The sequence below is a fragment of the Moschus berezovskii genome, chromosome 5 (genome assembly GCF_049115385.1).
Source record: "Moschus berezovskii isolate FMDL1 chromosome 5, NW_MosBer_1.0, whole genome shotgun sequence".
Taxonomy (NCBI): domain Eukaryota; kingdom Metazoa; phylum Chordata; class Mammalia; order Artiodactyla; family Moschidae; genus Moschus; species Moschus berezovskii.
In genome coordinates, this window is record NC_142464.1 from 123,599,870 (window position 1) to 123,739,585 (window position 139,716).

The 139,716-nt window shown below is 58.3% G+C and overlaps 2 protein-coding genes across 13 annotated transcripts in view; one reads left to right on the plus strand and one right to left on the minus strand.

Moving 5' to 3' along the window:
• The window catches only part of ABLIM2 (actin binding LIM protein family member 2), a 169,935-nt gene extending 139,191 nt beyond the window's left edge, over positions 1 to 30,744 (minus strand). For 2 of the 3 annotated variants that reach the window (XM_088836565.1, XM_088836563.1), the window contains exon 1: positions 30,475 to 30,600. In XM_088836565.1, the coding sequence (XP_088692691.1) occupies positions 30,475 to 30,550 (76 nt within the window). In that variant the 5' untranslated portion in view covers positions 30,551 to 30,600. The other variant, XM_088836564.1, reaches the window with a different exon arrangement.
• Positions 30,745 to 54,580: 23,836 nt separating this feature from the next.
• On the plus strand, positions 54,581 to 116,013 carry SH3TC1 (SH3 domain and tetratricopeptide repeats 1). 10 transcript variants are annotated; one of them, XM_055434285.2, is made up of 17 exons: positions 54,581 to 54,702; positions 82,981 to 83,182; positions 87,318 to 87,410; positions 90,287 to 90,414; positions 91,689 to 91,794; positions 92,452 to 92,598; positions 93,178 to 93,370; positions 95,484 to 95,560; positions 96,477 to 96,672; positions 99,362 to 99,495; positions 102,159 to 102,203; positions 104,050 to 105,717; positions 108,735 to 108,915; positions 110,207 to 110,480; positions 111,403 to 111,553; positions 112,487 to 112,683; positions 115,678 to 116,013. In XM_055434285.2, exons 1-17 carry the CDS (start codon positions 54,589 to 54,591, stop codon positions 115,897 to 115,899), a joined length of 4,128 nt encoding a protein of 1,375 aa, XP_055290260.2. In that variant the 5' UTR covers positions 54,581 to 54,588; the 3' UTR covers positions 115,900 to 116,013. The 10 variants fall into 10 exon arrangements, with proteins under 10 accessions (XP_055290260.2, XP_088692695.1, XP_055290270.2 ...); XM_055434283.2 differs by lacking the exon at positions 54,581 to 54,702 and adding an exon at positions 76,216 to 76,531; XM_055434288.2 differs by lacking the exon at positions 54,581 to 54,702 and adding an exon at positions 79,083 to 81,107.
• Positions 116,014 to 139,716: the final 23,703 nt, after the last annotated feature.

Below are 139,716 nucleotides of genomic sequence, written 5' to 3' on the forward strand. Positions count from 1 at the left end.
GAAAGGCTCCCCACTCCAGTACTCTGGCCTGGAGAACTCCATGGACTGTATAATCCATGGGGTCGCAAAGAGTCAGACACGACTGAGTGACTTTCACTTTCAGGTATTCCAGACGGGCTTCCCAGGTGGTGCTAATGGTAAAGAACCTGCCTGCCAATTCAGGAGACATAAGAAATGCGAGTTCGATCCCTGGGTCAGGAAGATCCCCCAGAGGAGGGCATGGCTACCCACTCCAGTATTGTTACCTAGAGAATTCCATGGACGGAGGAGCCTGGAGGGCTACAGTCCACAGGGCCGCAGAGTCGGACACAACTGAAGCAACTTAGCTCTCATGCACACATATAGTCTAGACACAAGCCCATCCTCTGAGATACGATTGGCAGATACTGTCTGCTGTTCTGTGATTTATGTTTTCATTTGCTTCATATGCTCCCTGAAGCATAAGACTGCTTCAACTTGAAGAAATAAACCCAATGTATCTATGTCTTCTTGTGTATTTATTGTCATTTTCAAGAAACCCCAAGATCACAAATCCTTATTTTGATATAATACTTTCTTCTAAAAGGTCTATAGTTCTTTACCTTTTAGCTCTTATTAATAATTTTACATGAAGAGAGTCACATCTCCCTCTCTGGTACTTTTATCACAAGATACCATTTCTTCGTCTGTGAGTTGGGAACAACAGGGCTTATCTCACTGGGTCTGTGCGGTTTTTAATATCACGATTGTTTTGCCCACCGTCCAGTGAGAGCAGGGCGTGAAGGACACTGAGTTCTCAGCTGAGTGGGGAGACCCGCCCAGCCGCCGGCATGGAAATTCCATTTGAGAAGCGAACATGGTCACATGTCTCAGCCCCTGGAATGCGCCGGTGTTTTCAGAACAATCCAGTACTCAGAGCAGGTCGGGGGATGGTATCTGACCCCCTCTAAGGCCAGGAGTGAGCCCTCCACGTGGGGCTGCGTCGCGCCAGCCCAGGGGGGCGGGGCACCCACAGCTACACATGTGGGGGGACAAACATGGAGAGTCTGCCAGGAGGGTTCAGGGCACCGAGGGAGGGAAGAACGGTAATCACCCCCACTTTACAGAGGGGGTTCGGGATGCGGCCCCCAACCTGGGAGCAAGACAGCGCCCAGACCAGGCCTACAGTGGGGTCAGGCCAGAGGCAGGTCCGGCTGCAAACGTTTGCTGTCGCTCTCCCGGCACCCCTGGGGCTGCTTCCTGCATAAAACCCCCTGAGCCTGCAGAGTGTGGGATGCTGATGGGGACACATGGATGAGAGGCCCCAGATCCTGCCTCTGGACAGGCGGACAGAGGACACCAGAGGCGGGGGTGCTCGGCCAGCTGCCCAGAGACAGGGTCTGCTGGGCACTGAGCCTCGTGCCAGGACAGAGTCCCAAGGACCAGGCTGGGAGTATTTCAGGATGGAGGCTGGATCCTGGCCGGAGCCCCCCTCCGCCCCGCACACCTCAGCTCTCAACTCTCCCCGCTGCAGCCCACCTCTCTGCTCCGGGGGTCCAGGCTTGCTCCCCCGCGTCCCCCCACACACACCCTGCCTCCTCCTTCAGCCCCTCCCCCTGCCCCAGAGCTTTCTTCCCATCATCTGTCATCCCTGCCACACGCCACCTCGTTCAAGGTAGGGTGGGAATGGATTGGAAGCTCCTCAGCGTTTCCTTCTACCTTGGGGGGCCCTGCTCGTTGCATCAACAGCAGAAGGACCGAGGTCATGACGATATCTCTTAAGGCTGGTTTCCCAGCCTCGGGCCCAACCGACACTCTGGGCTGGACCACACTGCTGCAGGCCTGCCCCGTGTACCACGGGGTGGTGAGCGGACTCTCTGGCCTCGACACCCCCCCGGGGGCCTGTGGCACCCCGTCCCCCGCCAAGCTGAGACCATCAGAAGTGGCTCCAGGCAGGGCCAAACGCCCCCCACCCTCCCCCGGGAACAAAGTCACCCTTGGTTGAAGACAGAACCACCAGGAAAGAAGCAAAGGGCAGGGGTGGGAGGCGCAGAGGTTCAGCCTGGAGCAGGGGCCCGACAGCAACGCCCGCCGCGGTGTGCCTGCCCAGACCCTCCCCTTCCCCAACCTCAGCTTCCTCATCTGTAAAATGGGTCACTGCACAGGGCGGCCATTAAGAGTCCAGAGGCGAGTCGCTGAGGCCGGGAACAAAGCGGGGACGCTTCAGCTCCGGCCACATCTGCCTTCATACACGGCAGAGCTCACACTGCCTCCCCTCAGGTTGGACCCCAGGCTTTCTGGGGGGACTGGAGACTTCCGGTCAGAACAGAAGCCTTCCTCCCGGGCCGATGGTCAGAGCGGTGAGGGCAGCTTGGGCCTTACCTGTCCCTCCTCCAGGCATCCCCATGGGCTGTGACCTCTGCGAGCCCAGCCGGCACCCAGGAGGCTGCGGGCAGGCGGCAGCTGGCTGAGGGCTGGAGCCTCTGTGGCCAGCACAGCCCTCGGGGGACACGCCAGAGGGTCACGAGGCAGCTGCCGCCCTCATGCCTGAGGAGGGCCAGGCTGAGCCCTGCCCAGAGCACCGAAATAGACTGCCACCCCGCTCCGGAGACACACCTGTTCCCGGGTGTCCGGGAAAGCGGCTTTGCAAAGGCAGTGGGGGAGGGTCCTGGGAGAGCTGGGTCTGTCGGCAGCCCCGGCCCCAAGCGCCCCCCAGCACCTCCCAGCCCGTGCCCGGGTCCTGGGAACCAAGCCCCACAGCTGCGGCCTCTCCAGCAGACATTGCCTCTCCCCCAGTCTACAGACCAGAAACTTCCAAAGGCTCTGGGGTGGTGGTGGGGTGCTTCCCTTCATTGCCAATTTCTGGGGGCTCCAGGCATCCCCAGCTAACACCCACACCACTGCCGTCTTGGCCCCCGAACTCAGGGCTGGCTTTTCTCCGTGCATCCCTGAGCATCCTTCTCTGTCTCTTACACAAGGACACCGGTCACTGGATTTAGGGTCCCCTCTCTTCCAGGAGGACCCCCTCCCCATCCTTACCCTGACTACCCCGCAGAGACCCTATTCCAAATAAGGTCACAGGCGATGGTTCCAGGTGGACATGAATGTCGGGGCGAGCTACTTAACCCAGTCCGCAGCCCCCATATGCCAGTGGGGAAGAGACTCGGGCTTGGGACACTCGGGGGGGCGCCTGAAAGACCCTGACTGCCCGGTCCCCTGGTGCCCCTGTGCTCCCGGGTGTCTCTCTGCGACACTCGGCAGTAAGCTCTCCGGGGAAAGAAACGCCCTGTGACCCGTGAACCACGCAATCAGGAAGGCCTGCCTGGCCCCCAGGACGCGGCCCCTGAGAACCCGCAGGCATTATCCTGGCTAACCGCACGCGTGATGGCCCAGTGGCCAGGGGCCAGGATCCCACAGCGGGCAGGCTCAGTGGCCACGCCCTGGAGCACGGGTCATATTTCCCAGCGCTCAGCTGCACCGGCTCGGGGCGGGGAGGCATGTCAGCCCTCCACCAGCACGTCATCTGCTCGGCTCTGAAGAGTCAGAGCCGGTGCTAGCCGCCGGCGGGGACTCTCCTGGCCTGATCTGATGTTCACTAACCACACTAGGTCTTCCCTGGGGGCTCACACAGTAAAGAATCCGCCTGCAATGCAGGAGACCCAGGTTCGATCCCTGGGTCGGAAAGTTCCCCTGGAGGAGGGCATGGCAGCCCACTCCAGTATTCTGGCCTGGAGAATCCCATGGACAGAGGAGCCTGGTGGGCTACAGTCCATGGGATTGCAAAGAGTCGGACATGACTGAGCAGTTAACACTACCACGGCTAATCGCACTGGTCTGAACCTCTCTGCCCGGTGCTAAGCACAGGGCTGCAGACAGCACCACGCCAGGTCCCCGGGTCCCGCCAGTGGGTGCGGATGACGCATCCCAGGGAGAGAATGACTGCCCCGCGTGCTTACAGAGCACCATCTATTCTGCAGCTTCTATGCCTTGCGGTCTGTGCCCAGCTCGGAGCCGAAACGACCACTGCGTCGGTGACGACGACAAAGACAGCAGCCCCCGCTGAGCCCCCAGCCAGCCCCACACCCGAGGCAGGGACCGCCACGTCCCTACTTCCCCCGTGAGGACACCGAGGCAGAGACAGGGAAGCTGGGCCCGCTCTAGTGAACGAGAGAGACTCGCAGGCTCTGAGTCAGAGGGTCAGACGGGAGAAGAGGGACCCTGACCCGGGGTCTCACAGGGGGTGGTGGGCGCTCCCGGGGGCGCTTGAGGGGACGCCCTGGCAGAGAGAGCCTGGGGTGACTCAGAGCCCAAAGGGCAGCAAGCTGCTTGACTCTGGGACGGAGGTTGGAGAGGGGAGACAGCGAGCTGATATTTCCGGCAGGACGGCGCCCTCGGCTACATGACGCTCTGCTGGGGTGGGAAGGCGGGCAGGGCCAGGGCAACAGACCTTCCATCGAAAACCCTGGGTCGGTCTCACCCTGAGAACGAGGGAGGCTGGGGTCTGCCCAGGCACTCGAAAGAGAATCATCGTAGGAGGAGCCGCGGGTACCATCCATCAACAGGGCAGGCACCGCTCTGGCCTGGACTCAGCGTGGCTCAAGACCCCCTTGGAAGGACCGCCTCCCTCTCCCATGCATCCCAGCAAAGACGACTTGGACATGAACCCCAAGCCCGCTGGTTCCTCGGGAGAGTGCCCAGCAGAGGCCAGCTGTCTCGCCTTCCGGCCTCACCTCCCCAGGGCTGGCACCTCCCTCACCAGGGTCCCCACCCACCGGGGCCTGATGCCTCCTGTCCATCTGGGCTGGTGGGGCCCAAGACCCCTGTGAATGGCACAAGCGGCCACAACACCGCCAGAAGGGCCTCCCAAGAGATGGGAACCGTAGGCTGGGGGCTCCTTGGCCCCTGGGACCCTGGGGCAGAAATCCGCCACAGGCCTGGTTCAGCTGGCCTGATCTGGTGTTTGCTGACCACACTAGGTCTTCCCTGGGCTCCATGCCTCTCCAGGTATCTGCCTGACTGACCCTCAGGTCTGGGCACCTTCCCTGCCCACCCTGCCTGGCCTGCACCAAGGCCCCCATGGAGGCCAGCACCCCCCACCGCATGCCATGACCCACAAACTGCAGTGGCTGCCGGGCCCGTGGGAAACTGCCCTTGGCTTGTGACACCTCCCCTGCCCACAGAGGTTCCAGGGGTCCGGGGACACATGGCCTCCTCTCCCACGGGCTCAGATGGTTTCCCAGGACCAGGGGTGGGGTGGGGGGCTGCCTGGGCCCTGCCCCTCTTCCTCGTCTGTTCTGGGGGGAGGAGGCAGGAGGGGCAGTCACAGGCAGCACCCACGGGGAGGACGGGCCGCAGCCGCCGAGCCTCATCGTGGGAGATTCCTGCCCCGCGGCCTCTCCAGAGTCCCCGTGCCTGCTCGAGGTGGAGGACCAGGATCCTGGTGAGCCTAAGCTAACGAGGGTGTGCACGTCCCCTCCTGGGAAGGCGACCAGCTGGGGCTGTGGGGGAGCAGTCCCTCCTCCCCCGACCTGGACCCTGCAGGATGAGCCTCCATCTATCCCTCTGAGGATGCAGGGTGAGGGGTGAGGTGGGACGCTGTCCCTTCCCCACCCGGAACCTTCCAGACTGATTCTCAGGGAGGGTCAGAGAGAGGCAGAGCCGGGCCCTGAAAACCCACAGATGGCTGCGTCCAGGGTACTTGGAACCGGGCTCTCTGCCGCCAGTGGGCAGCTTCCACACTGTTCCGAAGTCAGCGCATGGAGAGGCACGTTTACCCGGCAGTGGCCCCACGTACACAGGGGTGCACACTGGCAGATGTACCGGGTCCGGGCCCCCCTGCTCCCGCCCCTCACCAGGGTCCCCTCCTGGGGGGGAGAGGACTCTTCTGGCCCCATGACTTGGTGTCTGCTCCCGCGGCTGGCTTGGTCGCCACACGCATGCAAGTGGGAGTGACCGCCTGCGGGTTCAGGCGTCACACAGCTCCCTCTGCTCTTCCTGCATGGAGCGCATCCCCCAGGCCAGCTCGACAGTCCCAGGAGGAAGATAGAGAGGGGACAGGGCCACCCCCCTGGGAGCCCGGCCTGGTCAGCTGAGCTGACCGGCCAGCCCACAGGCCCCAAGCCATTGCCAATTTAGCCTCTGAGCTTTGGGGCTGTTCGTTCCACAGCGTACTAGTTTCTTGTAAACCAGCATGAACTGGTAAAACAACAGTTCTGGAAGCCGGAAGTCCAAACATGGTACCGTGGGATTGGAATGCAGGCGTCTGCTGGGCAGGGCTCCCTCGGGGCCCAGGGAGAGGATCCTTCCCGCCTCTTCCAGCTCTGAGTGGCAGCCGGCATCCTTGGCTCATGGTGGCATCACTCCATCTCCTCCCGCCCTGCTGGTCCTGGCCCCTTCTCCTCTGTGAGTCTGTCTGTAGCCTCCCTCTGTCCCTCTAAGAGTCACTGTGATGCATTTAGGACTCACGCAGATAATCCAGGATAATCTCCCCAGGGCAGCATCGTTACCTTAATTCTGTCTGCAAAACCCTCCTTTTTTTTCAAATACTCACAGGTCCTAAGATAGGACATGATGTATTGGGGTGGGGGAGCATTTTTCAGCCTGCAACGCACGCGATAGTTCATACGAGACGTGAATACACAGCAGATTTTTTTCACCAAACGATACTTCGCCCTATTAGTCGGGATGTGCTCTGCTATTTTCATTTCTTTTTCCAGACTAAGTCTGCTCTTTTTCTATCCAATTCAACCTCTTATGTAACAAAGGCTGCTGTGACCCACTAAACTGATTTTATACCCACAAACGGGTCGCCACCTGCAGTGGAGAAAGCTCTATCCTGACGTCCACGCCTGTGCCCCTGCCAGAGTAGGGGGACCAGGCAGAGATGACGGTGATTTAGAGAAAAGAGAGAAACGCACTCTTCCTGGACACAGAGGGTGGGCGGGACTGCAGGAACCTGGAAAGACCCCCATACGTGAGGACGTGATGCAGGCCAGCCTGCCCCATGGACAGCCCTCCACCTGTGGCCCCAGCAGGCTGGCTCCAGCCAGAAAGGCAAGGGGTAGGGTGGCCAGGTGTCTTTGGTGGCCCCACTTGCGTCCCCGAGCCCCTGACTTTCCCCCTCCCCGCACACTCCCTGCTCCACATTCCAGAATAATTCTTCACCCTTAACAGCCCCACTCTGCATCCAGCCATCCCTGAGCCTTCCCGTGTGAAGCCCACTCGCATCTTCATCGCCAAACTCTGCTTAAAAAGATGAGAAACAAATGAAACCAAGGGCTTGAAAACTTCGTGACGCGCGGGCGCTGGTTTTTCAGGTGAGTTTAAGGCAAGGAAGACACCACTGCTTTCTCAGGGGCACAAAAATTAGCTCTCAAGGGACCTGAGACATCGTCCAGCCCCTGGATGAGGATTCCTTAAGAGCCAGCCGGGACTGTCCTGAGCACTCAACCCCCAGAGCCACAGAAGTGCTGGACACCTCCACCTGGAAGTCCTCCAGGAGGCTCACAATCGGAAAAGAGAATGCCTCACCGGGGCCACCCTCCCTCTCCCCCTCTCCCCGCCCCCCAACAGGGCCACACATCGCACACCAACACCCCCGCCCAGCTGGCTGCCCTTGGGGAAGTCAGGCAGCCTTGTGTTTGCAGCCGGCTCCATCTGTCAGCCACTGTGTGATCTGAGCCCACTGGCTTCACCTCTCCGCGCCTCAGTTTCCCGTCTGTATGACGGGGGTGCCTGCCGCGGGCTGCAGAAAGGCTGAACGAGATGATACACGTGAAAGCGCTGGGCGCCTCCCGGGGCACGTGATGGCCACTCGGTAAACGGCCTCTCTCGCTCCCAATTCCTAACTGTGTGCGTTTGGCTGGGACAAACGGCCACAAACTGAGTGGCTTAAATAACAGAACTCTATTCTCTCACGGTCTGGGGGCCGGAAGTCCGGAATCAGGGTGCCAGCAGGGCCGTGGGAAAGCCCCAGGGGAGAGCCCTTCCCCGCTTCCTCCTGACGCGGGTCGCGGGCGACACTTGGCGCGGAGTGGCAGCCCCTCGGCCTCGGCCTCCCGGGCCCTCCCCCCATGCCTCCGTGTCCACGTCTCTCTTCCTTGTCTCGTCAGGATGCCCTACTGCACATGACCCCAACTCAGCTAGCCACATCTGCAACAACCCTATTTCCAAATAAGGTCACGTCCACAGGGACCAGAGTCGGGACTTCAGCACCGCGCTTCGGGGACACAACTCAGCCCAGAACACAGACCTGCCTGTTGTCACCAACACCCTCTGTGGTCTCGGAGCAGTGCAGGCCACACGTTGGCACTGCCCTCAGGCTTTCCCTATCCTTCCCCAGGCCGCCGTTTCTCTCGGTTCCTCCCACCCACCCCTTCTCACCTGGCTGAGACTCTACCCCCATCCCTCCTCCCTGCCAGGCCGACCTCCGGGCCCCCAGCACAGAGCACCGTCTCTGGGGTGCTGGGGGAGGCTCAGGAGGCCTCCCGGATTGAGACTGAACTCCGCGTCCAGCCGCCAGCCCGGCCAGACCACTCCTCTCGCTGCGTCCACGTCGGGGGCGCTGAGCTCAGCCCGCCACCCCCACAGCATCCGCACCACTGTGCATGACACGTATGCCCTGAGACAGCACGTCCAAGGCCCCTAAGGCAACAGAGAGCAGGGACCCCCAAGGCATCAGCCAGGAGGTGGCTGCAGTCGGACAAGCCCGGACGCCCAAGGGTTGAGTGAGTCAGAGGCTGTCCGGTCTGCATCACGGAGGAGCGGACACGCTGAGCAGGGTGTTCTGTCGGCGAAGGCGGGTTGGCTGTCAGCTCTAAGGCCCCCCCAGGAGCTGGCAGCCTGGCAGAGTGACGAACACAGTCAGGGAGGCAAACGAACGCGCAGGCTCATCCTGCGACCAGTGTATAACGGGGAGGAAAAGCAGGAGCAGAGCCGGGGGCTGCCGCAGGGTTTGGGGGTCAGGGGCTTCTCTCGAAGGAGAAGGCCAAGAGAAAACTTAAGAGCAGGTGGGCGAGTCCAGTGGAGGAGTCAGCAAGTGGGAAGGCGCCCAAGCTAAGGAGGAGGCTGCCCAGAGGCCCGAAGGAGCCCCACAGGACGGGAGGGGGAGAGGGTCTTGGCGAGGAAATCGCTGGTGAGAATGATCAGAGGTGATCTTATCTCTGTCTCCCCACTCAGAGATGCCCCTCCTCGGCCCACACTGCCTTCCCCGCCCAGCAACACCCCTGGATGCAGCCCCCTGCGCCCCTGCCCTGCCCCCAACACACACACACCCCCGCTCCTGGGCCCCACCACCCAATCTCAGAAGGAGAGCGATTCCTTGTCCCGGCCGGATAGAGCGCAGGGCACACGCCCATCCCCCAGCTGGGGCAACACAGACAGACAAGCGGCCCCACAGAAAACCAGCAAAGGAGGGAACAGCAGACTCACAGAAACAAAAATGGCCCGGATGCCAGAGCAATGCCTTCGGTGCCCGGGGGGACAGGGGAAAGCAGGGAGGGGCCCTCTTCCCATCCGCTGGCGAATCTGAGAAGACCAACAGTGCCCGTGCTGGGCCAGGAGGGGACAGGGACAAGGGACTCGCGTGTCCTTTGGGTAAAGGTGTGACCTGGACCCGCCTCCGGGGACAGTGCTTTGGCAGAGAGACGACATTCCCATTTAACATTCCACTTCTGGGCAGACGTAGAACTTCCACTCACAGGTCTATTGCACACAGGTGCAAAGCCACGTGTTCTTACCCCGGCTGGATACACTCGGGCTGCGCTAAAAACCTGAAAGCACACGGGACCAACGGCCCTGCATGCTCCTGTGCGGGGAGCAGTCACACAGCAGCCTCTCGCCAAAAACACTCAGCCCGAAGCCCATCGCCACGGAACAGAGACCCACGCAGATCGGGGAGGGGGCGATCCTCAGGCAAACAGGTCTGGACTCTCTAAGTGTCAGCGGCGTGACAGAAAAACTAAAGAAAACAAGTGGGGAGAACATCCCAGAATAAAGGCGACCGAAGGCAGAGACAAGTTAATTGGCTGTGCTGCAGACCCCAGCCTGGCTCCTGGAGGAGCATCGCAGACAAACAGCTGTAAAGGGGCCCTGTGGGGGCGGGCAGGAAACGGGGATTTTCTGCGGCTGCTATTGGGGTACAGACCTGTGCTAAGGCCTGGGTGTTACAATGGAACTAACTTTCAAATGGTTCAGAAGAGACAGAGAGACGGCTAGAGCAAAATGTAGCAAAATGCTAATAATCAATGCATCCAGATGAAAAAGTATAAGGCATTCATTGTACTGACCCCCCCCCAACTTTTCTATATGCTTAAAGCTTTTCCCTTGGACTGCAAGGCGATCCAACTGGTCCATTCTAAACGAGGTCAATCCTGGGTGTTCACTGGAAGGACTGATGCTAAAGCTGAAACTCCAATACTTTGGCCACCTCATGTGACGAGTTGACTCACTGGAAAAGACTCTGATGCTGGGAAAGGTTGGGGGCAGGAGGACAAGGGGACAACAGAGAATGAGATGGCTGGATGGCATCACCAACTCGATGGACATGAGTTTGAGTGAACTCCGGGAGTTGGTGATGGACAAGGAGGCCTGGCATGCTGTGATTCATGGGGTCTCAAAGAGTCGGACATGACTGAGCGACTGAACTGAACTGAACTGAAAGCTTTTCAAAAGAAAGATCAAGATCTGGGGAAGAAACCGATGAAGAAGGCAGAATCCCTGCCCAGAACAGGATAGACCATGACTCACTAACTTTATCCTCATGGATCCTGGAAAAGTCCTGTAGCGACAGAGACAGACCCGGGGCTCACAACACCTGGCTCGGGGGCTCAGGGACCCCTCCACCCTCCGGCGCTCACCTGTAGCAAGTCGGCAAGTACATGGCTTGCACACACACACATGGCCAGCACCTGTGGCAGGCGTGGGTAGTCCATCACCTGTTCATTGCCTCTGAGTGATTCAGTCTCCATCCTGTGAGCTCCGAAGGGCGGGACGTAGATCCGAGATGCATCTCGCCCGGCCCAGCCCAGGACAGGGAGGTGACTGGACCCGCTCAGAGTCTGATGAACGAACCAATAGCTGAGAGAATGGACAAAGGCACATGGGAGACCAGCGCTCCCCGGGAAAGGTGAGGGCGTGGGTTCTGAATGTGGAAACCCACCCCCCACCCAGCGCCCTGGCACCGTGCCCAGATGCTGGCATGGTGGGAAGTCCCTTCACCCCGCTGGCCTCAGTCTCCCCATCTACACCCAGGATGGGAGGGGCGCACACTGCACTGGACAGTGGGGAGGGACCAGTGGAGCCCCGCACGTCCAGGGCTCTGCCCTGGCCTGTTTGGGGCAGGACCACAGGACCACCTGCCCCAGAGCTGCTGCTGTAAAAACCTAAAGCATGTATGCACACACCCGTTATCATAACAGCATCACTCACAACAGCCGAAGGGGCGAGCCACTCCAGCGTCCAGTCACATGAATGGACAAACAAACTGTGGGCTCTTCGTGCAATGGAATATTATTCAACCTCAAAAGGAAGGAAGCTGACACAGGCTACCACATGGACGAGTCCCAAGGACGCTCTGCTCAGTGAGACAGGCCAGTCACAAAAGCACAAATATTATGGGGCCCCACTGACGTGAGGCACCTGGAGCAGCCAGAATCCTAGAGGCAGAAAGCAGGGCGGTGCTCAGGAGCTGGGGGGGGTGGGGGGCTGGTGTGTCGTGGGGGGGGCGGCTGGTGTGTCGTGGGGGGGGCTGGTGTGTCGTGGGGGGGGCTGGTGTGTTGTGGGGGGGGCTGGTGAATCGTGGGGTTGGAGTTTCAGTTTCACAAGAGGAAAAGCGGTCAGGAGGTGCTGGCGGCAATGGACACACAGCGACTGTATTTGATGCCACAGAACTTACACTTCACAACGCTTAGAAGGGTAAACTTTATGTTGTTTATTTTACCAGAATTTAATTTGCCCAGTGCCCAGGGCAGCAAAACTCCACAGCAGTAAGTGCTGGAGGGTGGAGCTCCGGCTGAGACAGGGGAGGAGGCAGCTTTACCCACTGACCCCATCAGGTCCGCTTTGTGGATCAGGGTCCCTCTCCCACTGAGCCCACCGGGTCTGCCTTGTAGATCGGGGTCCCTCTCCCACTGACCCCATCGGGTCCGCTTTGTGGATCGGGGTCCCTCACCCTCTAGACCAGCATCTCTGCATCTCTTGACCACAGGGTGGGCTGCCGGGAGGCACAGCCATGCCCGCTGTGAGTCACATCCTCAGGGCTAAGGGAAGCAGAGGAAGGAAGATGCAGGATGCTTTTCCATCAACATGGCTAAATTTATCCCTCGCTAACCGGGCGGCATCCTGTGCTGTGGCCGTGGGTCCAGCTGCAGCTTTCCCCGGCACGGCCGGGTTCCTGCTCAGGCTCCAGGGAAGTGAGGCTGCCCAGCTGGATGGAGACACTTCCTGGGTCCTGGGAGCTATGGCCTGGGGTCCCCCATCCCGACACTCAGGCAGTGAGGCTCCAGAGGGTGCTGGGCCGCTGCGCTGCAGGGGTGCCCATGGGCTCCCAGGATTCTGAGCCGGGGGACACAGGGCCCCCTCTGGAGGGAGGCGGGTGGAAAGGGCTCAGACCCAGCTGGACAGCACCTGCATCAGCGGGGATGAGACCAGGAGCAGGACAGAACGAGGGGGCCTGCAGGACGCCTGCTGCTCTGGCGGGCTGGGGGCAGAGGCGGGGGAGGAAGGCGCCCCAGAAGGGGGCCAGCCTGGGTAAAGACAGCATGGAGAGGGGGCAGCCCACGTGGGGAAACCTCCAAGGCCTCAGCCTGGCTGCCAGACAGCGTGCAGGGAGGTGGGGGCAGGCTCTTCTGCCATGACGAGGAGTCGGGTCCGTGCAAGGTGGACCCAGAGGCCCCCCCGATGAGAGCCCACCCTCCAAACACCCCTTGACGATGGTGAAGTCACATGGCCACCGGGAAAATGGCACAATGGCACCTCAAGAAATGAAGCAGAGGTACCTCTCAGCCAGCAATCCCAGCCTGGGACGTGCCCCAAGGAAAGGAAATCAGGGGCCTGAGTGGATACTGCTCACCTGTGTTCACAGCAGCATCGTTCCCAACTGTCAGGAGGTAGAAGCACCCCAGGTCTCCAGGGAAGGATGGACGGATGAACACAGTGTGGTCCATCCACACAGCGGAATAGGGTTAGGTCTTAAAAAAAAGGGCAGGGCATTCCGACACCCACTGCAACATGACAAACCCAGAGGATGTTATGCTCAGTGAGACAAGTCGGTCGCAAAAGGACAAGCTCCGAGGCTCACCTGCACTTCTGCAAGGGCCCAACAGCTGCCAGATCCACAGGGAAAGCAGAAAGCAGAACTGTGGGCATCAAGGGTGGGGGGACGGGAGGGGTGGAGGGCAGGCAATGAGGAGTTACCTCGTGGGGACCGTTAGCTGAGAAAGATGGAAAAGGTCCCGGAGACAGACGGTGGTAAAGGTCTCACAGCAACGTGAATGTACTTAGCGCCTCTAACATGAGACACGTTAATGCAGAAAACGCTGTACTTAGTGCTGGAAAAAGAACATGGCCAAACCAGAGAAAACCCAGAGACACAGGCAGCCACTGAGAAGCGACCGTAGGAGAGCACGTCCTACTCGGGGGTGCTTCCTGGGTGGCGTCGGGAGGCGCGTGCAGGACACGGCCCGAGGCTTCGCAGGGGAGAGCCAGCCATGGGGCTGGTGGGGGGGGGGGTCACAGACTGCTCCCTCTTCAATCCCCTGTTCTTGCAAAAATGAATGTCTGGTTCATTGCACAATTAATGATAATAAAACAGACTCCAGGAAACTCAAGTGAGAGTGAGACCCCAAAACAGGTCAGGTCCCCTATTTGGGACTTCCCAGGTGGCGCCAGCGGTCAAGAATCTGCCTGTCAATGCTGGAGGCACAAGAGATGCGCGTTTGATCCCTGGGTCAGGAAGATTCCCTGGAGTAGGAAATGCCAGCCCACTCCAGTAGGAAGTAGGAAATGCCAGCCCACTCCAGTATTCTTGCCTGGGACATCCCATGGACAGAGGAGCCTGGCGGGCTACAGTCCACGGGGGAGCAAAGAGTCGGACATGACTGAGCGCCATGCACCCTGTTTAAGGTCCCTGGTAGCAGAGGATGGCACCCAGAAATATGTGGGATGAAGGCGAGAGCCAGTGGTCATTCAAAAGAGAGATGCCTGGGGTCCAGCCTGCCGGTTTGAGGGTCAGCTGCGAGGAACTCTGGAGGAAGAGCAGACTCTGAACCAGAGCCCGGGAGACCTGGGTGTGTGAGCAGGGTCTTCTCAAGGCTCTTTTCTCATTAAAATCGACGGCACTAGTCAAAATGGCTGCCATCAAAAAGTCTACAAACAATAAATGCTGGAGAAGGTGTGGAGAAAAGGGAACCCTCTTACACTGTTGGTGGGAATGCAAACTAACACAGCCACCATGGAGAACAGTGTGGAGATTCCTTAAAAAACTGGAAATAGAACTGCCATATAAGCCAGCAATCGCACTCCTGGGCATACACACCGAGGAAACCAGAATTGAAAGAGACACGTGTACCCCAGTGTTCATCGCAGCACTGTTTACAATAGCCAGGACATGGAAGCAACCTAGATGTCCATCTGCAGACGAATGGATAAGAAAGCTGTGGTACATTTACACAATGGAGTATTACTCAGCAATTAAAAAGAATACATTTGAATCAGTTCTAATGAGGTGGATGAAACTGGAGCCTACTATACAGAGTGAAGTAAGCCAGAAAGAAAAACACCAATACAGTATACTAGTGCATATATATGGAATTTAGAAAGATGATAACGATAACCCTGTATACGAGACAGCAAAAGAGACACAGATGTATAGAACAATCTTTTGGACTCTGTGGGAGAGGGCGAGGGTGGAATGGTTTGGGAGAATGGCATTGAAACATGTATATTATCATATGTGAAACAGATCGCCAGTCCAGATTCGATGCATGATACAGGATGCTCAGGGCTGGTGCACTGGGATGACCCTGAGGGATGGGATGGGGAGGGAGGTGGGAGGGGGGCTCAGGACGGGGAACAGATGTACACCCGGGGCGGATTTATGTCAGTGTATGGCAAAAACCACCACAATACTGTAAAGTAATTAGCCTCCAATTAAAATAAATAAATTAATTTACAACAAAAACAATCAGCGGCGCCGCCTGCCTCCCTGTGGACACGCCTCCCCCAAGGCCGGGCTCCTGACCTGCAGCTCTCGCGGTCTGCACCCCCCTTCTCCTGTGCCCCGGGAGGCCCGGATGAGAACAGACAGCCCTGGGCTCGAATCGCAGCTTTGCCTCGTCCAGCTGTGACCTCAGCCACCCCTCGCACCCAACCCCTAAAGCCCTAAGCAGTGCTGAGGAATCTAACCAGGTCACAGGTACCTGAGTGCTCAGAGAAGTAATGGCCCAAGTGAACACGAGCTGGAATCCTATGGCTCTTATAAGACCTGGGAAGACCCACAAGTCTGGGCCCCAGACGTGGCTGGCAGTTAACTACCAGCGCCCCGGTCCCTTGGCAAGACCACAGCCCATAGGGCCTCGCTCAGAACCTGCCCTGCAACTCATTTTCCTCCCGCAGCAGCTCGTGGGCACCCAGGGAAATGGGCTTTGCTGAATGTTAATAGGATTCGGATCTATTTGCTCAAACAAAGCCAAGTCAATGGGATCTGAATATTTCTGTTTCCAGAGACGAGGGGAGGCTGGACCGGGCTGGGCTTGATGTTCCAAGCAGACCTGGACGCAGGTTTGAGCACAGCAGGTCCACAGGTGAGAGCAACCCTGAGTCCCAGGTAAAAGGAGGGCTGTGACAAGGCACTGGCTTGCCAGGCGGTCCACAGATCCAGGATTAACTTCCTTTTGTCCACATGCCTGGGGCCAAGACTCCCAAACTTCCCAACTTGTAGCCTGCGTGTCGAGTGGGTCGATCGCCCCGGGCAGAGAATGGATCCCACCAGGAGGCGATAGAAAAACCCGACCACTGGATATCGCGGTCCTGATGCCGGCCAGGTGGCCAGACATTCCCCTGCACCCGCCACTCCGACCCGGAGCCGCAGATCGTGGGCCTGCTGCCGATCCTCTGCAGACTGCTGCGGCCTGGAGCGGCAGCTGGAGCCATGGGAAATACAAGGTTCTATTCCTGGCGTGACCCTCTTTCCCAGAACTGGGGCAGCGAGGGCCGGGCTGCGGCCAGGGTCTCTGTCGTGGCCCGAGTCCCTCTCTGGGTCTCCGGGTCTCACCAGTCTACACTGGACCAAAGCCTGCTGCCTCAACCCACCCCTCATGGGCCCACCTCCCTGGCTGAACCGTGCCTCCAGAGGGCACTGCCCGGCATCGCCCAGAGGGGATGGACGATCCCCCTTCCGTCCCCAGCCGTCTCTGCTCCCGAACAGAAGGGTGCACAGGGCTGTGTCTGGGCCGCAAGGGCTCGTGGGGTCAGCTGCCAAGCGCTGGGTCGTGGGCGTCCCTGCTGTGGGGCGGGGAGGGGGCCCTGGCCTTCAAACTAGGGCCACGCCTGGACCCCCAGTGGTCTCCCTGCACACCCGCCCCCCACCCAGCCCCCCAGGACAGGGTCAGTGTTCCTGTTTCAGCTTGCCGAGCCCCCAAGCCCTCTGCAAGGACGTGGGCCTGGTGTGGCCCTCGATGAGTCCAAGCTCTCGGGGAGGACGAGGAGCCAAGGAAGACGGATGGCCGGGGCACCCGTGTCCCCTCCGCACCCCTCCCCCTGACTCAGAGAGACCCGTCCTCCCCGAGTCCTGGCCACACCTGCACTGGGGCTTTACCTCCCCCCGCCCCCATTCACAGATAGACATGCTGAGGTTGCTTGACGCCCCCACCCCCGCCCCGGCTCAGCCTGCACTCGTGGGGGCGGGTTGGGGCGGGTCTAGCAGACCCCTGGGTGCCTGCGGTCTCCACGCGGCCTCCCTGTCCCCTCTCTGGATGCCGTGACTCCTCGGTCCCCTGTAGCCACATCATCATTAAGCACTTCCTGCCGGTGAGGTGCTGTGCAAGGTACCGTGAGGGGGGACAGGGGATCACGGTGCCTGAGAGGGAGATGGCACCTTACCCAGGGCCCAGCGTGGGGCAGAGGCGTGAGTGGAACTCCTCACACACGCCCTACATGCTCATCTCTGCCCTTCTCCTACGGCTTTGCCTGATTCCTACATGGTGGGCCATCACCTCCTTCAGGAAGTCTGCCAGGATTTCTCTTTCACTGCCGGTTGGTTCCCTGCCCTCTCCCCATCCCCCCACAGCCTAACCGGGGGAGTGCTTTTTCTCATGGTGTGTCTTCCCTACGTGTGGTCTGCCTTTCTCACCAGGCCGGAAGATTTTGGAGGGAAGAACTCCCTCAAGGTCACGTTCTGCACCAGGCCAAGGGCTCCACATGCTCCAATGAAACCACCTCCTCACCCCTACCCCCGGGGATGCTGGGTTGACTGTTGCCTGTCCATGAGACCCAGGGAGGTGGGGAGGGTCTCCCGTGAAAGAGGAGTGTCCTTTCCTGTGTCGGTCACCCTGGGGAAGGGGCAGGTCCTCATGGAGGAGATAGGAATGTTGGTGGCAGGAATCCAGGGAGCCACCTCCTCCCTGAAGACTGCTTTAAGGGGTTCCCAGGAGGCAGGCTGAGGACCCTCTGTTCCTCCATCACCCCAAAATCCATAGCAGAGCCCTGCTGAGGTCTCCTGGAGGCTGCAGGGGTGCCTGGAAGCAAGGGGAGTGGGGTATCAGGGGTCGAGCAGCCCCCTGTGCCCAGGGGTGGGCAGGAATTACCTGCAGGGCCCCAGTCTCCAGCAAGATATCCTCGCCGAGGTGGTGATCCTGGAAGCGGCGGGCCATACTTTGAGAGAGGGATCGTTTCTCTCCAAGTCCCTTTCAGAAGGCTGCCCCGCCCGCACCAGTCACCCCACACTGCCGCCCCCTCCAGGGGTGATGACATCATCCTGTCCCATGATGCCCCGGGCCAGTGGGAGGGGCAGGAGAGAGCCACCCCCGCGGCCCCCCCCCTCCCCGCTCCATCTGCAAGGTGAGGTGTGGAGGAGAACCACGGATGCACGGAGGCGCTCGGAGCAGGGCTTCTGCTGGGCCTGGGGAGCCGGCTGACCCACATTTCTCACGGGAGAGGATGCAGCTCAGCAGAACCCGGGATCCAGAGGAGCTCCCACCAGCAGCCGGGTCCCCGGAGCGGGTTTCTCAAGGTCACCTGGCCTCTATGTGCCCAGCTGTAAAATGGGCAGTCACGGAGACCACTCCTGCAGCATCGGGAGGACCCGAGCAGGGATGCTGTCTGGGGCGTTAGGATATCATTGCCACCATTCTCAACCATCTGTGAAGACAGAGCCCTCGGAAACAGATGACCACAGTCCTTGGATCAGAAGACCCAGTGGGGGAGACGGGTGCCCCCCATGGGGGAGGGGCATGGGGTGCTCCCCGCTCGGAGCACCTCTCGCCTCACCAGCCACATGACCATGGGTCCTGCCTCCCATCTTGGTCCAGTTGCGCCCCCATCTAAAAATCGGGAGCAAGAATCCCCGCCCCGCCGGGCTCTGTGGCATTCCAGAAGGGGCCTGGATGACCTCTCCGCCTGCCCACGGGTACCAGATGCCCCACAAATGGCAGACACTGAGCTCCATTAGACAAATCAATTGCTCCCGTGGGCTCAGCTCCGCCACCAACTGAGGGCCGGGGTGCCCGAGGTTGCCAGCACACACCCGGGTTATATTTAGCTCTCCGCTGGAGCCCTGCCAGGGCCGGGCAAGTTCTGCAGGGGACGCCGAATCTCAGGCCAGCCCCCAATTCCTCATCGGCCACTGTGAAACCTGCTCCAGAGCCCACAGAAACTGCTCTCTTGCTTCTAACAGTAGATGACGTTATCCCAAGAGTACACGCACACACACACACACAAATCCCTGCATCATGTCGGTGCCACTCAAAGGCCTGGAGCCACAGTGAGAGTCCCCCTCCCAAAATAGAGAATGCCGTTCGGTCCCTGGAGCAGGAGCCGGCTGGTGCCAGGGGTCAGACAGCTGCTCTCCACTCAAGCCTCTTGAGACCAATAGTGAGCACAAGCCTGCCCCCACCCATCCCCCCACACATCCCTAAAATGAAGAAGCTGGGAAAATAAAACAGCCGAGCATCAGAAGAAAAAACAGAAAAAAGGCAGAGTTGCCCGTAACTCTTGCCCTTCAGTGTGCTTTCTGCCTGTTTTGTAGATGACGCTGCGTATAAAATTGCAGGTCCCGTACTCATCACCAGTGCGGACACACGCCTTACGCTCCTCCTTGGCAATCGTGTTAATGACCGCGTGATACTCCGTCTTTCATCACCAGCTCCGAGTGTGGTCTAGGAACCCTGGGGTCCCCAGGATGCAAGCAGGGCGCCGGCTGGGTAGAAGCCATGTTCATAATATGACTGAGACGGTACTTTTCTCCATCGTTCCCTCTCCCTCCCAAAAGTACGCCGGAGTTTGCCCGAGGCCCCGTGACACGTGACGTCACAACTGACAGAACACAGGCCGGACTCAGGCTCCAGCCACCACCTATTAAGCCAGACGTTAACGAGATTTGCACAGCTGTAAAGCAAGGCCAGTCTGTTTCCTGAAAACACTCATAGTTAGCATACGACGGGCTATTTTCCTTATTCAATGAATATGCTTAAAAATTTTCCATTTTAACATCTAATACACTTGTTGTTTAGTCGCTCAGTCGTGTCCGACCTTTTATGACTCCACCAGGCTCCTCTGTCCATGGGATTTCCCAGTAAGAATACTGGAGTGGGCTGCCATTTCCTTCTCCAGGGGGACCTTCCCGACCGAGGGATTGAAGCCGCATCTCCTGTATTGGCAGGCAGATTCTTTACCACTGAGCCGCAAGGGAAGCCCTGTCTAATACACTAAATATCGATAAATACAACGCACTTAAAGATTTTTGGGGGTCCTCAGTAATTCTGAGTGAAGGGGTCCTGGGCCCTCAAAGCTGGAGAACAGCTTCTGCGGAAAGACAGACGGACAGTAATTTCCTGACTCAGCATCTCTGACTGGACACTCACCCTGCAGAGTCTGTGACCCCTGCAATAAATGAGTTTTTATGCACCAATATGTGAGGTTCAGAACCCTTCTTCAGAAGATTCCGGAGAGCCACCTTCTCCTACTGAAGGCATGAACGTATTTAAGGCTCAATGCATCTCACCTAGCAGCTCCCAAGAGACCATACACAACCACAGTCAGAGGCCCCTGAGGCCATCAGCTCCGGGGACTGTGGGATGTTTACATTCGGCTGACTTGAGAGGTACAATTTTTATCCTCTGAGAGGTCTTTTCTCTAACCCTCAAATCTTCTACAGACCCCACGAGGAGGGGAAAAAACGGGTTTCAGTCTCAGAAACAGAATGTACGAGAAGCTGCCTGGGAAAGCTGAATAATGCCCCCCAACAATATACTTGGGTCCTTATCCCTAGGACCCATGGGAGTGACATCATGTGGTTAACAATGGGGTGGTTGGTCTTTGCAGATGGGACCTGGGATGGGAGGTCACCCTGGGTTACGGGCCCCAAGCACATCACCAGCATCCTCAGAGACAGAGGTTGAGGGAGACCTGACCACACACGGACAGGGCGGCAGGCGATCTGAAGGTGCTGGAGACGCTGGCCTTGAGGGGCAGACAATGCGGCCACAAGCCAGGGGATGCCGGCAGACTCTGGCGGCTAAGGAGAGACAGATGGGGAGGGGACTCCCCCAGCACCTCTGGAGGAGGTCCCGCCCTGCCAAGACTTGGCTTCAGCCCAGTGACACAGATTTTGGACTCTGGGCCTCCAGATCTGGGAGAGAATAAGTTCCTGCGCTTTTAGCCCTGAGGTTTACAGAGCTTCACGCCAGTGGTCCCCATCCTATGGGATGTGACAGCATCGGGGACTGCCTCCCTGCTCTATCAACCCCATTCCCTAGGCATCCTAGAAAACCTTGCCCTGGGCTGCAGGGTGTTCCCCAAAGGGGCCCGCTCAGGGGCTGTGTGTGTGCTGTCGCCAGAGATTTCAATTCCTCTCAACTCCTTTTCAGAGGCCGCCGGCTGGCTGGGTGCTCCGCCCAGCAAGCCACTCTCAGAGAAGGAAGCTGGGGGGTCAGGTCAGGGGGCAGGGGCTGATGGAGGAAGATGAGGTAGCCGCGGCAAGGGCAGAACAAAGCTCTCACGTGGCAGGTGCGGGGGTGGGGATGCCCCAGCTCAGCCGGAGGGGAAAGAGTGAGGCGGCGGGATGACGGGCCCCGGCGGGAAAGAGCAGTCCAGGTGACGCTGAGGTCTGGCGGGGACCCCTGCCCGAGGAAGCCGGAGGCGGCCCTGGGGAGCCCTGGCAGGGCCGTCCGTGGTCCTCAGCACGGGGACCTGCCCTGTGGTCACGCTCCGTGTGTGCCCCAGGCCCGGGCCACACCCCACGCCCATCAGAGGCAGCCAGGGAGGCGCCTGGCTGGACGCTGGGCTTCTGCACACAGATCGCGTTTCCTGATTTCCGAGGCACATCAGGGGTGTGCTCAAGGGAACTGGTGCCTGTAGCCCTGCACCCCACGGCTACGCTTCAGGTGCTTGGCAGAAGCAGCCGGGCTCAGAGCTGGAGGAGAACGGTGGGATACAGGCGGCCGGTGAGAGGTGTGTCACGGGGTCGGCATGGCTACGGTCAGAGTAGCAGCAAGAAGTTGCTGGCCAGGTCTTGGCCCAACTCAATGGCCCCCTCGCTGCCTGGCCTGACGTCCTGCGCTGGGTTCACAGTCCCTGCCCAGCCCGACGGCCCCCTCCCTGCCCGGCCCGGCCCGACCCTTCCTGGGTGACTGGCTAGCTCCAGCCACCCTGGACAGTCAGCTGATCCTCCGTGACCTCCGCCCCTGTGTCTGCCGGCCACCTCTCCCATGTGAGAGCCCGGGTCCAGGTCAGCCTCGGTGCTCTGCGTCCCCGCACCCCGGGGGTGTCGGACTGCACTCTCCCCAGTAGACCCCCCTGGAGGCAGAGGCAGCCTGAGGGGCAGGCGGGCCCCATTGCATGTGACACCGAGTCACGTGGTGGCTCCAGAAGCCCTTCGGCTTCCAGACTGAGGCCACCCTTCTGCATCTTCAAAGCCAGCCGTGCCACACCCTGTCTCCTCTCCGACCTCTGCGTCTGCCATCACCTCCCCTCTTCTCTGACCCTCCTGCCTCCGCCCTCGCAGGCTCCTCGAGACGGCACGTGCCCCCCCTGAATACCACCCCCCACCTGCAAGCTCTCATTAATCCCACCCTCAAGGTCCCTTTTGCCATGTGCCTAATGTATCCACCCTGTCTGGGGATGAGGCCGGGGCATCCTTGGGGGCCGTTATCAGAGATGAAGCAACTCAGAGAGGGGCAGTGTCCACCTGCCAGTCACACAGCAGCTAGGAGCAGGCCCGCGGCGTCTCCTGGAGCCCCTGGCTCCAGGTCCTGTCCACTGGTCCTGAGGATGGAGGCAAGGGTCTTGGACGTTCTGGGTTCTGGGAGGAGGAATTCCAGCACCCGGGGGTGGGGAGGGGAGAGAAGGTGGCGGGAGAAAACACACGTTTGGGGGGTCACTAGCGAGGACAGTGCTCCGTGCACAGTCAGTCCAGCCGCTCCGTCATGTCCGGCTCTGCGACCCCGTGCACCGCAGCGCGCCAGGCCTCCCTGTCCATCACCGACTCCCGGAGTCCACCCAAACTCATGGCCATCGAGTCAGTGATGCCATCCAGCCATCTCATCCTCTGTCATCCCCTTCTCCTCCTGCCCCCAATCCCTCCCAGCATCAGGGTCTTTTCAAATGTACACAGCAGGTGCTCAATAAACCAAGTAAATAGGCATTCTAGAGCAGCCTTGAGCCCTTGAGGGGCTGCTGATGGCAGGCATCAGAGGTTTCCCCAACAGGACTCAGGCTGGGAACAGCGGTGGCCCCAAAAGGCTGACGTTGGACCGTATCTGGACCCGTGGGGCTTCTGTGGGTGCAACGGCTGTGTGGTGATACCCACCCTCACCCCACCCCGGGGCTCTCCCGTGTGGCTGTGGAAAGTCACACCGTGCAGTGTGTTGGCGGGGGTGCGGGGGGGGTCACAATCCCAGGACCAGCCACCCCTCCCGTCCAGGACGACAAAGGTCCCAGGGTCCCGCTGGTTCTTAGAAGCGTTCTGCACGGTCCCCAAGCAGGACTGAGCCCCCACGGCCCACAGCGGCCACCCACCCTCCGAATGCCCCACAGCTCTACCCCTGCTCCACGCCCCAGCCCTCCCCCTTGTGCTTCCTGGGACCACCTCCCAGGTAAACCCCCTGCAGCCTCAGCCTAGTCACTCAGAACGTAAAGGTGGGGGTAGCCCCCGGGAGCATTTGACACTCCAGTTGCCAAACTGACATGGGGTGGTCCTTATAATTCTTCCTTCTTGGAACTTCATGCCCAACTGCAGCGCTAACCGGGGCCTTGGATATGCCATTTTCCAGCAAGATCCTGGGGTCCCTGACGTCCAAGCAGAAGCAGGAGGTCAGAGCAGCAGGTCAGAGAGGCCTGACCATGAGTCCTCAACCAGGATGAGGGCAAACAGACAGGGGGTGTGGGGGGCGCTGGGCATGAAGCGGGGACCCGAGCTCCATCCATCATCCGTTCTCCACTGGAGGCTGTTCACGGAGCCCTGACTCGAGGCAGCCTGTGCGGATGTGGGAGGGGGGATCCACTCAGCTCAGCCCGGCGGGTGCGCACGGCGGGGCCACTGGGCGCTGGAGTTGGGCCTCCGGATCCCTCCAACCCCTTGTTCTGTACATGAAGAAACCCAAGCCCCCAGGCCATCCAGCGTGCCGGCTTTGTGCAGGGGGCCGGGCGGAGCCCCTGTGTGTGCGCTGAGGACAGCCTCGCAAGATTGAGTCAGGGCTGACGTCCAAACGCCGCTCATAACCCGGGAGCGGGCAGCTCTCGGGGATTGCACTTCTCCTGAGCCCGGCACCGGGCAGGGAGTGTAAAACAGCGACAGGCAGGCTGGGCAGGGCAGGCAAGGGAACCAGCACCAGAGGAAGAGCTGTGAACCGCTGGCCACGCCAGCTGATGCCACGGCGGGCCTTGCAGGCTTTGCCTCGAGCCCTGGGACAGAGTGTCTGGCTGTGACAAAAAAAAAAACCACCCCAGGCCCCTGGCCCCACAGACAACAGTCAGTCCTGAAAAGCAGGTGCTATTACCTCCACCTGGGAGGTGGGGAAACCGAGGCAAAATGCAGTTGTGCAACTTGGTGGCCGGGACACTCTAGCAGGTGACAGCTAGGACTGGCACTCAGGTGTTCGGACCCCAAAGCCCTCGAGGCATCAATCAAGACCACCTCCCTTACTGTTTAGAAATTTCCAGCCAAGGCACCATGGCACACGAAACCCCCAATACATCACTTTGCAACGGAATTGGTTCAGCCTGGGTCTGGCTCCCCACTACCCTGGAAGGCCCCTGTCCCCACCCAGGTTAGGACAGACCGGTAGGGGTCAGAGCACACCTCTCCCTTCCCAGGCCTTCCCCTGAACTTGGACTCAGTTGTTCTGCTGACTTGGATACCAGGCAGATGTCCACAGAGGTGGCTTCCCTGGCAGCCGGTGGAGAAAGGCCCTTAACCGGGCTCCCTCGGTGTGAAGGGCAATGCGCTTCCTGCCATGAAACCATCAGATGAGGTCCACCTGGCCCAGAAGAGTGATCCAAGACTTCCCGGCTCACACAGTGTGTTTCCCTGAACCGATGATGGCCGAGCCTCAAACCCAGATGATCTCCCTGCTGCACTGGGGGGCGGGGGGCGGGGACCAGGTTGTCAGAAGAAAGCAGGTCATACCCCTGAGGATGGCGATGGCCCTCATGTTTTCAGACAGGTATACTGAGGCCCAGAGAGGGAAGTCAGCTGGCCCAAGGTCACACAGAGGTCTGGCAGGTGGGCCCGAGAGTCCGGGGAGCTCAGACGCTAACGGGACGGTTGATGCCGGCACGGCTGGAGCTGGAGAAGCCTGGGACGGCCGTGAATGCTGCCTCCATCAGGAGCGGTCAGCTCCAGAAGACCCTAAGGGCCCAGCAGAGGGGACAGCAAGAGCCAGCGGTCAAGGTTACAGGGAGGCGTGTGGACTCCACGCGGTGACCCTCTCCTGGTCTGAGCAGTCCATCCCCAGGTGGATCCCTGGACAGGAGCATGTTGGAGACACAGAGCACGTCCTCAGGAGCAGACAGGGCTGGGCTGGGGCTGGCTCTGCCCTCCCAGCTATGCCGGCAGGCGCCACACCTCGGAATGGGGCCAGGCTCCTCGGCTCAGGTGAAGACATAGGCTGTGACTCCCCGCCCCACGCTATCACCAGAAAGTGCCATTGTGAGGCCCCCAGGGGATCAAGCCTCACCCACCCCAAACACTCAGCCACATGTCACGAAGTCACCATCGTCACCATCGCAGCCCCTAATGCATGCAGAGTGATGGAGAGACAGCGCCCACCCCCCACCCAGCTGGACACACCCGGATTCAAATCCAGCTCTGTCATTCACCAGTGGTGGGGTGTGGTGCCCAGTGCCCTCCTGGGCGTCCACCTCCCCATCTATAGGCGGGGACACCCCAGCGACCCTCGGAAGCCCAGAGAAGCCCTTGGCGGAGCAGGGCCCAAGGGGGGGCCCCATGAGCCGTGGCACCCTGACACTGAAGCAGGCTGCTGCCCGACACCCTAGAGACCTTGGCAACGGAAACATCCCCGCGTAAACAAACACGCAGCGCTCAGGTTGCTCTACCCCGCATCTGAGCGGCCAGAGGCAACCCAGCGGGTTGGCACCCCTTGACTAGGGCCCGCAGCAGCTCGTGAGACCACACAGTCACCAGGAAACATGAGCTGCCATCTGAGCACCAACCAGAGCTTTCCTGCCCCAACTATTTTATCTGCTCCTCCAGCCTCTCCAGCAGCTATGAAAATGAAAAACGCTTACTCCTTGGAAAAAAGGTTATGACCAACCCAGACAACATATTTAAAGCGGAGACATTACTTTGAGAACAAAGGTCCGTCTAGTCAAGGCAATGGTTTTTCCAGTGGTCGTGTATGGATGTGAGAGTTGGACTGTGAAGAAAGCTGATCGCCGAAGAATTGATGCTTTTGAACTGTGGTGTTGGAAAAGAGTCTTGAGAGTCCCTTGGACTGCAAGGAGATCCAACCAGTCCATCCTAAAGGAGATCAGTCCTGAATATTCACTGGGAAGACTGATGAAGTAGAAGCTCCAATACTTTGGCCACCTGACGCGAAGAACTGACTCATTTGAAAAGACGCTGATGCTGGGAAAGATTGAAAGCAAGAGGAGAAGGGGACGACAGAGGATGAGATGGTTGGATGGCATCGCTGACTCGATGGACATGAGTTTGGGTAAGCTCTGGGAGTTGGTGATGGACAGGGAAGCCTGGAGTGCTACAGTCCATGGGGTCCCAAAGAGTCGGACACGACTGAGTGACTGAACTGAACTGAACTGAGCCTCTCCCACAATCCAGGCACTTGGGACCCTCGGTCCCTATGAAGATCCCAGAAGAGGTAGCATGAGAGGCTCAGAGAGGTCCGAGGATCCCATGCTAGCAGGTGACAGAGCTGGAATCTGAGCCAAAGGAAGAGCCCATGTCTGCAGTGCAGGGGCCGTCCGACCCAGGGACCGGAGTCAGGCATCCACGAGGCTGCTCAGGGTCCCAACAGCTGGCCTGGCCCTGAGGCCCACCAGCAAGACAGACCCCTTCCAGAGGCTCTACCCCACCCCGCCAGTTCCTGTACCACCAGGCTTGCCAACTCCCTCTTGCCAGCTCACAGCTCTCCCACAAGACAGCCAACGCTCTGGAGGGTCAGGGTGTCTGACCAGCAACTTGTCCAGAGTGTGGGTCACACTCCCATTGCTGAGACAGTAAGACTGGGCTTTCCAAGAGTTCACCCAAGTCAGGACTTGAGTCCAGAGAACATGCCGACTACCCCCCAACCACTTCATTGGACAGAAACCAGAAAGAGTCGGAGCATCTCAGGTGGTGGGTTAGGGGGTGACCACGGATGCGGGACCAACAGTTCGGAGATGAGGATTCCCGGGCTGTCCAAGAGCTGCCGGTTCCAGGGCAATGACCATCCTCTTCAGATACAATTTCAGATGAATTTCTGGGTCAGGACAATTTGTCTTTGGCTACACCTCAGTCAGATGGTGTTAAGGTCCACGTGCTGCCAACTGGGAGACCTCCATTCGAGCAAAGGAGTGGCCCCTGAGGATGCAATGGCCCGACCTCTCCCCGAGTCATGGGCTTTGGAAGCAGCACACGCCCACCTTAGACCCGGAACCAATGCCCTTCTTGTTGATTGCTCATTGCAAAAGGCAAGCGCATGCAATGAAAAAAACAAAACTGGGGAAGGTGACAGGAAGCGTAAAGATGCTGGGCGGGCGGGGGGTGGGGGCGGGCACTAGCTCTTTCGCCACCTCCAACAAGGGGGACGCCCTGGGCGTCACGTTCCTTCTGGTTTGCTCCCTGCACTGCCTCACAGCGCGGAGGTCACGCAGGATGCACATCTTGACCTCAGCTGTTTTCCAAATGAAGCTTTTCTTAAGCACTTTCTCCTAACGTGAGAAACTCCAGTCACACGGATAACGAGAACGTTCTCGCCACCCCCTCCCCCAGGAGGGCACGGTTCAGGAAGACACGATGCCACTTGCTCTGGTCTGCAGCTGAGCCCCGGGCCTGGGGCAGCGCTGGGCACACAGTAGGGGCTTAGGAAACATCTGTTGACCGGATGAAGGATCCACGGCCCACGCCCTGTCGCTCCCCACCACATACACGCAGCAGGTCTGGCTTTCTGGCGCTGTTAGGGATGCCGTGGCCAACGTCTCTGTGGTGACGGCAGAGACCCGCCTCGGATTAGAAACGCGTTTCTCTGCTTCAAAGGCCAGGCCACACCAACCGGAGCAGAGGGCCAGGGCCTGGGCTCTGCGTCTACTGCACACTCTCCTGGCCCCAGGACGGCCGCCTTTCCTTCCCTGGGGCTGTTTCCTCTCCGTGTGGGTGGGTGGGATAGGACTGGAGTGTCCCCCAGGCCCCTTCCAGCTCTGCGTCCCTAACCCATCAGCCACGGGAAAAGAAGATGGCTGAGCTGCCACCCAGCTTTCCACCTGGCCCTGCACTCCCCTTCTGGGCTGAAGTGTATCCCTCCCGCAAATCCATAATCCAGTATGACTGCTGTCCTTTTAGGAAGAGAGAAGGACACGGACACACACAGAGGGAAGACCACCTGGGGAGGACACAGGGAAGAAACAGTCATTTACAAGAAGAGGGGAGAAGCCTCAAGAAACCAACCCTGCCCACACCTCGATCTCAGACTTCCAGTCTCCAGACGTATGAGAAGATGCATTTCTGTCGTTTAAGCTGCAGTCAGCGGGCACCTCGTTACGGCAGCCCTGGCAGACTAATGCAAAGCCCGCCCACCCCATGAAACTCATCTGGGAGAGTCCTGCCCACCAGACCTGCAGCCGCCCGGACTGGACACGCAGGCGCCAAGAAAGCACAGACCCGGTGCCCAGAGGTGCAGAGTTGGCTCCGGAGCCCCTCTGGGCTCAGGCCCGTCCCTCTGCCCACCTTGCCCCGCCCCCCGTGACTACACGGGCTGGGACGCTATGAGACCACCATCAGGCTCACCGTCATCTCCTGGGCCCCAGCTGGGCTCTGGGACAATGCCAGCCTTCCCCGGGAGGGCCGTCAGGGGACCTGCCCTTGTAGATGAGGGGAGGCCCTGACCTTCCAGATGTACACAGTGACCACAAGAGCCCAGGTGTCCAGCACAAGGGACCCCTGTCTGCTGTCTCCCACCGTGGCTGTGGGTGAAAATGTTACTGCTGTGCAGGTCACCGGCCGGGCCATGAGCGACAGGTGGAGGGTCAGCGTGCCCACTGCCCGTCCCAAGGGGCTGCACTGACTCAGGCTGAGGTTTACCGACCCGCACGAGCCACCGACGGAGGTCCCACTACTTGTGGGGTTTCCCACTATCACCTCATCCTCTCCACGGGGGCAACAAAACTGCTTTCAGGAAGCTAAGCTCAGGAAGCGGCCACACTGTGTCCAAGACCAGCAGGTGGACACTATGATTCAAACCCCAGTCTCCTTGCCCTCTGATCCCACCCCCCAGGGCCCCTGGCGCCCACCTACCCCTGCTCCCAGCACACCCACAAATGAGGGGGGAAATGCCAGGGTTCCTTCCGGGGCTCCCCCTCATTACAGGAGCGATCGGAGGGATCAATTACGGTCGAGGAGAGCCTAAAATTACCTGGTGTACCCTGCCATTACCCCCCCCAACCTACCATTAGATAAATGTGTCTGGAGGCTCTGCCAAGGCGGGGTGCTCTGCTCCCCAGCCACCTCCAAAGAACAGGCTGGCCATTTCAGAAATCCTCTTCTAGAGAAGTCTGCCTCCTCCAGCCTGTCACTTGCTCTCGGCTTCTCTCCCAACTCCCACTGCCCGTGTGGTCCCTCCTTTCCTCAGCGAGGAGGGGGAGGGGACAGATTCCCCTTGGGGGGGGGTGCTCCCAGGAAACAAAGGTCCCAAGCAGACAGCATGCGATAAATGGTCCCTAAAGGCACACTCCCCCCCCAGTCCTGTTTGCTCCCTACCCTCCCCCCCCCCCCCCCCCCCCGCCGGCACGGAGGAATGGTTGTCTCCTCTGGTTTCTGCCGGTGGCCAGGGGTCCATACTGTAGTCTGCGGGCGAGATGGGCTCAAGGGAGGACACAGGAGTCAGGAAGCACTAGCTTCAAAACCCAGCCCCACTGCAAGACCTGAGCAAGTGACTCAAGCCTGGTGAGCCTCGGTTGCACCCTGGAATATGGGGTGATGGCTTCTCCCTGCCAGGGAATGTAGGGACAAGCCCTCCATCCAGGGCTGGGCCCCCAGAAGTCTCTCAAAACGGGGGCTCTGGTCACTCCAGAGTCTCTCCAGGAGCCAAGGCCCCCAGTGGTAGGCCTCAGTTTCCCCAGTAGGTGGTGGTGACGTGGGATTTTTCCAGCGCCACACAGAGGCTGTCAGACCCTGCGGGTGCGGCCCCAGAGGCAGCAGCCTAGGTAGGCAGTGGAGGGGACAAGGGGCCGGAGAGAGCACGCGCCGTGCATCGCCAAGGGCCGCACACAAACTGCGGCCTCCGCGCCCCCAAGTCTGCCCTGGGCGAGCCCAGGGCGCCGGGGGCGTCGACCTGACGCGCCCCCCGCAACCCACCTACCCACCCAGGCGCTGCAGGAGTCACAAAAGGGCGGCGACCCCTGCCGCCAAGCCCTCCCGCCCCGACCCGTGTCACACACCTCTCCGCCACGGAGTCTACGGCGGCCGCGCGCCCTTCGCCCGGACTCCGCTGCGACCCCGCACGCCGGGGAGAAAAGGAAAGGAGCGGCGCCGGCCAGGCAGCCCAGTGCAACCAGGCGGTGCGGCGCTCGGGGAAAGGGGTCCCCGGCCCCCCCGGGCGCAGGGACAGGGCGGGTTATGGGGGCGCGCCTGACCTGCCACACTGCAAAGACCCTGGAGCGCAAGTCGGCTGCAGCCGCGGGGCGGCTTCCCGTCTGCAGGTGCAGGCATCCCAGCCCTGGCGGCGCCGCGATCCAGCTCGGGGAGGCCCCGGTTCCCCGCACACTCACCCGCGCTCATCTCAGCGGCAGCTCGGAGTCGGGTCGCCGGAACGGGGCGGCAGCCGGACGCCGGTGTCCGCAGGTGCAGCGCCTGCAGCCGGGATGGGCCGCCCGCCCGCCCGCAGCGCCGCCGCAGCCCCTCGGCGCGCCAGCCCCGCCCCGCAGGCCCCGCCCCGCAGGCCCCGCCCCGCCTGAAGCCCCGCCCCTCCCCGCCCGGAGGCTCCGCCTGCCCCGCCCCCATACCGGATGCACTCTGGGAAGTGTAGGCCCCGCGCCCCGCTCCTTCTCGCTCGGCGCCACCTGCCGCCCCCAGGGATGGACTACAGTTCCGGCAGGCTGCGCGGCCTGCGCATGCGCAGGCGGGTGACGCCGCTGCGGCCTCCCGCAGCCGTCTTGCGGGGGGTCTCTGCGGAGCTGTCCGCGCGGCCTGGCCGGATGACTGGCGGCCTGGCCATCGGCGGCTGCCAAGAGCCCACGAGTGGGTCAGGAGCGCGGCCGGGTGAGGCGCAAGCTTGGTGCAACGAGCCGCACAGGGCCAACTCCCTTCCTCCCCGGTTTGCAGAAGAGAAGCGAGGCGGGGGCAAGCCGGGGGAGGCAGGGTTTGCCCAGTTTCCCCGGCGAGGGCCGAGGCCTGCGCTCCTGACCCCGGATCTCGGGCGCGGCGGCGGCGGCCCGACGGCTGCGCCCTGCTCGCGGCGCGCCGCACCTGCTGGCGCCGTGGTCTGACCCGGTGGCGCAGTCTGCGGGCCGCCCCCCTCCCCCATCCCCAGGAGCCGACCGTCCTCTGTGACGTCAGTGACCTCCCGGGTGCAGCCCAGGGAGGGCCTGGGTCCCGGGTGCAGCCGCGGGAAGGCCCTGGGTGGGAGCAAGGGGACCCCAGTGAGTTTCTGGTGTTTTTGGAAGGGGTGTTCGGGGGTGGGTGTGGAGGGTCTGGATTGGTCGGTTCAGAAGGTAGACTCCCTGGACCTGGCCCTGCCTGGTGGGGGAGAAGAGAGAGCTGGTCCCAGAAAATGTGAACTCTGTGCAGAACCCTGAGGCAGGAGCGCATAACTCTTCCTCGGCCTCCAGCCCCGTCCACCTGCTCCAAAGAGGGGCCAGCGGGGAGCAGAGAGGCCAGAGGACAGCGGCTCCTGGGGAGAACCAGCCATGGGCAATGCAGCCGGTTGGCCCAAGCCCCACGCACCCTAGCAAGCTGGGAGGCCTGGCTGGGCTGGCTGTTTGTGTAGCTGCCCGGCTCCAGGCCTGTCTGCTGGGGCCTTTTGCCCAGAACACGAGTGGATGTGATGATGGAAGGACACTAGCAGGGGTCAGGTGCCCTCTTTTCCACCCAACGGCCCTCTCAGCAGTGCAGACCTGAGCAGCCCCTGCCCTTCTGTGGGCATCAGGGCCCCATCCATGAAGTGGCCGAGGGGACGATCCACCGCGGGTGAGAGCATTAAATTCTGGTGGTTAGTCCTGGTGAGAGCAGAGCCAGGACAGTCAGGGTTGGGGCCTGGGGGGTCTGACCCCCTGGTGGGGAGCCTGGTTTCTTCTCCGTGTCCATTGTCAGACTGTGAGCAGTCCCTGCCTCTCTAGACACTTGTGAGGCCCCCATGGGCTAATGTGCGCTGGGCCCCAGCAGCAGCTGAGATCAACAGCCGTGTTTGATATGATCATGTAGTTATCCTTCTCAGTGACTTGTATATGCCTGGCACAGAGTGGGCACCCCACAGATACCCTGCTGGGTAAAGGGAGGGAGGGAGAGAGGGTGCTGACCCCGAGCACCCAGTACCTTCAAGGCCACCTCCCGGGGCAGCAGGCCAGACGCCCACCCAACATCACAGCGCCCACCACCCCAACGTGTCCTCTTTAGGAAGCTCGCCATCAAGTTCCCCACGGAAAGGAGTGGACGGGCCCTTGCTCCCCAGTCCCTGTGAGTCAGAGGGCAAGTGTGAGCAGCCTGCTTCCAGAGGTCCGCCCGACACGCGGTCCCCCGGGGCCCCCCAGTGGAGCCGGCCCGCCTCTCTGAGCAGGCCCCTTCAAACGGGGCAGGGACCGGGGAGTCAGTCGTTCTCAGCTCCTTGAGGCAGGAACCTCAGGGTCATGTGGTTCCAGCACGTTCTTTCACTGGGGTAGAACCGAAGGCCCAAGGAAGTCCTGCCAAAGTCACACAGCAGGTCGGCGGCGAGGGCAGACCCCGGTGTCCTGGAGCTGCGCCTCCGTCTCCTCTGCCCTGGGCCGGCTGGTTTTCCCTCAAGGGGACTCCCCGCGGGCCAGGCCTGCTCGCTCGTCCTCCTCCCGCACGGTGCCCGCGGAGGCTGGGTGGTCCGGGTGGACGGGACCAGGTTTTGGTTGTCATCCTTGTGAACCAGGTGGGGCCTTGGCAACTTGTTCACCCTCTCTTGAGTCTCAGCTTCCTCATCCTTCACACACCTGAGCCACAGGGTTCTTAGGAGGATCGCATGAGTCACGTGAATAAAACAGTTCGAAGTGCAAAAAGTCAGGGCTCAGGGAATGATTCTTGCTATTACACTTAACAGACCAGAGAGCAGTGTGGGCCCTCACCAGCCCTCAAAGGCCGTTTGTCGCCTTTGCTCACCTGTCTTCCATCCATCCACCGTGTATTCAGTACCTTCAGTGAACTGGGCGCCGTTTTAATAAAGAAAACAGAAGTTTGTTTTCAAATGGTCATCTAATTCATTGTAGAAAGAGCCCCGAAGGAGGGAGCGTCAGAGGGGCTCCTTGACACAAGGACCTCCCAGACAGTCTCACGGCCCAACCAAGACCCTTCCAAGGTTGTTGGGTGCATTCAGATATTCAGAGGACCCGCTGGGCCTTGCTGGGTGCCAACGGCTACCCCCACCTTCTCCTCCTGTGGGTGGAAGGAATGCCCTGGGGTGACCCAGCCCCCTTCCTCAGGCAGGGTGGAAGCCACACCTGCTCCTTGGCCCCTGGACCCCCAGACAATTCCCTGGGGAAGTCTCGTCTGGTTTCACAGGGACCCCCTCCCAGGTCCTCATGAGTGGGCGCCCCGTTGGCCCTCCACCCCTTCCTTCCACCCTTGCCCCATCTTCCCTGCCTGAGGACTTAGCAGGTTTCCTTTGGTTTCATCTTCCCCGTGACCCTAGAAGCAGGGCCCTAGTCTACCTCCAGGCTTGGGGAGAGGACACAACCTGGCCAGGCTGCGCTCGGGGGAAGTGCAGAAGGGGCTGACTTCCCAGGGGGTCGACTGGGTCCCCTGGCTGGCACCTCCAGCGGCAGCGCGGGTCCACATCCCTCCCGGGATGGGCCCCGGGGCGCTCAGACTTCCAGCTCCAGGATGAGGACAAGCACTTTCACATCTGCCCCCTGCTCCATGGCATGGCGACCTCCTCATCAAAACCTGGGCTCCAGGGAAGCCAGGGGTATGATCAGGGCCGGATGGCAGAGCCCAGGGTCATAAAGGAGGGTGTGCCTAAGTGCCAGCAGGCAGGTGCCGGGCAGCTGGAGGGACCTCGTGGGCAGAACCCAGGTGGGACCCTGGAGAAGACGGACAGCTCCACCTCGTCTGTTTCCTGACCACTTACTAGGAGACGTGGGTTGTGCCAGAGATGGGGACTGCAGAACAGGGAGGGGCGGCCTCTGCCCACCCCGGGCCCAGCTGGCCCTAGAGTCAAGGCTCACAGCAAACCCTGCTCTCCTGCGGGCACCAGGCTATAATTTGGAGGTTCTGTCCCTGGTGACCCAGAGGTGATCACAAACAGAAACGATCAAAGCCTAAGTGTTCCTTCTCAAGTGTCCACTAACCACATAAAACACCGTGCTCGGCTACACAGCACAGCCATCCCTGGGGTGCCTTTGGGGAATACTTTTCCTGCGTGGGCTGTGCCAGGTGAAGGTTCCCAGGAAATGAGTCCAGTGACTTACAGGTAAAGGCCTTTTCTTTCCGTGACAAACGCCCTGGAGGCAGATACAGGCATCTGTTGCAGCTCCGAGGGCCTGGAAACCCCTTCAGAATTAAGGTCATCTGTCCTGAAACTGTTTGCTGCCTTGTTGTGGGGCCTGAAGGCCTTGGGAAGGGGAGGATGCTGAGGGCTGAGGGATGATGAGCACAACTCTGACCGTGTGGCCCGGGGCCCGTGGGCCTCTGTGCTGCTTTCTTGAGGCCTGCCTCGGAGGGGCTGGGAGGGAGAAGGGTCGAGAGGGGAGGGCTGCTTAAATGGGGCAGAAGAGCCTGGTGAAGGAGTTTGTCTAACCTCCAGTGGGGCCAGCCTCATACTCAGGTAGGAGGAGCAAGGGGTTTGAGGGACTTCCCTGGCAGAACAGTGGTTAGGACTCCCGAGTTTCCGCTGCCACGGGCCTGGGTTTGATCCCTGGTCAGGAAACTATGATCCCACAAGCTGCACAGTGTGCCCCCAAAGGGGGAGGGGGCGGATGGCGAAATACAGATGAGGAGGGTGCCAAGGGCCAAGGCAGGTGAGGCAAGCAGTCAGGACCACGGTTGCACGCTCCGGGACAACTCTGTGCCAGAGAGCCCTCCATTACTATCCTCAGCGTCATCTTGCATCCATTTAACAGATGGGGAAGTCAAGGCTTCACTTGCCCAAATGCAAACTAGTCCCCTGCAGAAGAGCTGGGATGCACAGCCAGGCTCCTCTGAAGGGCGAGCCTGGGGGATTTGCACATATCTCTCCTGAGTCTGTTGGACCTTCAAGGAGCGCTGAGGAGATCAAGAGACGAGCCAGAGGGCCTGAACTGAGGATAAGGAGCTCAGACCATAGGGACCTGCAGCACTGGAGCCAAACCATGCCAGGCCCTCTCCCCGCTGGGCTGGGGGATGGCCCACCCTCACCTGACAGCTCAGCGTCTCCCACTGGACTCCACCAGAGAGTCCCTCCTTGGAGAAGACCCCTGAACCCCAGCTAAGCCAGGGGCCGCCTCCACTCCCTGAGGCTTTGACTGTCCCTGTCAGGCTGCTCTGCACTCTTGTTTATTCCTCTTATCTGACTCCCTCACCATGTGCCAGGCTGCCCAGGCAGGGCTTATCAAGGGGTCTCCATCACTTCCCGGGGTCTCCAGTTTCCAGGGCATCCCAGGGTCTCCTGCGCATCCCGAGGTCGCCAGCGTGTCCCGGGGTCTCCAGCACATCCCGGGGTCTCCAGCGTGGAGGAGCGTGACCACTGAACTCCAGGATCAGCATGTACTCCGCCCTGATGCTCCCTTTGCTGCCTCTCACAGCAAAAGCAAACATGAGTCTCCCCTTCCCCATATTCCTGACTTCGCCCTGGGTCTGCTGAGGCTTCCCGCCAATTGCTTCTCCCTAAAGAGTGCCTGGTGTGGCTGGGCTCACTTGGGGCCTGGTCTTGAAAGGTGCCGCCCTGGAAACCCAGCCGTGCAGATATCCTGCACGTGAGAGGCTGCAGGCTCATGGAAGAGCCGCCTCCAGAGACTCCAAAGCACCCAGGGCACCTCCAGGCCTTCTCTCGTCCGAGCCGTACATCTCTGTCCTTTCTTCACCTCCAAACCCAGCTCAAAAATTGACTCACATAACAGCCAAATGGAGAAACAAATGAAATATGATTTCATTGTGGGAGCTTTCCAGCCGCTCAATAATTTAAAACCAGGCCATATGAAACCAGGAGTAAAAATAACATGTGACTCACTGCTTGGAGCCTCACTCCTTCAAACACGAGTCCACACACCTGGATTATTCTGCGAACTCAGATCCAGCCTCAGCATCCATGCCTATCACTCACCCTGAGCTCTCCAGGTGCAACAGAAAAGGCCATGTGCATTCATCGTCCGTGACGGCCGAGTCTGCTCTGTCATTTGGACGGCCTAGTTAACTCTGAGCACTTTGCAGACTTGGCACCGTTTCACCATCACAGAGAAATTACACAAGAGGGGTCATTACAAGTAACGAAGTAGGACATCGGGGCCTGATTCAGGAAAGGACGCACCGTGGGCAAGACTTGGATTTTTGGCTAGTGATCAAGAAGCCATTTCTCTAATTAGATTTGGTGCCCGTGCAGCGGAAAACAGACGACGGGAGTTAGGAGTACGTGAGGGAAATGGGGAGTGACGGGGCAGGGCCAGCTCACTCACGGATGCAGCGCGCTGGGCAGGGCGTTGACTGGGCACTGCCTGTACACCAGCGCCTGTGCTGGAGACGAGAGAAGAAGAACCGGCTGGTTCAGGGAGTAACTGGAATGCGAGGTGGCCTGGTGTCCTGGGGCCGTGGGACAAAGCCCCACAAACGGGGGCCTGAACAACAGAAGTGTGCTGTCTTAGTTGGAGGCCAATCGTATGAGATCAAGGTGGTGGCAGGGCCGCCCCCTCCCCAGGAGCTCCAGGGGAGGCTCCTTTCTGGCTTCTGGGTCTCCCGGGCACCCTTGGTGTCCCTGGGCTTGAGGCTGTGGGTCCCGTTGCATTTGGGGGCCTGCCCTCCTCCAGCATGACCTCATCTTAGCTAACGATGTCCGTGGGGACCCTATTTCCAAGGAAGGTCAAGTTCACAGGTCCCAGAGGGTGGGTCTTGAGCCTGTCTTGGGTAGCGGAGAGGGAGAGGGACACGGTTCAGCTCAGCATCACCCGCACAAGGGCCTCCTGGGAACAGCTTCAGGTCTGAGTCCCCCGGTTGGTGAGAAGAGAGACACCAGTCACACAGGGAACCAGGCTCCCAGCCGCTGCAATCACCTGGACGCCCCAGCCTCTGGAGCCACCCACAGGTCCCCGAAGTCCCCACAGGTCCCCCAGGACAGTCGGTGTGTGTCATGTTGCTGAAACCACATCGTATTGAAGTGTCCTGGGCAGAGTTTCCCTCCAGATGGCTCGATGCTGGGATTGCTCTTGATTGACCTAAGCTGCAGGACAGTGAGGGAAGCCCGCCCCTCACCTGCTCCCCACCCCACCTCATCCCCGGCCTGGCAGGGGAGCTGGGGGAATTCCTGAGAGCTTCTGGCTTCCTTGACCCCCATCCGAGACGGGAAGAAAGGTGACACCTCCCAGCTCTGTTCCAGGCAAGACTCAGCAAGAAAAGTGCATCGTGCGTGTGTCAGGGAAATGCCTCAGAGGTCAGCCTTCCAGGAAGGAGAAGTAGGCTTACTGTGGGTATTCCCTTGGCCCCAGTTCTTTACCCCGTGGGGGCTGGTTCAAAGCCAGTGTTCAGTTCAGTTCAGTTCAGTTCAGTCGCTCAGTCGTGTCCGACTCTCCGCGACCCCATGAATCACACCACGCCAGTCCTCCCTGTCCATCACCAACTCCCGGACTACACTCAAACTCATGTCCACAGAGTCGGTGATGCCATCCAGCCATCTCATTCTCTGTCGTCCCCTTCTCCTCCCGCCCCCAACCTTTCCCAGCATCAGAGTCTTTTCCAGTGAGTCAACTCGTCGCATGAGGTGGCCAAAGTTTTGCAGTTTCAGCTTTAGCATCAGTCCCTCCAATGAACATCCAGGATTGATCTCCTTTAGAATGGACTGGTTGGATCTCCTTGCAGTATAAGGGACTCTCAAGAGTCTTCTCTAACACCACAGTTCAAAAGCATCGATTCTTCGGCGATCAGCCTTCTTCACAGTCCAACTCTCACATCCATACATGACCACGGGAAAAACCATAGCCTTTACTAGACGGACCTTGGTTGGCAGAGTAATGTCTCTGCTTTTTAATATACTATCAAGGTTGGTCATAACTTTCCTTCCAAGGAGCAAGCGTCTTTTAATTTCATGGCTGCAATCAGCATCTGCTTTGATTTTGGAGCCCAAAAAAACAAAGTCTGACACTGTTTCCACTGTTTTTCCATCTATTTCCCATGAAGTGATGGACCAGATTCCATGATCTTTGTTTTCTGAATGTTGAGCTTCAAGCCAACCTTTTCACTCTCCTCTTTCACTTTCATCAAGAAGTGTGTGAACAATAATCAGCAGCATTGTCTATATGGGCGTCCCTGGTGGCTCAGACGGTAAAGAAGCCGCCTGCAGTGCCGGGGACCCAGGTTCGATCCCTGGGTCGGGAAGATGCCCTGGAGAAAGGGAATGGCAATCCACTCCAGTACTCTTACCTGGGAAATCCCATGGACAGAGGAGCCTGGCGGGGCCTGACAGTCCTCGGGGTCACTAAGAGCCGGACACGGCTGAGCGATGACACCCGCATTGCTGATGGAATGCCCCCCTCAAGGTGCGGCGCAGGGACCGTTCCCTGTGGGTGGCGCCCTGTTTTCCAGGATGCAGTGCGTGCTCAGAAAAGGCAGGCGGTTCTCGGGGCCAGAACCGAGTGCAGAGCGCTCCTGGCCCTTCCAGCATCATCCTCGGTGGCCCCCTAGTAGGGTGTGTGCCGCTCACCTCTGCTGTCTCGGGCTCTGCTGGACCAGGGGTCCCGGCTCAGCGTGCACGGAGGGGACCCCGGCTTCCAACAGGAGATGGAGCAAAGAATCCCTCGAACTCGAAACTGACCACTCGCAGGGACCTCAGACCCGTGGACCCGAAGGCAGAGCTGCTCTCCTGAGGGATGGAGTAGGGGTGGTACCTGACCATCATCAGGAGGTAGGGGCGCCAGTACAGCAGGGGCAGGGGGAGAGAGCCTGGCACCCAGAGGACCAGAGCGGCACCCCTGGGCTCTTCCGCCCAGATGGCCGTAGGCTCAGGGGAGGCGGGGCAAAGACCACCAGCGGGGAGCCTGGTGAGGGCCTGGGCCTCCAGAGACCTTGATGGAAGTGCCGTTCCAGGGATGGAGGAGAGAGAGAATGAGGGTCCCCAGGAGCCCCACCTGAAGCCACGGGGCCACGCCCTGCTGTGCTGAACCTCCTGAGCGAGTCTGTAGAGACCACAGGCCTCCAAGGGACAGCGTGGTGGCCTGGCCTCGACCGGGGAGTGAGCCAAGTGGAGCCACCGGAGCCGGACTGTGTGGGGCACGGCGGGCGCCCTGCCCTGCACTTCTCTTCGATTCTGCCCTGGGCTTCACTGACATGTGTTGTGGGTGCCTGTGAGATGGCCCAGCATGCCAACCCAGGGTGGCAAGACCACTTAATTGGTCTCTGCACCCACGGCCCCTGTTCTAGGCTCAACCCCCAGGCACGTTCCACGTGGCTCCTTAGCAGATCTCAGTGGGATCAAGGCCCCGGCGCCTGCAGGCTGACCAGATCAACAGTGTCCACTCATCACTGCCCTCTGCCCTCTCCCCAGGACCCAGTCCCATCCCCAGAGTCCCTTTCACAGTAAACTTCCTCTTCAAAGCCCTGTCTCCTATTCTGGAGTGGAGTTAGGGAGGGAAGACCAGGCTACGACATGGAAGGGTCGGAGCCAGCAGGACAGGAGGCTGCCCGGACTGGGGTGGGTGGGCTGTTCTGAGGAGCCCCGGATGCCGGACGCAGATTCCAGGGGGCCAGACTCCCTGGGGAGTCTCAGAATCAGAGTAGCTGAGGCTTGTGTCTGAGCTATTTGAGTGACTGTGATCTTGAACCTGACCTTTGGAGAGACAGGGAAACGGCAGAGACCGCAGAGCCCACACACGTGGGGCGGGGAGAGGGAGATAGAGAGACAGGGAAGTGACGGAGAGGGTGCAGGAGCGGGCAGAGAACGGGAGCTGGCCGAGCTCCGACGCCAGGGCTCCAGAGAGCTGTGCGCGGGCTGTTTCCTCCCGGGGGTGCTCGGCGGGCGGAGGACATTCCGGGCGTACGAGGGTGTGAGGGGGTTCACTCGTGAGAACGGTGGATGTCGGAAGGCTCTAGAGCTCCATTTTCTCGAGGAATCCTGGATGAAAAAGGCTCAAGGGAAGGGAAAGTCAAGGGATGTTTCCTTGGCCTCAGACTCCTGCCCCCTGGTCACAGTTTTCCTTTTTCTAAGCCTCTCCCAGGCTGCTGTTAGGGATGGGGTGTGTGTGGGGGGTGGTTCTTGCTGAGAACAAGTAATCTGACCCACTCTCTGAACAGCAAACCATCTGCCTTCTTGTACTCAGAGGGAGAGAGACCCAGCGACAGAGGCGGAGAAACAGTGGCGGTCCTGAAGGCTCCGACTACTGGAAATGAAACCGTTAGTTGAGTTGGTCCCTCAATCGTGTCCAACTCTTTGCAACCCCATGGGCTGGAGCCCACCAGGCTCCTCTGTCCATGGGGATTCTTCAGGCAAGAATATTGGAATGGGTTGCCATGCCCTCCTCCAGGGGATCTTCTGAGCCCAGGAATAAAACATGAATCTCCTGCACAGCAGGCAGATTCTTTACCATCTGAGCCATCAGCAAAGCCCAACTTCCAATCAGGGAAAACCCCACATCTGGGTTTTCTGAGCAATGATGCCCACAACCCAACGACCAGCCGCAGAGGACGGATTTCCCCTTGTCATGCTGTGGTCCCTCTCTGGGCCTCACTCTTCCCATCTTTGAAATGGGAACAATGCGAGGGCCCTCGCAGGCTGGCTGGGAGCACCGATGAGGTGCTGTGAGCTCAGTGACCCCCAATCCCACAGGCAAACAGGCGGCGTGAGAGCCCCTTAGCGTCTCTGGCTCTGGCAGCCTAAGCCCTCTGGCCGCTGTGGGCCTCCCCCCACGGAAGCCCTCACCATGACCAGAACAACCACCACTGCTCAGTGATGTGCCCTCTCTGTGCCCGGGGGCTTCAGGGGGACAAGCCACCCCCAAGCTCGGAGAACTTTAGGGCCTGGCCCTGAAGAGGATCCTGGGCGGGGGCGGGGGCAGCACGGCGGGGAGGTGCATGTCAGAGAAAACCCAGAGCTGGAGAGATTTTTATTCTGGACTATTGCAACAGGCCAACCCTAAAGGAAATCAATCCTGAATATTCATTGGAAGGACCGAAGCTGAAGCTGAAGCTCCAATACTTTGGCTACGTGATGCGAAGAGCTGACTCATTGGAAAAGACCCTGATGCTGGGAAAGATTGAAAGCAGGAGGAGAAGGGGACGACAGAGGATGAGATGGTTGGATGGCATCAATGACTCAATGGACGTGAGTTTGAGCAAGCTCCGGGAGTTGGTGATGGACAGGGAGGCCTGGCATGCTGCAGTCCATGGGGTTGCAAAGAGTCAGACACGACTGAGCGACTGAACAAGAATAATTGCAGTGGGGGAACCAGGCTCAGTCCTGAATATGGAGTCATGGGGGTCATGGCTCAGGAGCAGGTGGGGTCAGTGGATGGAAGATCACTGAGGGAGACCGCCAGGTTGAGGGTTCTGGCTTAACAGCCTGAGGGCATCCTTGCTGAAGGCTGGGCATCAGGCATCCACTAGGGGGCGCTGCGGGTGAGGCATAAGACCGGTTTAGCTCGGTTCTGTCCTTTGAGGACAGGCCTGGAATGAATACCGTGCCACATAAATAGGTAACTGATAAGGACCTACCATATGGCACAGGGCACTCCACTCAACGCTCTGCAATGACCTAAATCAGAGAAGAGTCTCAAAATGTGGGTACATGGATATATACAACTGACTCACTCTGCTGGACACCTGAAACTTAGCATTGTAAATCCACAATTCTCTGATAAAAAATTAAAAAAGGGCTCAGAGGGACTGACTAAGATTTAGTCAGAGTTTTGGTCATGCACGTGCATGTCAGATCCAAACAGCCCTGCAAAGGCTGTGAAAGCTGAACTGAGCTTGAAACCACCGTCCACACAGACCAGACCAGGACGTGGGGTCCTGCCCACCGACACGACCGCCTCTAGGGAAAAGCATTGCTTTCACAGGTCAGAGAGTGTTTGGAGAGGCGACAGAATTGTGTTCTATTTCCGTGGGGCTGATTCGATGTGTTCAAACTAGTAACACGGGACACCGGAACAAAATAAATGTTTCTCTATGTAAAATCTGTTTTATATGCAGCTACAGTGCACGGGGTTGCGAAGAGTCGGACACGACCGAGTGACTTCACTTTCACTTTTCACTTTCATGCACTGGAGAAGGAAATGGCAACCCACTCCAGTGTTCTTGCCTGGAGAATCCCAGGGACGGGGGAGCCTGGTGGGCTGCCATCTATGCGGTCTCACAGAGTCAGACACGACTGATGTGACTTAGCAGCAGCAGAGTACATCATGTGAAATGCCAGGCTGGAAGAAGCACAAGCTGGAATCAAGATTTCTGGGAGAAACATCAATAACCTCCAGATATGCAGATGACACCACCCTTATGGCAGAAAGCGAAAAAGAACTAAAGAACCTGTTGATGAAAGTGAAAGAGGAGAGTGAAAAAGCTGGTTTGAAACTCAGCAATCAAAAAATGAAGATCATGGCATCTGGTCCGGTCACTTCATGGCAAATAGATGGAGGAACAGTGGAAACAGTGACAGACTATTTTTTTAGGCTCCAGAATCACTGCAGATGGTGACTGCAGCCATGAAATTAAAAGATGCTTGCTCCTTGGGAAAAAAGCTATGACCAACTTAGACAGCATATTAAAAAGCAGAGGCATCACTTTGCCAACAAAGGTCCGTCTGGTCAAAGCTGTCGCTTTTCCAGTGTCATGTGTGGAGAGAGTGAGTGAGTGAAGTCGCTCAGTCGTGTCCGACTCTTCGCGACCCCGATGAGAGAGCTGGACCATAAAGGAAGCTGAGCCCTGCAGAACTGATGCTTCTGAACCATGGTTCTGGAGAAGACTCCTGAGAGTCCCGTGGACTGTAGGGAGATCATACCAGTCCATCCTAAAGGAAATCAGTCCTGAATATTCACTGGAAGGAGTGATGCTGAAGATTAAGCTCCAATACTTTGGCCACCTGATATGAAGAGCTGACTCACTGGAAAAGACCCTGATGCTGGGGAAGATTGAGGGCAGGAGAAGGGGACGACAGAGGATGAGATGGCTGGATGGCATCACCGACTCGATGGACATGAGTTTGAACAATTTTCTGGAGTTGGTGATGGACAGGGAGGCCTGGCGTGCTGCAGTTCATGGGGTCGCAAAGAGTCGGACACGACTGAGCGACTGAGCTGAACTGAAGAACAGCAAGAATTAAGTGCCCTCCTTGTTCTGGGCACAGGGCATTCCCAGACTTTATTTATAATCCTTCACCAACTCTGTGACATGATCCTCTCGTCCAGGCAAGGAAACAGGCTGACGCAGGGAGGGGTCTTCCCAGATCACGTCGCTGGGCCAGGGCTCGGGGACCAGAGACCCAGATCCACACTGTGTTCTGTAGGGCCTGGCACATAGTAGGCGTGCAGGGCTGGGCTGCGGTCTGGACGAAGAATTGGACCAAGGCCCATGCAGTCCCTCCAGTCATCCAGCCTGTCCACTGAGTGAGCAGGACGTGCCTCCCAGGTTGGGGCCTCCTTCCTGCCCTGCGGCTGGTTAACCAGGATCTTTTTTATTCTTATTATTATTGGCTGTGCTGGGTCTGTGCTGCTGCGCTCGGGCTTTTCTCCAGTTGTGGCGAGTGGGGCCGCTCTACAGTTACAGTATGCAGGCTTCTCACTGCCGTGCCGTCTCTTGTTGCCGAACACAGGCTCGGCGTTTGTGGCCCCCGGGCTCAGTTGCTCCGCGATACATGGAATCTCCCCAGACCAGGGATCGAACCTGTGTCCCCTGCACTAGCAGGCAGATGCTCTCCACTCTGCCACCAGGGAAGTCCTAGCCGGGATCTTATACAGCCGTACTTACCTGGCTGTCACTGGAGCCATTATGGCTGCCCAGTGCCAAGGTGACCAGGCCTGCCCTCTTGGAGCTGGAAGCTGACAGCGGCGGCAATAGCCAGCCTGGCAAAGGCAGGCTGAGGAGGCCAGGCCCGAGCGGGGGAAAGCAGCCAGCACCCCTTGGGAGCCCTCTCTCCCTGCCTTTCTCAGGTCTCCTGCCCCCCCTCAACCCCACCTGTGGCCTCGCTCCTGCTGGCTTTCCTGGGTCCCTGGAAGAGGTGGCTCCCAGGGGGGCCACAGACCAGGCTCCCGCCCGGCTGGGCCGCTGCCATGACCCCGGGCAAGTTTCCTGACCCCACAGAGCCTCAGCTCCCCCATCCACAGATGGGGGTGACAATGTTGGCCTCAGGGGGGTGTTGAGGTTGTGGATACGGTGGAAGAAGGGAAACCTGCAGGCAGCTGTGCAGTAAGAAGGATCTGACCGTAAGAGCAGGGCCTGGAGTTGTCTATTCAAACAATTTCATTATTTATTCTGGCTGTGCTGGCATTGCTGCACAGGCTTTTCTCTAGTCACGGAGAAAGAGACTCCTCACCGTGGCTTCTCTTGTTGTGGAGCCCAGCCTTAGGGCACCGGGGCGTCAGTAGCTGCTCGTGGGGCTCGGGCTTAGTAGTTGTGGCTCCTGGGCTCTGGAGCAGGGTCTCAACAGTTGTGGCTTCGTTGTATCGGGCTTTGTTGCTCTGCAGCGTGTGAGATCCTCCAGGAGCAGGGACTGAGCCCGCGTCTCCTGCTTTGGCAGGCAGATTCCTTACCACTAAGCCACCAGGGAAGCCCAGGGAGGTTTTATATTGATTGAATAAAAGTTGGATTCAGATGAAAAGCCACTTTAGGGGAACTGGCAACTTCCAGACAGACTTATGGGGGCGGGCAGGCAGGCGGATGAGGGGAGGCCAAACAGACACATGACATGTCCACGTCCTTCTAGTCCACGATTGACCTACCTCACCCCTGGGCGCACCAAGCTCAGAGAGGGCAAGCACCCTACCTGCAGTCACACAGCCAGCCACCCACAGAGCAGGGGGGACGTGCGTGCTGTGAGCTCAGTCGTGTCAGACTCCTTGTGACCCCATGGACTGTAGCCCACGAGGCTCCTCTGCCCATGGGATTTTCTAGGCAAGGATGCTGGAGCGGGTTGGCATTTCCTCCTCTGGGAAGGAGAACCAGGAACACCGCCCAAATCAAGCGCTTTCTAATTCCAGGTGCTTTTTTTGTGTGTGAATTGTGGTGACTAAGGGGGCCTGCCAGAGCATTCTGTCAAGTCACTCTCATCCTCGTCCTTCCAGAAAATCAGGCCCTGTTTGTCATTTGCTTTCCCAAGGTGCAGACAAACAGACCTGCGGCCTTCCTGTGTTTCCTTCTCCAGAGCGATGGGGGTAGGGAGTGATGCTACTGAAGCAGCTACCATCTGCCGAAGGAGTGGACACCACCGTCGGCGAAAGTATTGCATTTGCTTTACCCAAGTCACACTGTCTGTCTTCCTGGCAGCCCCTGAGGTTGCTGGCTCCATTTCACAGATGAGAAAACTGAGACCCTCCCCAAGGTCCACCCAAAGCCAGCAAATGGCAGAGCAGAGAGGTGCACAGACCCTAAGTGTGGCTGATGCCAGCGTCCATGGTCTGAACCACCTCGTCCGCCTCCCCTCACTGAAACACAGATGGCCCCTCCCGGGCTAGTGATGTTGAAAGTGAAAGTGAAAGCCGCTCAGTAGTGTCCGACTCTTTGCGACCCCATGGACTGCATAGTCCATGGGATGCTCCAGGCCAGAATACTGGAGTGGGTAGCCTTCCCTTCTCCAGGGTATCTTCCCAACCCAGGGATCGAACCCAGGTCTCCCACAGTGCAGACAGATTCTTTACCCACTGAGCCACCAGGGAAGCCCAAGAATACTGGAGTGGGTAGCCTATCCCTTCCCCAGCGGATCTATCCAGGGACTGAACCCAGGTCTCCCGCACTGCAGGCGGATTCTTTACCCGCTGAGCCACCAGGGAAGCCCAAGAATACTGGAGTGGGTAGCCTATCCCTTCCCCAGCGGATCTATCCAGGGACTGAACCCAGGTCTCCCGCACTGCAGGCGGATTCTTTACCCGCTGAGCCACCAGGGAAGCCCAAGAATACTGGAGTGGGTAGCCTATCCCTTCCCCAGCGGATCTATCCAGGGACTGAACCCAGGTCTCCCGCACTGCAGGCGGATTCTTTACCCGCTGAGCCACCAGGGAAGCATGTGACGTTAGCGGCTCGCTAACATTTCTTATCACACAGTTTCTGTGGATCAAGGGCTCTTGTGAGGCTGCAGTCGGGGCATCAGCCAGGCTGTGGCCTCCTCTGAAGGTTGCTGGTGAGGGGAAAGATCGCGTCTGAGCTTGCTCACATGTGAGCCTCCTTTCCAAGATGGACAACCTGAGGGTTAGAGAGGTTAAGAGTCTGACTCAAGGAGACACAACCCACAGTGTCGGAACCAGGGGGATTTTCCCGTTCCACGCCATCCTGCCTCCTGTGAATGGTGGGTGTGCGAGACGCAGGCAGAGGGGAATGGCGCTTGTGGTCCCCAAGGGAAGGACCCCTTCTCTGTCCTCCATATACCCGCTCCATGGATATTGCCCTCCTGAGTCCTGGCTTGGCCGGCTCTTTCGCATCCCTGCCCTGACCTCACAGATGCAACTCGGGCTGGGAGGGGGCGTCTGTCTGCCCGGGACTCCGAGCGCATCATCCTTCTTCCCCATCAACCAGCTCCTCGTCTGGAGAGGAGAGACCGCTAAGAGCGCCAGCACTGCCTTCACCTTGTCTTGGTCAGCCGGTGACTGGTCACCCTGAACAGGGCACCAGGCACCAGGCTAGCCACAGGTCCTGCCAGTGGGGCTGGCGGAGCCCCTGGCTGTGTTAACTGTTGCTCGCCCCTTTCACCAGCTCGGTGATGTTGGGCTCACTCTGTCTCCACTTAGCTCCTTTCTAAGAGGGTGAGACCAGAACGCCCACTGACTAGAGCTGCTCTGGTGACCAGGCGAGGACCTGTGTGGCCCATGTGCCTGGGGACAGCGTCGCCACTGCAAGCCATTAATAAACGCTGTGCATGCCTGCTGAGTCACTCAGTCGTGTCCAGCCCTTTGTGACCCTATGGACTGGGGCCCACCAGGCTCCTCTGTCCATGGGGTTTCCCAGCAAGAATACTGACGTGGGTGGCCATTTCCTCCTCCAGGGGATCTTCTCCCCTGATAGAACCCACGTCTCCTGAATTGGCAGGCAGGTTCTTCACCACTGAGCCACCTGATGTGCCTTCAGTTCAGTTGCTCAGTCGTGTCTGACTCTTTGCGACCCCGTTGACTGCAGCACGCCAGACCTCCCTGTCCATCACCAACTCCCGGAGCCCACTCAAACTCATGTCGACTGAGTCAGTGATGCCATCCAACCATCTCATCCTCTGTCGTCCCCTTCTCCTCCTGCCCTCAATCTTGCCCAGCATCAGGATCTTTTCCAATGAGTCAGTTCTTCTCATCAGGTGGCCAAAATATTGGAGTTTCAGCTTCAGCATCAGTCCTTTCAATGAACACCCAGGACTGAATTCCCTAAGGATGGACTGGTCTGATCTCCTTGCAGTCCAAGGGACTCTCAAGAGTCTTCAACACCACAGTTCAAAAGCATCAGTTTTTCAGCACTCAGCTTTCCTTATAGTCCAACTCTCACATCCATACATGACTATGGAAAAACCATAGCTTTGACTAGACGGACCTTTGTTGGCCAAGTAATATCTCTGCTTTTTAATGTGCTATCTGGGTTGGTCGTAACTTTTCTTCCGAGGAGCAAGTGTCTTTTAATATCATGGCTGCAGTCACCATCTACACTGATTTTGGAGCCCCCCAAAATAAAGTCTCTCACTATTTCCATTGCTTCCCTATCTATTTGCCTTGAAGTGATGGGACCAGATACCATGATAGTTGTTTGAATGTTGAACTTTAAGCCAACCTTTTCACTCTCCTCTTTCACTTTCATCAAGAGGCTTTTGAGTTCCTCTTCACTTTCTTCCATAAGGGTGGTGTCATCTGCATATCTGAGGTTATTGATATTTCTCCCAGCAATCTTGATTCCAGCTTGTGCTTCTTCCAGCCCAGCGTTCCTCATGATGTACTCTGCATAGAAGTTAAATAAGCAAGGTGACAATATACAACCTTGACGTACTCCCTTTCCTATTTGGAACCAGTCTGTTGGTCCATGTCCAGTTCTAACTGTTGCTTCCTGACCTGCATACAGGTTTCTCAAGAGGCAGGTCAGGTGGTCTGGTGTTCCCATCTCTTTCAGAATGTTCCACAGTTTATTGTGATCCACACAGTCAAAGGCTTTGGCATAGTCAATGAAGTAGAAATAGATGTTTTTCTGGAACTCTCTTGCTTTTTCGGTAATCCAATGGATGTTGGCAATTTGATCTCTGGTGCCTCTGCCTTTTCTAAATCCAGCTTGAACATCTGGAAGTTCATGGTTCACATACTGTTGAAGCCTGGCTTGGAGAATTTTGAGCATACTTTGCTAGCATGTGAGATGAGTGCAATTGTGCAGTAGTTTGAATATTCTTTGATACGCATTACCTGTCACTGAACTCGTACCTCTACTGTATGATGAAGAATCAGGGCTTTAACAAGTGGAGACCAGGGTGGTTGCGGGTGGTTACAGGAACACAGCCTGGGGGTGCTCCTCCTGTGCCCACCGTAGGGGTCTTAGCCTCTCAGGGCCATGCTCAGCCTTCCACTAGAGGGCAGTGGCGAGCAGGGCTTGCCCCTGGGTTTGGCCTGAACATGAAGGTGGGGACCCCCAGGGATCTAATCTGATGGGGATGGGGAAAGGGAGACCAAGTAGGGAGGGACTGGCTGAGAGACACTCGTGGGGAGAGTTACTCCCCTCTCCCAGCATCCCTGGGGCTCATCCAGCACGTGCCTCTTCACAGTGGGGGATTGGGGTGGAGAGACACGCCATGAGCAAAACCGGGGGCGGGGGGTGGGGGGAGGGCGGCTGAGGGTCCCGAGCCCAGGTCTGCTGAGGACAGCGGTGCCAGGGGCCCACCCTCGGGCTCAGAAACTTGCGCTGAAGGCCTTCCTGTCTGAACGTGCACCCCAAGACAGTCTCCTTATCCACTGTACTTTTTCTGATTAGAAAACAGCCGTCTTCGATTGTAGGAGTGGTACACCCTGAAAACCCGGAAGGAGTCTGACGAACACTTAATGGCCCTGACCTCATCACTCTGATGACCGCAGAGAACAGGTTTGCGTTCTTCTGACCCGGTCTCTCTTATTCGAAAGACCATTTTCAAAACCAAAAACGGGCTCCAGTCACCCGTGGTGTTTTGAAATCCCCTCCTCTGGCCTAGCTTTGCAGGCTGTGCGTGCCAAGTGACTTCAGTCATGTCTGACTATTTGCGACTAGTTCCCACCAGGCTCCTCTCTCCCTGGAATTCTCCAGGCAAGAACACTGAAGTGGCTGCTGTGCCCTCCTCCAGGGGATCTTCCCAACCCAGAGATGGAACCCAAGTCCCGTTTTTCTCCTGCACTGGCTTGTTTACTGCTGGTCGGCCTTGCTAACTCAGTTGGTAAAGAATCCACCAGCACTGCAGGAGACCCTGGTTCAATTCCTGGGTCGGGAAGATCCGCTGGAGAAGGGATAGGGTACCTACTCCAGTATTCTTGGGCTTCCCTGGTGGCTCAGCTGGTATAGAATCTGCCTGCAATGTGGGAGACCTGGGTTCAATCCCTGGGTTGGGACGATCCCCTGGAGAAGGGAAAGGCTACTCCAGTGCCCCCTGGGAGGCCCTTGCAGGCTACTTTGAGAGTATTTTCAAGTTGTCAGTGTTTACCCTGCCACCACATCAGCCTCCTACTGTCTGTGGTCTGGGGTAGGCCCAGCCCTGGAGGGAGTCCCAAGGGACGTCACAGGAGTGCGCTGAGACAGCCTCTGTGACCCTGACTCAGGAACCACGTTCATATGGCCTTGGGGTGTTGCCTCAAGCTGCCGCTGGGGTCATGCCTGTTGCCAGCAGGCCTGCAGTCTCGGGTCCTGCCCCTGTTAGCATGTCGCCCTGGCTGCAGGGCACACTGCTTATCCCAGAAGGAGTGAGACCAAGCGCTGTCCCTTTGACTCAAGCTTTTGTTTCCCCGCCATGAGTATCTCGGCCTGTACAGCCTTCTAGCTTCTTGTAGGGCCTCCTTGCTCAGAAGGAGTCATGCCTGCCCCTCAAACCACCATCCACCCTTCCCTGCATGGCTTGCCTGGGCATCTCCAGGCTGGGGAGACTCACCCAGCCGACTGCCTGACCCCCTCGACATCGCTCTGTCTTGGACGACCAGGGTGTCCTGGCCAGTCCTTCAGGATCACGGCTGGTAAAAAAGAAGTTGCACTTGGCTTTTGTTTCTTTAAAGCAAGATTTCCAAAATGGTCTTTAAAAGGTTAAGACAAGAAATCTGGGATGTAGGCGATTTGTTTAAGTGAATTCTGGCCTCCTCAGCACCAGTCCCCGTGGCGAGATGGTCTGCATTTTTCTTGCCCATCAGGGAAGCCCTCGGGTTCCTTGTACCAGTTCCGAGCCCATCACAGTCAGGTGCAAGGGGACGGATGTGAGGCTGCTGAGGGGGTTCTCAGAGAGGAAGGAGAGGCATCAGGGCCTCCCATGTGCGCTCATGACGGCCTCGGGCCGCTTCGCCAACCCCACAGAGAGGAGCAGTGATACCTGCGGCCTGGCAGAGGCGGAGGCATCTGCCCTGGGACTGTAGTGCCCAGAGGGCTCCCGGCCCAGCCACTTCCCATTTGCAAATGGGGAAACTTAATTTCCCCAGGGAGACCTATGATTGCCCCACAGTGCCCCAGAACTGAAAAATATAGGGTTCCATGGGGTTTCCCTGGTCATCCAATGGTTGGGACTCCATACTTGCAACGCAGGGGGCGCAGGTTCGATCCCTGGTCAGGGAACTAAAAGTCCCACAGGCAGTGTGGTGCAGACGAAAAGAAAGGAAAAGACAGAAACCTGTGAGAAAACCAGCGGGGTTGAGGGGGTGGGGGCGCAGGGAACAGGTCTCCAGCACTAAAGAGCCTCCAGACCTGAGACCTGAGAGACGGGGAATCGCGTGGTGGGACCCCAGCTTGGGGACTTCTGTGGGGAGAGTCTGCCCAAGCCCCTGGGCCACTCAGGGCCTTGGTCTCCACCGTGAAGAGGGCCCTGGCTGGGTGCTGGGAATCTAAGCCTGAGCCCGGTGCCTGGTCCCTGCCGGCCCTCAACCTGGGGAAGGGCCCCCGAGGAGGGCGGCCAGGGTCTAACTACCTCTCAGCCCCCAATCTGGCCTCCCTGGGGCCAGGGACCGGCACCCTCCCCAGGCTGCTGGATGGGGTCTGCGGGTCAGCCTAGGCCTGGGGCCAAGCCACAGGACGGAGCTTGGGGGTGGGGCGGGGGCGCGGCTGAGAATGCCAAGGCTCTGAGCTGCTTCCTGGGAGCCAAGCCGCCAAGCCCTGGTCTAGGGACGAGGGTCACGGTTCAGCACTTGCAGGGCACCAGCCAGGAGCTGGGGGCGCTCCCAGTGCCTGCGGGACAGTGTGCCCTCTGCGGAGGTGCAGCGGGCCCTTGGTGAGCCACCGGGGAACACAGCCCTGTAGGTCCAGACGTCCCGACTTTTCAGAACCTGTTTTGGGTGAAATCTCTTCTTCCCACTGTTGAAAATAAATCAGAGGTCTGTAAGCCCATCGTGTGCGGACCAAGGGTGGCTGACAGTTGGGGACACTGAGCAGTGTGGGCCCTGAGGCCAGAGCCCCAGCCTTGGACAGGCTGGACCGGTGAGTCCGAGGAAGCATGGGGGACAGCTGGGTTTCTGGACTGAAGTGACAGTGGCAGGGGCCACAGGCCCAGGCGTCAGGTGTCCACCCAGAGGCTGTGTGGTGCGGGCTCTGCGCTCTCACCGGGAGTCAAAGCAGAGGCAGCGCCAGGCACCTCGCACCTCATTCCCCCACTCACCTGTTCACTCAGCCGTCCTCAGAGGGGACGGGCACTGAGCGGCCAGCCCCCGGCCATCTCCCGGCCAGCCCCCGGCCGGCTCAGGCCCAGCCCTTCCTGCCTGAGCCAGCTCGCCCCCAGGACGGCACACGCACCTCGTGCAGTCAAGTCAGAGCCACAGGGTGCCTGATAAAACTGCACATCTGGTGTGTGTGGGTAATGTGTGTGTGCATATTGTGTGTGTGTGTGTGTGTACTGTGTGTATGGGTGTATGTGTGTATGTATATGAATGTGTGTATGTATGTGTATGGGTGTGTGTGTGTGTGTGTGTATGTGTTTGGATGTATTGTGTATGTGGGTGTCTATGTGTATGGGTGCATTGTGTGTATGGATGTATATATGTGTGTGTGTATGGGTACATTGTGTGTATGGGTGTATATGTGAGTGTATTGTGTGTATGTATATGGGTGTATGTGTGTGTATGGATGTGTGTGTGTGGGTGTGTATGGGTATGGGTGTGTGTGTGTGTATGTATATGGGTATGTGTGTGTGTGTGTATGGGTGCATTGTGTGTATGGATGTATGCGTGTGGTTGTGTGTGTATGTGTTTGGATGTATTGTGAGTATGGATGTATATATGGGTATGGGTATGTATCAGCATGTGTGTGTATTGTATGTGTGGCTGTGTGTGTGTATTGTGTGTAGGTATATGGGTGTATGTGTGTGTATGTGTGTGTGTGTATGGGTGTATGTGTGTATGGGTGTATGTGTGTATGTGTGTGTGTGTGTTGTGTATATAGGTGTGTGTGTGGATGTATGTGTGTGTGTGTGGATGGGTGTGTGTGTGTGTGGATGGGTGTGTGTAGATGTATGTATGTGTGTGTGTGTATGGGTGTATGTGTGTATATGTGTGTGTGTTGTGTATATAGGTGTGTGTGTGTAGATGTATGTGTGTGTGTGTATGGGTGCATGTGCGTGTGTGGATGTATGTATGTGTGTGGTGTATGTATGTATGTGTGTGTGTGTATGGGTGTATGTGTGTATATGTGTGTGTGTTGTGTATATAGGTGTGTGTGTGGATGTATGTATGTGTGTGTGGATGGGTGTGTGTGGATGTATGTATGTGTGTATGTGTGTATGGGTGTATGTGTGTATGGGTGTATGTGTGTATATGTGTGTGTGTGTGTTGTGTATATAGGTGTGTGTGTGTAGATGTATGTGTGTGTGTGTTGTGTATATAGGTGTGTGTGTGGATGTATGTATGTATGTGTGTGTATGGGTGTATGTGTGTATATGTGTGTGTGTTGTGTATATAGGTGTGTGTGTGGATGTATGTATGTGTGTGTGTGTATGGGTGTATGTGTGTATATGTGTGTGTGTGTTGTGTATATAGGTGTGTGTGTGTAGATGTATGTGTGTGTGTGTATGGGTGTATGTGTGTATGTGTGTGTGTGTTGTGTATATAGGTGTGTGTGTGTATGTATGTATGTGTGTGTGTGTATGGGTGTGTGTTATGTGTATGGATATGGGTGTGTGTATATATGTGTGTGTGTGTGTGTGTGTGTGTGTTTATATCTGTGGGTAGGGCTTAGTTTCGAGCCCTCGGAACTTACTAATGCATTTAGTTCTCACAAACGTTGCTGAGGGGGCCACACACCTAGCTCGCTTCCATTTCAAAGACAGGAGAGGGAGGCACACAGAGGATAAGAGACCCCCGCAAGTCACACAGCGAGACCGGGACGGCCCCCGCCCTGCTGTGGTTTGGGCATCTGAGAAGAGGCAGGGGGCATGTCTGTCACAGGCCCCCGGTGATCTGCCCACCTAACTGGATGTCTGAAGAACATACCATTTCGGACAGGGGTGCCCCTTGCCTGATGACAGGGCCACCCGGGATTCGTTAACAATCCAGATTTCTAGGCCCTGCCCTGGCAGGTGCTGGTCTGGCATCAAGGATCTGTAAATTCAAGGTCACTCGGTGCCTGCTTAGAAGCTCGCCTGGGACATGGTCCCTCTGGACGCCTCGGGACCTGCTGCTGGCGTGGCCAGGCCCAGCACAGGGAGGCCGCTCAGCGGACCTTTGCTGAGCTCCTTGCTACAGAAACCCGGCCCCAGCAAGAGCTGTGAGCAGCCCAGCATCCAAAGGCCCAGCCTCTCTGAGGCGCAGACACCCAAGAGGCGGCACCTGTCACCTGGTGTCCCCACGTCCCGGCACCCAGGCCGGTCAGAGAGCCAGGTTCCTGCTGTTTGTGCCTGTAGGCAGCTTCTCCCCGCCCGGCTGGAGAATGCTGACCCGGGAATTACTGACTTCCACCAATGCTGATAAGGAGGAGGAAGGTCGTGGAGGAGACCCGGCCCCTTCCCAGTGGGGCGGGCCAGCCACGGGCCTAGCCAATGACCCAGGCCGACAGCCCTGGCCACCTGATCGGAGCCTAGAGGGCCAGCTCGCTACAAATGTATGCCTTCCTGCCAGGACAGGCATCACGCGGCCGGGACCATCGCAAGGGGCCAGAACAGGAACAGAGGCAGTTGCGGGGCCCCAGGAGCCTCCCCCCTTCCCTTCCCCAGCGGGGTAAGTTCCAGACCGCCTACAAAGCAGTCCCCAGCCCCATGCGTGCTTGCGGAAGGTCACCTGTCAGGACAGGGGAAGCCAGGGGAGGGTATGCATGGGCATGCACCCTGAAACCATCCTGGCTGGGGAGAGGCGGGGCAGTGCTCAAGCGGCCCCACATCCGAGGAGGGGGCCGCCAGACGTGAAGCTGTACCTTGTCGAGGCAGCAGTAGTGAAGCAGAAGGTGCATGCCTCTTCCTGGTGGGGGTGGGGGTGGGCCTCTTTATGGCCCTGCAGGCTGCAGCCCCAGAGATTCCGATCCTGGCTGAGCCCCTGGCCTGCGAGTAAGGGACCCACCTCTGAGCCTCAATTTGCATTCTGTGAGATGACAGCATGCGTGTTGGGGCCAGCAGAGTGTCCCTAGGTGGTCAGTGGCTGAGTCCAGCACCAATGGCCCTGGAGAGGAGCGGGAGCCTGGGGCTGGAGGGCCGGGGTAGGGGCCAGGTCCCTCGCCCCTAAGGCTGTCCGCCTTCCCTGGGGGTCAGCCCCGAGGGGTCTCTGCTCCCTCTCCATCCCCCAACCCCCACCCCAGTCGCCCAGGGGCCAATGTCCCTGCAGCCCTGGGGACAGCCCCTCTCTCCAAGAGGGGCTTTTGGACAAGGAAGGGTCAGAGGGCATGAGGGGGAAGCAGCTCTGTCCCTGGGTCCTGGGGTGCACTGCCAACTTCATACAGGTGGGCCAGTGATAAGGGGCATGTTTGTGGTCCAGGCGAGGCCGTGCACCTCCGACCCTTAGACTCTGTGAGCCCGGTGGCCCTTCCTCCTTCCCCCAGGGGGCTGCAGGCGCAGCCCCAGGCAGAGTCTTGTTTACAGGATTCTCAGGTGACCCGTGGAAGCTGGGTTTCCAGGGTTGGGGGTGGGAGGTCGGGAGGTGGAATAACTTGCTAGAGACCACCAGCTCATAGTGGCTGGAACTGGGGTCTCCTCCGAAGGCCTGCCTTGGCCTTCCTGGTGCCCCAGGGATGGAAGGAGAGCCGGGCTCGGGCCCTCTCACCTTGCTCGTGCAGCTGGGGGAGGCACAGCACAGAGACGCGCCAAGGTTGGCCCAGGGCCGCACAGCGAGCTGGCCTGGGACATGCCCTCCAGGGTCTTCGGCCTTTAACTGTTCTCTCTGTTCACTTCCAGGTGGTTCCAACTTACTGGGCCTTTAAAAAAAAATAGATATGATTTTTTTAAGAACAGTTTTAGACTTCCAGAACAATTGCAAATAGAGCACATGGAGTTCTGGCAACCCCACACGGTCTCTGGTGCCTTTGTAATGGCTCATGAACCAGTGTTTGTCCATTAGTACTGAGGAAAGCCCGTGCTTCACTCAGCTCCCCTTCGTTTCTACCCGATGTCCGTTTTCTGTTCTAGGACCCCATCCAGGACACCACGTGACATTTAGTCATCACGTCTCCCAGGGCTCCTGGGCTGGGACGGTTGCCCAGACTTTCCTTGTTTCTTTGTTGTTTAAATTTTATTATATTGAAGTACAGTCAATGTTCGGTGTTGTGTTAATTCCTGCTGTACAGCAAATCGGTTTTATGTGCATATATATATATATATATATATATATACACACACACATTCTTTTTCATATTCTTTTCCATACGGCATGTCATCGAATGTTGAAGAGAGTTCCGTGTGCCACATAGTAGTACCTTGTTGTCCACCCAGTCTATATATAATAGTTGGCATCTGCTAACCCGCAAACTCCCACTATACCCTTCCACCGCCCCCCTCCCGGCAACCTCAAGATTACTGTCTGTGTCTGTGAGCCTTTTTCCATTTCACAGATACATTTCTGTCGCTCTTTAGATTCACATGTAAGCGTCTTTCTGACTAACTTCACTTAGTGTGGCAGTCTATAGGTGCCTCCACGTCGCTGCGAAGGGTATCATTTCATTCTCCTTTATGGCTGAGTCATATCCCATTGTATACAGGCACCATATCTTCTTTATTCATCCATCTGTCGATAGGCATTTAGGTTGCTTCCACACCTTGGCTCTTGTGAATAGTTAAACTGCTATGAACATAGGAGTGTATGTATCTTTTCTTAAAAATTCATTTTTGGCTGAGCTGGGTTTCGCTGCTGCCTGGGCATCCTCTAGTTGCAGTAAGCGGGAGCCGCTTTCTAATTGTGGGGCATGAGCTTCTCATTGAGGTGGGTTCTCTTGTTGCGGAGCAGGGGGTCTGAGGTGTTCGGGCTCAGTAGTTGAGGCACACGGGCTTGATAGCTCTGCAACATGTGGACTCTTCCCAGATCAGGGATTCAACCCAGGTCCCATGCATTGGCAGGCAGATTCTTAACCACTGGACCAACAAGGAAGTGCATATCTCTTTGAATTAGAATTTCTTCTGGATATATGCCCGAGTGTGGGATTACTAGATCATTTGGCAGTTCTAGGGCTCCCCAGGTGGCACTAGTGGTTAAAGAACCTGCCTGACGTGAATTTGATCCCTGGGTCAGGAAGACCCCCTAAAGTAGCAAATGGCAATCCACTCTAGTATTCTTGCCTGGAGAACTGCAAGGACAGAGGGGCCTGGTGAGTGTGGGTCCATTTGGTGGCAAAGACTTAGAGCTGACTGAAGCGACTGAGCACAGCATAGCGCAGGGTAGTTCTGTTTTCACTTTTTAAAGAAAATTCCATACTGTTTTCCATCATGGCTGCACCAATATATATTCCCACCAACAATTTAGGAGGGTTCCCTTTTCTCCACATCCAATCTAGCAAGTTTTTAGTAGACGTTTTTATGATGGCCATTCTGACTCCAATACTTTGGGCATCTGATGCAAAGAACTGACTCATTTGAAAAGACTCTGATGCTGGGAAAGGTTGGGGGCGGGAGGAGAAGGGGACGACAGAGGATGAGATGGCTGGATGGCATCACCGACTCTGTGCACATGAGTTTGAGTGAACTCCGGGAGTTGGCAATGGACAGGGAGGCCTGGCGTGCTGTAGTCTGTGGGGTCGCAGAGAGTCGGACACGACTGAGCAACTGAATTGAGCCGATTCTGACTGGTGTGAGGTGATGCCTCACTGCAGTTTTGATGCGCGTTTCTCTAATAATTTATGATGCTGAGCATCTTTTCATGTGTCTGTTGGGCACCTGTATAGCCTTTCCTTATTTTAATTTTTTGAGGAGTTTTGGTTTGGCGCTTTGTAAAATGCCCCTCAATTAAGATTTGTCTGATTCAGTTCAGTCACTCAATCATGTCCAGCTCTTTTCGACCCCATGGACTGCAGCATGCTAGGCCTCCGTGTCCATCACCAACTCCCAGAGTTTGCTCAAATTCATGTACATTGAGTCGCTGATGCCATCCAACCCTCTTATCCTCTGTCGTTCCCTTCTCCTCCTGCCTTCAGTCTTTCCCAGGATCAGGGTCTTTTCCAGTGAGTCAGTTCTTTACATCAGGTGACCAAAGTATTGGAGTTTCAGCTTCAGCATCAGTCCTTCCAGGGAATATTCAGGACTGATTTCCTTTATGATGGACTGGACTCTTGCAGTCCAAGGGACTTTCAAGAGTCTTCTTCAACACCACAGTTCAAAAGCATCAATTCTTCAGCGCTCAGCTTTTTTTATGGTCCAACTCTCACATCCATACATGACTACTGGAAAAACCATAGCTTTGACTAGATGGACCTTTGTCGGCAAAGTAATGTCTCTGCTCTTCAATATGCTGTCTAGGTTGGTCATAGCTTTTATTCCAAGGAGCAAGCGTCTTTTAACTTCATGGTGCTTTGTAAAATGCCCCCACTTAAGATTTGTCTGATTAGACAGAAATTATGGCTTGCATAACTCGATGAGGCTATGAGCCACGCTGTGTAGAGCATGGTGGAGAGTTCTGACAAAACATTGTCCAGTGGAGAAGGGAAGAGCAACCCACTCCATTATTCTTGCCACAAGAACCCCATGAACAGCATGAAAAAGCAAAAGGCTATGACAGTGTAAGTTCAGCCCCCAGGTCAGAAGGTGTTCAGTATGCTACTGGGGAAGAACGGAGGGCAATTACTAACAGCTCCAGAAAGAATGCGGCAGCTGGGCCAAAGCAGAAACAACACAGATATGATGGGTCTGGTGGTGAAACTAAAATCTGAAGCTGTAAGAGCAATATCGCATAGAAACCTGGAATGAATTAGGTCCATGAATCAAGGTAAATTGGACGTGGCCAAGCGGGAGATGGCAAGAGTGAACATCGACATTTTAGGAATCAGTGAACTAAAATGGACTGGAACGGGCAAATTTAACTCAGATGACCATTATATCTACTCCTGTGGGCAAGAATCCCTTAGAAGAAATGGAGTAGCCCTCACAGTCAGCAAAAGAGTCCGAAATGCAGTACTTGGGTGCAGTCTCAAAAACGACAGGATGATCTCCGTTTGTTTCCAAGGCAAACCATTCAGTATCAAAAGTAATCCAAGCCTACGCCCCAACCACTGATGCCCAAGAAGCTGAAGTTGACTAGTCCTATGAAGACCTACAAGACATTCTAGAGTGAACACCAAAAAACAACGTCCTTTTCATTATAGAGGATTGGAATGCAAAAGTGGAAAGTCAAGTGATACCTGGAATGACAAGCAAGTTTGGCCTTGGTGTACAAAACGAAACAGGGCAAAGGCTAACGAAGTCTTGTCAAGAGAACACACTGGTCATAGCAAACACTCTTTTCCGACAACAAGAGACGACTCTGCACGTGGACATCACCAGATGGCCAACACTGAAATCAGATTGACTATATTCTTTGCAGCTGACCATGGAGAAGCTCTACACAGTCAGCAAAAACAAGACCAGGAGCTCCTGGTCCAGATCATCAGCTCCTTATTGCAAAACTCAGGCTTAAATTGAAGAAAGTAGGGGAAATCTCTAGGCCAACCCCTTATGATTATACAGTGAGTAATGGATAGATTCAAGGGATTAGATCTGGTAGACAGAGTGTCTGAAAAGCTGTGGACAAAGGCTCATACCATTGTGTAGGAGGCAGAAGCCAAGACCATCCCAAAGAAAAAGAAACGCAAGAAAGCAGAGTGGTTGTCTGAGGAAGGCTTTCCAACAGCTGAGGAAAGAAGGGAAGCAGAAAGCAAGGGGGAAAGGAAAAGATACGCCAGACGGCGTGCAGAGGTCCGGAGAACAGCAAGGAGGGACAGGCAGGCCTCCTTAAAGGAACGATGCACAGACCGCGTGCAGAGGTCCGGAGAACAGCAAGGAGGGACAGGCAGGCCTCCTTAAAGGAACGATGCACAGACCGCGTGCAGAGGTCCGGAGAACAGCAAGGAGGGACAGGCAGGCCTCCTTAAAGGAACGATGCACAGACCGCGTGCAGGGGTCCGGAGAACAGCAAGGAGGGACAGGCAGGCCTCCTTAAAGGAACGATGCACAGACCGCGTGCAGGGGTCCGGAGAACAGCAAGGAGGGACAGGCAGGCCTCCTTAAAGGAACGATGCAGAGAAAACAGAGGAAAAAGACTGGACATCTCTTCAAGAAAACTGGAGATACCAAGGGAACACTTCATGCCAAGATGGGCTCGATAAAGGACAGAAACAGTGAGGACTTAACAGAGGCAGAAGGTTAAGAAGAGATGGAAAGAACACACAGAAGAACTGTACAAGAAAGGCCTTGATGACCAGGATAACCACAGTGGTGCGGTCACTCACCTGGAGCCAGACATCCTGGAGTCTGAAGTCAAGTGGGCCTTAGGAAGCATCACTATGAACAAAGCTAGCGGAGGTGATGGAATTCCAGTTGAGCTATTTCAAATCCTAAAAGATGATGCTGTGAAAGTGCTGCTCTCAATATGCCAGCAAATTTGGAAAACCCAGCAGTGGCCACAGGACTGAAAAAGGTCAGTTTTTATTCCAATCCCAAAGAAGGGCAATGCCAAAGAATGCTCAAACTACTAGACAATCGTGCCCATTTCAACTGCTAGTAAGGTTATGCTCAAAATCCTTCAAGCTAGGCTTCAGCAGTAAATGAACCAAGAAATTCCAGATGTTCAAGCTGGATTTAGAAAAGGCAGAGGAACCAGAGATCAGATTGCCAACATTTGTTGGATCATAGAGAAAGCAAGGGAATTAAAAAAAAATATCTACCTATGCTTCATTGACAATGCAAAAGCCTTTGTGTGGATCACAACAAACTGGAAAATTCTTCAACAGATGGGAATACCAGACCACCTTACATCTCTCCTGAGAAACCTCTTTGTGGATCAAGAAGCAACAGTTAGAACCTTACATGGAACAACCCCTGGTTCAAAATCAAGAAAGGAGTGTGACAAGACTGTATATTGTTACCCTATTTATTTAACTTATATGCAGAGTATATCATGGGAAATGCTGGGCTGAATGAATATCAAGCTGAAATCAAGATTGCTGGGAGAAATATCAATAACCTCAGATACGTTTCTGTCACAAAAAGCCTTATCCTGTATCTGTCCTGACCCAGTCCTAGAATCAGCCATTTCTCCAAAGATTCTGTCTACTGGAGAATGGCTTTAGGAACGAAGGTGTTTTATCTGCACAAGTGTGTGCCTGTTGCTACTTGTGTCTTTTCTTTTAGAACCTCTCAGCTGATATATATGTATATATAAACCCATGGATATTTATATATAAACACATATATAAACACATGAGTGTGTGTACACATATCCATGGAAACACACACATCTATAAGTTAGCCTGTGTATGTTGCTGTTCAGTCACTCAGTCGTGTCCAACTCTTTGCAACCCCATGAACTTGTCCTTATCCTTCAGTGTCTCCCAGAGTTTGGTCTGTTTCATGTCCATTGAATCAGTGACGCCATCCAACCATCTCCTTCTCTGTCGTCCCCTTCTCCTGCCTTCAATCTTTCCCAGCATCAGGTTCTTTTCCAGTGAGTCAGCTCTTCATATCAGCTGGCCAAAGTATTGGAGTTTCAGCTTCAGCATCAGTCCTTCCAAAGAATATTCAGGACTGGTTTCCTTTAGGATGGACTGGTTGGATCTCCTTGCAGTCCAAGGGACTCTCAAGAGTCTTCTCCAGCACCATAGTTCAGAAGCATCAATTTTTTGGCACTCAGCCTTCTTTATGGTCTAACTCTCACATCCATACATGACCACGGGAAAAACCACAGCTTTGACCAGATGGACTTTGTCAGCAAACTGATGTCTCCGCTTTTTAATATGCTCAAGGCGATCGTTTTTCCCGTGGTCATGTATGGATGTGAGAGTTGGACTGTGAAGAAAGCTGATCGCCGAAGAATTGATGCTTTTGAACTGTGGTGCTGGAGAAGACTCTTGAGAGTCCCTTGGACTGCAAGGAGATCCAACCAGTCCATTCTAAAGGAGATCAATCCTGGGTGTTCATTGGAAGGACTGATGCTAAAGCTGAAACTCCAATACTTTGGCCACCTCATGCGATGAGTTGACTCACTGGAAAAGACTCTGATGCTGGGAAAGGTTGGGGGCGGGAGGAGAAGGGGACGACCGAGAATGAGATGGCTGGATGGCATCACCGACTCTGTGGACATGAGTTTGAGTGTACTCTGGGAGTTGGTGATGGACAGGGAGGCCTGGCATGCTGTGATTCATGGGGTCACAGAGAGTCGGACACGAGTGAGCGACTGAACTGAACTGAACTTAGGTTGGTCATAGCTTTTCTTCCAAGGAGTAAGTGTCTTTTAATTTCATGGCTGCAATCACCATCTGCAGTGATCTTGAAGCCTAAGAAAATAAAATCTGTCACTGTTTCCACTTTTTCTCCATTTGCCATGAAGTGATGGGACCGGATGCCATGATCTTAGTTTCAAGCCAACTTTTTCACTCTCCTCTTTCACTTTCATCCTGAGGCTATTTGGTTCCTCTTCACTTTCTGCCATTAGAGTGGTATCACCTGCATATCTGAGGTTATTGATATTTCTCCCAGCAGTCTTCATTCCAGCTTGTGATTAATCCAGCCACTATAAGTTGGTGTGTGTGTGTGTATGCTAACCCGTCTATATACCTGTATCTGTGAGTTTGCCTGTGTATACGTGTATTCTAACCTGTGCATACACACACATCTAATGAGTATTTCTACATGTAACACATGTGTCTCTGTCCAGTGAAATTCAAATCCGCACTGGAGTCTCCAGTTCTCAGGCAGCACCCCACGGGTCATTCCAGCTTCCTCTCCTGGGTTTTCTGTAATTCCTGCTCCAACAGTGAGAAACCTGTCTGTCACCACTGAGCACCATTTACTTAACTGTTGACATTCAGACTGCTGGACACACGTACAGAAGTTTAAGATTTTGAAACCCAGGCCCTGTGTGAAACATGGTGGCCAGCTGGGGCCCGGGACTCAGAGGTGCGGCCTTTCCGTTCAGCCTTTAGCCGGCACTTGTCGCCTGGCTGGCAGGCAGGCGCCGCACCCCTCCGGCCAGTGAGGCACTGCTTTCATTCACAGTGCCGTTCACAGCTCTGTTGGACTAGCCTCCACCCTGGGATTCCCGAGTCCTCTTGAATCTGTTTTATTTTCATACGTTAAAGTTCGCTTTGTGCTGTAAAGTTTAAAGTCTTTGGGAAAACGCACGGCATCAGGTAGCCACTATCACAGGACCACCCTAAAAAGTCCCCCGGCTTCCCTGCCCAGCCCTCCACGGCCGCTGATGTATTGACCCTTCCAGTTTATTCTCACAAAGGCAGGGAATTTGAAAATATTCTAACCCCCCTTCAGAACACAGAAGGTAGCGCACAGATCACTTTGCTTCCTGCTTTCCCCACTCACTGTGGCTCAGAGGTCTTCCCTTGCTCACGCTCGGAGACCGGCTTCAGGCTGCTCGGTGCCAGTCTGGAGCATGAATTATGCGACTCCTGGGTCATTTCCAAGGTGTCGCTGTTACAGAGCCCCCACCCCCTGGAGCCCTGCCCTGTCAGAAGCGGGCAGTTGTCTGCAGAGTGTTCCCACAGGTGGGGCTTCTGGGCAAAGGGCACTGTGGTTTTATAGGAGTTGGCTGGTTGGCTGGTAGTCTGCCGTCAGCATGGCATGACACTGCCCTCCCCACAGCCCGCCAAGGGTGTGCCAACAGAAGTCAGGGAGGAGCTGGGAGGTGACAGAGGATGTCTTGTCCCAAGGAACGCTTTGTCCTTCTGGTTGGGGGTGCTGAGCCTCGCGTCATATATTTTAAGGACAAATAGGAACTGTCTGTGTCCAGTCTGCCCTGTTTTCTGTGGAGTCATTGGTCTCTTCCTCCAGCATCTCAGGTGAGAAAGAGAGAAAAGAAAGTGAAGTCGCTCAGTCACGTCCGACTCTTTGCGACCCCATGGACTATAGCCCGCCAGGCGCCTCCATCCATGGAATTTTCCAGGCAAGAGTCCTGGAGTGGGTTGCCGTTTCCTTCTCCAGGGGATCTTCCCAACCCAGGGATTGAACCCGGGTCTCCCACATTGCAGGCAGATGCTTTGCCATCTGAGCCATGGGGTCTCGAGTTTCAATTAAAAATACCTTCTGGGAGAGGGTGTGGTCCAGCCTGACTTTAAACCAAAACCCACAGCAGATTGTGTTTGTTGAAAATTAAGAGTAAAGGGACTGAGATAAACAATAGACAAACCCCAGCTGAAGTTCAGCCTGCAAAACTACCTGGCCCGTGCTCAGAACTATCAAAGTCATGAAAAACATGGAAAATTTGACAGTCGGGCCCAGCCCAGAGGAGCCTAAAGAGACGCGATGCTTAAGTGTGCAGTGGTGTCCCCATTGCCCGCTGGGGATAAAAGAGGACACTAAGGAAAGGCCAAGGGAACCTAACGAAGCCTGAGCCCCCACCACGTGTCAGGAGCCACGGATGGCTCTGAGGCAGGGACCAGATGGAAGGGGAGACTCGTACTGACCCTCAGTGAGGGGTGTGAAAGGAGAAGGTCGGTGCCCACGGGAGGCAGGGGACAATGGAAGAAGCAGCTTGTTCCGCTCCTCCTTATTCTCTCCTGGAACCGGGAGCAATCTGGGAGGGCTCCCAGAGGAGGTGATGGTCAAGCAGGGCTTGGTAGAATGTGTAAGAGTCTATCAGGCTGCCACGGGGAAAGGAAGGTATTCTGGGCATGGGAGCAGCTTGAGCCAAGCTCTCCCCACGAGAAGTGGCCGAGTGCAGTGATGCACAGACTGCTCCCTGCCCGGGCGTGGGGGCAGTGGGCGATGATGGGAGACCCCAGGCAGAGGGCTCCTGGCCTCTTCTGGGCCTGCTGTGTCCCTGCATCTCCAGCAGGAATGTGTGTCTCATGTGGCAGGAACCCCCTGGCCTTGCCTGCCTGACCCTTGGCTTCGTGATGAGAATCTAAAGCCCAGCCTCTGGTAGGGGGTCTACTTTGGCAGGAGCCCAGTTTGCCTCCTGTTGCAGGCTACACAGCCCTTGGGGTGGTGAAGTGCTGGACACGACTGAGTTCACACACGTGCACACACACGCAGTCAGCCTCCCATGAGCCGAACCCACCGTCCCAGTCCCTCAGCTTCTCCAGGGCCTCTAGCCCTGAGGGCCTTTGGCTCTTTGCGGGCCCCGCTGCCCAAACTTGGATGCTGTCAGAAGGTCTGTCACCCCCTCCTGTTGTTTGGCCCCGCTCATGGGCACCTTCCTTCCCCTTCCTGGTAAGGGATGACAAGCCCTTCTCCTTGCGGCCACCACCCGCCCTCCCTCCTCACGCCTTACCCTGCCCTGCCCTCTGGCCATGCTGGGAACCTCCCTTGCCTGCTCTGACCTATCCTCCAAGGCTGTTCAGGTTCTGTGCCTCCTCAGTTGTGTCTGACCCTGTGCAACCCTACAGACTGTAGCCCGCCAGGCTCCTCTGTCCATGGGGATTCTCCAGGCAAGAATACTGGAGTGGGTCACCATTTCCTCCTCCAGGGGATCTTCCCAACCCAGGGATCAGAACTGCATCTCATGGGGCTCCTGCACTGGCAGGTAGATTTTTTTTTTAAACCACTGCACGACCTGGGAAGCCCAAAGTGTTAGTGACTCAGTTGTCTCTGACTCTATGTGACCCCACGGACTGTGGCTCAACAAGCTCCTCTGCCCATTTAATTCTCCAGGCAAGAATACTGGAGTAGGTTGTCGTTCTCATCTCCGGGGGATCTTCCTGACTCAGGGATCAAACCCAGGTCTCTTGCATTGCCCATGGACTCCTTATAGTCTGAGCCACTAGGAAAGCCAAGTCAGGTCAGTTGCTCAGTCATGTCTGACTCTTTGCGACCCCATGGGCTGCAGCACACCAGGCTTCCCTGTCCATCACCAACTTCCGGAGCTTGCTCAACTCATGTCCATTGAGTCGGTGATGCCATCCCACCATCTCATCCTCTGTCGTCCCCTTCTACTCCTGCCTTCAATCTTTCCCAGCATCAGGGTCTTTTCCAAGGAGTCAACTCTTTGCATCAGGAGGCCAAAGTATTGGAGCTTCAGCTTCAGTCCTTCCAATGAATATTCAGGGTTAATTTCCTTTAGGATGGACTTGCTGGATCTCCTTGCAGTCCAAGGGACCCTCAAGAGTCTTCTCCAACGCCACAGTTCAAAAGCATCAATTCTTTTGCATTCAGCCTTCTTTACGGTCCAACTCTCACATCCATACATGACTATGGAAAAACCATAGATCTGACTAGATGGACCTTTGTCGGAAAATTATTGTCTCTGCTTTTTAATATGCTGTCTAGGTTGGTCATCGGAGAAGGCAATGGCAAGCCACTCCAGTACTCTTGCCTAGAAAATCCCATGGATGGAGGAGCCTGGTAGGCTGCAGTCCGTGGGGTTGCTAAGGGTCGGACTCGACTGAGCGACTTCACTTTCACTTTTCACACATTGGAGAAGGAAATGGCAACCCACTCCAGTGTTCTTGCCTGGAGAATCCCAGGGACGGGGGAGCCTGGTGGGCTTCCGTCTGTGGGGTCACACAGAGTCGGACACGACTGAAGTGACTTAGCAGCAGCAGGTTGGTCATAGCTTTTCTTCCAATGAGCAAGAGTCTTTTAATTTCGTGGCTGCAGTCACCATGTGCAGTGATTTTGGAACTCCAAAAAATAAAGTCTGACACTGTTTCCACTGTTTCCCCGTCTGTTTGCCATGAAGTGATGGGACCGGACGCCATGATCTTCGTTTTTTGAATGTTGAGTTTTAAGCCAGCTTTTTCACTCTCCTCTCTCAACCTTCCTCAAAAGGCTCTTTAGTTCTTCTTTGCTTTCTGCCAAAGGGTGGTGTCATCTGCATGTCAAGGGAAGCCAAGGCCCTGACCAAATGTTACCATCTCCAGGAAGTCTTTCCTGACTCAGGAAGCTGAGTTAATCTCTTCACCCCTGCTACCCCACCCACCCGTGTACGTCCTCAATCTGGGTTTGTCTGAAGTTTTTCTCATGATAATACTGAGGTCATGGGTTTGGGGGAAGAAGGCTAGAGGTAAAAAATGCCCATTTCACTCCGTCCTGGCAAGGGGGCCTGATGTTGACATGACCTGTCACTGGGCGGGTGCTGGGCCCCAGGCCAGGGCAGACAACAGAGGCCAGAGCAGTGGACTCACCCAGCTTCCCACCTGGACAGAGCCTGTGCTGTTCACCACCTTAGCTCATGGTGTGCAGGGTCAGCGCAGCATGAACAGGGCTGGTGTGTGAGAGGCTGGCACCACAGAGCTGCCCTCTGTGAAGGCCAAAGAACTCTGTGCAGGGCAAGAGGTGGAGGCCGTGCCCACCTGCATGGTGAGGGGAGACCCAGGGCTCCCACCTGGGTTGGCACCAAGTCAGTGGGTGCTCCGACCACCCTCTCCCACTATGTGGCCTGTGAAACCTGCAGCTGGGTGGCCGGATGTATGAAGGGTACAAGTGTGGACATCCACCTGCCACAGGGCCGCTGCTCGGAGCCTGCAGTGGCCCCGTGCATAATACCTGAGTGAGTCCCTCCCACCCAGCTGCCCCCTGGAGAGCCAGGAGGAAAGTGGGCACCTGGAAATGGGCGGGAGATAGGGGTCAGTGTCCTGCACAGCTTTGCCTGATCAGAGGCGATAACTTGGGGGGCTGCCCCTTCTGCGTGTCTGGGACGGGCAGATCCCACACACGGCTCCTGTTCAGACATCAGTTTGTTAGTCATTCAACAAACAGTTGCAGACTGCCTGGACAGAGCCCTTGAGTGTTAATCTAGTGGCACCTGGTTTCAGCCCAAAGGTGCTCAGGGCCCTCGGGGCTGGGGAAGGGCTGGCTTGTCCATGTCAGGCGATGCAGGAGGGAGAGTCGGAGACAGACAGGAGTCAGTGTCAGCGCCTGGAAGAGACGATGACCGGGAAGAGGGGCTGCAAACGCAGAGGACGTGGAGATCACAGCGGGGGTCGGGGAGCCCAAGGGCCGCAACTGTTTGGGGAACAGGCGGCTTGACGTGACAGGTCCAGGGAAACTGAAGGACCAGTGGCCAATGGTGCCACCACTGAGATTCAGGGGACGGAGGGGTGGGTGATGGGCCACGAGGCACGTATCCAGTCCCACCGAGAGGAAGGCCTGGCTCCGCCCTCAGGGCTGAGTGGCACCTGGACCGTCCGAGTCGGGCAGACGGCTCTGAGGTCCTTGGCGTTCGTGCTCACATCTAAGGGCGAGCCCAGACAGGGCAGAGGGGCGGGTGAGTGAGAGGAGGGTGTGCTCAGCTGGGCAGAGAGTGGCTGCTGAGGGGCCAGTGAGAGGCAGGCGGGGACAAAGCCATCGGACTTAGTATCCTGCAAGGTGCTGGCAGCCTGGATGAGGGCAGTTGTGGGGAGTGGGGAGTGGGCGGGGTCAGACTCAGGAGGGAAAGCAGAGCTGGCTGGGGTGGGGGGCTCTGGAGGTGTTGCTGGGAAGGGAGAGGGGATGCGAAGCAGCCAAACGAATGAAATGGGGGCTGAACCCCCCCCGGCCCGAGGCGGTGTCACCCACGTGCAGTTCAGGCACAGCTGAGGGTGACTCTCAGGGGAGTCCTGCGGAAAATCCCCCCGGGCCCTCCTGCCCTGCTCGGCCTGCCGTGAGTGAACTGTGACCCATTTCCATGAGGGGGTCTTGGCAGGGAGGACCCTTGCCCTCTGGAGAGGCCTCTCTAAATTGTCCTGGGCCTGGGTTAATGTTTTCTTAGCCAAATTCAAGATCTACCCCCTGGGGCCTGGGCTGGAGGAGGTCCAAGTCTCCAGTGGGGTTGCCATACCCTGCTTCAGGAATACCGGTGCTCTGGACCTTGCGAGGGCCTATGGGATCTGGGTATCCCTGGGGTCTCACTTACACTGATCGGCCTCCCCACGCTCTTGGGGACACGGCAGCGGGGAAGCCCTCCCCGTGCATCCCAGTCTGGGGTCTCCTACTCCCGTTGCCTCCAGGCACCCGCCTCCCAACCCCACCACCACTCAGAGGCCACGTGGTCCAGGAGGGACCCTGAGACCTGGCCACTGCCAGCCTTGTGGCCGCTCAGAAACTTGTCCCTCATTTTTTAAAAAGAATTTCATTTGTTTGTCTGGCCGTGCTGGGTCTTCACTGCCACGGGCTTTTCTCTACCTTGTGGTGCAAGGGCTCCCTACTGCAGTGGCTTCTCCTGCTGTGGAGCACGGGCCCTAGAGCAGGTGGGCTCAGCAGCTGCATCCGTGGGCTCAGTAGCTGCGTCCCATGGGCTCAGTAGCTGCGTCCCGTGGGCTCAGCAGCTGCGCGTCCCGTGGGCTCAGTAGTTGTGTCACGTGCCCTCAGTGGTTGGTGCTCGTAGCTTAGTTGCTCTGCAGCATGTGGGTTCTTCCCAGACCAGGGATGGGACCCCCGTCTCCTGCACTGGCAGGCAGATTCTTCCCCACTGAGCCACCAGGGAGGCCCCTCATCCCTCACTTTGTAAAGGATGGGGCTGCTTTGCCCTGGTGGGCGCCACGGAGCCCCTCTGCGGGTGTGACGAGAGGGTGTGTCAGTCTGCGCCTTGCCCCCATTTAGGCTGGCAATGACCAACCTACTGTAGGCAGAAATGACCAACTCCCTCCGAGTGCCCGTGCCACGTTACTTAGGGCGTTGACGAGGGAGCACCCTCTTCTAAACGCGGAGTAGTCCCAGGCCCTGGCCAGCTCACGTGCTGAGGAGGGGAGATAGGGCAGCAGAAGCAGTGATTCCTGGGCAGAGGGCGAGGCCTGCCCGGACGGAGCCTGAGCCGGGCCAGTGGGGGTGGCGTCTTCAGTCCAAGGGAACTGCTGACCGCTTCCTGAAGGCCTTCGACCGGGCCTGGGTATCACCAGTCATCTGGACAGCCTGTTTGGTCCTGATATCCTTGTTTTGCAAAGAGCAGTTCCTGAAATCACGGGGCCTGGAGGTCTGCTTGGCTTTGATGGGGGCTGGTCTCAGCCGCTCAGGCCAGAAACAATGAACACGGACAAGCTCACACATGGGGCCGTGGCCTTTTCAGCGGGCCCAACGGCAGCCAGGTGCCAGGCTCCAGGCTAACTCCAGGCTTCTCGCTCCATCCCAGGCTCTGACCTCGGGCTTGGGAGTGCAGGGGAAACTGCCAGAAAGGGCATCTCAGGAGAACTGCTTGGGAGACCTGGGTCGGGCTCAGGAATGTGCAGGCCTCGGAAGGCGTGTCACAGGTGCACCTTACAGATGCAGAACCAGAGGGTGGGAAAGACAGGAACGCTGGGTCCACTCCCTCCTGCGACCTTGGGTGACAGGGCTTTCTCTTCCCAAGCCTCGGTTTCCCCATTTGTAAGCCCAAGGGACTTACTTTGACCTGTCTTTATTGGGAGTATTCTTTGCTTTTTTTTTTTTCAGCTGCACTGTATAATGTATAGGACCCTAGTTCCCTGACCAGGGATCAAACCCAGGCCCCCTGCATTGGGAGCATAGCGTCTCAACCACTGGACACCCGGGGAAGTCCTGGGAGCACTCTTAAGGGTTGGTTCTTGGTGACCTTTGATAGTTTAACAGTTCCATCCTAACCAGAGGGAGGAGAGAGGCAGGGCGCCGCGCTCTGGACTGTCCTGAGCCGGCGTCCAGCATAGAGGGTCTTCAGCCGTCTAGTCATGGCTTCACCCACTCCCTAGTGAGGCCCTCACTCTCCTAACAGTGAACCTTGCACATCCTGGTTCCGGGCAGGCGTCTGGATCGAGGGGGTGGGGGAGGGGGGTGCCTTTGTGCCGACTCTTCCTGCATCAGCGGGGTGGTCCTGCGGTGCTTTTCCAGGAATCCCCACCCCACCCCTTCTCTAGAGCTGGGCCCACAGCCAGGGCCAAGTCCCGCCCCCTATTTGCAAATAAGGTTTTCTTGATACTCGGCTAGGCCCTCTCATTTCCTATCACCCAAGTCTGCTCCAGGGCTGTAAGTCTAGCGGGGCGGTGGCAGAGCCCACTTGATGGCCCAAAAAGTCAAACCTCTTACTCTCCGGCTCGTTATAGAAAGCAGCTGCTGCCCCTTGCTCTGAGGTCAGCTGTGTGCTTGCTTCTCCTGCCCGGGCTGCTGGAGTGAACCAGCAGGGAGTAGCAACTGTCCTCCCACCCCACACCCGCCCCTCCCTGGGGGCCTCTGCATTCCTGGGATTCTCTCTTTATGTTTATGGCCTGTTGTAGATTAACCCTCAACCCCCGCCCCCCACCCGGACATCTTCAGTCCCTGGAAGTGGCCGTGGGAGGCTTGACAAGCTGCACACCTGGAGCAGGCCAGGAGCACACACTCTTCTGACTGGCCGCATTCCGCAGGAGGACCTTTATACCCTCTCTTGGCCTAGTGCCTCTTCCTCCAAATTCAGCCAAGGAGCCTCCACCTACAGGAAGCCTTCCTGGATTTCTCCCTCCTCTTCTCCCCTCTCTGTCACAACACCACCCCAGTCTCCTTCCGAGTCTGTAACCCCGACTTGCCTGAGCCTCCTCGTGTGTGGGGACCTGAAAGTGCAACTGGGGTGATGGAGCTGAGACGGCTGGTGGCAGGGGTGGCTCTGAATTCTGAAGAGCAGAGCAATCACCGGGTGGACTGGGGGATCCATGGAGAGGCGGGACCACGTGCCGGGGGGCTGTTTGGGGGACCCCAGCTGGGCCTGGGGGGTTGGGCTGGGTTACCCCTCCAGGCTTTAGACTGTGCTGACACAGTTCCACACAGTCCCAGGGGACTGAAAATGTTCTGAGATGGCGTGACGGAATTAGAAATTGCTTTTTGTCTTTGTAGGACCACCGGAGAAGGCAATGGCAAGCCACTCCAGTACTCTTGCCTGGAAAATACAATGGATGGAGGAGCCTGGAAGGCTGCAGTCCATGGGGTCGCTAAGGGTCGGACAGACTGAGCGACTTCACTTTCACTTTTCACTTTCACACATTGGAGAAGGAAATGGCAACCCACTCCAGTGTTCTTGCCTGGAGAATCCCATGGACAGAGGAGCCTGGTGGGCTACAGCCCATGGGGTCGCAAGGAGTCGGACACCACTGAGAGACGGCACGCAGCACGCACAGAGGCAGGGCACCCCTTAACCCCCGGCCCCTAGCTCAGGATTACAGCCAGGCTGGTGTCTGTGGTCCAGGGGTCAGCCAGGAGCCGTCCTGGGGGCTCATCAGGAACTTCTGCCCACAATGGCAGGGGAGAGTCCAGGCAGACTAAAGTGGGCGGGGGTCACTCAGACCCTCAGAGATGGTTAAGAGATGCTGCAGCTGGGTCACCGGGAGCAGGTGTAAGCATTCCAACAGGAAGTTCTTCCTCTGACTGTGTTTCTCATGCCTTAGGGAGTCGGGGGTCTGCCTTGGCCCCCCGGAGGCCTTGGCATTGTCCTGGGGGCTGTGTGGTCCGGGGCAGGTCCCGCGTCTCAAGTCCGTTTCCCGCTCAGTCCCGTGGGATCGTGGCAGTACACTGGGCTGGCCGCAATCTGTGGATCTAGTGACTTTTAAGCGAGTGATACCTCTACAGTGATGGTGAATCCCGGCCAGCACCAGAGTCGCTGACCTAGGAGGACACTCAGAGACCCCCCAAGTCCAACTCGCCATCGGAAAGGGGGGAGCTGAGGCCCAGCGGGTGACAGGCACCCTCAGAGAGGCCTGAAGGCAGGGCTGGGCTGGGATTGAGACCAGCCTCTCACACGCAAGGCTGTGCGGGGCTGCCCTATGAGCCACCTCCAGGAGGATCCCCTTACTTGAAAGACCCCCACCTGAAAGGCTCACGTTCTTCCTCTGGAAGTCTATTCGGGTGCAGTTGCAGACTTGGGGTGCACTCTGTGAAGTTGGGGTGCCATATGCAGAGTTGGTGTATTCTTGCAGAGTTGAGTTACATTCTGAGAAATTGGAGTACAACATGCAGAATTAGGGATGCTGTGCAGGGTTGGGGTGCTCTTGCAGAGTTGAGTTACATTCTGAGGAGTTGGGGTGCAACACGCAGAATGAGGGTATGCTGTGCAGGGTAGGGGTGCCCTATGAGGAGTGGAAGAATGATGGGCACAGCAGGGGAGGCTCGTGGAAAGCCCCAGGCCTTGAGCCAAGAGCACAGCTGCAGAGGCAAACAGGATGCGGGTCTCAGGCTGCCGCGGGGCACAATGGCCAGGAAAGGAAGTGAATCCAGACCCTTTTATGGATATGGAGCCGTCGGGGTCCTCTTTCAACATAGTTTCCAGAAAAACAGAGTGGGAAGGTGCAAGCAGCTTGAGTTCCGCACAGCATGGGGTTCTGGAGGGCCGGCTGGGGAACCGGGGAGCCCAGCTTCACAGACAGGCTGAGAGGAGCGGGGCGGGGGTGCGCTCAGGGCACACCGTGGCTTAGAGAGGGCGGGTGCAGGGCCCTAGCCCAGCTTCTCTCCACAGCCCCAAAGGCCCCACGGAGCCCGGGGCCAGCCCAGGCCAGGGGCCAGTGGAGACGGGGACTTCCTGACACCCTGATCCTTCTCCACTGCCTGGGGAGCCCAGTCCCCTGCTCGCCCCCCGCAGCGGCCCCTGGAGAGGCCTGGGGTACCAGGATTTGTTTGATGCAGAGACACCTGAGTACAGCCGACACCCTGTGGAAGGATTCTCGCCTCTAGACTAACCCTTGTGATGGCTCAGAGCTAGACCAGACAGTCAGATCCCACCCGGGACCTCCCTGCAGGCCCATGATCAGCACGGCCACGCCGGCCTTCCAGGTGGCATCGGTGGACTTGGCAGCCTGCCACGGCGGTGCCTGCCGAGCTCGACCCTGAGGGGCAGCCTGGCTGGAGATGATAGGCCTGGAGCTCTGCCCTCCGGGGGAGGAGGGGAGTCAAGGCCGGGGGCAGAGGATGGGGACGAAGGTGTATCCACAGGTCCCCGTGCAGGGCAGAGTGGGCACGGCTGGAGGCAGGCCTGCCCAGGAGAGCCGTCCCAGCGGAGGCGAGCGCAAGGAAAGCCCAACTTCCCCAGGGCTGAGACCATGGCAGCGGGCGCCTTGCAAGGGGTGGGTGGAGGGCATCACCATGCCAGGCCCATGACGGGGAGGCAGGCGGGCTGCGGGGGTGGACGGGCTGGTGTTATGAGGAAGAGGGCCTTCGGGGTGGGACGGGGCCCGAGGGGCGGGCAGGAGAGCGGGGCCCTGGAAGACTGCAGGTTGCCGAGGTCAGGCAGCCTGCTGGGAGGGCGCTGTGGTCAGGTAGGCGGGTGCCCCAAACACTAACTCATGTCCCCGGCCTGTTCCCCACCCCCGTGGGCATCTAGCGCTCTGGGCAGGAGGGCAGCCTCCGCAGGTACGTCCATCAGAACCTCTGAACACGCCCTTGTTAGGGAAAAGGGTCTTGATGTGATTGATCCGTGTAAGGATCTCAAAGTGAGATCCACCTGAATGATTCGCAGGGCCCCGGAGACAGTGCAGGGCATCCTTCCAAGTGGGAGCAGAGGAGACACAAAGGGAGAGGCACATGATGGCAGAGGCAGAGCGTGCGGTGACGTGACCACAGGCCCAGGACTGGCTGGACACGCGGGAGCTGGGGGAGGCGGGAAGGAGGCTGCCCGGAGCCCTGCTGGCAGCTTGACTGACTGCGGCCCCAGAGCTGCGGGAGAATAAACCTCTGCCATTTCACGTCGCCCGGCCTGGGGTCCTTTGTCACGGCAGCCCCTAGGCGCTCGCATCGCTGCCGTCACAGCTAGAAAGATTGCTGTTCCTGCTCCACGGGGAGGGCAGGAGAAGGGAGGAGAGAGGTTGGCAGGGCGCAGATAGGCCATGCTCCCCGGGGGAAGGCGAGCTGCTGGGGGAACAGTTGCCCCCTCTGCTCTGGGGCCTCCTGGTCCCCTGGGGCCCACAGGGTGCTGTGAAACCCTCCCCTGCTACTCCACCCAGCATCACAGTGAAAACGGCCCCCTGGAGCCTCTGCCTCCCGCCTCGGGGTCACCGAGCATGTCGGTGGTGTGTGGCCTGGGGTCTGGCTGGGCTGGGGGTGTGAGGGGCCGGAGCACTGGGCCTGGGCCTGCTGGGGTCCCCCCCAGTGGCCAGCACTGCCTGTTGAGGGGCTGAGGCGCCACACTGGCCCTCAGCGGAGACCTTTCCAGCGTGAGGCGGCCACACGCCCCTGGCATCTCCAGCTGTGCCCCTCACGCTTGGGGAGGGGAGGGGAGGGGAGAGGAGGTTGCGACTTTGGGGTGACCATGCATAATGCCAGGAGCTGATCGGATAAAGGCGGACGGCGTGGGAGGGAGGCAACCTTTGGGCTCAGAGCAGATCTCAGCCTGAATGAGAGTGCCCCCAGGGAGCAAGGGTCTGGAGACAGGCATGGTTGTCACCCTGGGGTGAACTTCTAGTGACAGAGGCCAGGGACGCTGCCCGGACCCCAGGACAAAGAGCGAGTGCCCTGAACACCAGCAGTGCTGGGGTTAGACACGGTGGTCAGGGATCTCAGTGTCCGTCAGACCTGGTTCCCGGCTTACCCTCTAGTTGTCACCAGCCTTGGACCAGGTCATCTCCTGAGCCTCAGTTTCCCTGTCTGTGAAATTGGCACATTAGCACTTAACGTAGATATCCTCCCTGGTCAGGAAGCCAGGCCGTGCCCCTCCCAAGCTTGGGGGCGGAGAAGGTGGCCTCCTGGCTTTGAGCTGGGGCGGAGCCCAACCCCTGCCTCTGTGAGGGCCTGAGAGCTGATGGGAGGGTAGGTCTGGGGCTGACCCCAGTTCAGTTCTTGCTGCTTGTCGGACAACCAGGAAACCCAGCCCTGCTCTCAAACCCTGGAGCCGGTGAGAAGACAAGGAAGGAAGGAGAGCTTGTAGGCAGGCCCCCAGCTTTCCCCAGTATGTGTTCCCATTGATTGCATCACTGGGCGGGGCAGCAGTGGGAAGGAACCACGTGTCTGTCTGTGCACACACGTGTGGACACATGGGTGTGCGTGTATCTGTGTATGCATGCCTGTATAAATGTGTCGCACACATGTGTGCATGTATGTGCCTGTGTGCGTGGATGTCTCTGCATGTATGTGTGTATACATGTATGTGTAAACATGTGCGCATGGGTGTATGTGTGCATGGGTGTGTGTGCACGTGTGTGCATGTAAATGTGTGCGTGTGTGTGTGTGCAGTAAGTGGAAGAGGAAGAGAGAGCAGGGCTGAGGTTGGCAGGGCAGCTGTCTGACTTCCCCAATCTTGGCAGCCGAGGAGAGAGCCTAGGCGGCCCCCAGCCTCCACCTCTGAGCCTGGACACCAGGCAGTGGGCAGGCGGGTCAGGGCCTGGAAGCGGGTCAGGGCCTGGAACTGGCCCAGGCTGGAGCTAATGATCAACCAGCCCTGGGAGGCGGCGCAGCAGCTCGGGCCCAGGCGCAGGGAGGAAGTGCGGCAGGAAGCAGGGGGCGGTGGCGGCTGCTGTGCAGTCCGAAGGGCTGTGGGTGGCGGAGACGGCCTGCGAGGCCCGCCAGCAAGGAGGAGGGCGCGGCCACTGGTGTCCGCTGTCCTACAGAGTGGGGCGCAGGTACGGGGCTCTGGGCGGGAGGGTGAGGGTGGCTGAGCAGGCGTTGTCCACAGAGCTGGGTCTTGCCACAGGTGGGTCTGAGCCGTCTCTTGCTTTTCACTTTCTCGGAGAGTTTTCTGAGCTTTCAGGATCAGGAAGGAACAGAGCTGGTGTCTGGAGAGGCCGGAAGGCCGTGGGTGCTGGCTAGTGGAGCTCTGGGAGGGCCCTGTGCCCGCCGATGGCTATCGTCCCGGTGCTGACGTCGGTTTCGCTAAAGCACCACTGCTCTGAGATCTCACCTGACCCCACCTTCCCTCGGCCACCCAATCACCTGTCCCGAGGGTCTGGCCAGGACACAGGAGCTGTGTTGCCAGCAAGCAGGGTTCCGGGCCCTCAAGGGGACCTCAAGTGGACCCCCACCCTGGGTTGGCGCCACCTCTGGCAGACACCACAAGTGCCCGACCAGGGTGGCACTGCAGCTGTGGCCCGGCTGGGTCACCGCCCTGGTCACCGCCCTGGGCCTCCTCTCCATCAACCAATGGGACGGGTGACTTAACCGGGAACCCCGGCCGGACTGCTCTAGGGAGACCCTGACTCAGGCCCTTTAGTGTCAGGGGCTTTCCTGGTGGCTCAGACGGTAAAGAATCTGCCTGCAATGCGGGAGACCTGGGTTTGATCCCTGGGTTGGGAAGAGACCCTGGAGCAGGGCATGGCAACCCACTCCAGTATTCTTGCCTGAGAATCCCTGTGGACAGAGGAGCCTGGTGGGCTACAGTCCGTGGGGTCACAAAGAGCGATTCAGCACCTGGCCCGGGCCTGTGGTCCCGGCCCATCACTGAGTCCCTCTCCCCGCCTGCAATGACCCCTCTGGGAGCCCCGAGCCCCGTCTGTGGGGGTTTCACACAGATGACAGATGCGAGAGACACTGGGAGGAGTCAGTGCTGCTGGTCACTTGGGTGTAACCTTCCCCAGGGTGGGGGCTGTGGCTGAACTCGTGGATGGAGGCCGTGTGGGGTCCAGAAGCGGGGCGTGCCCAGGTTCAGGGTGAGTGTGGAGGGCTGGACTCGGACCCACCTGGGTTCAGATCCCACCCGTGCCCCCTCCCCCATCCCAGGCCGGCCTGAGTCAGCATAGCTGCTCACGGAGCCTCGATGGCGCCTCTGTGAAATGGCCCGTCAGGCTCCCCCAGGCGTCACGAGGGCAGGGTGAGGATGCTCAGCTGTGTGGGTGGTGGCTCCTGACAGTGAGGGCGCTTCCTGTGTTTATGCCCGAGGTCGCTTACTCCTCCTCCCGAAACGCCCGCTTCCCAACAGAGAAGGCAAGCACAGGGACCCGGGGCGACAGCTGGCCTGGAGCTGCTGTAATGAGGGCCACAAACGGGGGCTTCTAACACTAGAAGTTCATTCTCCCCTGGTTCTGGAAGCTGGACATCTGAAGCCCCGGGAGGGGCAGGGGGTCCTGGGGGAGGGTCCTTCGGCTCCTGGCGGCTGCAGGCATCTCTGGGCTCGAGGGCACGTCACCCTGCTCTCTGCCTCCATCCTCACCCGGGGTCCCTGCCGTGTCTATGTTCCTCCTCTTCTTACAAAGACCGCTACACGGAGGGCCCCTCCAGCACAGTGTGATCGCGTCTTATTACGATTATTTTTAGTATTTGTTATCTGGCTGCCCCAGACCCCAGCCGCAGCACGCTGGCTTCTTTACTTGTGGCCTTCAGACCTAGTTGCGGCATGTGGGATCCAGTTCCCTGAGCAGGGAGACCCAGCCCAAGGCCCCTGTACTGGGAATGTGAGGCCTCGGCCACCGGGCTGGCAGGGACGTCCCCAGTGCAACCGCGCCTTAACTTCATCCTGTGTCCGAATAAGGCCACCACATCTGAGGTCACTGGTGGGCGTGAGTGTGGGGGTGCGCTGGTCACCTTCTGTACCGAGGTCACCAGACAACCCTGAAGAGATGCTTCCTGGGGAGGTGGGCGAGGTCTGCATGGTCCTTGAGGCTTTTGTTCAGGGCAGATTCAGATGCAGCTGGGGACACGGGCAGCCTCTCCGGTTGAGCAGTGCTATTTTAGGACCCTCCCCGGGGAGACGGAGCCCACTTCCTCCTGCGGGCCATGACTAGGAACCCCAGGCTTACGCCTGTCCGCGGTGCCCCGCCTGGTGGGCAGGCTCCTCGCTCAGCAGGTGGGAAGTCCCCTGAGCCCCAGAGCCTTCCCTGTTCTCAGAAAACCGTCCCTGAGCCGCTGAGGGCAGGCCCGTGGGCCTGGGAAGCAGGCACCGGTGGGCCGCTCCTGACTTCTCAGGGGACAGGTTGGCAGGGCTTGGGGAAGAGAGATGCCCTGGATGTGGGCTGTGTGAGCCAGATGCCTGGCGGCAGAGAGTGGAGGAAAAGGCCCCCTAGGTGGAGGCTAGAGAGACCCCACAAACAGGACCCGAGCAGGACGACGGATCCGCGTGCCCTCCAGAGATGCTGCAGGACAGCAGAGCAGGGGGCTCGCTGTGCCCAGTCAGGAGGGGAGGGCGACAGGGGCCGGCTAGGCTGGGGGTTGGGGTGGGTGTCAGATGGACGGCGCTGCCTCCTGAAAGAGGCTGGGAGGTCTTCACGTGTGACGGGGTGGGGGGACGGCCCCCGGGAGTAGGAAATGGGGAGCACAAGGCAGAGGGGCTGGAAATGACCCTGGACGTTGACGAAAGGCGGCTGGAGAGCTCTGCAACAGGGCTGCGTCCCCGAACCCGAGGGTCCACGCTTCTGCGCCCTCTGGACAGGGGACCGCCTCCAGCTTGCTCCCTCCTCCCTGGGGGTGCCTACAAGGGTGCCAGCGTCCCCTGGGTGCTCCTTGGCCTGGTCCCTGGCCCTTAGAGGTGCTTGGGGGTTGGGGACCATGTCACAGCCAGACGGCCCCCTACACCCTGCTTTTCTCTACAGCTCGGAGGCAGGCAGAGGGGGACCAGGGTAATGCCTCCTAGAAACACGGCCTTTCCTACTCCTGTGTTAAATCCATGAGAGGAGTGAAGCTAGTTCCGGACAAAAAGAATCAGAGCAAGCTTGGGATGAGCTAAAGCAGGCCTCCCCAGCCCAGGAGCTCTCTCATCTTGTGGGTGGGGGTGGGGTGAGAATAGAGAGTCTGGGGGGCAGCGGGCCTGGCGAAGCCCCTGCGGGCCAAGGCACCCCCCTGATGCCCCAAGGCCCCCTGGGATGTGAGCCGGTTTCCCTGAGTCGCCGTCAGAGGGGTGCCTGCAGGGGTCATACCCAGAGGCTTTGGGGCCCACTAATGACAGGGTGTCGGGGATGGTCTGGGAGCACTGGGTGTAGGACAGTGATCCTGCAGGAGCTCCCGCCTCGAATCCCTGAGGGCCAGGGAGCAGGGTGGTCAGGGCAGTGCTGAGCTCACACCCCTGTGTGTCAGGTCCATGAGGATGGGGGTACACAGGGTCTTCTTCCTCTGGGATCAAGGGTTCAGAGCCCCAGTTGCTGCTCAGCAGCTGCCCGGCTGCATGGTCTTCCTGAGGCACCCACGACTCTCCTGCTCAACACTGGCCTGCTGAGGTGGCCCGCGGGCTCTGCTGGCCTGCCTTCGTGGATGGCCGACACTCCGTGCCCTCCCATTCTCTGCACGGCTCCCCGTCATGCATGGGTCCTGTCTCCCCCTGGGGCCTTCTCAATGGTCAGATTCCCTTCACTCCACTTGTGGGGTCAGCAGACTCTCTCCCCCACTCCCAGAACTCAACCCATGGAACCGACACCGCCACATTTGTGTCTAGACACCCTCCCCCCATTCCAGCAGGCCTGGCTCACCCTCCTTTGTGTCCCTCGCCCCTGCCTGGCACAGAGCTGGCCACAGGGCAGGGGTCGGCAGGGTCTGTTGAAAAACAACCAAAGGCTTTAGAGTGTGGAGTTCGATCTCACCCACCCATCCTGCAGGCGGAGCTGACGCTGAAGGCGCCTGGGCCCAGCCCACTGTAGGGGGTGAGTTCAGGGTCAAGGCCAGTTCTCGGGGACAGTGCCTAGGGAGGAGTGGGCCTGCAGGCACCGCGTGCCCCCTGCCTGCTCCCCCAGATGGGTGAGATGGTCCTAAGCCCACGCTGAATGTCTTCGAGGGGGTCTCTGATGGCTCCGGGGGTAGCATCCCGTGAGAACCCTCAACTGGTGGCGGGAGCTTGTGGGTTTGGTGTGAGCACCTCTGTTTGTTTGCCTTTTAAAGACAAGGATGTGGGCACTCACAGGATACATGTGGGGGTAAGTGAGGGAGCGTTAATGTGAGAGTGTTTATGTGTGTTTGTGTGTGTGTGTAAATGTGTGTGCGTGTGTGTGCGTGTCTCTGTATGTGTCTGTGTGAACATGTGTGTCTGTGTGTGTGCACGCATGTGTGTGTGTGTGTATGTGTAGGGGGCTGAGCTGCCCACCCCTCCGAGCCCACCCCGGTGCCCCATCTGTAGAAGGGGGCAATGTACTCTCCCCACTGGGAACCTGGCAGAGACGCCTGATGCATGCAGGCGGTGACAAATTCTTGTGTGCCCTCTGGGAGCCTGCAGACAATCTCCGCCATCCCGGAACAGCCTGACGCCCGCAATTCTGAGAAGAGTCTGCACTGTGTCTAGCAGAGGTCAGTCCCCCGATCTTGTTGACAATCCGAGGTGGTAAATGAACCCAAGGCCCCTCGCAGGTCCCACCTCCAGCGTCTCCTCCTCTGTCCTCTCTGCCCAAACTCAGGAACGGGCCTTTCAAGGAATAAAACACAGTCCGCTCGGGGTTTAAAGTGCTCTGCTGGCTGCTCTTTGCTTTCATGGAGAGTTCAGTGCCCTGGGCACCGCCCTCCCCCCAATCTGGAACAGCCCATGCCCCGTGTCCTGTGCCCCAGGCTCCCCAGCCCCTGTGGTGACTTGGCGATGCTGCTGTCTGCCTCCTCGTCTCCCGCCCGTTCTCTGCTGCAGGGTCCCGGGTGCAGCTGGGAGGCCGGCCGGAGGCTCCTGGGGCCGTAGCGCCCTGGTGGGCTTGTCTGGGCTCTGAGTCCCACGCTGCTGGCCTGGCGTTCTCTGGGTCTCCGGGGGCGGGGCCCGCCCCCAGCGCCTACCCCGAGGGGGATGGTCTGGAGGAGTCCAGGCCTGCTCTTCAGGTGGCAGTGTTGTCCCTGGGAAGGGGCTCGGAAGTGTGCTTCCCGTCTGTGCGTCCTGCTCTGTGCAAAGGGACATCCTGCCACCCTGCTCGGGGTTCGGGGTGGAGCTGCCCCCACCCGTCATCAGAGAGCCGCAAGGCTCCACGAGAAGACGGGCTACAAGGCCGGGGCTCCGGCCTTCTCTCGGCCACCCTCTGCGTGGCTGAGCAGGGCCGTTCCTCCTCCCTCGGTCCCCGAGGTGGAAGCTGAGGGGGGCATGGTTGACCCACACTCCTGTGGCTGCCTCGGGGTGGGGGGGAGTCTGCCTCGCCTCCCCAGGCCTGGAAGCGGCTCCATGTCCTTCTCTGTCCTCAGATCTGTGACAAAGGTCCTGACCTGTGCAGACCCTCACTTATCTTTTTCCCTCAAATTTTATTTTTATGTGTATTTAAATATTTATTTCACTGCTCTGAGTCTTCGCTGCAGCGTGCAGGATCTTTTAGTTATAGCATGTAAACTCTAAGTTGCGGCATGTGGCATCTCGTTTCCTGACCAGGGTTTGAACCCGAGCCTCCTGCATTGGGAGAGTGGAGTCGTAGCCACGGGACCACCAGGGAAGTCACCCTCCTTTGATGACCCACTGTCTGGGGAAGGCTCCAGGGTGCCCCGGGTGCGGGGAGCAGTCTCTAGTTCCTCCCTGGCCATTTCCTCCTTCCCTGCCTTCTGCCGCCTGCTGCCTCCCGTCTTGGGGACAGCCTGGGCCCCGGCCCATTTCCTGTGCTCCTTCCAGGGGCTCTGCCAGGTGGAGGCCTATTCTAGTGGGAGATCCGGGGGCCCGCTGAGACCCCCCCAGGCCTGGGGGTTAGTGATAAGGAGCAGCAGGAACCCCTGGGAACCGAGACTGGAGTCACAGCACCGCTGAGCCCCATGGGAAGCGTGCCATCCCCCAGGGGGAGTCTGTCCATCCCAGCCCTCGCAGAGTGGGAGGCATGGTGGGCTTACCCCTAGACCCCAAGGGGACAGCTGTTCTGCCCCCATCTCCGCGCAGCCGTTGTCACGTCCCTGTCCAGGCCTCGTGGGACGGTTCTGAGCAGCCTCTACACACCAGGTTCTGAGCTGTTTCCTCGGGTCTGTGATGGGCAAGAACGGGCACCCCCCTGCCCACAGGGGCAGCTGGAAGCAGATGTAGGCTTGCGCCCCCGACAGAGTCTGCTCCAGGCGACTGTGCTGTGCTGGGAGGAGGCCCTGTCCAGGGAGGTGCTCGGGAGCCCGCCAGGCAAGGTGTGCCTCTCGTGCCCTAACTCGGGGGCAGCGTCCACGCTGATCCCAGCCGCCCAGAGAGGCCAGGACTGCTGCTGATCCCTGCCCTCTGCTCTCTCCACAGAGGCCAGCCTGGCATGCGGAGCCCTTGGCACTGAGGCCGCCACCAGCCATGGAGGGCCCAGAGGAGCCAGCTCCGAGGGGGAAGAGGCCCGTGGGGCCCTCGGGGGGCAGTAGTGACCATGGGGTCCGGGAAGCGGCCAAGAGCACGTCCGTCATCTGGGAGCAACCGCGGCCCGAGGAGGCCAAGGCCACCGTGCGAGGGGGTGAGTGCACTGTGCGTGTCCAGCCCCCGTCCAGTCCCCGCCCACCCCGGGACGGAGCCAGGCTCCCGCACTGTCTGCGTCTGCATTGATGCAGAGTGTCTGCGAGGGATGCGGGCCCACCTCTCCAGGGTCTTGTGGGTGATCAACTGGTGCGACGGGGGGCAGGGGTTGGAGATTCCAGGGACACAGCCCCGCATGAGGTCACAGCTCTCGTACGACTTGGCATTCCCACCGTCCTGCTCTGTCCTTGGCTGTGAACCCCTGGGTTACTCAGGGTGGGGTATCCCTCCCTCCCTCCCAGCAGGCAGACCCAGGCCCGGGGTGGGGGGTGGCAAGGAGCTGTGCCTGGTCCAGGTCTTGGGGAAGATACTTCCTGGAGGAGAGGATGCAGGCTGAGACAAGGGCAGAGGCGCCTGTGACTCCCACCCGACCGGCCCGGGTGTGCGCAGGAGGGGCTTGGACTCAGGCTGGGCTGCCGGTGGGGAGGACCTGGTTCCCGTCCTGATTGCCGCTGGACCACTGCTGGACGCGGGCCTCAGTTTCCCTACTTGGAAACCTGTGGGGTGGCCTAGGGGACCCCTGTCTCTAGAACTGGAGGAGGGAAGGGAAGGACAGGGAGGAAGGCTCCGAGCCAGGGACAGACTGTCCCCTGTTCTTCCCCCATCTTCCCATTGTCAAAGCCTCACCTCCACCCTGGTCACCTGCTTAAGTCACCCACGGAGGCTCTAGGGCTTGGCACGTAGTAGGTGCCCGATAAGTATTTGACAAATGATCGATGCTTTGGGAGAATGGCAACAAAACCTCATACTTGGCAGCAGGCCCAGAGCCTGGCACTGTGCGTGCTTGGTGACTGGAGGTGTTTTTACTCCTGTTCTCTTGGTCCTTTGGGATGTAAATGGAGATAGCAGGGGGGTGGCCATCAAGGGGGCTGACTCCTGTGGTCAGACACCTGCCTGGCCCGGAAGAGGGGCTCCGAGTAGTGGTGGGGGCGTGGCCCAGGGATCTCATGGGATTGTGGCCCCACCCACACCTCGATGGCATGAGACAGAGGGGCTGGGTCCTGCTGGAAACAAGTGGGCCATTCCAGCCTTCCACAAGGCAGCCCAGTGCCCGAGGGGCCATGAGCCCTAGAGCACGGGATTCCTACCAGCCGGCACACTGTCCGAGCCAGGGGCATCTGACCACGAGCCCGTTGTTTCCTGCCCCTCCAGCCCCACAACACGGCTGGCATCCGCTGGCACCAGGATGGTCTAGGAGCCCCCGGAGCCAGGTCAGGGAGCACCCCCAGTCTTCCCAGGCTCCCCAGCCCCAAGCAGCCAAGGGGCCAGTGGGCTCCCACCACGTCTACCTGGACCTCTTACCCTTTTCAGCTTCTTTTGCAAATGGGGAACAAATTTACAAGAAACAATACAAAGAATTCTCACTTAGCCCACCCAGGGGGTTTTCCCTGGTGGCCCAGTGGTTAAGAATCCGCCTGCCAATATAGGAGATGCAGGTTTGATGTCTGGGTCTGGAAGATCCCCTTGAGGAGGAAATGGCAACCCACTCTGGTATTCTCGCCTGGGAAATCCCATGGACAGGGGAGCCCAGTGGGTTACAGGCCATGGAGTCACAAAGAGTCAGACACAACTGAGTATCTGAGCGTGGGCGCACACCCCGCCCAGACCCCTCAGATGTTAGCGCGTTGCCTTCTCTCTCTCTGCGCTTCAGGCAGGTGTTACGTTTTCCCGGGATGGTCTAGGAGTCCACTGTAGACCTGACTCCCCTCCTCACCCTTCGTTTGGTGTCCTTCCTAAAGCCGGCACCTGCTCATGCAGCCTCACAGTGAGACGATTCCAAACTCGCTTTCCTGGTCTAAACAACCTGCGGACAGAATGCTGCGATCCCACTGGCGGTCCCCATAACCTCCTTTCCATCTGACAAAACCCCGGTCAGGCTTTGCTCTGTGGCCGTGTGTCCCTGGAGCTTCTTAACCTGGAGGCCGGTACTCTGAAGATTCCAGGCAGTCAGCCTGTAGGAGGTGCCACAGTGTGGGGACGGGTGTTCCTTCAGGGCGGCAGGCTGGTGCTTCGGGCAGAAACTCCCAGTGCCTCCGGTCCCTCTCAATGTCCGTGGGTCTGGACCCTGGTGACGTTCAGGTCTCACGTCGCTCGCTTGATTAAGGGGACGTTTGACCGTGTAAACGTCATTGTCAAAGTCACCTGTCTTCCCACTCGTGGTGAGTAAGGAGCCGGTGGGAGCTTTGTGTCTATTCCATCCCTCTCCGAGCTCACCCATGTCAGCCGCTCAGTCGTGTCTGACTCTTTGCGACCCCATGGACTGTAGACCTCCAGGCTCCACCGTCCGTGGGATGCTCCAGGCAAGAACATTGGGGTGGGTTGCCGTTCCCTTCTCCAGGGGATCTTCCCGATCCAGGGATCAAACCCAGATCTCCTGCACTGCAGGCCTCGTCTGAGCCACCAGGGAAGCCATGAAAGCGGTTGCTAAATGCGGACTTCCTAACGCTGCATTCTCTCTACGTTCTTTCTAACTGACCTTCACTGAAGCGGAGAACTGTCCCCTCCCCCCAGTTACTTGCTTATTTTAGCATGGGCAGGCTCAGCGGTCTTGATTTCATTCTCTGGACTCTATCGGGTGCTGTCATTAGGTATTTTGCTGTTCTAATGGCCCCCCGATTTGGTCTTGTGACACATCTCCAACATCCTGTGGGCACCACCTGCTTTCTGGGGCCCCAGGACGCTCATCTCATCTCTGCTCTGCCTGCCCCAGCCCTGGATTCGGCCCCGCCTCAAGGAGCCCTGGGCTCAGTGGGAAGATGGAGTCTGAAGCCGAGACTGGGGTGCCACGTGCTTACTTGAACTCAACGGGCATTGAATGGCGTTGAAGCCGTTTTTCCATAGTCGCGCATGGATGTGAGAGCTGGACCTTAAAAAAGGCTGAAGTGAAGTGAAAGTCGCTCAGTTGTGTCCGACTCTTTGCAACCCCATGGACTATACAGTCCGTGGAATTCTCCAGGCCAGAATACCAGAATGGGTAGCCTTTCCCTTCTCCAGGGGATCTTCCCAACCCAGGGATCGAACCCAGGTCTCCCGCATTGCAGGAGGATTCTTTACCAGCTGGGCCACCAGGGAAGCCACAGGGGAAAGAAGGCTGAGCACCGGAGAATTGATGTTTTTGAGCTACAGTCCTGGAGAAGACTCTTGAGAGTACCCTGGACTGCAAGGAGATCCAACCAGTCCATCCTAAAGGAGATCAACCCTGACTAGCCACTGGAAGGACTGATGCTGAAGCTGAAGCTCCAATACTTTGGCCACCTGATGCAAAGAGCCCACTCATTGGAAAAGACCCTGATGCCAGGAAAGATTGAGGGCAGGAGAAGGGGACGACAGAGGATGGGATGGTTGGATGGCACCACCGACTCGAGGGACACGAGTCTGAGCAAGCTCCGGGAGACGGTGAAGGACGGGGAGGCCTGGCGTGCTGCCGTCCACGGGTCGCAGAGAGGCCAACACGACTGAGCGACTGAGCGAGCTCCGGGAGACGGTGAAGGACGGGGAGGCCTGGCGTGCTGCGGTCCACGGGTCACAGAGAGGCCAACACGACGGAGCGACGGCAACACGGACGTCCACGTCCTCCTCCCACAACCTGCACCCTCACGGTGCCTCCTGTGGCAAAAGAGTTTGCAGAGGGGCTCAAAGCTCTGGAGACGGGGAGACCACCCTGGGAGGGGAATCAGAGAGAGACTGAAGGTGCTGGTGCTGCTGGCTTTGGAGATGGAGGAGGGGCCAAAAGCCAAGGGGTGCGGTGCCTCTAGAAGCCAGAGCAGCAAGGAAACAGATTCTCCACCTGGGGCCTCCAAAAGGAACCAGTGCTGCCCACACCTTGTTTGGTCCAGAGAGACCCTTCTCGGACCCCAGATAACACTGTGTAGTTTCCAGAAGCCGCTCGGGTTGGGTACTTAGTTACCGCACAAAAGGAAGCCCACGACCTTTTCCGGGCCCTGCTGGCCTCTGTGACCGTGGGAGAAGGGTGTGAACGGTGGCTTGGAGGGGCGTGGACAAACCTGTCTTCCAGAAATCCCTGGGGTTGGTGCCTGTATAGTAGCTGAGGCTGTCTGTTCTCACCTTAATCATAGGACCCTGCTCTGCTACTGACGCTGCTCCGACTGCGGGCGTCTCTCAGCGGGCTGCTGGGCCCTCCCCTGGCCAGATGGGGTCCTGCCCCACAGGTAGGCATCCCCACGCAGCAGATTAAGCCTGTGCCGGGTTCACGACTGTGGGATCCCTGGGCGTCCCTGCTTCCCTCCAGCCTGGACCGTTCTGTGGACTCCCGGCTCAAGAATGTCTAACGGAGGCTTCCCTAATGTGGCTGCTGGACGCCTGCCTTAAGATCACTGTGGGGGTGGGTCGGAGCTGTTGTCCAGTCGCTCAGTTGTGTTCGGCTCTTTGTGATCCCAAGGACTGCAGTGCAGCACGCCAGGCTTCCCTGTCCACCACTGTCTCCCAGGTAGGGGCGGGGCTTGTTAAAGGCAGACACTCAAGTCCTGGTCCAGTTCTGATGCTGGGAGATTGGGGTAGGGCCCGGGACTCTGAATTTTCCCTGGGGGACAGAAGACTGGGGTGCGCCTGCACTTGCAAAGGCTTTCTCAGGACTGTTTGTATCTGCCCGAAGAGGAGGGCTCCCCTGGTAGCTCAGACAGTAAAGAATCAGCCTGCAATGTGGGAGACCCGGGTTCGATCCTGGGTTGGGAAGATATCCTAGAGGAAATGGCAACCCACTCCAGTATTCTTGCCTGGAGAATCCCATGGACAGAGGAGCCTGGTGGGCTCCAGTCCACGGGGTCTCAAAGAGTCAGACACGACTGAGCGGCTAACACAGATACATGTAAAAGAGGAAGCGGTGTCACCCTGGAGGCGGAAAGTGAGACCCAAAGAGGGACACCCTGGGGGCATGGTGGGTGGGGGTGCCCCCAGGAGAGGCATCCCAGCTTCCAGGACAGGACTGCGGGACTTCCGCAGGAGCTGATGCTGGGAGGCGGTCCCGGGTGGAGGAGGGGCAGTAAGCAGTCCTTTATCCTGAGGCCCCGCCCCGGAGCGCCAGTTGTGGGGGCGGGGGGCACAGAGACCCCGGTGTTGTTGGCGGTTCACCTCTGCCTCGACGGTTGTCTGTCATCCAGCCTTTCAGGGGGTCAGTGCTTCTTGTGGTCACTTGGGATGACCAGGGCTATTGAGCCACGAGGCAGGTTATCATGGGAGTGAAAGCGCAACCCTACCCTCTCCCAGGAGTAGGGGGGTCACCACGAAGACTTGGTTGAGAAATGCTGGCTGGCTTCCTGCTGGGGGAGGGGCCGATCCCAGATCCCGAGTCTCCTGCTGGGGGTGGGGGGTGGGGCACTGGGAATGTCCAAGGCAGGTGCACGCCTTCCACAGAGGGCTCCCCTCCCCCATCTCTCTTCCCCCCTCCTCCCTCCCCGTACCTCCCCAGCTTTGGCGCCTCTGGGGGGACCCGGTAGGGGTGGGCAGGGCCCGTCTGAACTGAGATCGAATCCTAGAGCGGCCAGCCGGGCAGGCGTTGGTCTGGGAGAGTGACTCAGGGGAAGGTGTGGAGAGTGCAAAGGCCCTGGGGTGGGGTTAGGGGAGACACCTGGACGTCTCAGAGCAGCAGAGAGAAGACCGCAGGCTGGCGGTGGGCAGGAGAAGGGCAGGCGGCTCCAGGCTGTGCCTGAGAAGGTGGAAAGGATTGCATTTTATTCTTCCTGAGATGGAAAACCACTCCCGCTGTGCTGTCTAATATCGTAGCCATGTGTGGGTACTTATGCTTAAACTTAACATCAGTTCAGTCCCTCAGTCGTGTCCGATTCTTTGTGACCCCATGGACTGCAGCACACCAGGCCTCCCTGTCCATCACCAACTGCTGGAATCTACTCAAACTCATGTCCATCGAGTCGGTGATGCCATCCAACCATCTCATCCTTCTCCCATCTTCAATCTTTCCCAGCATCAGGGTCTTTTCCAATGAGTCAGTTCTTTACATCAGGTGGCCAAGGTATTGGAGCTTCAGCTTCAGCATCAGTCCTTCCAATGAATGTTCAGGACTGATTTCCTTTAGGATGGACTGGTTGGATCTCCTTGCAGTCCAAGGGACTCTCAAGAGTCTTCTCCAACACCACAGTTTAAAAGCATCAATTCTTCGGCGCTCAGCTTTCTTTATAGTCCAACTCTCACATCAATACATGACCACTGGAAAAACCATAGCCTTAACTAGACAGACCTTTATTGGCAAAGTAATGTCTCTGCTTTTTAATAATAAACAAAAGAAAGACTCCGGTTCCTCAATGACACTGTCCACATTTCAAGAGCTCAGGGGCCCATGTGGCTGGTGGCTGCTGTGGGACTCTGAAGAGAGCAGGCACGCCCATCGCTGCAGAAGTTTCTAGGGGCTGGCACTGCCCAGGGGTCTGACAGCCAGGGTGTGCCATAAGCCAGACCCAGTTGTAGGGGACCCTCTGGCTTCTGCGGACCAGAGGATCATCTGGACTGAGGGCCAGGGCCCAGACACTGCCCTGGCAGACTGAAGGGGCAGGGCCGTGCTGGGTGTGTGTGCCGGGTTCAGCCTGGCTTTGCAGGTGGATCAGTAGGGCTGGCTGCTGGGCCCACGTGGAGGGTGATGGAGGCAGGTGTCGCTGGTCCGAGCAGGGCTGGGGCTGCGGCCCTGCTGGAGCTAGTGAAGGAAGGACGAGGTGGGAGCCAGAGGGCGCCAGCGGGGTGTTTCCTAGAGGTCAGGTGCCCGCTGAAGCTCGGGTCGGGGAGAGATCGGGGCTGGAGGTCATGGTGACTTGGGGCCATTTGCAGGAGGCCAGACAGATGCTGTCCTGCCCTGGGGCGATGACACAGTCCACTTCCTCCCGACTGTGTACATGGACAGCACGTGACTCATTTTCAAGGAAAGGAACTGGCCTCAGGGGAGACAGGCCGCCTGCGAAGTTTTCCCAGGCGGTACATGTGGGGTGTGAACCCGGCTCCCCGGCTTTGCCGGCGGGGGCTGGCGGGGGCGGGGGAGCACCCCACGGCACTCTGCCCACCTTGATCGGCCCCGCGCTTCCAGACCTGACCTTGCGGCTGCTGGCCGTGCGGCGGAAGAGCGGGCTGCCCGACCCCAACCTGCAACAGGCCCTGCGGGGCCGGCTCCGCCTGCTGGAGAGTGAGAGCTGCGGGGTGGCCCGCGCCCTCGGGGTGAGTCTGGCTCCTGGGGTCCTGGGTGGAGGGAGGGGCGCGGGATCCACACTTGAGAACGGGGCGGAGGAGGACGACCTGGAGGAGAAGGCGGCGGGCCCAGGAGGAGGCCTGGAGGCTTCGGACTGAGAGGCCGTCCCTCACTCTCACGTGGCGGTCGGGACACAGGACCAGGAAGGCCCTTCAGAGCGGCAGAGGGCGGCCATGCAGGCGGCTGGACACAGGGTCAGCACCTGCCAGGGTCCCCCCAGCCGCAGTTTCTGCACCCACACAGTGATTCTAGAGGCCCAGGGACCCGGGCCGGGAGGCTGGCCCTGGGCTGGCGTCCCGCATCCGCCTGGACTTGCCCAGGAAGAGCCTGGATCAGCCTCGGCTTCTCTGGGACTCAGTTTCCCGACTGTGCACTCAGCCCGGCCTGGCCTTGGCCGATGCCCCCTGGCCTCTGTGAATGCAGCCTCCTCAGCCACTTACCAGGATGCTTAGAACTGTGACCCCATGGAGCTGCTGTGAGGGTCAGCGGACTGCAAGCAGGGTGCCCAACAGCGAGGGGTGGGGGTAATGCCCCTGTGATGCCAGGGCTGGGTGGCTGGTTAAGGGTGGGGCCTCATCTGAATCCCAGTGGAGACAATAGTGGCACCCCGTCTCCTCTGATCAACGTCAGCTGGTGCTATTTGCCTTTCTGTGGCTGTTCCGGGTCTTCACTGGGGTGCACAGGCTTTTCTAGCTGTGTCTCTGTACCCACAGCTGGCAGGCTTCGTTACCCTGTGGCATGTGGGATCTTGGTTCCCCAACCAGGAATCGAACCCATGCTCCCTGATTCTTAACCACCAGACCACCCGGGAAAGTCCCGGCTGGTGCTACTTTGAAGGCCCCGGCGCCACCAGGAGGGTTCATGGGACCGTTGTCAGGAGAGGGTACGCTGGGTTTAGATGGGAGTCAGTTTGCTGCTGCGGGCTGGGACGGGAGATGGGGCTGGGGCTGTGCGGGGCTGAGTGCAGGAGACCCTGGTGTTGGTGGCGTGCAGGGGGTGAGGCAGGCCCTTGAGTCACAGAGAGGGCATGGAGGCCGCCAGCTCTGGGAAGGCTCGGCATGGCACTGGGGAGCCACAGCTGGTCTGAGAGCAGGAGAGGAGCAGCTTGGCTGTAAATGAATCAGCTGTGCTTCCCCGGCCCACCCCATCCCTGCCTAGGTCACTCCTGTGAAATGTTTCTGCTGATGGGCAGACACCCCAAAGCCCCTGGGACTGTGTCTCACGCCTATTTCTTTCCTGGAAGGAGCTGTCGGCCAGGCTGCTGTCCATCCACAGTGACCAGGACCAGATGGTGGTGACGTTCAAGACGTTTGAAGAAATCTGGAAGTTTTCCACCTACCACGCTCTCGGTAAAACAGTGACCCTCCCAGAAGGGTTCTGGGACCCCCGGCGTGCACTAAGCACTTGATGTTCCCAATCGGGGCTTACGACTAGGTGCGTTCACGGCAGCCCTCCACGGGTCACCTGTCCTTGGTGAGGATCAATGCACTAGAGCAGCCGAGCTCTCCCTAGCTGAACACAGAGAGGAAAGCCACACCAGTCTCAGCCCATGTGCCTTCTTTCCAAAACTTCTGTTCAAAGCAAGGCTTTGACGGGCTAGGCGCCTCTCCTTGGGAACCTTGCTGCCCCATCCCCCCGAGGGCTGAGAAGTGAGAAGTGAAACTCAGAGTGACAGTGCCTTGCGCCCCCAGAGCAGGGCTGTGCCCACCCCCCTGTGTCCTGGTCTCCTTGAACACTCTTGTGCCGTCACGGAGGAGGAGACTGACGGTCCTAGAGGACGTAACGAGTCCAGAGAAGTTGTCCACGGTCACGGCTGGCCCTCTCACAGCCCAGAGGCTCAGCCCCGTGGCCCGGCTCGGGTAGTAGACAGTACCGTGAGTCTCCAAGGGCAGAGTGGGCTGGCTGCCAGGCCCTGGTCAGCGCAGGGCTCGGCCAGCGCTGGACTGTGAGGGCCTCTCTCCGCACACCCAGAGCCCGCTGGTGACCAGGGCTGTCCACTCCCCCAGGTTTCACTCATCACTGCCTGGAAAACCTGCTCATGGACCAGGCCTTCTGGCTGCTCGAGCCTGACGAGGACCAGGAGACAGCCGTCCGCGTCCAGGTGGATGCGGACGCCTTGAGGCTGGCGTACGAGAGCCTCCTGGTCCAGGAAGGTGAGCAACGTGACGTCGGTGGCTCCCCACTGGTCCGGGAGGGCCCGGAGCCCCTGCAGCAGGAGGGCCCTGGAGGAGCAGACCCTGAGGGGACGTTGGGCAGGGAAAGTCCCCAGGGAAATAACAGGAAAAGGGGATTTTGCCAGCGACCCCCGAGTTCCTGGCCAGGCTGTGGCTCTGAGTACTCCGGGAGTCTCACAGTCAGGTTCCAAGGCTGCCGCGAGCGGGGCCTGAGCGGTCAGTCATTCCCGGTCGCAGAGAGGATGGGAGGAGGCCGGCTGCAGCCAGATTTGCTGCGGGGTGACAAGGCAGGGGGAGATCCAAACAGGAGGGGTCCTCAGGATCACGCACCTGGCCCCCTCACAGCCCAGTCGAGTCCCAGAGAAGCTGCAGCTGAGCCAGGCTCCTCCTGGCCAAGTCTAGGCAGATGAGGGAGCCAGCCCGGGTCCAGCCTCCCGGCCCTGGTCCCTGGGCCTCTAGAGTCATTGTGTGGGTGCAGAAACCGAGGCTGGGGGGACCCCGGCAGGTGCTGCCCCCTGTGTCCAGCCGCCTGCATGACCACCCTCTGCCACTTTGAAGGGCCTTTCTTCGTCCTGTGTCCCGACCGCCATGTGAGAGTGAGAAACGGCCCCCAGCCCTCCAGGCGGCCTCCGAGGGGCCCTCAGGCAGACGCGGCTGCGGTCGTGGACTCTTCAGCCCCGGGGCCTGGCGCGTCCGCGGAGGAGGAGGGGGCAGCGGCGGCCACTCCGGAGCCGTTGATCCCGTTCCATCAGTAGGTACCGACCTTTGTTTCTCTCCCTCCTGCGGGTGCCACATGCTGGCAGACTGCGTGGAAATGGCCCCAGGCCGGGGTCCATCGTCGGCCAAGGCGGGTGTCAGCCCCAGGCGGACACGGCCTCCACGCCTTCCGCCGTTTCCAGTGTGTGGCCTCGGGGCGGTCTCCTGCAGGACAGGACAGTGACACCTCCCTGGCAGGATTGCCCTGGAATGAGACGGCCGGGGGTGTGCAGCCTGGGGTTCTGGCTTCATGTTCGGGCTCATTCCAGAAAGCTTTTAAGGGAGCCACATAGCCTGTGCCCATAGTAAGGGAACATGCAGGGATCTATGCAAATAAGAACCAAAAAAGCCTGGGTAAGGCAGGGACAGGTAGCATCCAGGCTCCTGTTCATGTGCTGAAGTGGGCGTTGACTTGGCTTGAGCTTCCTGGCAGCTGAAGTGAAGAGAGAAACTAGATCTCCTTGTTTACAGTGAAATAGTCCATGGATGATGGAGAGAGGTCTTCGAGGAAGCCAGCCTGTGGGAGGGCAGGAGGCACGTGGTGGAGGGCTTGCAGCAAGCTGGGCCTGAAGGCCACACATTCTGTGTGTGTGTGTGTGGTTTATGGGTGTGTGTGTGGTGTGTGGGTGTGTGGGCATATGTGTGTGTGTGTGTGGGTGTGTGGGGTGGTATGTGTGGGTGTGTGAGTATATGTGTGTGTGGTGTGTGTGTGTGTGAGTGTGTAGGTATATGTGTGGGTATGCGGGTGTGTGTTTGTGGGTGTGTGTGTGATGTGTGTGTGTTTGGTGAGTATGTGTATGGGTGTGTGAGTAAATTTGTGTTGTGTGTGTGTGTGTCGGTGTGTGGGTGTGTGTGTGTGTGTTTGGTGAGTGTGTGTGTGTGTGTTTGGTGAGTGTGTGGGTGTGTGAGGTGGTGTGTGTGTGTGTGTGTGTGGTGGCTGTATGTGTGTGTGTTTGGTGAGAGTGTTTGTGTGTGGCGAGTGTGTGTGTGTGGCGAGTGTGTGTGAGGTGGTGTTTGTGTGTGAGGTAGTGTGTGTGTGTGGTGGCTGTATGTGTGTGTGTTTGGTGAGAGTGTGTGTGTGTGTGGTGAGTGTGTGTGTGTTTGTGAGGTGGTGTGTGTGTGTATGTGGTGGCTGTGTGTGTGTGTTTGGTGTGTGTGAGGTGTTGTGTGTGTGTATGTGGTGAGTGTGTGTGTGTGTGTGTTCGGTGAGTATGTGTGTGTTTCATGAGTGTGTGTGTGTTTCGTGAGTATGTGTGTGGTGGCTGTGTGTGTGTGTCAGGTGGTGTGTGTGTATATGTGTATGTGGTGAGGGTGAGTGTGTGGCTCTGTGTGGTGAGTGTGTATGTGGGTGTGTGTTTGATGAGTGTGTGTGTTTGGTGAGTGTGTGGGTGTGTGAGGCTGTGTGTGTGTATGTGCTGTGTTGGCTGTGTGTGTGTGTGGTTGTGTGAGTATATGTGAGTGTGTGTGTGTGTGTATGTATGGTGAGTGTGTGTGGTGTGTGTGTTTGGTGAGTGTGTGTGTGTTTGGTGAGTGTGGGTGTGTGTTTGGTGAGTGTGTGTGTGTTTGGTGAGTGTGGGTGTGTGAGGTTGTGTGTGTGTGTATGTGTTGTGGTGACTGTGTGTGTGTGGTTATGTGAGTATATGTGAGTGTGTGTGTGTGTGTGTTTGGTGAGTTTGTGTATGTGTGGTGAGTATGTGTGGTGTGTGTGGGTGTGTGGTGTGTGTGGGTGTGTGGTGTGTGTGTGTGGGTGCTGAGTGTGTGTGTGTGGGTGTGTTTGGTGAGTGTGTGTGTGTGGTTGTGTGAGTATATGTGAGTGTGTGTGTGTGTTTGGTGAGTGTGTGTGTGTGTGGTGTGTGTGTGGTTGTGTGTATGTGGTTGTGTGTGGTGAGTGTGTGGGGGGGTGTGTTTGGTGAGTGTGTATGGGGGTGTGTTTGGTGAGTGTGTGTGTGTGTGTATGTGTGTGTGTGTGTGTGTGTGTATTGGGAGCAGTGTCCGTGCAGTAGGAGCAAGTGGTGGACTTTGCTCAGGCCCCTGTGGCTCTGACCTGTCCAGTCCGCGCACGGTTCTAATCTGCTCCGGATCTGAAATCCCCTCTCATCCCGCTCCAGGTGGGCTCTCAGGGTCCCCAAGGACTCCGTCAACGACCCCCTGGGGGGACCCATGGCGCCGGACGTCCAGCTGATGGGTAAGTGCTTCTGCTGGTCCTCTTCCCCTGGGGAAGAAGGGCTGAGGCGGGCGGGCACCTGCATTCCAGAAGCTTCTGGCTCCCCTGAGTCCTCCCCAAGCCAGAAGAGGTGGCTCGGATCCTCTCCAGTTCCTGAGACGATAAGGAGGCTCAGAGAGCTGGTCCAGACTCACACGGCGCCCAGGGAGGCCAGGCCAGGGTCCCCGGCTGCTCTGCCTCTACTGAGTAACGCCCCGCTCCACCAGCACCTCCGAGGCCTTTGCTTTCTTGCCGGCGCCGCATCAGACCCCTCGGAGGACCCTCAGACCATGGGGGTGGGGCAGGCAGGGGTCTTCTTCGGAAAAAACAGCCTGGCCCCTTTTGTGTGTTAGTCGTTCAATCATGTCTGACTCTTTTTGACCCCACGAACTGTAGCCCGCCAGGCTCCTCTATCCATGGAATTCTCCAGGCGAGAATACTGGAGTAGGGAGCCGTGTCCTCCTCCAGGGGATCTTCCCAACTCAGGGATCGAACCCAGCTCTCTGGCTTTGCAGGCAGATTCTTTACCATCTGAGCCCCCATCAGGCCCAGTGCGTTTGACCTGACCTGGCTGACTGGTGTCTGCACGGCCTGTGGGCCTGTTCAGTGAATTTTCAGCTGGGTTTGCCCGAGGGCGCCCTTAGGCCAAGTTGATCAACGTCTCCAGGCCTCGGTTTCTCGTTCTCAGGGTGGGAATAAGGCACCGCCTCCCAGGACCGCATGGGCACCCAGCCCTGCAGTCTCACGGCACCGGCCGGGTGCCCGGTCAGTCCTCAGCAGAGCCGCAAGCTCCCTGGCCAGGGACACCAACAGTGTGCCTGAGGGCCGCCTGTTGGCCCACCAGGCCCCTCCTGGCCCTGCCTCCCCGCACTGACCGTGTGTGGCCTCCTTCCTGCAGCTGTAGGCCCGGCCTTGGCCGTAGCGGACTTCCAGGGCTCAGGGCCCGAAGAGATGACCTTCCGAAGTGGCGACCGCATCGAGATCCTGGGCGCTCAGGTGCCCGGCCTGCCCTGGTGCCTGGGCCGGCACGCGGCCTCCGGCCAGGTCGGGTTTGTGCGGACGAGCCTCATCGGTGTGCAGGGCCAAGTGTCTGAGTGAGTGGCTGAGGCCCTGCCCCTTCCTTCTCCTCACCACTCTCACCTCTGTCCCCGGGATTGGGCCCGGCCCGGGGCCACCCCGCTGTCCCCAGGGCCTGACTTCCGCTTCCTGTCTGGACCCTCTCCTGTCCTTCCCTCAAGGGTGGCTGGGGCCGGCCCCTGAGACACACAGGTGTCCAAGTGTACGGGTGTCCCGGGGCTGCAGGGCCAGTGGCACAAAGTTGAGGGCTTGAAACCGCAGACTGGAGGCCACACGTGAAAATCGGTGCTGGCAGCGTTCCTGCCCCTCAGGGGCCCCAGGGGGGATCCTGCCCGCCTCCCCCAGCTCCTGCGGCTCCAGGTGGGCCTGGGCCCGTGGCCACATCACCGCCCCCCACCCCGCCTCTGTCTTTCATGCTTGTGCCCTATCTCCTGTTTCTCATAAGGATAACCCAGGATCACCTCTTCACCCCAGCATCCTTGACTGGATCCCATCTTAAAAAGTCTTATTTCCAAATAAGGTTACCTTCTGAAGGTCCAGGTGGACATGGATTTTTGGGGGTGGGCGGACACTATTCAACCTAGTACACCCTCCACTCCCCTTCATAAAGCCCTTTAAAGCTCTGGATCTGATTTTCAAGGCCCCCTGAGACCCAGGCCCTGCTGACCTACATTTCAGAGGCCACTGCTCTGACCATCCGCTGGCCCCTAGTCTTGTCTGCCATCCCTGGGGTCTGGGGGGCGGCACCCTTCCTGGCTGTGCTTCCTTCCTCGTGCGAGCCCCCCCACCCCATCTGGGGAATTCTGAGCCAGGCCTGTCCAGTCACCTCCAGGTCCCCACTACCTGGCCCTGGGAAGCACAGGGGAGGAGGGAGGTGACCTTTAGAGAGTGGTCAGCAGCATAGGTATGTTCTTGGCCTTTTGTTAAGATGTCAGTGTGTAGAAAAGACTTTTATCGGGCCAGCAGCTGCCCCTGGGTCCATCAGGAGATGTTTGTCCCTAGAGCCCCGTTAGCCCTGATATCCTGTTTCATTCTTGTCCGGCACCTTGGACAAGCCTGTGCCTCCAACACCAAGTCTCGGTTGCCACTCTGCCATCACGACACGTCCTACCAGTCGCTCTGTTCCCTAACTCGAGGGTCTGTCTGCTCCAGAGCCTCTTCTGCCCGCTCATCAGAAGCAGGTTGAAGCCGGGCTGGGCTCCGATGCTGACAGTAGAAACCAGACCTTAGTTCCCCAAAGCGTGCTGCCCCCAAGGCTTCATCTCAAACTTCACCAGCACCGATGGGCTTTCCACGTGCCCTGGTTGGTGGAAATACCAACACAAGCAAGGCAACCAGAGCATGAAACTTCTCCCTCTCCTGCTGAAGTGTGTTTTTCACACTCATCTGACCTCCACACAAACCCTATCAGCTGGTGTTCTGCGAAACACCGGCACCCTTGGTCTAGGTGATTGCCACCATCTCTGGGGAGACCACAACTTCTCAACAGACAGCTGGGCCGCATGTGACTTAAACATGTCCTCAGCTTGCCAAGGGTCTGTGCTGCAGTTGCTGTGGGTCTGAGCTAGTCTGTTGCCCTCCCTTAACCCAGAAGGTTGATGGGGCCCAGTGCCGTTGATCCTATTTACAACCAGAGAAGCCCCAACAACCTCTTTCATTTACTCAACAAGTCCTTTCTAAACGTCTTTCCTACGCCAGACCTAGGTCTTTTACCTTTTGTTTAATGAACACTCTGGTGTCTGTTCTTTATTTCTTTTATTTTGTCATAATTTCAGGCTTAAGGAAAAGCTGCGAAAGAGTGTAAAACTCCTCTGTGTCCTTCACCCAGTTTGCCCAAGTGTTAACATGTTATGACGCCTACTTTCTCCTGTTTGCTTGTTTTTTTCTTCATTTTTTTCTTCTAAATTCTTTGGGAGTCAGTTGCAAACATGATGTTCCTTAACCCTAAATAATGCAGTGTGTTTCCTGAAACCAGGACATCGCTTGCATGGCCACAGCCCAGCTGTCAAAATCAGGAAACTAACACTGATAGAATGGTTTTCTGCAGAGCTTAGATCCCACTGACTTTCCCAGCGATTCCCCTCTTCAGCCAAAGAAAATTCCAGAACCCATATTATCACTTGTCTGTCTCTTGAGTCTCAACTCCTTGATCTGTGTCCTTTAGGACGCTGACATTTTTGAGGAATACAGGCTTATTATGTCCAACATGTCATAATCTACCCTAAGGGTTTCTTTAACTTCTCGTAATAGCTCCCTCTTAAGTTTCGAAGTACGTTTGAAAGTTTCATATTCTGCTGTTAATTTAGTTCATAAGCAGAAGTTGCCTCCCCCACTCCCTCCCCACCTTTGTTCCTTCCTGTTTTTTCCTCTCTCTGCCTGACTTTTCCGAGTACACGTGTGCTCTGTGCCCATGTTGTGTAAGGAGTTGTGAGAGATTGCAGTGTGTAGGGATTGAGTCTGCCTGCAACTATCATGGCCTGCCTCACAGGGGAAAGGGCACTTAAGGTGGGGTTTTGAAGGCTGCTCAGGAGCACCCCTTCCAGAAACTGTGATCAGCAGCATCTGTCACAGCCTTTCCTGCTCCTGGGTCTGCCTCTGGCCCGATGAAGCATCCTTGAGGATAGGATCTATTCTGTTTTTATCTTCATATCTTCACCACTGTGTACTTGGAAATGTGCAATCTAACATGCACTTTATTTTTTCCAGCTTGGAAAATGTTATTTTTCTCAGTGAAGAAGAAAGGTCTTTCTTTAGCCGTGAAGGACGCTTTTCTGAGGAAGAGGCCAGACAGCTGCTAAGAAGGACGTCCAGCACTAATGTATGCACTGTGTACAGCCTGGGTAGGTGTGGCGGGAACATGGGGGTGCTCCTCCCACCGCTCAGGACGGCCCCGGGGACCTCTCAGGACCCGCAGCTGGTCACACCTTGTATGTCTAGTCACTCAGTCGTGTCTGACTCTTCACGACTCCATGGACTGCAGCCCGCCAGGCCGCTCTGTCCGTAAGATTCTCCAGGCAAGAATACTGGAGCGGGTAGCCATTCCCTCCTCCAGGGGATCTTCCTGACCCGGAGATGGAACTTGGGTCTCTCGCACTGCAGGCAGATTCTTTACCGTCTGAGCCACAGGGAAGCGCCCTACAGCCTGTGATTTAGAACAGCTTTCTTAGGGCAGATTCCCGGAAAGGCCATGAAGGGTGCAGAGCTTGCCCCCAGCTGACACCCCTCAGCCCTGTTCTGTCTGCACCGCTCTGCGAGGCTGGACTGTCCACTCTGCAGAGTGCGGCACGGCTCCGGCTTCGTCCACTATTCGCGGCGACAACCCCATCCTGATGCCCTTAAGGAAACTTCCACCTCCTACATCATTCACAGTATTGAATGCCAGCCCCGGGCACTTACAGGGGGCCAGACAGATGCTGGCACTGCCTTCAGGGCGGGTGGGGGCGTGACAGGAGAGAGAGTGAGAAGGAGCAGGGCAAGGGGCTGGGAGATGCAAGGACTTGGGGACTGAGCCTCCCGGCTGCCCCGGGGACAGGTCTCAGCTGAGCCGCTTCTCCACTGACTAGGCACCACCTAAGACCGCCTGCTCCGCCGGGGCCGGGGAGCAAGAGGGCCCAGGACTGCGGCGCGAACAGCAGAGAGAGGGAGCGTGCTGGCAGCCACAGCCGGGAGTCGAGGGCGGAGGGGACGGCATGAGACTGGCCTACCCGCCACTGCCCGGGCCCTGGGTACACAGCGCTCCTGCTCCTGCGTGCCTGCTGCGGGAGGGAGATAAATGCACACACGTGGACACATCCCCACAGATAGGTGTCCACGTACACACGCCTACTCACATGAACACACACAGACACACCCAAACACACACGCCCCCCGACACACATGTATGTGTCCACACGCACGTGTTCATGGGAATACACGTGCACTCATACATGTACGTATACACTTACACGTGTGCACACATATACACGCATGTACACACACAGGCATACGTTCATGCGTGTCCTTCCTGCTCGCCTGCTGACGCGTTACAAGAATCTTCCCACCAACGTGAGGCTTAAACTAGGGGATTACTCTTCCTTTGTTGTTCCTGTTCAGTCCCTCAGTCGTGTCCGACTCAATGCCGCCCCTGGACCGCAGTGCGCCGGGCTCCCCTGTCCTTCACTCACCCTGAGCTTGCCCAAACTCATGCCATTGACTCAGTGATGCCATCCAACCGTCTCATCCCCTGTCGTCCCCGTCTCCTCCTGACCTCAATCTTTCCCAGCATCAGGGGCTTTTCCAGTGAGTCAGCTCTTCACATCAGGGGGCCAAAGGACTGGAGCTTCAGCTTCTGCATCAGTCCCTCCAATGAACACCCAGGACTGATCTCCTTTAGGATGGACTGGTTGGACCTCCTTGCAGTCCAGGCAACTCTCAAGAGTCTTCTCCAGCACCACAGTTCAAAGACATCAATTCTTGGGCCCTCAGCTTTCTTTATAATCCAACTCTCACATCCACACATGACCACGGGAAAAACCATAGCCTTGACTAGACGGATCTTTGTCGGCAAAGTAATGTCTCTGCTGTTTAATATGCTGTCTAGGTCATCACAGCTTTCCTTCCAAGGAGAAGGCGTCTTTTAATTTCATGGCTGCAATTAGCATCCGCAGTGATTTTGGAGCCCAAGAAAATCAAGTCTGTCACTGTTTCCGCTTTTTGCCCTTCTATTTGCCATGAACTGTTTGGACTGGAGGCTATGAACTTTGTTTTTTGAGTGTTGAGTTTTAAGCTAACTTTTTCACTCTCCTCTTTCACCCTCATCAAGAGGCTCTTTAGTTCCTCTTCACTTTCTGCCATTAGAGTGGTATTATCTGCATATATGAGGTTGTTGATATTTCTGGCCATCTTGATTCCAGTTTGTGAGTCACCCAGCCCAGCGTTTCACACGACATGCTCCGCATACAAGTTAAATGAGAATTGCGACCTTGGCGGATCAGCCCCAAGCCAGCCTGGCACACGGTTTCTTCGCTCCTTAGGGAGCCGCGTTGGGAGTCTCGTTTGCTGCGGTGGGGCCCTCTCCGCTGGGTGCTGCACGGTTGACGGCACGTCACACTCCCCTGTCTTTTTCCAGCTCTTTTTCTCACTTGGTTTCCATGGCGGCCCAGTGGGCAGTCAGCCTCAGCCTGTTTCCAGGGGACTGAGGCGTGGGAGAGCCCTGGTGGTAGGGTGAGCAGCGGGTGCAAGTCCGGCTCTGCCGCCCAGCCCCGGGGCGAGCAGCGGCGTCGGGGGAGCGCGTCCCCCACTCCCAGAGGGCGGGCAGCAAGAGGAGGCAGCTTCTTGGGGGGGTGGAACCCTGCAGGGGCCGGAAGACGCGGCTTCTCGGCTGACGCCCCCGCCCAGGCTGGACCGTTTCCCTGCTCAGCGCTGGTGTCAGGGGTGTTACCGTCCTCCAGCCACCCCCCAACTCGGCCCCAACCCAGAGGGCGCTGGTCCCAGGGTGATGCCTGCCTTCTCTCTGACTTTTCAGACACGTCAGAAGAAGCTGAGACACAGCAGCATCGGGAGGAACAAGGTATGTCCTTCCCACACAGGAGCCCTCGGGGCGTGGGGCTGGGCTTCGGGGTGTCGTGGGCCATGGACCTCACTCCTCTCTGGGGAAGGGCTGGTGACATGCAGTCTGACCTTGGGGGCAGGTTGGGTAAAGCGGAGGTGAGGCTCCCCTCCGCACTGTGCCCAGCGGGTCCCCGGTGAATGTGCCCGCCGCCCTGCATTGTCCCAAGTGTAGGTGGGGTGACCTCTCCACTGCCCAGCCCATAGCCTGGCCCCCTGCACTGTCCCCAGCAAAGAAGCACATCCCCGCCTTTGCCTGAAAGTGACAAAGTCGCTCAGTCATGTCCGGCTCTTTGTGACCCGATGGACTGTATAGTCCTGTATATTCTCCAGGCTAGAATACTGAAGTGGGGAGCCATTCCCTTCTCCAGGGAATCTTCCCAACCCAGGGATCAAACCCAGGCCTCCCGCACTGCAGGCGGATTCTGAGCCATAAGGGATGAGCTTATGCCTGACTCTGGGGTTTCTTTCTTTCTTTATTTTTTTGGCTGCACCAGGATTTAGTTGCGGCTTGCAAATTCTTAGTTGGGGCATGTTGGAGCTAGTTCCCTGACCAGGGCTCAACCCCAGGCCCCCTGTATTTGGAACACCGAGACTTAGCCCCTGGACCATCAGCAAGTCCCTGGGTTTCTTTCATTTAACCCAGAGCAGCTTAAATTTGCCCCGAGTCCTGCTTGGAGGGGTGAAAGGGGTGGGGAAGGTGCTACTGTGGAGCCTTACATTGGAAAAGTCCCTGGAGGACTTGCTCTTTTCCACGCCTGCATCTCCGCCACAGCAGAGGGTCTTCAGGGACAGCCTGGGGATGCACGAGTCAAGGACCCTTTGAGATTTCCCGGGAATGGGATCCATCCACATGCAAACACAGAAGGGCCCCTTGGAGAAGTCCCAGGGCTACCGCAGGGCCCTCCCTGCTGCCCGGATTTCTGCAGGCTGCCTTCAGGAGGACCTCAGCTGTCAGGGGCAGGGTAACAGGGATAATGCAGGAAGACGCCCCAGGGACGTGGTGCCTCCACTGGACGTGGTGTTTCTTAGCTGATCAAGTACATGGTCGAGCTGTACATTTCCCGCTAAAATGTATTTTTTTTTTTTTAATTCCTAGCCTTTACAGACTGATAGCTTTGAACACACTTTTTACAAGTGAACTTGAAATAGAAGAGTCTTTTCCTCCCTCTTTCCTTCCAAATTCCCCCCAAAACCTGTGTTTTCCCAACAGGAAACATAGCTTGTTTGCTCCTCAAAACTGGACATGCCTCCGGGTGCTGAGTCCATCTAAGACTAATAGGCCCTCAGCAGGCGGGCAGGGCAGGAGTGGGCAGCTCCTGTCCCCAGACTCTTCAGCACTTGTTTTTAACCCTTTAGTAGCCAGATTCCCAAACCAGCCCAGACAAGGGGGACCTCAGGGTCTGGGAGCCGTTCCCAGTGCTTCCCGTCAGAGGGGCCCCTGTGCTAGAGCCGGGCAGGGGGACACAGACTTCACTGCCAGTTCTGTGGGTGCTTCGGAGCTCACGCTGGTCAGTGGCTCTGGTTGGCTACAACTTGATGTCTTGGGGGTTCCTGCACATGGCCTAGAGGGAAGGACTACGGTGAGGCACATTAGTTGGTAAAACTTGGCCAACCTGCTTCGTGTTCTCCCAGAAGGTCACTCCTACAGCCCTGCAGTGTGCCCAGCAGTCCACGGCAAACTCAGATGCCCAGAGCAGCCTTGTGGGAGCAGTGACAGGGACACTGCAGCCACGGGAGGGACGCCCCCGGCCCTGCCTGGACTTAGATCCCACTCTCACCCATCCGGGCATTTTGGTCATTTGCAGAAATGTCCCTGCCTTGCCTGAACCCAGAGCCACAGGAGATCCTGCAGTCGGTGAAGAATGTTCTAGAACAATGCAAGTCCTGCCAGGGCTGCCCCGAGGAACCAGGGTCCCCTGGTGTCCACTGGGTGTCCAGTGGCGCAAGCCTGCCGGACACCGAGGACCCCTCCTTCCGCCTGGACGCAGGAGATGACTGGGCCGACCCGGAGGCACTGGGCTCGCAGCTGCTGTTCCTGGATGCACCCGGGTTCCAGGCCGGTTTCCGGGGCCTGTACGACCTCTCCCCACCCACACTGAGCGGCGTGTTCGGCGGCTTCACCAACGAGGAGGAGCTGGTCAGGCGGCTGGCTGAGGCCCGTGGGATGGCCAAAACAGCCGGGCTGCCCATGGCCCTGGCCAGGCTCTGCTTCCTGCTGGGACGGCTGTGTGTGCGGCAGCTGAAGCTGTCCCAGGCCCGCGTGTACTTGGAGGAAGCCCTGGGGGTGCTCGGGGGCCGCTTCGGGGACCTGGTCCTGGTGGCGGCCGTGTACACCAGCCTGGCCTCGGTCCACCTGCGGCAGAAGAACAAGGAGAAGTGTGCACAGCTGGTGCCCAAGGCCTTGGCCCTGCTCCTGGGGATGCCCGGCCACGTTGGCAGCTCCGAGGCCGATTCCGGCCTCCTGACCCTGGCCCTGCGGAGGACCATCGGCAGCCACAGCCCGCAGGCCGAGGCCCGGGCCTGCTTCTTGCTAGCCAAGCACCACACCCGCCTCAAGCAGCCGGAGGAGGCCCTGCCCTTCCTGGAGAGGCTGCTGCTGCTACTTCCCAGGGCGGCGGGGACCCCAGGAGCCTCCTGGCCCATGGACTGCTACCTGCTGCTGGCGGGCATCTACAGCCAAATGTGCCTGCCGCACCTGGCGCTGAGCTGCGTCAGAGTGGCCTCGCTGCAGGCACGGGGCTCGCTGGGCAGTGCGCTCCGGAGCGCGGCCCTGGTCCTGCAGAACAGCCCGCCGCTCCCTGTCCTGCCCGCTCCATTAGCTCATTACCTCCGGCAGGCGCTGGCCTCCCCGGCCTCCGGCTATGGGCGGGCCCTGCGCGGCCCCGTCTATGCCAGCCTGGCCCAGCTGTATAGCCAGCACGGGTGGCAGGGCAGGGCCATTGCCTTCATGATGCAGGCCGTGGAGACAGACGCCCGGCTGGGCGGCCGCACCATCGTGAACCACCTGGTAGCCCTGGCCTGGCTGCACGTCCTTCACAGGCAGAGCCCGGCAGCCCTGGACATCCTGGAGTCCCTCCTGGAGGCGGCGGTGGCCACCCCGGACCAGGAGGGCCTGATCACCAACATGACGGCCATCGCCCTGAAGAGGACTGGCAGGACCCGGCTGGCGGCCGAGGGCTACTACCGCGCCCTGACGGTGGCCCGGCGCCTGGGCCACCCGCAGAATGAGGCGGTGGTCCTGGCCAACTTCGGGGCCCTGTGTCTGCAGGCCGGCGCCGACGGGCTGGCCCAGCACTACCTCCTGGAGGCCGTGAAGCTCTTCTCGCGGCTGCCCGGCAGGGAGGGAGGCCTGGACTTCACCCAGGTGCTGCTGCGGCTGGGGGATCTGTGTACCCGCAGGGCGCTCGCTCGGCAGGCCAAGTGCTACTACGAGTGGGCCTTTCTGGTCGCCGTGGAGATGGACCAATGGGATAGTGAGTGTCGGGCATGCGGGCTGCCTGGGAAGCAAGGGCTCTTCGCATTTCTGTTCAGAGCGTCCTGGGGGTTGCGAATCGGAGGCAAGCGTTTGCGTCTCCATCAAGAATGACGAGTGGTAGAAACCAGCAGGTGTTTTGAGGTGCTCCGTGCTGGGCCAGATGTTACCACGGCAACCAGCTCATCCCAGCTTGCCTGGGACCATCCTGCTTTCTGCACTGAAAGTCCTGAAGCCAGGAATCCTGGCAGTCTCGGGCAGACAGGCAGTGAGTGACCCCGGACACAGCCCAGACCAGGCTGGGGGGGGGCCAAGCCAAAGTGGCCACGTGGGCCTTGCATACTGGGTGCTTTGCTGGCACCATATCCTTAACGTCTCCCAACAGCCGGTCACAGCAGACACCTCCCCCAGCCCAGAGCGTGCAAGGCAGCTGCTTCATCCAAAGGCAGCTGGTGCAAGTGGCAGGCTGTGGGCGGGGCTCCACCAGCAAACACACCCAAGTGGTCCTCGCCGGGGGCTGGCGGCCAAGCCACAGGAAACAGATGCTTGGGTCACGAGAGCCACAGAAGCAGGTGCTCAGCTGGATGGTGGGGATGGCTCCAGGCCCCAACTGGTAGGGAGCCAGCTGTTTAGTCTGGGACCCGAGGGATGAGTAGAGTTTAGCCAAGTATGGGAGGGAGCCTGGCAGGAGGCGCAGCAGCCTGTGCAAAGGCCCTGGGGTGAGTGACTGGGCCCTGCAGGGCGGTGCCAAGTTTGGAGTGAGTGGCTCAGGTGATGGGCAGTGAGAGCCTCAGGTGGGAATCTAGGCAGGGGCCCAAGACCCCAGGCTGCAGTTTGGCATTTTCCTGAGAGCGCTGGGGAGCTATTGAGGGATATAGGTTCTGCTCAGTGAGGCTGGAAGGGGAATCCCCTGGACCTCTAGGAGGAGCCAGGAGCTGGGTCCCCAGACCTGCCCTGCAGCTTTGGGCAGATGCAGGAAGTGGTCACCAAGGGCACATGGCCCACTGCTGGCCTCTCAGAAAACTTCTGTGACCCCCACGCCCCCAACCCAGGCACTGGGGGACTCAGACTTGGGAGTGCAGAGCTGGGGGACCCCGGAGGTCCTCCAGGGAGTCAGGGGGTCTGCCCCTCCCCCATATGGAACAGCGAGGGGACTCAGGGCAGTGGTGACACCCAGGGTCGCCCAGTCCTCGCCCTGGTTCTGTTTTGAGCCTGTTTCACTGGTTTGTGTCTTTCTAGGGTTTGTCCATTTCATCCCGGTCGTCTCATTTGTTGGCGTACAGTCACTCACAGCGTCCCCTTTTTTTCTGTGAGATCCGTGGTGATGCCCCGTCTTTCCCTCCAGAGTTTAGTCATCTTCGGCTACCTCCTTTCTTTTCTTGGTCAGTCTGGCTAAAATTTTGTAACTTTTGTTAACCTTTTCAAAGAACTGTGATTTGGTTTCATTATTCTTCTCTGTTTTTCTATTCTCTATTATTTTATCATCTCCGCTTGAACTTTATTTTTTCCTTTCTTTTGCTTGCCTTGGATCAAGTTAACTTTTTCTAGTTTCTTAAGGGTGAACTTTAGGTTTTTTATTTGAAATTTTCATTCTTTTTTGGTTGTTTATTTTTAAAAATACTTAGCTATTTGATTGAGCTAGTCTTATTTGCACCGTGTGGGATTTAACCCAGGTCCCCTGCATTGGGAGTGCAGAGTCTTAACCGCTGGAGCACCAAGGAAGCCCCCAGTTTCCTTCCTTGGCCCACTGGTGATTTGGTGGTGGTGGTTTAGCTGCTAAGTCGTGTCTGACTCTTGCGACCCCATTGAATGTAGTGCTACCCGCCAGGCTCCCCCGTCCATGGGATTTTCCAGGCAAGAATACTGGAGTGGGTTGCCATTTCCTTCTCCAGGGACGCTTCTGACCCAGGGATCAAACCCGGGTCTCCTCATTGCAGGCAGATTCTTTACCGACTGAGCTACAAGGGAAGCCTGCTGATTTAGGAGTGTGCTATTCATTTCTACAGATTCGTGACTATTCCAAACTCCTTTGTGTTACTGATTTCTGATTTCATTCATTGCTCCTGGAAGCTATGCTTCGCATGATTTTGATCCTTTTATGTTTGCGCAGCACAGTTCTGGGGTCCAGCCTCTAGTCTGTCCCAGGGACTGTCCCACGGGCACGGGGAGTGTTGTGTCTGCGTCGTTGGGAGCAAGCTCTGTGTTCTGTTAGGTCTGGTTGGCTCACGGTCATCAAGTCTTTTCTTGGCTTGTTCACTGCCCGGTCATTTTCAGTAGTTTAACTTCCCAACCGTTCCCAGTCCTCTGGCTTTAGAACAAGCAAGTAAGGCTGTGGGCTTGGAGCCCAGCTTCACGAAGGAGCATCGGCTGTGGAATGCAGGAGCCGGATCTGAATCCCGTCTCCACCGCATGTCCTTTGCTCCAGCTTTGGACTCAGCTTGTCTGTCTGCCCCGTCGGGGTACTGTGATCTACTTGGTGGGAGCTTAGCCCCTGTTCAGGCTTCCCTAGCAGCTCAGTTGGTAAAGAACCTGCCTGCCAATGCAGGAGACATGGGTTCGAGCCCTGGGGCAGAAAGATCTCTTGGAGGAGGAAATGGCAACCCACTCCAGTATTCTTGCCTGGAGAATCCCATGGACAGAGGAGCATGGTGGGCTACAGTCCATGGGGCTGCAAAGAGTTGGACACGACTGAGCAGCTGAGCATGCTCGCATGCAGCCCCTGTCTGGCTGGGAGGAGCTTTGTGAAGCAGAAACATGTCCCGGTCCATCGGGGAGCCCAGTCGGGACCGCCCAGCCTGGGAGTTCTCCAGTGACCAGCACTGTCCCTCGAGCATCTGTGACGTGCCCTGCCTGGCACTGTCACGGCTGCTGGCCAGCTGTGTGACCTCGAGCTGGACACCCAGCCCGGCCCCACGTGGAGCGACCCCAGCTCACAGAGGCGGGCGCGCCGCAGGGGCCGTGGACCCTCGAAGGCCGCTGCAGTGCCTGATGGGGCCCCTCCCTTCCACCTCCCGCCAGGCCAGCTGCTCGCCGTCCAGCGGCTCTGTCACTTCTACAGCGCAGTCGTGCCCAACGAGGCCCGGTGCGTCGTCTACCACGAGTTCCAGCTCTCGCTGGCCCGCAGGGCGAACGACAAGGTGCTGGAGGGGCAGCTCCTGGAGACCATAAGCCAGCTCTACCTGTCCCTGGGCACCGAGCGGTGAGGGCCGGCCCCGGGGCGGGGAGGACACGGACGCCGCCCTAGGACAGTACCTCTGCCCTTAGTGTCAGTCGGGCACTGAGCCAGGAGGCCCCGTCTTGTCCCCAAGGGCGGGGGTGGAGCATGTGTTTCTGAGTCACCCTTCCTGCCGTGGTAGTTTCTGGAAGCTGACCCCTGCCTGCCCTGAGTGTTTTCCCGCTGGCCCAGCTCTAGGCAACGTAGTCTGGTCCTCGTTTATCCCCTGACGTGTGAGGACAGCAATCGTGTGTGCCTGGAGGGTCCTTGCCCACAGGAGACAGTGACTGTCCCGCTTGCTTCCCCGGAGCAGGGTTTCGGGGTCGCCTGTGAAGCCCACCCAGGGCGTCCTGACCAGGGGTGGGGGGCAGATTGCTGGACCACACAGCTCGCAGGCTGGCAGAGTCTCATACCACCCCATCCAGTGTGGGGGCTCCTCGAGAGCAGAAAAGGAGCTGGATTCCCTGGGACTCAAGAGGGACACCTCTCACCCTGGGGCCTCAGTTTCACAGCAGGACCCACAACCTTGATCAAGGCTCCTAAGAGTGGGGTCCCGGAGTCAGCACGTCCACCTCGCCTGGGTACTGGTTGGAGATGCTCGTTCCTAGGCTTCCCAGGGGGCTCAGTAGTAAAAAAAAAAACAAAACCTACCTGACTGCCAATGCAGGAGATGCAAGAGACGCAGGTTTAATCCCTGGGTCGGGAAGATCCCCTGGAGAAGGGCATGACAACCCACTCCAGTATTCTTGCCTGGAGAATCCCATGGACAGAGGAGCCTGCCGGGCTACAGTCTACAGGTTTACAAAGAGGTGGACACGATTAGGTACACACACACGTGGCAGGCCTCAACCCGGACCTCCTGAGCCAGCAGCTCTGGGAGCCAGGCCCTGCCAGCCCCCTGGGTGGTTCTGGTACTCTGTTGGTGTCAGAACCCCTGGCCTGGACGGGCTCTCAATTTCTGCCCAGGGGCCACCATCCCTGCTATGTCTGGAGGTGACGTGGGTCTGTGTGTGTGGAGTGGGGCAAAGATGAACTGCTTACTCCTTAAGGCCCCACGGCTGCCTGCTTCCCTCCTGAAGGCCTCCTCACCTTTGCTAGACAAGGGCCGTGTGTTGCCCCGGTCTCCCGTCAGCCTGGACGTGCAGGCTCTGGGCCTGGACCCCTAGGCCCCGGGTCCAGGGTGGCCAGATGGGCTCCCGGGGAGAGCCCGGTTCCCTCCATACAGGGGGGCGGCCATCCCAGGAGGCCAGCTCTGAGCACCCACCTCTACCCCCAGGGCCTACAGGTCCGCCCTGGAGTACACCAAGCGCAGCCTGGGGGTCTTCATCGACCTGCTGAAGAGGGACAAGGAGGCGCACGCCTGGCTGCAGGCGGGGAAGATCTACTACGCGTTGCGGCAGAGTGAGTTGGTGGACCTCTACATCCAGGCGGCGCAGAACGCCGCCCTGTACACAGGGGACCCCGGCCTGGGGCTGCAGCTCTTCGAGGAGGCTGGAGACATCTTCTTCAACGGGACCTGGGATCGCGAGAAAGCGGTGTCCTTCTACCGGGTGAGTGGCTCACCCCCAGCCCTGTGGGTCCAGGCGAATGGGCTTCAGGGGCGACCCTCCTGGGGGGCAGGACCTCCCTGCCTCACGCACAGGCTTAGCTTCCGGGTGGTTTGGTCAGAGACCATCCCAACCCCCAGCCCCAGCCTGGGCAGGACAGAGCAAGAAACGCCCGTTGGAGGACACACCTTCCCAGGAATTCACACAACCCTGGGAGGCAGGGCCTGTCCGCATTTTACATAGGAGGAAACGGGCTCAAAGAGGCACAGGGGCAGGTCCAAGGGCACACAGTGCATCAGATGGAGGGCCGGGACCCGGGCCCACGTCTGCACGCGCCTCCCGGGGAGGGCGGCGTCTCCGCCCCTGTCTGGCCAGCCCGCATGAGGCAGGGTCCCAGGGTACAGATAAAAGCAGCCTCTTTGGTGCCCATGGGGTGTTGGGCCCTCCTGGTCAGGCTCCCTGCACCCAGGAGGAGCAGGGCTGGTCTAAGGGTGTGCAGTGTAGCTTGACGGGCAAGGCTCACACCCCTTGCTCACGCCCCAGGGGCCCCAGGGATGGCACACTGCTGTGAACTGATGGTGTGGTGTGGAGGGAAGGGTTTCCCAGGTGGCGCTAGTGGTAAAGCTCCCAGCTGCCAATACCAGTGCAGGAGATGTAGGAGATGCGGGTTCGATCCCTGGGCCAGGATGATCCCCTGGAGGGCAAGGCAACCCGTTCCGGTATTCGTGCCTGGAGAATCCCATGGATGGAGGAGCCTGGTGGGCTATAGTCCAGGGAGTCACAAAAGAGTCAGACACGCCTGAAGCAACCTAGCACGCAAAGCTCCAGTGGGTTCACAGGGGCAGACCTGGGGGCCCTCAGGAGGGTATGGGCCTGGCTGCCTATTGTGGGAGGAGGAGGCCTGACCTGTCCCCTGTCCCCTCAGGACCGGGCGCTGCCCCTGGCGGTGTCCACCGGGAGCCGGGAGGCCGAGCTGCGGCTCTGCAACAAGCTGTCTGCGCTCCTGGCTGAGATGGAGATGCCCCAGGAGGGCCTGGAGTTCGCCCACACGGCCTTGGCGCTCAGCCTTACCCTGGGTGAGCCCCACACCCCGGCCCCGAGGGTCCCCCACCCCTGAGGTCTGGGCAGGACCTCAGTGACCCCTGCCCGAAGGCTCCTCTCCCTCACCCCGGGCCAGGCTGCTGAGAACCTGTCCCGCCCCACCTGAGCATCATCAGCTCTGTGCCCCCGCCCCGCCCCTCGCTCTCTGGCCAGGGGGTCGGCTGGGGTGCCCTGCACCGTGGAAACTCCGGGACGCGCCAGGTAGGGCCACCGGTGCCTTTCTGCCCCTGTGTCCTCCGGCCCTCCCCTCCTGGCTGGCCTCCGGGCCCCGCTGCTCTCTGCTGGCCAAACCCTGTCCTCCTCTCTGGGAGCCTGTCCTTCCATGCCCGGCTCTTCTAGGCCATCTGTCTTCCCCGAGGCAAGGAGCCCAACAGGGCCGAGCGCACAGTAGCTGTGCCCCTGGGTGGTGCTTCAGGCCCTGCAGAGCCCGCCCTGGAAGGGGGAGGATTTTGCAGGCAGCCTCATCTGGTGACTCCCCCCGAGGACGGGGTGGAGGGCGGCTGAGGATACAGCAGGGAGGCCAAAGGTCGTGTCTGCAGGGGCACAAACTGAAGCGCTTCTGGGTTCTCCTTGTCAGAACAGTAAGCAGAGCGCCCTGTCCAGGGGAACTCTGTGCAGGCCTGGGCTAGGGGGTGTCCTGCTCCACAACTTTGCCACATCCCCGAGGTGCCAGGAGAGCAGGCATCAGTAGGTGCCCTTTCAAGACGGGAAGAGGAGGGCATGGCAGCCCACTCCAGTCTCCTTGCCTGGAGGATCCCGTGGACAGAGGAGCCTGGTGGGCTACAGTCCCTGGGGCCGCAGAGTCGGACCCGACTGAAGCGACTTAACAGGAATGGGAGGTCAGTCTGGGGCCGGGAGGGGACTGGCTGGGGCTGTGAGACGGCATCCGTCCCCCTCGGCATCCTCAGGGGACCGGCTGAACCAGCGGGTGGCCTGTCACCGGCTGGCCGCCCTGCACCACCGGCTGGGCCACGGCGAGCTGGCCGAGCACTTCTACCTCAAGGCGCTGTCGCTTTGCACCTCGCCGCTGGAGTTCGGCGAGGAGACCCTGTACTACGTGAAGGTGTACCTGGCGCTCGGCGACATCATCTTCTACGACCTCAAGGTTGGGAGGGGTGCAGGCCGGGCCGGGAGCGGGGCGTGGGGGCCGTCGCCCAGCTCTGGGCGTGTGGGAGGCATCGTGGTCCTTCTCCTCGAGTCCCGGGGCTCTCCCCGGAGCTCTGGGCCCCGCTGTGAGCTTCAGGCGAGGCCAGTGGACACGGTCCTTGCTTCCAGGCCCTCAAGAGCTCCGGGTCAGTGGGGGAAGCTGCCACTGGGTGAAGGGCGAATGAGTGTAGTTGGGTGGCGGGGGTGGGGGCTTCTGGATGGGGTGACTGCAAAGCTGTGTCTTGACTGTCTGGCAGGAGTGAGCCACAAGAAGTGTAGGAGGTGTGTAAAGACATTCCTGGGGCGGGGGAAAGTGAAAAAGCGAGAAAATGAAAGTCACTCAGCCGTGTCCGACTCTTTGCCACCCTGTGGACTATATAGTCCGTGGAATTCTCCAGGCCAGAGTACTGGAGTGGGGAGCCTTTGCCGTCTCCAGGGGGTCTTCCCCACCCAGGGATGGAACCCGGGTCTTCCGCACTGCAGGCGGCTTCTTTACCAGCTGAGCCACAGTGAAATGTATCACCATTATTCCCAGACCCCTTGTTGCAAGGTGGGCTTCCCAGAGAGTGTTAGCGGTAAAGAACTCGCCTGCCAGTTCAGGAGACAACAGGAGGTGCGGGTTCCATCGCTGGGCCAGGAAGATGCCCTGGAGAAGGGCATGGCGACCCACTCCGGTGTTCTTCCTGGAGGATCCTCACAGACAGAGCCGCCTGCGGGCTCATGGCCCACGGGGTTGCAACTAACAGTTTCACTTTCGGGTTGCAAGGTGCAGCCCACACCCTGACACCTCCTCCAGGAAGCCTGCCAGTCTGTGCAGAGCTCTCCTTTCTTCCTCCCCGAAATCCTCATATCACCTGGATTGGGGGAGACGAGGTGTCCTCTCTATCATCTCGCGGCACAGAGAGGGGAACCGGTGCTCGGGTGGGGCGCGACTTGCCCCAGGTTCTACGGCAGGAACACCTGGCACCCTGGCAGAGCCCCTGCCCTGTCGGGGCTGCAGTGGTGGGAGCTGGAGCCACTTTTCCATTCGTCCGTGACCCCTGCAGTAGATGAGACAAGGGCCTGGGGCTGTCTCCTCTGTTGCCCTTCCCCCTCCCCATACAGGCAGACATCACCCTACTCTGGGTCTAGCCCTGCCTCTGCACGGCGTCCCTCATCTGTGCTGGTTGAGAAGTGAGGGTGCCCCAGCCTGGGGTTGAGTTCTCCCCTTCCCCCTCCCCAGCCAGGGGCAGCTAGGAGCTGGAGCAGCCCTGGGAGACCCCCTACCGCCCACAGGTAGCCCCCAGCCCCCTGACTAGGCACTGGCGACACCTGCTGGCCATACGTCATCCCTGCAGCCGCTGCTCTGTCAGTGCTGGGGGATTGTGTGGGCAGTGGTGACCCCTGCAGCCGAGCCACTTCCCCCGAGGTCCAGGCCCCGAGCTGCTCAGGATGTGCGTGGTTCACTCTTCAAGTGCTTTTCTGCAGCAGGAGCTGGTGCCCGCACAGGGCAGGGAGGGGACTAGGCTAGGCATGGGCAGCCGATTAGGGCAGAATGAGGGGCAGTGGGCTGGGGCTTCAGTGACTGGGACCCTGCGGCCCTGTGGAGAAGGGGGGCCTGAGGGCTGTGCCCTGGAGGTGGGGGCTGCAGTGGTGTCTTCACCGACCGTCTCTCTAGCCCGGGTGTGATGTATCACGGCAGCTGGAGCGAGACTTGGACTAGGAAGGATGTGGGTGTGAATCCTGGACCTGCCACCCACTAGCTTCCACACACACATGCGCACACATGCGCGGGGATGCACACCCCGCCCCCTCCGCCTCTCACTCTGGCCAGTTCCTTCCCTTTAGTTGGGATGCATCCTCCTGCAGGAAGCCCTCCCTGCCCACCCCAGGCTGAGTCAGGCACTTCCCAGGCTCCCACAAGCTGCCAAGCTTCCCTGTGCTTCAGGGCCAGCGGCACCTTGTGGTTGCTGTTGCCCAGAGTCAGCTGTGTTTGGCTCCCTTTCCTCTCCCCGCCCCCCCCACACACACAGGGTCCCCCCGCCTGGCCAGGGGACAGTAACTGCTACACACACCTGCTTCAGTTGTCTTCTGGGTCCTTGCTCTGTGCGGGGGGCAGTGACGAACCAGGGCTGGCAACTTTGGACTTTGTCCTCTGTCCTGGGGAGCCCCTGTGAGCAGGAGTGGACAGTCAGGTTTGGGTTTAGTGCCAGCCCTTGGGTGACCTCCGGGGGGAGACGTGGAGACGGGTGGGAGACAAGTTGGCAGGGGTGAGGGAACGTGGGATGTCCCAGCCTGGGGATGGTGCGTCCGGGGCAAAGGTGCACCTGAACTGGGAGCCCGCATCCTGGGGGGTGGGGTCAAACCCCGTCAGGGTGGTGGGATATTCTGAGAGGTGACACCTGTGAGCCGCTTTGTAACAGGCCTGGTGCCAAAAGCCGGGCATGCTGGCATCAGTGCGGACGTGGTCTGCAGGGGTCAAGCCAGGCCACCCTGGGCCACGTGGCCCTACAGGGCCCTCTCAGACCCCAGCCTCCCAGACCTCAGCTCAGCCCAAGGGGAAGACACGGATTATCTTCCAGAGGTCCCGGGGGTGAGCAGGAAAGAGGCTTCCGGGAGAAAGGGACCAGGTACTACAAGGTCCGAGGCCCCAGCTCCAATGCCAAGGTGGGGAGGGGGGATGGGGGTCCCAGGGCCACCGGGACAGCAGTCCAGGCCCCCGTAGATGCCTAGTCACTCTCGGGCAGCCCAGGGAGGAGCAGGGGGCTCCTCCCTGGGGGAAACATGCAGGGTCTGTCCAGAGGCGCCAAAGCTGGCCCATCTGGGGTGAGCAAGTGTCCTGCCCACCTGGAGTGCTGTCACGGGCCCAGCCCTGGAGCTTCCCAGCTGGGGGCCCAGCCCAGGGAGAAGCTCCCCTGAGGCCGCACTCCCTGGCGCGGTGCTGCCCCCTTGGTGACTCGCCGTCTGTCTCCAGGACCCGCTGGATGCGGCCGGGTACTACCAGCTGGCGCTGGCAGCGGCCATGGACCTGGGCAGCAAGCGGGCCCAGATGAAGCTCTGCGCGCGCCTGGCTGCCATCTACCACCACTCCCTGCTCGACCGCGAGATGTCCCTCTCCTTCTACCAGAAGGCGCGGACCTTTGCCGCCGAGCTCAGCGTCCGCCGGGGCCGCCCGGTCCCCAGGCTGCCGTCCTGAGCCCCGTGCTCGCAGGCACGGCCTCTGGCTGGCCCGGGTCTCGGGGGCTGACTTCCTGGGAAAGGGAGGACCGAGGTCAAGGGGCCAAGCAGCAATAAATGTGTTTTGCAGAAAGCCTCCTGGAGTCCCCAGGCTCCCCCATCCCTGGACTGCCTCTTGGGGAGTATCCGGGGATCAGGCCCCATCGCCGGGGGACCTTTCTGCTGCTGCACCCGGTCCTGGGGTGTGGGTAGGTAGGATGGAGTCCAGCCGTCCCAGGCCAGGTCCCCCCAGCCAGTCAGCTGCAGGTCGTGGGATTCCCTGGGCACCTTTTCCCTTCCCTAGACCCTTGCCGAGTGTCCAGCGCTGGGTCCTCTTTGCTTTGAATGCTCAAAGCACACTTCGAGGTCAGGACTGTTCGTCTCCTGATGAACGGCTGAACAAACGGGGGCACGGAGAGGTTAGGTGTGTTGCCCACAGTCACACAGCAGGGAGGAAGGGGCGGAGAGCCAGAGTCCAGTGTGCTCACCCCTGCACTAGCCTGCCAGCCTGCCTCACGTCATGTGTCCCGTTAGGACCTGAGGGCAGGGACCTACCCCAAACCTCTCTGCCCCTCGTCTGGGACGGAGACAGAAGAAGCGGCTCCAAGTTTTCCCCCACCTGGGTGTCCTCCGGCCCAGCCTGGCCAGTCCCACCTGCGGCTCCCGGTCAGCCACTGAGACACACGGTGGCAGGGCCTCCAGCCCATGTGAAATCTGAGTGCTGAGTGTGCTGCTGCTGCTGCCGCTAAGTTGCTTCGGTCGAGTCTGACTCTGTGCGACCCCATAGACGGCAGCCCACCAGGCTCCTCTGTCCCTGGGATTCTCCAGGCAAGAGTACTGGAGCGGGCTCCAGGGATCAAACCCAGGCCTTCTGCACTGATGGCAGATTCTTCACCATCTGAGCCTCCAGAGAAGCCCACACATCACGTAAAACCTACCATTAAAAGTGAATGATTCAGTGGAATATGGCATACCTGCAATGTCGTGCAACCACCACTCTGTCCAGTTCCCAAACATCTCCGTGTCCCCAAAGAAACCTCCTGGGCCACCCAGCAGTCATGGCGCCTCCCATCTCTCTCCCCAGGACCCTCATTAACAGAAGGAAACAGAGTCAGGAGACCCCTGGTTTGTTTCTGTGCCCAGGAGGCGGAGCCTGGAAGGCCCAGGGTCGGGGGAGGAGGCCAGGGGCGCTCCACCATCCTCTGGTCCTGGGGTCCAGAGCCCTGAAGTCCTCTCCCTGCTTAGAGGTGCCTGCGGGCTGTCCCCTTACCCTGTCCAGGCCTCTCCCTCCAGGGGGCAGCAGAGAACTTTCCAGAAGTGGCAGCTCCCAGGCGGGAGGGAGTAGGTCCCAGCAGCAGGGCCAACAGACTTCCCTGTAACCCTGACCCTGGGCTGCCTTCTCTGAGGTCTGGGTGGGTTCGCACAGCGGGCGGAGGCCGCGCTGTAATTGAAAACACAAAGACGTGATGGCCCGTGCTGGAGGCGGCAGGAAGCCCCGTCACAGTGACCCCGGGGTCACGGTGCTCTGAGGTCACGGGCTTGCTGGGCAGCTGCCCAGCGGGGCCTGCAGCCACGCCGTGAGGGGTGGGGCCCGGGTCACTCCTGGTCCACCACCTGCCTCGGAACCCGTGGTGTCCCTGGCCGTCCAGGAGCCATTCGGTTTCCACCGCTCCCAACCAGGGTCCCAGTCCCACACCCTAGGCCCCCAGGGGGCTCGGGCAGCCCAGGACCCCTTGCTCTGCAGTGGCAGACCTGGAGGTCCAGGTGAGGCCTGGTTGTCCAACCTGTGGGTTCAAATCCCAGCTCCTCATGTAGAGGCTATGGGGCTTCGGGCGAGAAGCTTTCCTTCTCAGAGTCCCAGTCTGGTCGCAACTAAGACACGACTGATGATCGCTGTGTCTGGAGTTGAAGTGAGGATTTGAGAAGCTGAGGGCTCAGCTCAGAGCCGGGGCTAATCGTGGCCTGTTTCCTATTAACGGTGATGATTGCCAAGGGCTGAGCTCCAGCAACCGCAGGCTACAGAACGCGGAACCGAAGCATGAGTCACTCTGATCAAAACGCCCAGCCTCTCAGACCCCCAGTCTCTTCTTCGTCTGTAACCAAAACCAAACCCCACACCAGGGTTCTGAGCATGAAGAGACACTGTACCAGCACGAAGCAGGCACGCACCACAGGGCAGCCAGCCCCCACGCCCGGCCCCCATTTGTGGCCGAGGCACGGAACAGGCAGGTGGAGGCCGCTGTTCGGCTGCCGTGGGCCCCGGGCGGCCTGGGCTCCAGTCCTGCTCTGCTCTGCAGAGGCCAGGGCCCCAGGAAGCAAGGCCCCCACCCTCTCTTTCGGCAGAGTGGTGGGTTGAGACAGGCGCGCGTCCGGCACAGGGACATACAGCCCAGGAGCCCTGCCGCCCCAGTGTCTCCATTGGGTCCATCCAGGCACCTTCTCACTTGGGTTCACTGCACGCCTACTGTGTGCAAGCTCAGTAACCCCTGCGGGCCAGGCATGGGTTGAGCCACATGGGGACGGGGAACAAGTGGCCCCTCCTGGAGGAGCCCTCTGGGGCTGAGGATAAAATCACGCTCCCTGCAGGGGTCCCTGAAGGCTCTCCCACACACTTTCCCAAACAGAGAAGGAAAGCAACCTGCCCAGGGTCACACAGCACCCTTCCTGACCACAAGGCCCTGGAGCTCCCCGCCAGCATGCTGTCTCCACCCTTGGAGAGCCAAGTGCAGGTCGGCCCCCAGTTTTGACAAGAAGCAGGCTCTGAGAGGGAGAGTGACCATCTCAAAGATGCACAGCATCAGTCGTCTCCATCACGGCGGGAGCCACAGCAGCCCATCACCTCCAAACGGGCGGGCCGAAGCCGCAAGGAGGTGGGCGCGCCTCAGCACGAGCTCACCTCAGGGAGGAGGGGGCTCTCCGTCAGGAGAGGGGTTCAAGCAGGCCCTGAAAGTCTCCCTTGCAAATGGAGAGGTGTGACTAGACAGTCCTGAGAGTCTGCAAGGGATGTAAGATGCCCCTCAGACTGGGGTCTGCGTTGCCCGTGACCCCACCACATTTTTGGGGAGCTTGACAACCATCAGCTTGTGCTTCTGAGGTGCCCGGTGCCTGGCTCGGGGCGGGAGGGGGCAGCTGTCAGTCACAAGCTCTGTGGTGGTGGGACCCGTCCGCCATAGCCGGGCAGGGCCAAGTCTGGACTTTGCCTCCCTCCGACCTGCGGTGACATGGAACACCCAGCAGAAGGCACCTTTCGTGTGTCAGTGTGCCCTGCCTTCCGTGAGCCTCAGTTTTCTCATCTGTAAAGGGGGTGGGTTCCTCGTCAGACTGTTAACAAGTCTGTGCACTAAGTCGCTTCAGTCAGGTCTGACTTTTTGTGACCCTGTGGATTACAGCCTGACAGGCCCCTCTGTCCATGGAATTTTGCAGGCAAGAATACTGGAGCGGGCTGCCATGCCCTCCTGCAGGGGATCTTCCTGACTCAGGGATTGAACCCACATCTCTTATGTCTCCTGCACTGGTGGGTGGGTTCTTTACCACAGGTGCCTGACAGCAGCATAGCTAGTATTTTCCGGCATCATTGGCAGTCAGGGCTGCTGCAAAACGATGAGTAAAGACAAGGGTGTGCTTTCACCCAGAGGGAAGGCAGAAGTCTAAAACGGCCAATATAACCCCCTCCTCTTGAGTGAAACCATGAAGGTGATGGAATTTCCCTCCCTTAGTTAGGTTGTTGTTGTTGGTGGTGGTTTAGCTGCTAAGTCATTTCCGACTCTTGCAACCCCATGGACTGTAGCCTGCCAGACTCTTCTGTCCATGGGATTCTCCAGGCAAGAATACTGGAGTAGGTTGCCATTTCCTTCTCCTTAGTTAGTTTATGTATGTGCAAAGGTGAAGGTTTTGCAGATGTAATTAAGGTCTCTAATCGGTTGACTGAGTTTCTCAAACAAGGTGGGTCTGACCTAATCGGGTGAGTTCTTTATAAGCAGGCCCAGCCTTCCCTTCAGAGAGCTGTGATGCTGCAGAAAGGATCTACCAGCTTGAAGAATGCCATGGGGCAAACTTTCTATGGAGGTGGCCACGAGGCGGGGAGCTGACTGGCTCCCAGCTGGCAGCCCTCCAGAGTATGGGGACCTCCCTCCTGCAGCCATAAGGAGATGCATTTTGCCAGTGACCATATGGCCTGGAAGGGGCTCCTGATTCTCAGATGAGATCACAGCCCAGATAGATGACATTCTGCTGAGACCCCGAGCAGAGAAGCAGCCACTGTGCTAGTGATCACTTGTTACAAAACACAGATAACAAATGCTGAGGCTCAGCCCCAGGTGTGCCTGCAGCCTGGAGCCCCTCCTGAAAGGACCCACATCCAGCAACACGCCAGCTCCCCTCCCCAAGAGACCTCCATCCTCACCTGCCCTCTGCCCATACTCTCCAGGCTCTACAAGTCCACATGCAAGGCCTTGAGGTTCAGCTCCTAACACCAGGAGCTGAGAGCAGAGGGAGACGGGGAAGCCTGGGTATCGGGGCCCCAGGCTCTCAGCCACCCTTCCGCACGGCTGAGGCCCCCGGGCAGTGTGGACTTTAGGGCCTCCCTCGCAGAGCAGAGGGCAACCTTCTGGGCAGGCCTGGGTCCATGGGGATGCTGTGGTGCATTACTCCTCGCCACCCCGGGGGCAGTCGCTTCTGGCTGCAAGCAGGGCCCTTGCTTGCCCTGGAACTATGCTCAACAACTTCACAATCTCTGTGGCTTCGGGCTGGGTTCACCCTGAATCCTGGGAACAGGGAATGCAGGGTAAGGGTGTCTCCAGGAGATAGGGGCGTCCATGCTGGAACACACAGATGGGGTGGGCTCCGTGTCTGTGACGGCTCCGGGGAGCCCCACCTGCAGGATGTGGAGACCTCTCCAGGGATCAGTTGATCTGGAGAGGCCATGAGGCGGGGGGAGGGCAGGGCTGGGATTCCAGAGAAGGCTGAGGAGGGAGGAACAGCCCTTACAACACTGAATGCTGACGTCTGGGGCTCCGGCAGGCCCACCCCTCGGGGAGGGCGGCAGGGGTGGCAGGTCCGCTCACGAGGCCTGGGATGGGCCCAGGAGCAGGGCCCCCTGCCCTCCACCCCGTGCGGTGGCCCCTGCCTGCCTCCTGCACTCCACATCCCACATCTCGCCTGAGCCAGCTGCTGCCACTCAGACTGGCAGCCTCCTCGAGGCCGGCAGGGAGGGGCCCCGCGGAGCGCGGTCACGGTCACGCACGGCAGGCTTCACTGTCCAGCATGAGCAGACACGCCCGTTCCCGACACGGCCTGGATCCCGGAGCCAAGGGGGTAGACGGGCGGGCCTGGAAGTCTGCTCCCCTGCACGCGCCCGGAGGGCCCCGCCTGGAATGGGGCAGCTGACGCGGAAGGGCCCCTCCATGCCGGGTTGGGCCCTGGCTGGAAGGAGGCCGGGGCTGCCCTGAGCTCAGCTGCCCCCCCGCAACCCTCCACCAGCCTCCACGTCTCCCCGGGTCCCCGGCCAACACCACAGGGCAGAGCAGACAAGACCCCCAGAACCACCTCAGTGGGTGCAGTGGACGCATTCTGCGTCCTGTCACCCAACCCATGATGAGCCCTCTTACAGATGAGAAGCAGACCCCCGACCTGGGAAGGGGTCTCCACCATATCTAGTGGAGCCTGAGACATGGTCCCCGAAGGTCAAGGGTGAGGCCGGGCGGGCCCCACCACCCCTTCTCGTCAACATTGCGGTGAAGGTCCCAGAAAACGCAGCAGACAAAGGAACAAGAGAGGGGTTCAGGGGTTGCTAGAGGAGGAACGAACGGACGCCATTCACCAACGATGACGGCGGTTCACCCAGAGAACCCCGGCAGAGGCTCAGACAGCTGTGGAAGTAACAAGAGGCCGAATCTGCAAGGAAAAGAGTGACCTGAAGGCAGCTCTGTTCCTGCAGACCGGCACCCGCGAGTCAGGAAACGCTCTGAAAAGTCATGTGATTCGGAGTCCTTGCCCCGCCAGATCCCATGGTTTGCTATGAATACAAAGTTATTTCATGGATGCGTGCATGTGTGCGTACATGCGCGTGTGTGTGAGTGTAGGCGTGGGTGCGTGTGTGTGGGTGTGGGTATTTGCTCAGTCGTGTCCAACTCTGTGATCCCATGGACTGCAGCCCACCAGCCTCCTCTGTCCGTGGGATTTCCCAGGCAAGAACACTGGACAGGGTTGCCATTTCCTTCTTCAGGGGGATCTTCCCGACCCAAGGATCAAACCTACATCTCCTGCACTGAGCCACCTGGGAAGACCCCTTTCGTGGATACAGGACAGGAATAAATAATTACGGACAAAATCCGAAGCCTAGTGCTGAACTAGCCCACGTGTGGACTCAATAGAAAGCGTGCAGACCTGCAGGGAGAAGTTAGATGTTGTAGCTACTGCAGAGGGACACTGAGCTGCCCACCGGTGAAACAGCATCCTGACCTCACAGCCTCCTCACACCCACTCCCGTCAGATTAAAGACCACAGGACGGAAAGAACTGATGTGAACTTCTAAAGGAAAAAAAAGGAAATTTTCCTGAGCTGGCGTGGGGAAGAACGTCTCCAGAAAGACACAAATAGCACAGGAGGAAAAGATGGACACTCGTTTGCCATTAAAATTGTAAAGCACTGCGCATGGAGAGACAGTGAGACCGCTCAGCCGTGTCCAACTCTCTGCGACCCCGTGGGCTATGCAGTCCATGGAACTCTCCAAGCCAGAACACTGGAGCGGGGAGCCTTTCCCTTCTCCAGGGGGTCTTCCCAACCCAGGGATCAAGCCCAGGTCTCCCGCAATGCAGGCAGATTCTTTACCAGCTGAGCCACTAGGGAAGCCCAAGAATACTGGAATGGGTAGCCTATCCCTTCTCCAGCGGATCTTCCCAACCCAGGAATCAAACCTAAGTTATCTTGCATTGCAGGCAGTTTCTTTACCAACTGAGCTATCAGGGAATCTCAGGGGAAAAAAGCCACAAGCTCGGAGAAGATGTTTGAAATGCGTGTATTCAAAGCAGTGTGTGCGTATGTGTGTGTGTGTGTGTGTGTATTTAGCAGTATAGGAAGGCTCAAGAATTCATCAGACCTGATTAAGAGGCCTAACATGCGTGTGTGCTTGACCGCTTCAGTCATGGCCAATTCTGCAACGTCATGGACTGTAGCCTACCAGGCTCCTCTGTCCATGGGGTTATCCCAGTGAGAATACCGACGTTGGTCACCATCTCCACCTCCAGGGACTCTTCCTGACCCAGGGATCAAACCCGAGTCTCCTGCAGTTGCGTGCATTGGCAGGCGGATTCTTGACCACTAGCGTCACCTGGGAAGCTCAAGAAGCCTCACAGTGGTTAGTAAAGAATAAAACCTAAAGCACCGGCTGTGTTTCAGCAGCACTTGACGTTGAATGGGCTTTGTTTTTAATCCCAGAAGGGCTTGGCTTGGACAGTTCAGAGTAAAAGCCAAACGGCTGAACTGTTTCATGATTATGAGCCTAGATCAACAGATGGGAAAAGGCGCCATTTACAGACCTATCAGAGTGCTACAGTCCTCACCAAACGCTGGTGCGGACGTGAAAGGGAGCTCTGGCTCGCTGCTGCTGGGAATGCGGAATGGTGCAGCCATGCGGGAAAGTGGTTTCTTATGAATCTCAACATCCAGCAGCCAGGCTTCCTTGGTAATTACGCAGAGGACCTGAAATCTTATACCCACACAAAAACCCGCAGATGCATGCTAACAGCAGCTTTACTCATAACTGGCAAAACTTGGAAACAACCAAGATGTCCTTCAGTAGGTGATGATGGATAGATAAATAGCCAACGTTCAGAGCTCAAAAACACACCTCTGTAAAACATGGGGGTGGGAACTTAATCGCGTAGCTCTAAGTGACAGAAGCCACTCTCAAAAGGCTACAGGCTGTATGAGTCCAGCTATCTGACATTCTGGAAAAGGCAACCATGGTGTTGGAGGAGACTCCTGAGACTGCAAAGGGATCCAACCCATCAGTGCTAAAGGAAATCAGCCCTGAATATTCACTGAAAGGATTGAGGCTGAAGCTGACGCTCCTATACTTTGGCCACCTGATGTGAGTTGACTCATTGAAAAAGACCCTGATGTTGGGAAAGATCGAAGGTGGGAGGAGAAGGGGACGACAGAGGATGAGATGGTTGGACGGCATCACCGACTCAATGGACATGAGTTTGAGTGGCTCCGGGAGATGGTGAAGGGCAGGGAGGCCTGGCGTGCTGCGGTCCATGGGGTCGCACAGAGTCGGACACGACTGAGCGACTGACCAACAACAAAATAGAAACACTCAAGAGCAGCGGTTGCCGAGGGTGGTGGGTGAAGGGACGGAGAAGCGGAACACGAGTTTTCAGGGCAGGAGGCTCCTCAGGATGACTCTAATGACGAGTGCGAGTCATCTCAGATGTGTCCACATCTCCGGAACCGGCAGCACCAGGGGTGGGCCCCAGAGGGACCGCGGCCTTGGACGACGGTGCTGTGCCCGCGCAACTCGCTGACGGCAGCAAAGGCACCCTCTGGTGGGGGTGCTGACGGTGCGGGGTCTGTGCCCGCGCGGGTGTGGGGAGGAGCGTGGGGCTCTCAGTGTCCCTGAAGGCCGGCTGTGGGGGGCAGCGAGTCAAACAGGGTGACTGAACTCTGGGCCCCAGGGCCTGCCCTGTTTTGCTTTGTCTTGCCTGGCTTTGTAGCTTTGGGGAGTCAGTTCCCTGACCAGAGACTGAACCTGGGTCATGGCTGCGAAAGCTCCCTGTCCTAACCACGGGACCACGAGGGACCCCCCTGGTCTTCTGGTAATTGAAACCTCCCAAACTCCCTTCGGAAAACTGGAAAGGGGCAGAGCGAGGAAGGAGGCTCAGCGTGGGCCTCTGGGTGCAGGGGCTGGGGCTGCAGTGACGGCTGGCCAGGGCATCCCCGACCCCAGTCTGGGGACAAGGAAGTGTCGAGAGAGCTCTGGGAGGCCCGAGGCTTGCAGGACCCCTGGGGAACGTGAGTAGGGGCCTCCACTTAGGGAGACCCGGGCAGAACCATGGCCACCAACAGAGTGGACCCAGGACTGGAGGGTGGGGGGTGACTCGTCCCTGACAGCAGAGCCGTCTGAGAGCCCCTGAGAACTGAGGGGCCGGGCAGGTGCCACTCAGGGTGGCTGAGTTCAGATCCTAAGCCTGCCACCTCTAAAGCCAAGAGTAACACGGTCATGGTCCATGGGGTCGCAGAGTCGGACACGACTGAGCGACTGAACTGAACTGAACATGGTCACGGGAATCGAGCGAGCACGGTCCCTGCCCCAACTTTCTCGTAAAGCAGTTGGTGGTGGGGACCTGGCATCAGAACCAGTTAAAGCTGGGACTTCCCTAGAGGCGCAGTGGCTAAGACTCCCCACTTTCACTGCGGGGGCCCCAGGCTCGATCCCTGGTCATGCCTTGCAACGCAGTCAAAAAAAAAATTAAAGCCCCCCAGATAACTCTGAGAGTAGCCAGAGTGGCAGCCCCAACCTTTCCAGCAGTCCGAGGCCACGCCCCCCACTTAAGGGTTCAGAAGTGTGAGGCCTGCTCTCCCCTCCTCACCCCCACCCCATCTCAGCTTTTCCAGGGCTCCTAGGGGCCTGGGGAGGGCTGCAAGCATTGGTCCAAAGCAAGTCCTTCTCCTCTGCAGGCTTCCCACGCTGGTGGGGGCCCTTTTGGGAAAACAGGGGACAAGCTAGGTACACACAGGGGTCTGGATGGCAGTCAGTCCTTTTTTAAAGCTTTTCACTGCTATATAAGAACCTCATAGTTCCCTATGGAAGCTGTAACAGATGCCCACAGATGGGGTGGCTTTAGGACTACAGAATGCTGCCCTCTGGGTTCTGGAGGCTGTAAGTCTGGCCTCATCCCTGGAGGCCCCCTGGCAGGACGGCTCCTTGCCTGTTCCAGCAGCGGGGGCTGCCAGCATGCTTGGCTTGTGGCCTCATCACGCCAACCTTCAAGGGCAGCGTCGCATCCTCAGATGTCCCTGCTCCATCTCCACAGCCCGCCTCTCTGCCTCCCCCACACAAGGACACTTGTGAACTCACACAGGGTCAACCAGATACGCAGGAGGCTCACCCATCTCAGGACCCTTGTTTTAAACACATTTGCCATAAAAGGTCACAGGATCCAAGGTTTGGGAGTGGATGTTTTGGAGGCTACCATCCTGCCTCTCCCTGGAGAAGGCAATGGCCACCCACTCCAGTATTCCTGCCTGGAGAATCCCACAGACAGAGGAGCCTGGCTGGGGTCACAAAGTGTCGGACACAACTAAGCAACTAACACACACATCCTGCCTCTTACATCCGTCAAAGGCAACTCAAACACTGCTGCCACCAGTGGATTCATAGGGCAGGGTGGAGGAGGTGTGGATTCCACCAAGGGCCACAGGGAAGCGGGCGGGGAGGGGGCAGTCGGTCCAGACCAGTAGCCTGGGACGGTCAGGCAGTCTGAGTCCCATCCCGCTGCTCCCCCTGGGCAGGAAGGAAAGGGTGTGGCCTAGAGCCTGGGAACTTGGGTCCTGGGTGGGGGTCACTGGCCCTGCAGGAGGCAGGAGGGCAGGCGGGTTTCCTCTGGGAAACCTCAGGCCCTCCAGCTGCTATGAGCATCCTGAGGGATGCTGTCCTCTGGATCTGGGGTCTGGACTCTGAGAGCTGGGTTTCTTTCCCTTCGGGAGGTCTCTGTGTGTGTGTGTCAGAGAGAGTGAGGCGGGGGAATGAAGATGGACAGGAATTGGTGGGGGGAGAGATTTCAGTGGAGAGGTATTCCCACCCACGTCTGCCTGGTCCCATTGCCTTTCTAGAGGACACTGACCTTGCCTCTGATCCAGGAAGTAGCATCTCCAAGAAATGCCTGCCCAAGGGGCCAGACAGACCCAAGAAGGGAGCTATTCAGGGGTGTCAGGCACTTTGACACCCCCACCAGGCACATGAGGGGCTGAGGACTGTGATGGGGCATGCCCAAGGTCAGAGGGGCGTGTCCAAGGTCAGAGGGTCCCCGCTCTGAGGCTCGGAGCTACACATCTGTGAGCAAGTCACCCCCTTTGGGCCCTTGTTTTTCTCCTCTGTACCATGGGGATAACGATGTTGACTTCACGGCTTACTGCGAGGATCATGTGAGGGTGTGTTTGTTAAGCACGAGCCCAGTAAATGGCACAGTTCTTATCTTTTTCTGGGAAAAGGCTTGAGAAAAGAACAGAGGGATTACTTATGTGCACTGGGCCACAATCCACCCATCACTTCCCCTTTGCACATGCATGCTGCCTCCTCTGCCCAATGGGCTCCTATTCACCCTTCAGGACCCACTGTGAATGGCCCCTTCCGCAAAGCCTTTTCTGGATGCAAGGCCTCCCCGCTGGAACTCCACCTTGCCCTCTCCACCTCTCCGTGCAGCACTTTTCATGGTAGATGGTCGCCACCTGTTTGCCCGCCGGGGTCCTGCTCACTGTGAGGTCCAGGGTGGGTCCATCCACCGTCTGTGCCAGCCCAGCTCTGGTCCAGCTCCCAGGAAGCTCAGGCAGAAAGCCCAGGGGGCGAGGCCTCCTGACAGAAGGCAGGTCCACGAGGAGTCAGCCTTCTTCCGTGAGGTTGGTTGGGAAGCAGGCGGGAGTCATCCCAGGGGTTGGGGCCCCAGGGCGGGGCCTCCAGGGGCGCCTCCCAGCCTCCCTGGGCCCCAGCAGCAGGTGCGTCTTGCACAGCTAAGAACAGGCTTTGAACCCACGTGGAGGGAGACTTGGCGGATTCCTGCACAGAACAGAAAATTCTTTCCTCAGAAACCCCTGAAGCGCCTCTTTCCCGGGCTGTATTTTTCACCGTGAGTTATTGTCATATGTTTTTTCCACTGAAGGATGGGCCAGGCAAGCCGCTGTTGGCTTTCCTGCTGCAACATCTTTGCCAGGCTGCCTCTGTGAAGTACGCATTTGACAAACACCCGTGTGGAAATTCCTGCCCTGAACCACCGCACGCAAGCCGGGTGGATGGTGGGAGCCGAGGCTTTTTCAGGACGAAGCACCTGCAGAGACCACATGGCCGCAGCCCCTCCGGGAAGCTGAGGCCCAGGGCTGAGAAGGACGGAGCCCAGACCCCCAGGTGGCGACCATCTCCCGGGAGGAGTGCTGCACGGAGAGGTGTAGAGGGCAAGGTGGAGTCCCAGCAGGGAGGCCTTGCATCCAGAAAAGGCTTTATGGAAGGGGCCATTCACAGTGGGTCCTGAAGGGTGAATAGGAGCCCACTGGGCAGAGGAGGCAGCACGTACGTGCAAAGGAGCCTGCAGCTCCTGGGTGCCCAGCCTGCACCCAGCGCAGTTTGTCCCAGTAGCCCTGGGCTGGTCAGGGCCTGGAGTGGACTCACCCTTACGGGGGGCGGGGCTGGAGCCTGGCCCGTGTCCAGCAGGGGCTGGGTGTGACTCAAGTCTCCCCTCACCTGTGTCACCCTCAATGCTCTGCTTGTCTCCTTAACGGTGTATTCATTTAACTGTTGCTTGAGGACCCTGGGCCCACAGCTAGGGGGATGAAAATGTCACCGCGATATGGGATGAAAAATTAATGGCAGGTGTGATGTGCCTACTGAGCAGGCTGAGAATCTAGCTCTGATCTCCAGAAGGCCGGGAGGCCCTGAGGACATTAGTGGGGTGTTGAACAGCAGCCCCTAAACTCAGGTCCGCCCTCAGGTTGTGACCTCACTTGGAACTAGGGTTTTGTTGATCACCTGTCATGGGCTCCCCCAAGTTCCGACACCCTCTGGCTCAAAGCCTGGCCTCCCCCACTCACATGGGGGCTCTTGGGGTCCAGGAACATCCAGCCCAGTGTCCCCTGCACAGAATCACGCCCTCCTCCAGCCGGCGGGGCCCAGGGTGGGCGCACCGGGGTAATCCGGAAGAACGGTGCGAACTTCTATGAGGGGGAGAGGCAGATGCCCCCGTCTCTGCCCTCAGGCAAGGAGACAAGGCAGGGAGGGGACACAGAGAAGGGGCTGGAGATCCCACCGGGGGCTGGGCAGGCTTCTGCCCGGGGGGCCGTCGGGTGTTGGCTCCGTGTGACAGTGACGTCTCCAGCTCCTGACCGCACTCAGCGCTCAGCGCTGCCCATGTGTCCCTGAGGCTCACAGTCACCGCGTGTGGATGGACGTGGGGGTGGCAGTTGGAGGGGAGTCCGGGGCAATTCCAGGCAGAGCCAGGCCAGGGAGAGGCCCCGGACCAGGCCCAGGCGTTGGAGGGTATGGCCGAGGGTGAGGCCAGCCCCTCCAGCAGCCGCCAGAGGAGGGTTTGGGGGTGAGCAGCTGCAGACCAGACCCCAGGCATCCCCTAGAGTACAGATGACTCGCTGGCCTTCCATCCTGGATACCCCTCCCAGCGATGGCTTCCAAGGATGCTCACCCAGCAGCAGGAACTGGGCTGCAGGTGGTAGCTCTCGGCAAATAATTCAAGATGAGACTCCGTGATGGCAAAGGTATACCCTGCCAAGTGCTCCAGCTGGGGGACAGTGACGCCAACAGAACCTTTCTGGAAAGCACGGTGGCTCCTGGTGTCAAGTCTTAAAGGCATTCACACCAGTGACCCTGCAGCTACTTGGGTGGGGCTCCTGCCCAAAGAAGCCAGCACGATGCCCGCCAAGTTCACGCCCAGGAACTTCCATCTGGCAGCGCTCCACACGAGGAGGTGGGGTTGACTGACAGATGACAGCACCCCATGCAGGCTAGGCAACACGTGGCCTCCAGAAGCAGGCTTTTGAAAACGTTTAATGAAAGGGAAAGGTGTCGCTCAGGGATGTGACTCGGTAAACACGACGCACCCTCCCTCTCAGTGGCCCCCGCTCCCCTAGCCCCAGCTTTGCCTTCCCTGCTCTGCCCTGCCTCTGCGGGGAGAAGACCCCTTCCAGGCTGCCGGCCAGCTTCCAGCTAAGCTCAGGAGAGCAGAGGGGTCAGGGATGGGTGATGGGTACCGGCGGGCACGCCTGGCTGGCGATCCCAGACCTGAGGAACCGCCCCCACCCCCTGCCCCCGGGGTGGTGGCAGCTTCGTGCCCTGCTGCAGGCCTTCTGTAGCTCCATCACCACCCTGGTACCGGTCACCGGTCTGAAGTGCCGGGAGTGCTTTCTGTCTTCCCAGAGGGACGTTATTTAACTTTCCATTTTGAAATGATTATTGACTTCAGGAAGTTGCAAAGAGTACACGCAGAGGCCTCCGGCGTGCCCTTCTGCCGGCTGCACCTCAGGCAACCGCTTCGCACAAGGGATGCGCGTGTGCGTGTGAGTCCGCGTCCCTTCAGCACCGGCGTCGATTCCGACCAGCGCCCTGCAGTGAGGACGCAGAGCTCGTCCGGCCCCCACGACCCCTTCCCTACAGCTCTCCCACCTCCCACCCCCGGCACCCATGCACCTATTCTCCGTCCCTGTGATACTGTCCTTCCGGGAAGGTGACGTAAGGGAATCACACGGGGTGTGAAGCTGTGACAGAGACCTTGTCCCCTCCACGGATGCCCTGGGGGCCACCCAGCTTGCTGTGTACCAATAGCTCTTTCCCTGGCGTTGGGAGAGGCGGCCACAGTGCGGATGAGGTGGACGGACACACACAGTTGGCTTTACCACCCACGTAGGACACTGGGTTGTCCCCACTCTGGGCCACTACCCAGAAAATCTCTCTGAAGGATAACCTGCAGGTCTCACGTGAAGCCGAGTCTTCCAATCTCTGGAATGAACGCACAGGAATGTGAAAGCTAGGTCATACATAGATGTTTACTTTAGTGGATTTTTTTTTTTTTTTAAGAAGCTACCAGATTATTTTCCAGAGTGGCCACACCATTTTACATGTCCTGGCAAGGTTTTGACCAAGGTACATGCCTCGGAGCAAAGCAATAACGATGGTTGTCTGTGGTTGCCATCGTCCAGTGTAAAATTCATTCTTTCTGTGTATATTCCCGTATCTTCTAACTTTTATGAGATACAGGTGTATATTCTAATATACATTTTTGCTGTCAGAAGATGCATTTCATGAAAATACTTTATAAAATGGGAAAATGTTCATAAAATCATGGTTTCTTTTTTAATGAAGATACCACAAGGTCTCTCAGTAAAATTTAAACTATGTAACAGACACATACACAGGCCCCAAGACTCACGACCAGAGGATGGCACCCCACCTGTCAACAAGGACCCACCCTGACGGCTGGGGCTGGGGTCAGCACCCATTTCCTGGACCTGCCATGCCTACCACAAATGGAGTGACTTCAAACAATAGAAGGGCTTCCCAGGTAAAGAAGCCACCAGGCAATGCAAGAGACACGGGTTCGAGCCCTGGGTCAGGAAGATCCCCTGGAGGAGGGCATGGCAGCCCACTCCAGTATCCTTGCCTAGAAAATCCCATGGACAGAGGAGCCTGGGGCGCTACAGCCCATGGGGTCGCAGAGAGTCGGACATGACCGAGCAGTGAGCACAAAACGATAGAAACCGATTCTCTCACCATCTCAGAGGCCAAGGCTCCAAATGAAGGGTTCTGCAGGGCCGGGTCCCTCCCGAGGCTCGTGGGGAGGAGTCCTCCTGCCTCCTCCACCTCCCGGGGGCCCAGGAATTCCTGGGCTTATGGCCCCAGCATGTGCTCCAGTCTCCATCTCCATCATCACGTGTCTCCTCCTCTGTGTGTGTCTTAGGAGGATTCCCGTCCCTGGACTCAGGACCTTCCCGGGTAACCCAGGGGGATCTCATCCTAAGACCTCTAACTTAATTACATTTGTAAGGACCCTATTTCCAAACAAGGAAGTTCACATTCACAGGGTCAGGTTTGCCTTTTTTTTTTAAGTTTTATTTTGGAGTATAATTGAATATTCATTGGAAGGACCGATGCTGAAGCTGAAACTCCAATAGTTTGGCCACCTGATGTGAAGAACTGACTCACTGGAAAAGACTGTGATGCTGGGAAAGACTGGAAGGCAGGAGGAGAAGGGGACGACAGAGGATGAGAGTTGGATGGCATCACAGACTCAGTGGACATGAGTCTGAGCAAGCTCCGGGAGTTGGTGATGGGCAGGGAGGCCTGGCGTGCTGCGGTCCACGGGGTCGCAAAGAGGCGGACACGACTGAGCGACTGAGCAGCAAGAGCTGAATGGCCGTGTTGGGCCAGTTTCCGGTGTGCAGCAGAGTGACTCCATCATACATGTGCCTTTTCTTCTTCAAGGTCTTTTCCTGTTTCGGCTACGGCAGACCATGGAGCATCCTCCCCTGTGCCATACAGTAGGCCCTTGTTGGTTATCTGTTTTAAATACAGCAGTGTGCACATGTCCATCTCCAACTTCTAATGTATCCCTCCCAGTCTGGGGCTTAAGAACTTGGATCCATGATTTTCAGGGCCCCACCATCCAACTTCCTGTGAGGGGATGATTCTAAAAACTGTGTGTCTATTCTTTGCTACTTTCTAGATGACCCACAATAATATTTTATTTTTGGATGCAGCCAGTAGGATTAATAATACTATGGGAAATTAGTTGTTCTTGAAAATAGCGGTTCTTTTCCCCAGCTTGAGAGGGAGCCAGCAACAGGGAGATAGCTGAGGAACCCGGGTGGCAGAGCCAGACTCCTGGGGGCACAGACGTGCCCGTTTGCCGGCGGCATCATCACACAGGCATTTCCGGGGCGTGCAGGGACAGGGCAGGGTCCCACAGCCCGAGATGACAGGGCCGTGGTGGAGGTGAGGCGGGATGTCGGGGGGCAGCGGACGGGGGCCCCTGACGTGTTTACTGAGCGCGGTGCGGCGGCACCTGGGGGTCGGCCTCGGTGGTCAGCTGTGACCACTGGGAGAGGGCAGCATGGCAGCCCACATTGCAGGTGAGGAAATGGGGTCTTGGTGGGTCGGTGGCTGCTCGGGGCCGAGGGCTGGTGAGCGGCAGGGCTGTGATGGGGATGGGGCACTGCGCTCGAGGATGTTTCCAGCACGGACTCTGGCCCAGTGTAGACCGGACCCTGGTCCCCTGGCCTTGCCTGGTGTGTGCAGTGGTGCTCGATAGATGTTCCTGGACCCACCTGCTCGGGCGCATAGCGCTCGTGTCTATGCTGGCCCCATGTGGCCAGTGGCCAGCTGGAGAGGCGAAGCCCTGGGGCGGGGCCGCGGAGCTCCGATCCCCCCGACTCCGCTCTCCCTCGCTCAACGACGCCTCCCTGGGCCTCGGTGTCCTCACCTGAGACCCGGACCAGCTCGGCTCCTCCCGTCCGTGGTGACAAAGGGAAGAGCAAGGTTTTGTCCCCGGGAGCCTGGCCTTCCCAGAACCACAGTCAGCACTGTGCTCTCAGCATCCTGGCCCCTGCCTGGGCCCAGCTGGAGGCGCCGGCCTCCCCCGTCCACCTCCCCCTCCTCCCCCCTCCTTCCTCCCCCTCCCTCCTCCCCCTTCACTTCCTAACCCCTCCTCCCCTCTAGAAGGAGTCCCAGGACAGGAAGTCAGGGGAGAACTCTCTTGACCAGGCCCTGGGAACAGGCTGCCTCAGGGACCAGGACTGTCTGCTGGGCAGGACAGTGGCTGCAGTGTGGATGCTGACACACGACCAGGGAGAGCACGTACACACACTGCACCCACCACACACGCACACGCACACACGCACCCCTGAGCACACATGGACATGCACCCGCGCACCCAGAGCAATACACACACGCGCCACGCACACATACACGTGGGCACAGGCGTGCGCACACATCTCTTAAAATCCACGATTCAAAGCTTTACCCTCCACACGTGTCGATGGAGACAGAGGCGATCAATAAGGGAAACATTCACCCAGGGCCCCTCCACCATGGTTCACACGGAGAGTTTCCTTCCGGATTTTGAAAGAAAGAGGTACAAGGCATAGACCCAGGCTGATTTTCACCAACATGGCCTCCTCGGAGGCCACCAAACATCACGCCAGTCTTCAGGGTCATAAACAGCGCCGTGGGAGACATCGCAGCCAAGCCTTGATCATTGATTGATAAATTCCCAGGAGCCCATGGTGAGCAGCACTTTACCTACGCAAGAATCGGTCCTGGTCCGCCCATCTGTCCAGGACTCCCTGCTCCCCCACTGGTGCCCAGCACAGGGGGAGAACACTGAGAGTGCCCCCAGGCGAAGTGGCTTCCACCTGGTTGGAAAGCGGCGTGGGCAGAGGCCTACAGGTTTGCACTGCGGCCGAAATCTCCCCAGGTGCTGCGGAGGGGATGGAAGTGGGCGGGCAGGCTGACTTCCACTATAGCACAAGGCCCCTTGCTGCCGGTAAAGGAGGTGTGGACTTTTCCTTTTTAATTGCAGTAAAATAGATACAGGATAAAACATACCTTTGAGATCATTTTTAGGTGTGCAGTTCAGGGGCATTAAATACATTCACAACACACAACCGTCAGCAGCACTCACCTCCAGACAGAAGCGCCACTGCAGGGAGCCTAGCCAGGCTGGGAGGTAGGAGACTGGGGGCTGGAGCGGCTCCTGGAAGTGGAGGGGAGGACCCTGAACTGCACCCGTGCTCCAGAGCGCCAGACCCAGAGCCAGGAGGGAGAAGGGGTGTGGGCAGGGGGCATGCCTTGGGGCTGAGGTCACTCGGGCAGGAGCCCACGTGCTGCGTCTGCACAAACTCAGGGAAGGCTGGGGGTGGCCAGAGCCGGCCGAGGGCGGGGTGGGCACTGAGGCCTCTCGGGGGCAGGGAACAGCGGGCCTCAGGGCTGAAGCTCCCGACCTAGCCGCAAGGAAATTATAGGGAACAGCCTGGCGGGGTTTGCGAGGAACACATCCATTCTGGGGCTTGGGTTAAAGAGGCATCGTGCTGGCAGCGCAAAGTGCCACAGAAGTGCCGGGCCCAGTGCTGGACACCGTGGGCCAGCCCAGGCGGGCACCGTAATCTCAGCTTCTGCGCCCCTCCCCTCCACAAAGCGGCCCTTGACATCCTCGGGGACACACAAGCCCACCCTCCCGCCCCCTGGCATCCCAGCGTGGGGTCCTCAGCCCGAGCCCTCCTCTCCCTCTCCGCCTTGCCCTGCGCGGCCCCTGCCCACACTCTGGCCACAGAGAGCCAACTTCAGGCTCCCCGGGATGACTGACTTCAGAGAGGGGTAAGGTCCTGGTGGTCTCCAGGGGTTCAGGCACTCAGAGCTGTTGCAGAGGGCATGGGGGCCGGACACAGGGGGTGGGCAGAAGGCACTGAGACCCCGGCCTCCCATATGCAGATGAGCGAAGCTGGGTCCCTGCTGCTCACCAAACACAAAAATTAACTCAGAATGGATCGTACACCCAAACAGAAGAGCTAAATCTATAGAACTCCTAGAAGAAAATACAGGAATAAATGTTTGTGACCCTGGGTTAGACAAAGGCATCTTAGGTCACCAAAACACAAGAAACCAAAGAAAAAATAGACAAATTGGACTCCGTCCAAGCCAAACCTCTAGGAATCCCCTGGTGGTCCAGTGGTTAGGATTCTGTGCTCTCACTGACAAGGGCCTGGATTAGATCCCTGGCTGGGGAACCAAGATCCCCAAGCCATAAAACTTAAAAAAAAAAAAACGGAAACTTTCGTGCTTCAATTCAAGTGTTAGGCGCTCGGTCGTGTCCAGCCCTTTGCAATTCCCATGGATTGTAGCCAGGCTCCTCTGTCCATGGAGTTCTCCAGGCAAGAATACTGGAGAGGGTAGCCACTTCCTTCTCCAGGGGATCTTCCCGACCCAGGGATTGAACCCAGGTCTCCCACATTGCAGGCAGATTCTTTACCACCTGAGCCACCAGGGAAGCCTGCAAAAGATACCAGTAAAAAGACAGCCTATGGAATGGGAAAAACATTTACAAGTCATATATTTGATAAAGGGATTTTATCCAGAATGTATAAAGAACTCTTATAACTCAGTAAAAAAAAAAAAAAAATGCCATGTAACCCAATTTAAAGATGGACAAAGGATCTGAATAGACATTTCTCCAAGGGAAATATTCAAAAGGCAAATAAACACATGAAAAGATGCTCACCATCAAGGGAATGCAAATCCAAACTACAGTGGAATAGCACCTCACACAGACTAGGATAACTATATGAACTTTTTAAAAGACAGAAAATAACAAGGATGGGCAAGGATGTGGAGAAATCAGAGCCTCACCGCTGGTGGGAACGTAAAACGGTGCCGTCTTTTGGGAAAACAGCTGGCGGTTCCTCAAACGGTTAAGCATAGTGTTACCATCCTCCCCTGGTGGCTCAGATGGTAAAGAATCTGCCTGCAATGTGGGAGAGCTGGGTTCAACCCCTGGTCAGGAAGGAAATGGCAACCCACTTGAGTATTCTTGCCTGGAGGATTCCATGGACAGAGGAGCCTGTTGGGCTATAGTCCATGGGGTCACAAAGAGTCGGACACGACCTGAGCAACTAACACTTTCTTTACCATATGACCCAGCAATTCCACTCCCAGGTACGTATCCAAGAGAACTGCAAAGTTATCTCCACATAAACATATATGCATGTTCATAGTATTTTTCCACAAGAACCAAAAAACTGAGCACAACCCAAACACCCAGTAAACGATAAAATGGATTATAAATGGACGTACCATAGACGGCATATCCACTGAATGGAGTAGAACGGAGCCACGGAAGGAAAGGAAATGTGGTTACATAATGACAACACGATGAAGCGTGAACATCTTTCGCTAAGTGAAAGAAGCCAGTCACAACAGGACCATGTGTTGCGTGATTCCGCTTGTGAAATGTCCTGACCAGGCAGATCCACAGAGGCGGAAACTAGGTCGGCGGTCGCCAGGGCCTTGGTGAAGGGAAAGCGGGGAGCGGCAGCTGACAGGTCCTGGATTTCTTTTTCGGGCAGGAAATGTCCCAAAATTAATTGCAATGACCGTTGTTTTGTTGTTCAGTCACTCAGTTGTGTCCGACTCTTTTTTGCGACCCCATGGACTGCAGCACGCCAGGCCTCCCTGTCCATCACCATCTCCTGGAGCTTGCTCAAACTCATGTCCATCAAGTCGGTGATGCCATCCAGCCATCTCATTCTCTGTCGTCCCCTTCTCCTCCTGTCCCCAATCCTTACCAGCATCAGACTCTTTTCCAGTGAGTCAACTCGTCGCATGAGGTGGCCAAAGTATTGGAGTTTCAGCTTTAGCATCAGTCCTTCCAATGAACACCCAGGATGGATCTCCTTGCTCTCCAAGGGACTCTCAAGAGTCTTCTCCAGCACCACAGTTCGAAAGCATCAGTTCTTCGGCGATCAGCTTTCTTTATGATCCAACTCTCACATCCATACACGACTACTGGAAAAATCATAGCTTTGACTAGACGGACCTTTGTTGGCAAAGTGACATCTCTGCTTTTTAATACACTATCTAGTGATGGTTCTACATAGTGAATATGCTAAAAACCACTGAATTGTACTCCATAAAAGGGAGAATTGTATGGCATATGAATCACATCCCAACAAAGTTGTTAAATATTTTTTCAAACCAAGGTTAGGGGAAATCCCCTGGCAGTCCAGGGATTAAGTCTCTGAGCTTCCCCTGCAGGGGGACATGGATTCAATCTCTGATCGGGGAACTAAGATCCCACAGCTAAAAAAAATAAATAAAACCAAGGGGGATGGTTAGAAACTGAGATTTCAGAGGTGAGCAGTTTCTGGTGATATGAGATCCAGGATGTGGCGAGGGGGCCAAGGAAGGGTGGAAGAGGAAGTCCCTGCGGTGAGGGGTCCTGGGAAGAGGCCACAGGATACTTGTCCACTCAGTCACTGGGTGGGATGGGGGCTGGCATTCAGGTTTTGGGAGGGAGGGGTGAGGTAAGGACGTGGCAGAACCTACAACTTGAGCTAGGAGCTGCCTGCACCCTGCAGCTGGCTCAGGCCAACACTGTGCTCCCTCCCCCTGCAGGGATGCCCCCAGCCAACCAACACTCCCTGACATGCATGGTCCAAGGAGTGCCAGTGGACTTGCCAGGCTGGCTGGCAGGATGGGGGTCAACACAGGAGAGCCTCCCCAGATGCCCAGTGTGGCCAGACTCTGGGCTCCAGCTCACAGGCAGTGCCCCAGGAGGGACTGCCAGGGGCAGAGAACCCACACGGGCTCTGGAGTCGAACAGACCCAAGTTCAAATCCTAGCCTTGGGTAAGGCTCGGTGATCTATCGGTCGCAGATCCTCGCCCAAGCAAAGGGAACCTCGTCATGGGGACATAAAATAGACAGCTTCCGGCGCACTGAAGGCAGTCTGTTCAGTGGCGTAACCCCCACCGAGCGGCTCAGTTCTCGTGAATCTATGTTTATTGTCAGGGTTGGCTGGGCACAGCCCCTGAACAGCAATCTGAGCTACAGGTAACACAGGAGACTCAATCAAGCTGACTTCAGCATTACGGAGGGTCTGCTGGCTCAGTCATCTGACAGCTGAGCAACCACAGCTTCAGGCATGGCACGGTCCAGGCTCAAGACCGGCGTGCTTCCTGTCCTCCGCTCACTTCCACTCCTCAGGCGGCTCCATTCCAAGGCAGACTCTTCCCTCGGGACCATCAGGTGGCAACTGGTCACTCCTTTCACGGCTCCCACACGGAGGAAAAGGGTCTGTGCAGAAAGAAATGTCTCTTCCTGACAGCGCTAGAGAATGACTGCTCCGTCACGCAGATTGGCTCTCGTTGGCTAAAGGACTCGCCCCTGAACCAATCACCATGGGAGGGGGGCAGGGTACGCCGATAAGCTCAGCCAATCAGGGCTCACCCCTGAAGGCACTGGGTTCAGACCCACGTGAGTTTCACGATGGTCCGGAAACCAGGCTCCCCGTGATGGATAAATGATAAGCAGTTCCAGAAAGGCCCCGGGGTCTGCCTCCAGAGCTTGCACTGTCACAGGGTGGGCTGAGAGGCAGAGGGGAGCCCCCCTGGCTGAAGAGACGTGGGTGTGAGTGTCTCCCGGGCCCAGGATCAAAGCTGGGCGGGCTGCCCTGGCAGGAGGGGTTCCCGTCCCTGCCGGGGTGCAGGTCATCAGGAGGCTGACCGGAGGCCCTCCAGCCTCTCAAGGGGCTCCCGCAGGCCCGGACCACCTCATCTTGGCCACCGTGTGACCTCAGTCTCCAACTGGCCACCCCACGAACCAGGGCCCAGCCGTGAAACCCGCCGGCCAGCACCCTGGTCTTCCGTGCCCTGGCCGTGTGACCCTACAGGAGTCACTTCCCCTTCTCTGAGCCTGTAACACAGGGATGGTAGCAGTTTCTCAGCAGGGACCCTGTGAGGGGCAAACCTGGGTGCCAAGCACAGTGGGGAAGGGCGTGAATGAGGACCGTTGAGGGGGTGGGGGCCTGGGCAGCACCTGGACCCCATTTAGCAGCTTGAAAGCTTGGAGGAGAGCCCCGGAGGGCCAGAGGCGGCCTCCTCGCCCTCAGCTCTGCAGCCCTTCCTCTCTGGCTTGTCTCCAGAGCAGCAGGCCGCCAGGAATGTGTGGACACAGCTCAGGGGTCCCGAAAGGTAGCGTGGCCTAGGGGCCAGGGGAGAGCGGCTCAAGATCCCCACCCTGCACTCCCACCCAGCCGGCCGGCCTGACTCCCTGGGGGCCCAGAGCGAGTCTCTGGGCATCTGCTTGACCCCAGCTCTGGGGAGGATGGAGGAGGGTCTCAGGCTCCTCAGAGGGTGGCCAGGGGCCGAGCAGCCTCCAGGACAGCTGCACCATCAGCTGGGGTGGGAGAGGGGTGAGCCGGCAGTCCGGGGAGGGCTGCCTTGCTGGACAGGATGGACAGCATGTACCTTCCCAGCGTGGGGAGGCAGTCTGGTCCAGGGGAAGCTTCACGTCCAACTCCTATCAGCTTTGGGGT

Coding starts and splice junctions, on each gene's coding strand:
- SH3TC1 (XM_055434283.2), top strand. CDS start 76,337: ATGATCAACCAGCCCTGGGAGGCGGCGCAGCAGCTCGGGCCCAGGCGC. Junction 87,411..90,286: donor GATGGGGTCCTGCCCCACAG/GTAGGCATCCCC, acceptor CCGCGCTTCCAG/ACCTGACCTTGCGGCTGCTG. Junction 105,718..108,734: donor GGAGATGGACCAATGGGATA/GTGAGTGTCGGG, acceptor ACCTCCCGCCAG/GCCAGCTGCTCGCCGTCCAG.